The sequence below is a fragment of the Apteryx mantelli genome, chromosome 1 (assembly GCF_036417845.1).
Source record: "Apteryx mantelli isolate bAptMan1 chromosome 1, bAptMan1.hap1, whole genome shotgun sequence".
Taxonomy (NCBI): Eukaryota; Metazoa; Chordata; class Aves; order Apterygiformes; family Apterygidae; genus Apteryx; species Apteryx mantelli.
In genome coordinates this window covers 142,601,381-142,730,793 of record NC_089978.1, presented here as the reverse complement: position 1 = coordinate 142,730,793, position 129,413 = coordinate 142,601,381, and the positions used below count along the sequence as shown (strand labels likewise).

At 41.2% G+C, this 129,413-nt stretch overlaps 1 protein-coding gene and 2 long non-coding RNA genes across 4 annotated transcripts; 2 read left to right on the top strand and 1 right to left on the bottom strand.

Annotated features, from left to right (window-relative positions):
• Window positions 1-14,912: 14,912 nt before the first annotated feature.
• WNT7B (Wnt family member 7B) lies at window positions 14,913-112,043 on the bottom strand. The gene is made up of 4 exons (XM_013947827.2): window positions 111,917-112,043; window positions 55,892-56,118; window positions 26,549-26,820; window positions 14,913-15,392 (listed from the first exon to the last, which is right to left on the bottom strand). The coding sequence occupies exons 1-4, from the start codon at window positions 111,985-111,987 to the stop codon at window positions 14,913-14,915; spliced, it is 1,050 nt and encodes a 349-aa protein (XP_013803281.2). The 5' UTR covers window positions 111,988-112,043.
• Window positions 20,134-39,622, top strand: LOC106488791 (uncharacterized). 2 transcript variants are annotated; one of them, XR_001293286.2, is made up of 3 exons: window positions 20,134-20,245; window positions 28,258-28,377; window positions 39,572-39,622. It is a non-coding gene; the product is annotated as an uncharacterized lncRNA (long non-coding RNA). The 2 variants fall into 2 exon arrangements; XR_001293287.2 differs by lacking the exon at window positions 39,572-39,622 and adding an exon at window positions 29,158-29,171.
• Window positions 54,071-101,683, top strand: LOC106488790 (uncharacterized). The gene is made up of 6 exons (XR_001293285.2): window positions 54,071-54,230; window positions 54,968-55,148; window positions 64,158-64,350; window positions 65,901-66,021; window positions 68,217-68,286; window positions 99,953-101,683. It is a non-coding gene; the product is annotated as an uncharacterized lncRNA (long non-coding RNA).
• Window positions 112,044-129,413: the final 17,370 nt, after the last annotated feature.

Genomic DNA, 129,413 nt, shown 5'->3' with positions numbered 1-129,413 from the left:
CTTCAAGACAATAGCAGCAGAAGGGAATTTTCCACCCCAGATTGCTAACAGGCAGACAGAGGGCAATGTAACATTGTTCGTTTTGAAGCTGAGAGTAATATTTGGGCATTTTTCAGAAAAGAATCTTACACAATGCACAAAGGAAAAATATGCTCTTGTTGTGCAGCAGAGCGCATGTATTGCATGCCTTAAATTAAAAAGAAAACAAGTTCCCTTAGTGATCTACCTATCAACATGAGGTTAAGAGAGTTCAACTGAATCTCTTGTCAAGCTGTTCCCTAGGGTGTTTTATTCATCACAGTTAAAGGGTTGATAAGATTCCATAATAATAATAAAGTTTGAAAAGCCTCAAGTGACGTTAAAATACCGGGTTGCTTAAAAATTACTAGTATAACAGTGACCTCAAATACATTTCTGTGTATTTGCTCTGCTGGGTTTTTTTTCAGTTGAAATTTACCCATCCTTTGCATTTTACACTCTAACTCAATACCATTTTGCTCCTGGCACCAGCCAAATATGTCCTCATTAAGTAAAATTTATGCTAATAGCATTCTGATTAGCCAGCAGTCATTGATATTCACTCTCATTAGCTAAATTGATTCACTGGAAGACATCCCATTGAGGTTTTTTTTTCTGTTTTAAGTGGAATATAAAATGTATGGATTCGTGGAGATGACAGATGATGATAATTATACCCTGTGTTTACTCAAGCAGTTTTTATCCTAAAGGCTCCCAAAGTACTTTGCAGCATTTACATCTGCAAGGAGAGAGAAGACTCTTTTTTCCCCTTCTGAAAAAGAGCCTCTGTCAGAAATATAGAAGCCATTCTGCTTTCAGTGTTATTAGCACTGATTGCACAAAGGAATCCACCGTTCTGAATTCAGGAGCACTTTTTAATGAGACAGAATGCAGGTCAACTCATATGAAATCTAGCTGGGAGATAAACTAAATTCATGTAATAATGATTGTTTGTACATATAATCTTTTTGGAGTAAGCTTGCAATTCTGATGCAGGCAAAACATCTTTGGGAGTTTTGGCTGCAGTAGCATTGCTAAATTAGCCTCAGTGTGAACTTTTTATTAAAATTTCAAAAATACTATCAGCCCATTCTTACACATCTTGACTGAGAAGACTGTTAGTTTTGGTTGAGAATTTTGTTATATTTTCTTGTAATAAAACATATATGATTAATTCCAGCCATGGTTATTACAGTCTGGTGTGATGCTGTGATCAATTATCATCCATTTTCTGTTAACTTTTTTAGGGAGCTCCTATTAGGCAGGGATAACCGAGTAGGAAGCTATTATTGCCAAGGTGTGATAATCTTCTCATTAACACTGTTGTGGTTAGGAATGTGTTATTTGGATCATAGCCTCCTTTCCAAGTGTCAGGTGGAAAGTAATGGTCTTAATGCCTTACATTCTTAGTTACATTAAAAACAAAATCCCAGGAGATGCCTATCTATAACTATGGGCATATATATCCTTTAGAAACTCTACCCCTATATTCATTTGATTAAGCTCTCTTTACCCTTAAATATTTGTACTGCATATACTCATCTTCTCTTAAGAGGGAAATATTTCTCTGAGCCATTCAATCCTTGGCCTTACTAGAAGGATAAAGCAAGGTGTCTCTTCATGCTAATTTTTTGCGTTTAGAATCTGCAATCAATACTACTTCATTTATGCTACAAACCACCAAGCAGATGGTTAACAACCACTGACTACAGGCAATGGCAAGGTTGGAAACAGTGGCCTATATGTGGCCTTCTTTTGGGTTAGTAATTCCTGGTTTTCTGTGCCTTGAATCACCATCGTTGTTCACAGCACTTCTGCACAGTAAAACAGTATCGTCAGGTGTGGTTTTCTGTTCCAGAAGATTAGATCAATGTAAGACTCAGTCAATTTTCTTCAGCAATCAAAAGTAATTTCAGATCCAAAAGGTGCTTGGGAGGGGAGATCTATGACAACAAACAGTAATGTGAAACCACCCAGATGAAGATAAATTGCCATTCACCCTTACTGTGCAAAGAGATTTCGTCCTAATAGTATGAGGATTACTTTGTTTCCATGGTGATGTGTGTGTGAGATATAAATAACGTTTGATGTTTATAAGCAATTCAGTGTGGTTATTTGTATGCAAATGTCTGGGGTGCATTTCTAGTTATTTCATAGCAATAGGAAAGCAAGTGGAAAACTGCAAGTTTTGGGAGCACTGCAGCGAGCTATGTGACAGTTTGGGTTTTTTTCACATTGCAGCCAAAGGAAAAACTGCATGAGCTGAGTTTACTTCCTTACCATATGATATAGGCTAAACAACTGAAAAGATTCTTGAAAGAAAAGTTCACAGAATGCATAGGGTTGGTGGGGGGGGAGATGTTCGTTTGTTTGGTTGGTTTTTTGCTACCCATCATCATTACTATGCTGGGGTTTGGTCACAGAAGGTACAGAACATTACCATTGCAATTCAGCAAACAGTCTCTGTACATGCTTAGTTTTAAGCCTGTAGTCTGATAAAATAGCTTCGTTCAGTGTTTTAAAATTACTTTTTTTCCCTGTTGTCTTATAATAGCAAGATATTTTCTGTTTGTTTTTGGCCCTGAAGTTTCTTGAATACAGCAAAAACAACAGAGAGCTGTCAGCATTTGCTCAAATAAGGTAATAAATTCACCTCAATAGAACTCAATTGCTAGACAAAAATAATTGTTTGAAAAAATGGGGCTATTACTACTATTTAATATGGTTCCAAGAATATTTGTGGTGAAAGCAAATACTAAGAATACTCCTGTGAATATCCCCGGCAAGTAGAAATGCGTGGACAAGGGTATAGCTCTAAAATGAGGGAGCGCTGTAGATAGAAACACGTCTCTCTCTGCTAGAGGCACGAAAGCAATTCCTCCTCCTTCCTCCCCCTGATGCAGGGAAGCACAGTTCACTTCTACAACTCCTTGGCCAGCAGCCAGCGTGATTAAAGCTCTGCACCCTACTCCGGTGTGCTTTAATTGCTGCACACACACTTTGCAAGAAGTGTTTGTACTCGTTTAGTTTTGTAAGTTTGATTGGCTTAGCAGCCACGCTAGAAGAGGGAGGCAAACACAAGCGAATAAATTTATGTTAACAAATGTAAGTGTTCATACTGCATAACACCTGTGGGCAGACACGTAGACAGCAGTGGGTATGCCATTTAAACAGAAAGAGAGTGCCATTTATCCATTGTTAGGAGTAAATGAAATACATTGCATTAAATTTGTTCCTTGGCAGTCATCCCAGTCAAACTGCCATGCTGGTTAGCCATAGACGCCCCTGTATTTACATTAAAATAGTTTGGAAAAATTCTCCTTTCTTCATGCCCTGAGTATGCAAACATGATCTCTTCAGCGTGAGCTGTAAGCTACAGAGCGAGATGTGCTGAAAGTTAGGGCTTACGCCTCTCCAGTGCCTCAGTCTGAACTGTGGCTGTTTGTTTCCGTCGAGGCAGCCTTCCAAGAGGCGAAATCCCTTTCAGTTTACATGAGTGGATGGATTCCCCTTGTGCCTTTGATTTCCTGACACATGCCATTGCCAAAAGGACACGAATAAAATATTTACTTTATTAGCTATGGGCTTTTGTTTGTTTGTTTATCTTATCCACACTTGGAGTAATTCTGCAGTCTATGTGGAAGATGTGCAGCAATGTACTCTCTTCACAGCCTGCTTATTTGGCATTGATTTGTCCCTGGTCTTGAAAAGAAATAAACTTTTTGCCAACTGTTGGGTGCACACAAAGAAAACAAATAGGAAGCAACACTTTCCAAATTAATAGAAGCTAATACTATGGGATTCAGTAGGGCAGCTGTTAACATAGTGGCATGAGTGCAATGTCACTTGAGAAGGGCTCTGTGCTGGTGGGGCACCTACTGCATTTCATTTTGCGCTGTTATACAATCGTGCCATTACAGGCTACCAGGTGTCCTAGTGAACCAGTTCCGCAACAAGCAAAAATAACCACATTGCTACTGGAGCTGTATTTTTTCAGAAGTTTGCCTGTAGCTCCCCAAATAAGAATAGAAGACTTGTGTTCTGCCCTCTTTTCTCACAGAGGATGTAGAAATAATCAACACCTGAAGGTGTGGAGAAGAAAAGCATTTTTAGTTAGTCCCTAGTCGTGGCTGAAAATAACTATAGCAGTGAATTTCGATTGATATAGCTATTTTTGTACCTCACAGACAGCTGGAAGATGCTGAAAAGCCACGACAGTCTATAGATTGTTACATGTGCCATGCTCCCCGGCTTCCCAGGATTAAATTAGTCTCCCTGAACTGTCATCTGTTGCATCTGACCTCAGGATAGAGCTTTACCAGGATTTTCCAAAGGCAGGAAAAGGGGAAGCTATATGGTTATTGGACAATATTTCAAAATGAAATCTCAGGTTTGGCCCATAAGCTAATACTTAATCACTTGTATTTATTTCAAAAGTGTGAGAGAATATGACAGCCTGGATTTGTTTTAATATTAGGCTTCTGTCTTTTCTTGTTTTGCTTTAAATTCCTGCTACCTTTAAAGAAAATGTTTTTGATGCATTTTGTCTTTATACACACACACATATATATATATGTATCTCCAAGATGAAGGTGACTATACGTTCCAGATTTATTTGTTTGGGGTACTTGAAATTGGAAGAATGATATTTTATAATATATGTTTATATATCTGAGAGGAGTTGTCTTTAGGATCTGAAATATGAAACTATACAACTATCATGTAACCAGATTTGTACCAAAGTAAGTGAGGAAGAATGAATAAGGAATCTATTTGATGTTCAGGAAGATGGAGTATTTCTTAAACTGTGAGTAAAATGATTTTCTCATCTCTCTCTCTCTCACATGCACACATACACACACACCCCTTAAAGAAACAATCCTGAAAACCATATTCTTTCCAAGTGGGCATGAAAATTCACAATTCTGGGATTTCTGAATCTAGGATAGGGTCTGTTTTGGACCAGTCAACGCATTTCATTGTGGTAATTGTGGAATATTTTTGTATCTTGTTTCTCTTCCTTTTTTGATTTTTTAGCTTAAATCTTTTAAAATAAATAAAATAAAAATTAAACAGAAAAGAAAAATAAAGAGGAAGCCTAACCTAAAATATTTTGTCACTTACAAGTCTTCCATTTTTATGATTTCAGAAATTGCTAGATTTTTTGATTTGCAAGATTTATCCCAGCTCAAACTTATTTTGGTCTTGATTAATCTTTTTTATCAAAAAAAAATATTTTTTTTTGTGAAACTCTTTTACAGGGTTGTTCCCCCCATCCCCACCCCCCAGTTTTCTTTGACATCTGCCTCTGCTCATCCCAGTCAATAGGTTTGACTGCTAGACACAGGTACCGGAGAGGAGCTATGAAACTGACTGTCATGTTCTGGAATTGAAGAACTACATTGTATGGAAAGGACATTTCAAGAAGGAATTGTCTTTTTAATGCTGGGTCTCTCCTCTTATGCATTCACCTGAACAGCCTTTTCTTCCAGTTTGTGCAACCCTGTTGGCCCCATAACTGTCATGACTATATTCTGAGCAGCTTCAGTGTCAGCATTACTGTTCTGCACAGATTTCATCTTTTCAATTGTTTTAATTTTTTAAGCTTCGTGTGACTACTTTTATAAATAGGATGGGGGGGGGGGGAATTCCCCCTTTCTGGTGCTTCTGTCAGGTGTGTGGGCTATGGTTCATTTTCTTTTGAGGCTAATCCTGAAAATCTCATGGTTAGAGGTCATTTTCTATAGCTGAGTTAGAAAAGAGAATGTGGGAATTATGCTAAACATAAAATGTTTTTAAAAAAACTGTTTTGAAATGTTAAGAATTGAAAGGCGATACTTAGGTTATTTAGGATATAAGGTTTTCAAAAGTGAATGTCAGAGAAATCTAAGCAATTTTGAAGTAGGACTTAGAAACTTCTCATTTCAATCATTGCACCCTCTACTCCATCCCTCCTGGATGTAGAATTTGAGCAGAGTTTGGTGATAACTGTCACCACCTTTGGCAAGTTTCCGATCAAGAATTTGAGCAGGGCCTGATTTGATTTATTAATCATTAAATTGGTTGGGCTTACCTTGCAGGTACCCATGGTTGAAAGGTAAGTTCAGTTCCCTCCTCTCTCAATTGGAGATGATGGGAGGCAGGCAAACACTTCACTGCTCTGAAGTGCCAGCAAAAAGGCTTTCAGGACTGTGGCCAACACCCATTACAAGTACTTTGGGGATCTGTCTCAGCTTGAGCAGAGACATTTTAACAGGCATCAGATTGTGAGGGAGTGGAACTAAAAAGCTGAAGAGGAGAAAGAAGCTCAAGTGTACCCATCTAGGGAAAAGAGGCATCTCTTGAATGCAAAAGGTTTCAGACAGAAAGCTGAGGGTGCTATTATTAAAGCAAAACAAATGGAGGTCCTTGGAAAAGCACCCATTTGGCTGGTTTTTCAAAAATTTGATTTTTCTTTGTTCTCATTACGGCGGGAGGGAAGAATTAGGGGTGGGGAGAAAAAGAAAAGAGGAATACCTGAGGACAAAAATCATTAGTGCTGATACTTTTGCTAAATTCTTTTTACATGCACATATTGAGATGCCCCTACAAAGGCAAAGACTATAAAAGGTGTCCAAACACTAACAGAGGGCATCTGACTTGCCAAATCTTCATTTATGGTTCAGGTGACCTTCCCCAAAGAGGCATATGACCTCCTATTCTCTGCTTGCAAAAATATTTTGAATGAATACTGTCCTTCATTTTAAAAAGTTGGTATTTAGAGATACCTCTAAAATGGTGATAACTCTAGATATAAATTCATGAGGGATCATTACATGAAGTCAGAATTTGCTTCATTATGAACCTTAAGAACAGGGAAGTTGAGTATGAGCAAAGGCGTTGCGAACGAGGAACTTCCGTGTTCTAACTGCTGCCTGTGTCCTTTTGCTTTTTTTTTCCAGCTATAAAATGGAGGTGATAATTTTACTGGATATCAGAGGGATCATTTCTATTTATGGAAATGTTTCAGCACAGAATATATGCAATGTTGCAAAGGGTTTGGAGGTGAAGAGTGCTAGGGGTATAATTAGTCAAAATTATTGTGGATGGATAAAATCTAGAATACTTGACTTCTGTAAAGAGATCTTCAGCCAGAATAAAAGAATCTTGTTCAGAGGCTTATAGTAAGAATAAAATGTATTATTAATGCTTAGGAGTGGCTCTGTTTGACTAAGAAAAGGCCATTAGAACCAAGTATTTATGACTAAACACACTTGAATAGAAAACATGCGGAGAGAACTCTTGGTAGTTCATTTGTCAAAAGTTGGCTGGACTGTAGCCTTGTAATAATTATGTACTGGATATCACAGGCAGAGAAGCTGGTGACCGCAAACTTACTTCCTCATTCTTGCTCCTTCCTTCAGGAGTGGTTTGGATTAGGTAGTCAGCTGAAACTTCCAAAGCATATTTTCTTACTGTGCTGCTGGGAGCCATCCCCAGGTATTTCTTGCTTAGGTTCCCATTAAGGAGGTTCTTAATTTTTTTTCTTTCATGAAATGAAAAGTTTATTCACACATTGACTTACTGAAATGTTTCCCAAATTCATTTGCACACACACATGCAAACACACGGAGAAGAAAACAACCTGTTCAATGAAAAAAGGCAATTGAGCATTGCTGAGCAAAATCCAACAACTCCCTGGTTCCTTGTCCTGAACAAAAGATACTCTGTATCACCTAATGTTAACAAACAAGAAACTTCTTCCCACGCCATTATATATTTACATTAACCTACTGTTTGAGCTTTGCATCTTGGCTTCCTAAGACTATTTGATACCAGATGCAGCTTTGTACTGGGATTGCTGGAACAAAATGCAGTGGGTGGACAAACCTGTCCTGCTGCATTGCTTCTAGTCTTTCAAAAAGAGAAAGCATTTATCTGACTCATTACTGTGAATGTACATAGTGGTGATGATTTTCTGACTGGAAGCACCTGCATCTGCTCAAAAGGTTAACATGGGTGCAAAGTAAGTGTATATCATGACACAACATTTGTTGATACCAGCCAAGGGAAATATTAAGTAGCTTATCTTTTAAAGAGAAAGATAACGGAGACAGGTTGTGATGTGCTTGCCAATATCTATACCTCACGACTGATGGTCTCCTGCATTCCAGTAACCACAGCAGGTAGGGCTGGTAATCAGAGCCCAGGACTGAAAACCAGGACCTCTGAGTTGCAGCCCTAACTGTTGATTTTTGCTGGGGCCTTAGACAAGTGATTTGGAACTAAATCACACTTTCTTCTCTTCCTGAGTAGCTGAGCAGGGGAGAAGTTTCACACAAACTTCTCTCGTCTTCATTTTCTCCAACTGCAAAATGAGTGTTATTTGCTTTTTTTTGACACCTACAAACAAAAAAAAGTAGTGTTATCAGGTGTTATAACGGTGCTGATGACGTATCTACAAGGGATTGTCTGCAATTTGTATCCTTGTAATTGAATCGGAGACCACAAAGTGCAGTCCCTTTAAAAAGTGAAAAACTGAAGAAGGATCTTACAGAAACTGCTCTGAATATCTCCCATGTATATTTTCCAAATACGCACATGCACACATGCATGCACACAGACACACAAACATATATGTATATTTATGTATGTGTGTATGTTAGATTTCTTATTTGGGATATACACTGCAATTTGAGAAGTGCCTTTTTTCTTATCCCTGGGTAGGCTAATCCTTTGTAAGTACTGGTATGTATATATTTCTTTGTCTTTAAAAGGTATAATACTAAACACTTATAATATACTCAAAAAGGCATTGAGACACGTGACTGTATTCTGCATGGTGGCTAGCACTGCTAACAATATGTGACTATGAAGTTCCACTGTCATTTTAACAGGTCTAAGCTGTAGGCTGAGCTTGGCTCTAATGGCAGGCTGCAATCAATGCAGGTAATTGGGATGTAGCTGCTGCGGGAGCCTTTCAGCATAGCCTGATGTGCTTAAGAATAGAGAAAGCAACATAGATACGCTCTGATAAAATAAGCAGGAAGGCATTACAATGCATACCTGTTAGGATCCTTCAGAACAAGTACCATAATACCAATAAATGTTCACCCCTTGGATTAAAGTTATCCACACAGCACAATTCTTAACAGGAAGTCAAAATATTAAGCAAACTGCATTATAAGAATTGGCCTCATCAAATCATTGGACATTGGTCTGGCTTTTACAGTCTTTGAAATTGTTTCTGCGGGGCAATAGTTCATGCATATCTGAAGTGAGAGATTAGGTAGAAGATACAAGAACAGTATAATAGTAAAAAAGGAAGGCAAAGCCAATATTACTGACATAACACAATATCTGTTCCATAACTTGTACGACAATAAAGCTCGCACAAAAAAAGTAAGGAAAATATAATTAGTGCCCAAGAGCAGTTGAGGCAAACAATAGAGGGGAAATGGGAGTTCATTCACACAACACAATTTTTGGTGCTTAATTTAAAGCGATAAATTAGCTGGCTTGTCTCCCTAGGGTTTTTCTCGGGTTAAGAAGGTGAAGGATAGGGTCCATCAGAACAGAAGGCTGAACTAACTCCTCCCCTGGAGCAACTTTGCTCTCGCTATTATGGAGGGAGTCCAGGGAGACTGTCAGCTCACTTAGCCAGCCTTTTAAGTTGAGTGATGTGAATAGTCTTCAAAATGCCTTTGGGTTTCCTCTTACCCAAAGATTTAGGGAATGCTTCTTTTCATTCTCAGCCACTGGAATTAAACAATAAGGTCAAAATCTTGTAATCTCCTTGGGAATTCCTTTTAGCTGTGTGGATGCAATTATAGAATGTGGATCTAAAATTCTGGTTTTCCCTAAATTGCTGGGCAAATGAAGGCAGAGGCTAATCACATAGCTGGCTTTAGATGCGAACATTTGCAGTATCTGGTGTGGTGGCGTTTGGTTGGGATGACCTATAAAACAAATACATTAATTGGCTTTAATACCTATGCACAAGTTTAAATGCTATAAAGCTGGATTTCTTCTTTATCTGATGGTCCATTTACAGTGAGAATAAGAACCAAAAGCAAATTTTACTATTCCTATTTTTAGGACCTTTTGTAGTACCAAGTTATGAAATGGACCATTCTATAAAATAGAATCACACTAGGGTCTCCAAACAATGAATATTTGGTGTATTGCCATTACTAAAAAAAACACAACTAAAGCTCTTAAATTTACAGCAGTATTATTTCTTCTGCCTCAGTGTTCTTTGGAACACATTACAACCAACAGCCATATATTAGCTTTACTCTCCATCAAACAATTTTTTTACAGCATATATCTCTGTACTGGAGGAATTTGCAGGGAAAACTAAATCCTCATTTAAAAAGTGAAATGCAAATTTTAAATTTGCAACTATATCTTATTTGTCAGAAAGTGACCCCTACAATTTCCTGACAGCAGTTAAAACATTGAAAGGAAAATACTTGCCAACTTTTGTGTGTACTTGATTTCCCACAAATCATTTTGAATTTGCAGAGATGCAGATGGAGACTTCAAATTTAAAGGAAAGGAAGTTTGTGAAGTTCAGCATACAGTGTGGTCTGTTCTAGCTGCAGGAGGTTTCTTACAAAATCAGTATCTCAAAATGAAATTGCTTACAACTTTCTCTGCTTTTCCCCTTTGATGTTTTCCCTTAGATATTTATTTGTATATAGCCTGCTTCTCGTCGGTGCTGTCACTCTGAGAAAAAACTGTTGTGTCTTTACTGCACTCTCTACTGTACTGCCTTCGCTGTGGGAACTGTCACTGCAACAATACCTCTTGTACCTCGGGAAGGAAATGAGCAATCATTCCATCCAGTTATGACAACTGCCACAAATGCAAATTATCCCTAGCTTTACAGAAAGTGTTGTCTGGTGAACCCCAAGGTTTTGTACGCAAGAATTGAGAGTGAGATACCCTTTCCTTCAATAGTGAAAGGCATATCAAGTTATTCATGTGGGAAAGCTGGTACAAGGAAAGGTCTTGATTTGTTACGTTTAATATTGGTTTTGGTTTTTAAGCTTAAATAAACGAAGAAAGAAATCCGTGGAAATATGTGTTTGAAACGTTAGCGACCTGCTCACAGCATGCTTTAGATTTGTTAAAAGATTTGCAAACCTTTTGATGAGTTTCATCGGCTTTCCAGATGTCATCATAGAAATGACTGTAATATTACCATTTGCTATAAAAACTTCCTCCAGCTCTATTAACAAGTTTCCCATGATGTAATTAGAAAGAAGGTGCAGTGTTTTCTTTGGCATCTGTGGGTAAAATTCTGTGCATACTTATACTGGTATAAACCCCGGGCAAATCAGTTCATTTTAATGAAGTTATTCTGGATTTAGTTCATGTGGAATTTGGCTATACCTTTATCTATAGCTGGATATCTGCCCTGAGGAGCAAATATAACAAAGGCTGTGCATTTTCTTTAGATTTCATATGGGAAGATACTGTTCTCAGTATCAAGGAGATGGCTACTATTCTGACCAAAGTAAATGGTGTAAGATCTTTTAGGTCCTGAATCAGCTAGGTTTTTAGATGTGTCTGTAACTTGCTTGAATAAACTGAAGCACATGTAAGTGCTGAAATACCCTGCTCAGTCAGGGCCTTCAGGCCTCTCCTGTATGCGTCTTTCTCTTCTGTTCACCAGTCTACCGTGTGAGGTGCATGATAGAAAACCATTTGGAGCCTGATGCCAAATTTCTATCAAAAAGGATAGAAATTTCTTATTTCTGTTCTCATTTGAGCCAACAGAAGTCTCTGGTAGTATCAAGCTTGTTGCTAGTACAAGTTTCACTGTGCCACTGGTGTAAATAGATGACTTTGGACTTTGATATCTAATACAGGAGCTTCCATTACTGTTTCTCACAAGCAAAATTGCTGTTGTAGACGTGGAGACTGTGTATCATTTCTCATCCAAAGAAGCCTGTACACGAATGGCCTTTGCATAAGGCATTGTTGCCTTTTTTCTTTTTTCTAGATAAATAACAAACAAAAAGAAAGGGGGCTGTAAGGGGAAAAAATTAAGTTTTAATAGAAACACATTTCATCGTTTGTTTTCCACTTGCCATAAAACATAAACGTAGTAAACAAATTGATCTTTGCTCTTATATTCTTTAATAACATACAGTATTTTGAGCTTTGTCATGGCTAAGTATGGTTAAACCGTGCTGTGTTGCTGGTAGCATTCAAACCTCTATTGTCACAGTTCTTTGACACCAAACTACTTTTTTTTTTTTAATAAGGTTGTTTGTAAGCAATTTCTATTCATAAACACCTTTGTTAAAAGGATATCTTGTTTTTTGTTTTTTATGTTTCCGTACAATAGTGGTAGTGGAGTTTTCTGACCCAAACCACTTTTTCTTGGGACGTAGTTCAAAGTCCATGCATTTCTGTGGTCAGCCCCTGCTTTGTGCCATATAGTACCTCTCTGAATGCCACACCCCCACATGGGCAAAATTTTTATATGATGCTCTGAAACATTATATTCTAGAGAATTAGTCCAATAGTAGGACCGTTACAAGGAAGAACAGCTGAAACAGCTATTTGAAATAGGGATGTGTGGTTTGTTTGTTTGTTTGTTTGCTTTTTTAAGTGTCACTTTGGTCCACTTTTCAGAGTGGTTGGTGTTATAATATATAACTTTTTTTTCTTTTTTTAATGCAGCGTAGTTCACAATAATTTAAAATATTCTATAGACATTTAAACGATATACAATAATATAACTTAATTGGATTCCTCAATTGTACTTAACAAATACTATTCTAATATATTTACAGTATCTAGTATCTAGTACCATAAGACTGTGCATTACTGTGCTTGGGAGCTTTATTTGCTTCCTGTCAAGAATGAAGTGAAAGTACAGTATATCACTATTATTCAACAACAATACCCATGAATCCAAGGAACTTGAAATTATATGAAGTGACTCTAGCATTTTGGGGGGGCACTGTAGATTTCTGTGGAGTTGCACTTATTCACACCAAGGCTGAGTTTAAACCTCTAGCTGGTATTTAGAAACCAACAGCAAAAACAAAAAAACGAGTGCTTCAATTTGGGGTTGCTCCATGGGAGACTCATTACGGGAGTCTGATTTTCAGAGGGTGAGTGCTTGCTGTCAGACAGGCAGGTCCTCATGAGCACGCCAACCAAGGTCCCCACATCGTTAGTTACTTTTGATAATATAGGCCCAGAAATTAGGGAGATTATCCTAGTTTATTCACATGCTCAGCATGGGAACTGATGGAGCTGTGTAGCTCTACCATCTCCTTGCCCCAAGAGCACTCTGGTGTGGCAAGTGTCATGCAGGGAGGCCTCATGGCTATGCAACCTCTTCTTAAAAGTAATAAAATGAAACAAATTTAGATATGCAGATAAGCAAACATTAGGAAATTTTTAATTGAAGTTTTCTGAAAGTCAAGTAGGGATCCTTGCTACAAACAAACACGTGATTAAATGTGTTGTATTGTAAGTGGGTATATCTGGCTCTTGGGGTTAAAAGCACTAGATTTTGCGGTAGTAAAATGCTGGAGTATTTTTTTAAATCCTTCTTAGGGAAAAGGTGTGTGAATTAGAATTGAATACTGGTGTAAAAAATTGGCTTCTTTCTTAATATTCATGTATTTACCGGGACCATATTATTGCCAACCTTAGAAAAACGCTGACATAAACTAACCCAAATTTTAGCTTTCTTATGGTCATAAAGCCATCACAGCTCATAGGTTGCAGCAACCTAGAATCCAGCTACTGTATTTTTATCACCTTCCCAGTCCAGTCTGAGCATAAGTTATTAAAACTATTGGCAATAATTAATAAGCTTTAACTGTCAAAAGGGAGTGTAATGCTCGGAAGACCCAGCCAGTGCATTTGACTGCAAAGCAAAACCTTTGATATTTGTTGAAGCATGTCTTTGTGTCCTAAAACTCCCCACAGTGAGCTGAGGGTTCCACACCTTGAGCCTGAATCTAAAAGAGTCTTTCCTATTCAGGAGGCAAGTGGGAAAAGTCTTTATCAAGCATTTGTAACCACAGTTTTGCATGATCTTTTTTGCTCAGTTCTGATAATTGCTTAAGGCCTACAGTAATTGAACCTTCTAATAGTGTAGTGACAACAGATCAGTAGCATTGAAGAACTTAGGGAGAACCAAATACAAAAATCATAAAGTCAGAGTTCCATTAAGTTTACATTTAGTACAGAATTAAGACGTAGCTACCCGTTAGTGCTTAGAATTTTTTGATACTATTAAAAACATAAATAATTATTTTTAATGTTCATTCAAAGAGTTCCAGTGTCACTGGCAGCTGATGTAATTTTGTGAACTTTATTTTTTCAAACTGATAGTGGAGTATTTCCACCACAGATTTTGTCTCCCTATCAGTTGTAGTTTTCTCTCCACCTGCTTTCTTAGAAATTTAGGTTTTTGCAGCAAGACTGCTGTGCTGTAGTCAATGAAGATTTCATTTCCTTAAAATAGTCTTTATTTGCACAGGGCTTGGGGCTTTTTGTTGTTGTAAAACATGAGAATATCTTTTTCTTTCAAATGTCATGGGAGCTGCAGTGCAGTCAGCTTCTCTGATATGTATAACTTAAATGCTTACTAGGAGAACTCTACAACACCCAGGTTGCAGTAAAAAAACAAACGAGAGAAAAAGGGTTGTGTGGTTGTCAACATCACCTTAATCCTGTTGCCCTTATTTCCAAAGCAGTTACAACAGCTAGCCAGCCAAAATGCACCATCCTTAGAAGTGTAAGTAATGGGGAGGGATTGGTTTATTTTTTTTTCCCAAAGAAGATTAGATGTGCAAAATGATGCTGTAGTTGTTTGTTGTACTCCACTTTCTTCACTTGTGGTGATTTGTTCTGTTCATTTAAACATGATGCCATTATTTGCAGGTGAACACCTCTGTCCGCTCGCTACATGTGTTGCACTTCACAAAGCAGCACCAGTGGAATTTGCAATTGCATTGCCACACTTTGGTGTACTGGTGTGTGTTATAACCTCTTCCACAGCACATCATGTCGCACCCGTCTGCATTGGGAGATGTACGGTTACAGAGCCGTCCCTGGGTACCAACACTGCCTGTGGAAGCGTCTTCCTCACAGTAGTTAGGTGACTTTTCAATATACACTAAATCTGTTTCCATTGGTTTCTGATAACTCTTAATCTGCTTGATCTTCAGGAAAGTTGGCTGTCTTAGTCTACTGGCTCGTACCACCTCCACTTGCACTGCAGCATTGTATTTCTCTTTCAAAATATATCCAATCTCTCTGAATTTAGGAAGTGTGGTCCAGCAGGTCTTCGTTGTGCAGGAACCTGAAACTCCGTGACACTTGCATTCCAATTTCATTCTCTCCTCGAGAACCTACATGTACAGACATTTGCATATTGTTACTGGACGGAAATGATATTGCAAGACTGCCTAAATCTCAATCAGTTCGTTCATATCAACATTCATCAACTCTGGTTGAAATTTTTCAAATGCATGCTTATAAATATTCTTGCTTCCCAGCAAAATGGTCATAACACATTTTGTTTTACATGATGCTTTATCAGAAATACAATGTTTTGTTATTGTATAAGAAAATATTTCCATTCTGTTTTCAAATAATGGAAAAGATTTACTTAAATTTCAGAAGATGTGTTTTTAGAAACAAAGTAATTCCTGGGACTCTAGTGATGTAAAAAGATTTTCAAAGCACCTTTATTTGAAAATGGAAAAAATAAGGTTAAAAAAAAAAAGATTCAGAATATATAACCTTAATTCCTTTAAATAGTGTTCATTTAATGTTTAAAAGATTTTGACCAGCATTAATTTTCATCTATGTTGTGTGGCTTCACGGTCACTGTAAAGTGAAAACTTTCAGCTCTACCAGCAGTGGCAATACCAACACACCTATTAGCTGTTCAACCCACAAGGCAAACCACCACCTTTAAAAGCAGGACTTTTTGCAGCAAATCAAACAAATGTGCAGCCATAAGTATATTTTTTGCACCAGGGCCCTGATGATGCAACATTAGAGGAAATAAAATCTGCTGCTGCAGTAATGCCTAAAGACTCTCTCCCACAGTGGACGTAGTTGAGGGCTCAGCAGCAGTTTTGCCACCAGAACAGGTTACTCTAGTGTCACATGAGCCCTAGGAGGGATCCCAGCACTGGCGGGAGCTCAGGTCCCAGCTGTGTCCTAACTTCGGCCTCTTCTGTGCCTCAGCTGCACCGCGGCTGGCACACAGCTCCCTTTCTTGCGCTGGCGTGCACCCGGGGGGAGCACCGGCAGATGCCTCCTACTTCTCATGTGAGGTGGAAGGGGAAATTGCCCCATGGAAGCTACTCTGTGTTTTTCTGCCCTCACGCTACTGCTTAAGCCTGACCACCGTTACACCCACAGTCGTCATTAGCTTGTGAAAAGCAAGGCTGAAGAACAAAGCAGACTGATCTTTCTCCTTTGCAACAGGATGCTAACAAAGAAATACTAGCCACCGAGCTTGTCTTGAAGCATTACTGATGCTGCAGACCATCTCCTGTAGTGGTTTCATTGCAAATCCCAGAACATGACTGAAATGGGCAAGAGATAAAAGGGCAGAAATCTGAGTACAATGGCATAATGAAGCAGAAGGGAAGTAAAAAATGCTTACTGCTTAAGAAACTGGCCTTAAAATAAAAGCTGTACAGCTTTGGTTATTCCTGCAAATAGAGGGCACCCTCCTGAGTTGTTTGAGTTTCACTTAAATTGTATGTTTTGTTTTTTCCCAAATTTCTGGGGTTTCAATATTAAAGAGAATATTTAGTTTTGGTTCTCCCTTGCCAACATACAGTAGCAAGTATAAGACAGCTGAGCATCCAGTTCAAAAATACCTTAGACTTTCTGGAACTGTGGGCTGTCACTGAGTCAAGATGAAGTTAGTGTTTCAGTGTTCAGAGGCAGAAAAAAGCAATTCTCAAGAAGGTTTACTGGCTATGTGAAGAAGCTCTTATAGCTGCAGCTACTCTGAAAAGAAAATCAAGGGGGCTACAAGCTGTTTTCTGTGGACCCTTGGAAGGCCACTGCTCTCTAAAGAACCATGTCACCTTTCTGACTTCCTTATGGAAAAAAATGAAAGCAGAATACTTGCCGCAATGAGCCGCAGAGGCGGCAACATTTCACCAGCCATGAGTAGTGGGAGGCTGTATGAAATATTCTGGGGTCTTTTAAGGTTCCTCTAACTCTACTTTGTGTCTGTGCAGGAGGATGTGATTTTTCAAAGACCCCCAAACAAGATTCCAAACCTGTTCCGCAAATTTGTGTGAAAATAATCTATTGGTATTTAGGTGTGCATGTACACATTGAAACAAAATGCTTATAAGCATTGTTTGATAATTCTAAAGTGTGTTTTCTTAAACCAGCCTGTTTCTACAGCTCTCTTTCAACCACTAGCCAACATGTAGTTGCAGCAAAAGTTACAGCAAAAAGTAAATAGAGGCAACCTTCTCCACACCTTCACCAGAGAGCGCCACAGGATCTAAGGACTTCCTGGAAAGCATTAGCAATGAGACCAATCCTGTCACACCTGATCTGAGACCATCTTCTCCCCAAGTAAGAAATTATGGTGAAGAGCAGGTTTGTGGGTTTAGTATGTGTTTTGTCAGGTTCTGGGTGTGTTTGTAACGTCTGGTTTTTAGATGGAAAAGGCCAAGTCAGTAACTTGCTCCAAGAGTGGGAAGATGTAAAGCTTGCAAGACTCTAATTCCTGTGCAGGCTCAACACCCTGGACATTGTTCCAAGGAGCCTCAGTATCTCTCGTTGATGTGCTTCCTTTCTACTAGAGAAAGTTGTGTTGTTCCTGGAAACAAAGATATTACCATTGTGTCCTAGCTGGTATCTTTATATACGTATGTTTAGATATGCATGTGCAGATGTATGTTTGTCTGTGCGTGTGTGTGTATTTGGCTGATATGCTATCATTATGCACAGGCTGATACACACTCTAGTACAATCTCCAGCAACTTTATCCTGTCTTGATTTCTTTTTTCTTTTCTTTTCTGAAAGTCCAGTTTTGTGTTTGATTTTATTATATAGATACAGAAATCTGATTTCTTTGCTGTATTCTTTGAAATGTTCCTTATGTTTATGATTGTGGAAAAACTTTAAAATGCAAGCCCTACAGGCTCAAAAAAACCAGAAGAATTCAAAATGTATTAATTTATGATACTGAAGCCAATGCCACAGGTTTTTTATTTTTTTGAAGCCTTGTCTCATGATTTTGGAATGCTTGGGGTTACAACACTGAGTGCAGGCCCAATCATCAGGTAGTTAAATTCCTAAATGCTGTAATTTGTGTGCCCACAGTCAGCTGTGGGTATAAAATTGTGCCCAGAAACTTGGAGGTCAGGGAATAGAAGGCCCAAACTAAGCAGATTCAAAGTAAGATGTTTTCTGTTTCCCCACAGATGCTGCTGAACGTTCCTTTTTGCTGACAAGCTGGTGCCCTCCAGGTTTCTAGGAGGTATGTCTATGAAGCCCAGTGAGATGTCATACAGAGATCCCTGATTATACACTATTCAGGCTACACTACTGTTTTGTAGCTTACCATTTATATGGTAAGCTTGCAAGTGAGAGGCCACTGAGCCTGGCCAAGGTGGTAGAATTTGACCCTGTTCACTTAATGCTGTGAATGAAGAGTAACTAACGTTTCCTTCCTAACTGTCCTCAGCAAAATTCCCGTCAAAGCTTTGACCCTGAGCCTTAAAGGCACTTATTTACTCAAATCTAATACGTTATGCCAAGTTAGGTGCCTGATTAAAGATTGAAAATCAGTAGCTCATATGACCCACTCTTTCAGCAGTTTCATTTGTCATATGTCAGTGCCTCATATCTAATCTTGAATAGTTTACAGCAGGATCTACTTCCCAAAGCAAATTCCCATCACTGGACTGTGCTGCCTCAGACTAATGGCAGGAACATTCTTTAGGTCCATTTTCCACATACAGGCCCACTCCCACTCCAGTATGATCTTGCCAAGTAAAATTTTCTAACTACTACTGCTACTTTGTTAAATGAATTGTGAAATGCAATGTTCAAGCTTTTTTATTCCACATATTTTTATACCTATATAAATCATACACTGAAAATGCAATTTGAGGGTTGTCCGCTGCCAGTTAAGTAGAAAAACCTTGCAAAGACTGATTAAAACAAAATGATATGCATGAAAAGAAATTCATTTTTCAAGTTTCATATCTAGACCCAACTGCATAACATCAGATACGGTTTCTGTACTTATTAAAAATCCTATCTGGATAAAATATGTAAAAACAATAGTAACATTTTGTGTGTATTTGTTTTGGCTTGACTTTTCTGGTTTGTGTTTTCCTTAGTGGAAATGCACATTTTTGGACCAGATGTTGAATGTAACAAAATCCATATTACTTTTTGACTGCAGTATCAAAAAGAAATAGAAAACTTCAGTTTTCCCTCATCAAATATGCTAGTGATCAACTTCTGCCTTGAGTAATAGCAATATCAAGAGAGATGGATTCTGGTGTTAGGATGTCATCATTGCCTTTGATACTCAAGCAGCTGCAGCCATGAGAGCCTCTGGCTTATAGATTTTACATGGGCACTGTCTAACTTTAGTCTCAGTGTAGCCTGGGGTCCAGCACTACTGTCAAAATGCTGATCTCAAGGATCCATCTGGGAAACAAAATTGGGTTTTGTTTTGTTATTTTTTTGGACTCGAATAGCTAGAGGTTCTAATATTAGTAGGATGTAATGCTACTCCTCTAATACAAATATCCTTAAAATGTTCTTCTTTAATAGGATATCAGAGGATCCAAAATAGAGGAGTTCATGTCACATCTCATCGGCTTGTACCCAGCCCTGTGAAGGAAAGGCTGACACTCACTGTGAACCCTAGCTCAGAGCCAGCAAGAGAGGAATATGGGCGCTTCAGCTACATATTTTTCTCTTGCACATTCCAGTCAGAAGCCATTCCATCTAGCATTGAAACAGTATTTATACTTTGCAGGATGGGAGATGAGGCACTGACTTACTGTGTTTACTTCTCTCATGTCACACCCCTATTTTTCTTACTGTTTAGTTCGATGGGAGTGTGGAGCCACCGCTTTGCAGCAGGTCTGGATACAGCCACAAAGCAAGACCACTTTCCTCCACGACAGGCCAAACTCCAGCAGGACTGAGGAGCCTGAATTCAACTCCTCCTGCCCTTCACCTACCTCTTCAGGTAAGGCACCCACTCCCACAGTATCCCCATTGAATGCATGTAAAATACTGAAGAAAGCCCATTCCTCTCTTCACCCAAACTCTCCTCTTGGCTAGCAGGAAAATAAGCCTTGGATTTTGGGACCTGCTGCCCATCAGATGAAGGCCATTACTGTTAGGAGGATGGGCTATAGAGCCTTACCCAGCAATGCCTCTTCCCTACCTTCTAGAAGAGAGAAAATAGTTTCTAAAGAGTTGCATTAACTTAGAGCAATAAATTGCTGCAGCGGGTCAAAACTTTCTGAACTTTATTTTTTCAGTGAAACGTCAAAAGCAAAAATCTTGAGAAACACCCTTTAAATCATCCCAAACCCAAGTGTGATTGCAATATTTCACTATCTTTTCTATGGAACTTGCTGTAAAGCTTGCAGATAAAATTTTAAATATCATCTTAAAGGGATGAAAATATTTCATGTTGTTTTTATAAGGTCAAGCAATATAGAGATGTCAAGTTTTGGGGGGAGGGGTTTGTGTAGTAATATTTTGCTATATGAATGTTATATGTGTCCTGCAGACATTGCATCGTGTGCATGGGCATGCCCATTTCTTGAATAAAACTGTTTAGCAGGTTCTCAAATATTTGGCTACTTTCCCCCTCTAATTTTCAAGCAACATGTCCAAAATGTTGGGATAATACCAGATGTAGCTTCTGACAGTCAATGTTAAGGGTGTGTTTCTGGAAGAAAAAAATAGGCTGGTAAATCCAGCCCAACTGGAAGCAGGAGAACTATCCTCATGAGATTTTGAGCCAAAGCTTGCATACTCAGGACATATGGATAAGCATTAGCTATCCATCTAACCCACCCAAGCTGTAACACTGAACTTTTTGAAGCTGCTTTTATATCTGTCTGCAGATCAATTTAAGTGGGAAAGTGGAAAGTATGCCATCAAGCACAGTTATCGAAAGTTTTTCTTTCATGAGTATTTTTACGATGGATGGGCAGTGAAATTGTTCATTTCTTTCAGAGAAAGAAAGTTTCAGCAAATGATGGGCTGAGGGCTCTAAAACCTGGAAAGTCACATTCTTTAAATTGCTGAAATGTCTTAGGAACCAAAGTCACATTTTGAAGAACATTTTAGATATATAGGAGCATAAAATCAGTTAGCTTTCACTTTGAAACTGCGATTCAGCCACCACTGCAACTTTGGTGCATTTCATCCAGAGTTTCTTTTTGGGGGTTATGTCTAACCTTTATCTCTGGCTAGGTGACAGTGAGGGCAGTTTGCAACCTTTTAAGGCAAGCTGAACATCTTGCAGACGTGAACATATTAATTTAAATATTTCACATGGGGTGAACTGAGCTAACACCGTTACATATTTTATGCACACATAGACAACGTATATAAATATATATAAATATATATAATTATGTACACACACATACTGTATATATACACACATACATACATATATAATGAACGGTGACCATCAAATCACCTCATTAGCTGTTCTACCGCCAAAGCATGTCAGCAAAAACCCTTCCCAGTACCACAGTTCTGTGGCGCCAGGAACTGTGAGAACTAGTCATGGCTTAGATGGAAATGTTGTCCCAAGTAATTGAATAATCTCATTTAAAGAGAGTCTGAAAATTTTTTTGTCCCCACACTCTTATTGTTTCAAATGTAAAATAAGATGTTGTCATCTTCCAGGCATTCCAAAAAACAACAAGAAAAACCCATTGACATTACAAAGGGATAAATATTGGGATGGTACCAGGCTGAGTTTCTGGCACTCAGTGTTGTGGGTGTGCTTCTGGAAGGGAAAAAAATAGGCCAGCTTTTTCTCCACATAACCACAGTCATTGTCTATAGTAAGAGCCTAATTGATTGATAAACTTTTGGAAACATTCTCTTCTTCTTGGTAAAAGCTGTGATCTGCTACCAGTTTGTCAGCTTGTTCTTTTAGCTCTCACCTTAAAAACAAACAAACAACCCCCCCATTTTTCTAATTGAGATTTCCCATGAGAGCAGGTTATTGTTTTGAAGCTTTCAACAAAAAGTTAAGATTAATGGCATACGTTCCCAGATGTTACTCTTTCTAAGTTCATTTATCCCAGAATAAAGATACTTGTTGCCAAAAATACATGGTGGAAAGTTGTCTCAAAACAGCATCAAAGCTTACTTGGGTCTGTTGGTATTTAATTTTTCATTACTCTATCAAGGTTTTGCCCGCAGATCTCTTTGTAATCATTCAGATTTGCAACAAACCATTCTTTCCCCTTTTCACAGCAACATTTGCATTAGACTTATGCTAGTCTTCCATGGCAAGGGGGCGGGTAGATGCTTAGTTTACCACATTTGTACATTCCATTCTGAATCACAGTAGACATTTAAAAAATAATAGTGAAGTTAGGTACTTTGCTCTTTTACACAGCGTGGTGCGATTTTGTCGCAAAGCATAAGTCTTCCATCAGTAGCATCTCATGTCACCACGAGTTCCTAAGCCTTTATTTCTTCCAAATGGCACTGATGGCAAGTTTGTTGTTTTGTCACTGGTGCTATTTATTACAAACACATTAGAAACTTCACAAACTTGTCATTAGCTGAAACAATTCTTAGAAATGCAACGCAGAGCAATTAGGGGATTCAGTCTTTCCACAGTCACCAGAAATTCCCTGAAAAGCCTAAATATCTGTTTTTTTCCAAGGAGGTGCTTTATTGGAATGTTGTGCTGAGCATCCCTGCTCCAGAATCAAGTTAAACAGCCTCCAAAACTCTTTTCCCCCTCATCTGTTTTCCAAAGTTTGTGTAATTATTTATCCAGCATGCTGTTTTTTCCTCAAAAAGAAATTCCTCAGTACTCTATTTTTAACAACAGTGAAATACCAGCAGGCCAGCTTTTGAGAACATCCTTATGATAGCAAAACATTACAGTCACTGCTATAGTTACAAATGTTTCTGACTCCTAGCCATATCTGAGAGGAGAAGAGGCAATTCTGGGACAGGTGGTGGGAGAAACTGAGAGCAGGCAAAATTCCTGCCACAGTCCATGAAACTTTCCTTGCAGTGGTTTAATACTGTATCCAAATTATTGCCTTGGGGCTGAAAATGCTGACTAGGCTCCAGAATAATGCTTCTAGTAATGGTTTTCTTGACACCTGATAATAGTCATTGAGGGCCTTCCCCTGACTTCAGAGCAAATTGGAAATAATTTTAGGTGGTGCTGGGGGCTCTTTGCGTCCTTTCATTCCTGATGTTTCTGTATTAGGCAGCTCTGGGATTTAGAGGGAAGACTAAAATTAAAATAATAAATTTATGGGCTATATATTGTTGATCTTACCCAACTCAAAAAGCCAGTTCAATGTGAGCAAGGACTGAATACGGTAAGCTTTAGTATTATAGATGTAAATGTTGGGGTTTTTTTAAATAGCAGAGGTCCTGTGGAATGTAAGACTTTGGGGAACTGAACTGACTAAAGTTGATATTCAAGTTGTTGTGGGTTTTTTTTTTCCCTTAATACTAGTTTTGATAAGATTGAACTGTAACTAAGGAATATATTAATGATTGACAGAACCATTCTCACTGTAGGTTCTCTGTAGGAACCTACAAAAGCATGTATTTTGTTTACTGTCTCATCAGTCCTACCCTAAGATTGTTGTGAGATTTTGGAAGAGGAAAGAAGAAAGATGTAAATTCAGTGTTATACTTGAGCAATTGTGAAGCCATAAATGCAGTATTTCTGGCATGAGTGTGAACAAGGACCATGTAGAATATGTCCGAATGACATCTGCATGTAAGCAAAGCTCCTCGTTTCAGATTTTGTTTCGGGTTCGCAATCTAATCCAAGCTTACACAGGCTCCCCAAAGCTGCTGAATATCGGATGAAAGTAGGAGGTTTAAAGTTCATCCGGATTCTCAAAAGAGACTTGTGATTTCAGGTTGAAATTGCATTAAACTCTGTAGCTTCATAAAGTTCCAACCCAGAAAACAAACACAATGTACCCATGTTTCCAGAGTTTTGTTCTGACTTTACATTTCAGTCAGTCCTCAAAATCAGAATATCTAATTTATACAAATACCAGATGATCTCAGATGAACCAAAATCACCAAGTATAATATACTCTACAACTTTGCATATTCATTTCATGGGAATGTATGTCATAACACCAACATTATTTCTAGACATGGCCCTCAAACCATCTTTTATATGATCACATTCCTCAGGATTTGATGGGTTGTACTTAAAAAACAAAAATAAAAACAAAGAACTTCATCAAACCATTTTGGTCAACCTTAGCTCTTCAAAATGATATGATGCATTAATGATTATAATGAAAATATATGGATATAAATGACTACTGAAAAATACCACCAACAACAAAGTGGGCGAATTCCAAAACACTATTTGTAAAGAACTGTATCTGGGGGAAAAGCCTGTTTTGTCAGTATTTACAAGCCTTTTTCTTCATATCTCAAAAATATTAATGTGAATGATATCATTTGCTTTTGCAAGAACATTCGCAGAAAATGAAGTTCTTAAAAATGTTAAAATAAATGCATTTGCATGAATACTGCTACCAGAAATATTTGTACAAACACACACTTCTTTGGTTTACTTATATCCCCCTGTTTATGAAATTCTGATGAACAGTAAAAATATAATTTGCTTAATAAGAATCAGCAATGTGGTCTAGTGGTTACCAGACTGTAATTAGAACTCGGGGACCTGGGATCAGTGCCTAGCTCAGATACTAATCTGCTTTCTGTCCTTGGGCAAGGTACTTCACTGTTCTCTATCTGTGCATCCACTTTTGCTCCTCTGGCCCTCTTTTACGTGTAGACTGTAGCATGTTCAAAACAGGACTTGTGTCATCTCTGTGGGGGTCTACAGTACCACAAGAAGTTGCCAGTTTCGGTAGGGATCATAATCCATCTAAGCAGTACTAAGTGCTCCATTGCAAGTTTAACATGTGGCTTTCTTCTGCTTTTGTCTCCAAATGCAATGCATGATGCCAAGGTGAAACACCTCGACTAAGGGAGGTGATCAAGCCTGGGACCAGCCTTCCATGCAGTGGTACTCCTGTATTAGATGCTCTTACCCACCTGACAGAGCAGTTTTAGGGAAAAAGAGTGCACCACTCTTAAGGATGCTTTCTGTTGTGCTCTTCAGAATCAGTTGCCTCCCTCACATCTGAATCCTGTCTCTTCACTTGAGATTATGCACCACATTTGGTCTCTTTCATCATTTCAAATTTATGTAACGCTTTCCCCCAGTGGATAACTGCCCATATAAACCCCTCAGTTTCAGTGAGCAACTGACTGCAATCCTCTGGAAGTTTTGCTACGTTCTCCAAAATACAGACCGTAAGATGATTGTACTGCATCTGCCACCACCAATTCAGACATCTCTGAGGTTGACCTCAACAACTAGTGCTTGGTGTAGAATAAAAACACATGCTGTTTTAGAGAAGAAAATACCAGTCTGACTTTGGGGGCTGCAGGGGAAGAAGTAGTGTATTGGAGTCTCCCACAACACAATATATATGCACTGGATGGCAGAAGCCACACTTTTTTTTAACCTGGGTGAAAACACTTTGAAGGAGATTAGTAAAATCTCTTCTGAGGCTGGTGTATATTGTGTAGAAGGATTTATTTTACTTTTTAAAGGACAAATTTGAGAGCTGTGAGGATAATTATTCAATGGACATAAACATAATGGAGCTATGCCAATTTATTTTTTCAATTGCAAGCAATTCAGTCATGGTTGTAGACATGAAATTGTTTCTTCTTCCAAAGTGACACTTATCATGCAGCTGTTTGTACCCCACCAGGGAGAAGTGGACAATTGTGCATTTGCTCTGATGTATTTGATTAGAGCTGTGGTCAAATAAGTGTTTTGGTTTTGGATGGAATAAATAGCTACCAGTGCTGTGGGAGTTCAGCAATGCAGCAGTCCAGTCCTGTCCCATCACAAGCCCATCATCTCTTGCTAGATTTTTGCAAAGGAGATGAAAAGCAAAGATTTGTCGTTATCCCAGACAGCTCCGGCAAAGTTCTGGCTGTTAGTGGAGGGACTGGAAAGAAGGCTTAAGAAGCAGAAATATTTAGAGGAACTGCAACGGGAGCTGTAATACATAATCAGCTCGGAATAAAAAGAAACAACAACAAAATGTAAACATTAAACACTATCAGGTAATTTGATATGGATAGGGGATACCGGCAGAGAAAGAGGTGAATTGTCGGGGAATTCCTCTTTAGATCAAACCAACCTCCCCCCCTTCCTCCAGCTCACATGTTTCCCCATCCCTCCTCCTTTCCAGAATACCTTTCTTCCAGCCTCATTGTTGTGCAAGTTCATCAGCCGCCGGGCGTTCTTTTTGATTTCTCGGGCATCCACAAATCTCCGGGAGAACTCAATGCCGTATCTGATATCCGCAGAGCAGCCTCCCCATTTCCAGCCCTCCTCCTGGTTGTAGTAGCCCTGTTTCTCTCGGTCACAGCCGCAATTGCTGAGGTTGCCCTGGCTGCAGGCAGCCGTGACGGCGTGCGCAACCCCAGCAGCAGTAATGGCATAGGTGAATGCAGCTTCCCTGCTTCCTGTGGAGAGAAGCCAAAAGCTGGTGGGTTTGCAGAAAGGCAGCGCTTACTGGAGAAAGTACGCACGTTATGTACAGAAGTGTCATCAGGTGGGAATGTAAGGAGAGCATCACTACTAATGTCTATTTCTCATTCTTAAAAAATTGCATGCATATTTTAAATGCATGGCTAGACCAGGGCTTAGTGCCCCAGTTGAGCACCAGCAGTATGACAGTCCCATCTAACCCTCTTAACCGGAGGGGAGTTGGGCAATGCGTTTGGACATTGGTGTGGTGAGGCAACACAATTTGGTTGCACAGTGTCTATCTAGTAAGGTTTGCTAGCTGAAGGGAACTGTATGTATTTCAGATGAATAATAGGTGAGTCACTGATGGCAATGCTCACCAGAAGATAATAGCTGGCTTTAAGAGTTGGCACTGCGTGGGAGAAATGAGTGTTCAGACACCTTAAGAAATACCAGACCCTTTCAGATATGCAAGAGGGCTAGGACGCAAATAGGGAAGGTTGTTAATCCATCTTTATAAATGCTCCGGTAGTGCCCTTTGCTAGTGCTGTCTGCCAAGTATAGCAAAAGAGGCCTGTAAAGACAAGATTTAGGTGGGCACTTTTTTTCTTTCAAGGTAATGTAGAGACCAGCTCTTTCCTTTTCTGTTTTCTCTTGCGTATTAGCTTTGCTGTAACTCCTCTTTCCCACTCACCCTCTGAATCAAACTTCTGCCTTATCTTAGCTCTTGCATGTACATGGCATAGTGAACTGCTTGTGGCAGCTTTATTTCCTCTCTGAAGCAACTGAGATAGTCATATAAGCATAGGCTTGTTTTTGTTTAAAGTTCAGTTTTTCTTTTTTTATGATGCCACTACTTGCCAAAGTTCCTTGTTCCCAATTCCGTATTACAGCTGTTGATACCGACTATATGAAGAGAGGCAGATAACCCCATTTCTTTATTAGACACTGGTTGGCTGAGTCACCTTTGGGATACATAAGCAAAGAGATACAGTGGCAGAATGATTGAAAGGGACACTACAGCTGCTTCCCACTCTGCGTTCTGTCATTAACTTAATTTAGGTTTGGATGACGGCCCTTCATGTTTTGCTGTTCTCCTTTATAATGTTTCCCTACAAAACTATTTCTCAGTGCTATCATCATCTTCTCCTGTGTATTTATCTGGTGATAAACAGACAATCTTATTGTACCACAGCCAAAGAATAACTGTAAAGAATTTGCAAAAAGTTGCTGAAATGCTTTAATGACCACACACAGAGTTTTAACATGGTTAATGGATTTGGGAAGGGAAAAAAAAAATCTTCTGGGGAAAAAAAAAAGAAATAACCTTAGAAGCTATTTTTAAATTTTTATTTTAGGTTTCACAGATATCGTAACTTTTCTGGAATGACCTGTGCACAATGTGGGGTTTTTTATATTTCTTATTTTCATAGATAGCTTCCTGAAAGGTTACACCACTGCTGGATTTGAGAGAGATCCTACAAGAAGCAATCGTAAACTGTTTTTTGGCTTCATTAACTTGTTTCTCCAAAGCAACAAAAAAGAAAATTAAGGTAAGAGAAAAATAAGAGTGATGTTTTCTTTGGGTACTGAGAAGGTTAAACTCACTCGTGTATTATTTGAGTACACTGTGCAATAGAAGGACTGACTTTGCTTTCAGACACAGAAATGTTTTGTTGGGGTGTACTACGTGTGTAGTCTGGTTCAGTGGTTCCCAAACCATGGTCCACAGAACACTGGTGGTCCAGAAGGCCACGGTAAAAGGTTTGCAGCTAATCCACAGAGCCATATTAAACAGTGTTTTTAATAGTGTTTTCAATTAAAAGTTTGATGATAATGATGCCTGGTGGGCCACAAGAAATTCTGAGGGTTGATAGCACTCCAAAAAAGTTTGAGAAGCTTGGGAACCTCTGTTCTAGTTCCTAGTATGTTCTGTAAAAACTCATAGCAATATTCACTCCTCTCTTCTTCACTTTCCAGCTGAAGTCAAGCTGAGACCCATGTTTTAAAGTATATCTTGTTGACTTGCAGGATTTCTTTCTTCATTTCCTTCTAAAAAATATCTATTCCTAAACTATAAATTGAAAAACTAGAAATATGAGATATAGTAAACACTAGATATTAGAAAAGTTCAAGATTTCCTTCCTCTTCAGGATGAGAATAAATGAGAATGCAGTCTGCCTCATGAAGATTTTTGAGTTCAGACATTTTTGAAACATGTGCAGAAAAGCCTATAAAAAATAGCAACATACTCTTATCATGGAATAAAGCTATAGTTCAATAAATTTACCAGGAGATTGACTAGAGACATATTGCTTCATTTTTATTTGTAGGCTCAACATATTCCACGTGTCCAGAGTAGAAGGTAAGCCATTTTATAATGACCACTCTGTCAGTGACCTGTCCGGGAGTTTTCACAAGACATTTCCCTTGATCAGTTGTTTAAATCTAAAGAATATTCTATATCTTTATCCTCTTTTCTCTCCCCCTCTCCCCCATCATACCCCTGGTTACCTTCAGCACCAGAGGAAAGCATCTTTCTTTCACCCACTTGAGAGCTATAGGAGTAGTGAAATTATCTCAAGTCATGGGATAATACCAGGTGGAAACCATATTGACTCTCTGAAAAGATCATTGTTGTGTCTTGATACAGTTATAAAATAAGAAAGGCTCAGAAATAAAATCTGTCTTGAAAGCTGGATTCATTTTGCAAGTTAGGGCATCATGAACCTGCTAAGAAGTAAGTGTTTTTGTTTTTTGTTTTTTGTTTTTTGTTTTTTGTTTTTGTTTTTTTTTAATTAGACAATGTTCTGAAACTTCTCTTGAACTCAGTATAAACATTACCTCAGCAGTTCTCTAAACACCTAGGATCAATACAGTCTATCAGAAAATGCTGATGGAGAAGGAAGGGAAACCTCTGTGCTCAAATAATGTATCTGCTCTATACAGGGCCTTCCATTAGCATGTCACCATGTGGAATCATTTCTAAGGAAGTCTTTTTTCAGGTGACTAAAACAATTTAAATAATGATTGCTGTGATACCTGAATGGGGAACAATAATCTTATCTTATGAAATTTTCAGAGATTCAGAAAAAATATTCAAAAATATTCCTGTTCTGCAATGAAGCAAAGCCAAGACTTTGCAAAAACATTCATGAAAAGAAGAGACACTGTTACAAATAGCAGCAGATTTGAGATTTGACCCAACTAACTTGAAGCTAGAATTTTCTTTTCCTGGTAAATATCATGATCACCCCAGTAATTTGGCGTTATATTTGCTCACTGTCTGTGTCTCAGAAGAAAAATTCCTTGTTTGACTTAAAAAAAGAAAAATCTGTCATGTAGACTGGAATAATTCCAGTGAGATCTGATTTTGATGGAGAAGACACTGTTTGGCTCTTAGTGTGACCCTTGTATTCATCCATTTCAGTGTTAGAAATGCCTTCCTTGGTGTCAAATAAGACATTTCTGATTTAATTTCCGAAACACAGAATAGCAAACAGCAATTCTGTGATCTGAAAACTGTAGTAGAAGATGACCATCTATACCAACTGCAATGAAGCTATTTTTTTTTTTTTTAAGTTAGTGAGGGTTAATTCTTGCAATCTGGCGGGATATGAGAGAATTCTTGCACATGGTCTGCCAGTCAGAGCTGCTACCATTTGCCTGACTTCATCTGCATTCTGACTGCAGGTTGCATTTAAAACATGCTCTAACACTCACTAGTGTAGGCAGTTTCTGCTCACACAAACAGATGTTGGATCATTGCTTCCTACAATGAGCAATTTCTGGCAGATAGGTTGAAAGGAGTCTATTTATCCATTGTTGCAATCTTGGAGCAGCCTATACTTTAGCCCTAATTTGGATGTCATCTCTGACTAACTTTTAGACTGCTGAGTGCTAAACTTAGTATGGTCTGATGTGGAAATTATTACAAGTTCCATAATTGCTATAGTTTACTATGTTCTAATACACATATATTCAGCAGCATATCACCACAATCAGCTGAGAATCATGTATGCTAAATATATATTTTGATCATTCAACTGTGGGTGCAGCTTTACATATTTAACTGTTTCATTGTTATTAGCAAGGCATCTATTTTTCTGAGTAACTAGATAAGGATATTACTATTCCACACATCATTCAGAAATGTTTTCTGTCAGTAGCCAGATGAGTAAGAGTGCTACTGAATGTCAGCTATTAGAACTGTAATTTAACTTGAAATATTAGACTGTGGAATATATACTGTTTAGACAGTAATTTGCTAAATCCTGGGTCAATAATGATAGATAAAAAGTTACATGCTGCTATTAAACAAAACAAACTTACACAGTCTGTAGACACCAGCGGATCTTTGATTATATGACAAAATACAATATAGGTCAGTGGTAAGAGGAAATGAATCACAGCAGAAGTTAGATTTTTTTGCCAAACCAATCTTTTTGGACAAGTCTTCTTTTGCAAGTGAAAGCTGAGGACACATTGAGTAATTTCTTATGGGCAGAAAACAATAGATACATCTAAATGAGCAAGCTAAAATTAAACAGTAGCACCTCAGGTAGGGATGGACGAAATTTTTTGCTGGCAGGCTTAGTAATTTTGTATTTTATTCAACATATTCTTTAACAGTTCTCAAAGAAAATACTACAGACTCTTCTCTTTGAGTTTGATCCAAAGGTAATAGAAGTCAGTGAGAGTTTTCTCACTGTCTGGAGCAGATCTTTTCTCTATTTGCATTTTCAGTGTAACTGATTCTGGGCTTCTTGGTTTATAATCTAAAAGCTGAATGCAGGGATAGGAATAATTTTTCCAATCCTCTAATTTACTACACCCAGTGCTACATGTAAGAACTACAGAACACTGTAGTTTGTATAAGCATAAAATGCCATAAAAAAGTAGGACTGGAAAGAACCTCAAGAGATCACCTAGTCCACCCCTCAACCATCCCTCAACATAGGCTATAATACAGATGTCATTTATAACAGTTTTTTTTTTATCCTGCTCTTAAAGACCATCAGTGGTGGAGATGCTGCAGGTCCCCTGGACAGCCTCTTCCAGTGCTCAGAACTCCTGTTGTTATACACGTTACAAATATTAACCTGAAACTGTCTCAGGGAATGTAAACCTATTGCTTCTTACTCTACAAAGAACTGATTTTTGCATTCTTCTAACAGCAGCCTTTAAACATTTAAAGACTTTTGTCCCCTTTCTAGAATTGTTCCATCAGTCTTTGCAGGACATAGTTTCAAGGCCTCTGATCATTCTTGTTGCTCTTGCCTGGACTCTGTAGACTGGTTGGCCCGTTTCTTGCAGTGCAGCGACGGAGGTGCACCCGAGTGCTCCAGCTGAGGCCTTACCCGTTCTGGGTAGAACAGAAGGAGCACTTCACATGTCTTGCATGCTACACTCCTGTTTACTCATGCCAATATGGTGTTTTCACAGCAGCAAGACGTTTTTGACTCTTACTCAGTTTGTGGTCGTCTTCTGTGCAGCTGCTATCATGCCAGATGTTTTCCATCTTGCATTTGTGCAACTGATTATTCCCACATATAGATCTTTGTTTGTCTTTCTTGTTTACCTCCTCTTTCTTTTCTTTTTTTTTTTTTTCCAGACCATTTCTGCAATTTTTCATGATTGTTTTCAATTTTGACCCAAGCTTTCTCCAGCTTCCTTGCAGTTCTTCCCAGCCTGGCATCATTTTTAAATTTAATAAGCACTCCTTATTCCCTCATTCAAGTCAAGAATATAAATACTGACCAATGTCAGATGCAGCACAGATCACAAGGAAACCCATTCAGTACCTCCTTCCATTTTGATAGCTACCCTCCAAGTACAATTTCCAGACAGTATGCCCCCATATGGTTATGGTTTCCATAGTTTTCTTATGAGAATGTCATATGAGACAGTGTCAAAAGCCTCATTTAAGACCAAGATATATGGTATAAACCGCTGCTTCTCTGCCTCTGAGGACCTGGGTGCCATAAGAAGGAAATTAGATTGGTTTGACATGATTTATTCTTGACAGATACTTGTTGACTGTTACTCATCTCCTTGTTTTCAGTTATGAGCTTACAAATGGGTTTCCGTTCACATATTTTTTCACTTACTGAAGTTAGTCTGATTGGTCCTGTAATTCCTCTCTTTTTTTCATTCAGACAAAGGTAATGCATTTGTTTTTTCAACTCTTCTTAATTAGAGTTCTCTGCAAGTTTTCAGCTCTAATGACTGTCAGGACTAATGGCTCTAAAATGGCTTCATTAAGTATCCTGAGACGAGGGACAGCTGACTAGAAAACATTCAGCTTAGATAAATACTTCCCTCTATCTAACACTGAGATTGTGTTCCTCTGCTGATGATATTAATTCTGTAAGCATCTGCTCACCATTGACCCTTTCAGTGAAGGCTGATGCAAAAATTTGTTGGTCTTCTTGACATTATCCTTCCTTTATGCTCTCCATTGAGGTCCACTACACTGAGTAGTGGACCGTTGCAGGGGGGGTTTCCACTCACTGAAAAAATATTGACTGTGACTATTGAATGATTACTGTGTAGCTTGTTGTCAAAATAACAGATATAGTCAGTCATGGTTATACGGTGTTTCTCGTAGCCTCTGCATTCAGAAGTGTTCACGAATGATGAACTTTATGCAGACTGAACAGCTGTTACTCCAGCCAGGCTTCCTGATGAAATCTAATGGAGTCTTTCAGTTACCATGTTGGGTAACATTCTCTTTACAATATTTATTCTTTTCCTGTTTCCTGCCTAAAACCTTTCTTTCCTATCACTGTTTAATTAAAATAGTTTTGTTTGATTTTATTTGTTTCATCCAAATAGGTCTGCTTAATCACAATAGATCTTTGTCAAATTTAAACAAATGAGAATCAGGAGTTTAACATAATTTCAGCGGCTTCTTTGTAGACTGTTCCTTATGTCTGTTATAGGTTAGGCTTGGGAAGGACAGAGAATGATGCAGCTCTCAAAACTGAGAATGTGTAGTGTTATGACATAATAGTTTTATACACAGAGTCCTCTGTTATTCAGCGTTTTTCATCTCTAGACTCCCACTAAGTTTTCAGGGTTGGAGCTGCCAGAATTTTGGCCATCGCTCTGGAATCACTCTCTCAAATGGATTGTTTTCTGTTGCTCATGTGGGTTTGTCAAATTTTCTTTCAGAATGGGCTGTATATGAGCCAGATTTATTTCACACTTGCCTCTTTGCAGCTCCTTGCTGTCACTATTTATAGTACTTTTGGAAGCAGGTCTATTTAAAAAGCTATTTACTGTGCCTCAGGTTTTCACATTTTTTCAAGCACTTTTCCAATTTCATGGTCATTTTCTGAAGGCTTGGTGGTGCTTTCCACAGTGGTTTCTGTAATGAGGCTTCCAACAATTTACAGGATTGTTTTTCTTAATTTACCCCATGTACATATTCAGTTAATTCCTGGCAACTGTAAATAATTGTCAGAATTACTGTTCTAAAGCAAGCATAATTCTGTTACTGACTGTCTTTTGGCAGCATGTACTTTGGAGTTTTTTAGGACAGCTCATGTGAGTTTAGCAAGCTAGCTATGAGCTTTGGGAGGATCTTTTACAGTGCCCAGAGAAATAGGTAATTTTTAGTCTCTCACGTGTAAACTTCTACTTGTTGTAGCAAACTTATTAACTCATAGCTAACAAACTGTCTATATCTCATTCTTACAAAAATGGGGAAATTAAGTTTTGATTCAAAAGCACCACTGCTTGTTTTTGTCAAGGTTTAGTCAAAACATGGTGCTGAGCACTCATTTAAAGAATGCACAGGACTATGACTTGAGAAATACGCAGGCACAAAGCATGAGGGGAAGTTTCCAGATGCATTGTACCATTGAGAAAAGCCTGTGTACTGTCACAGTCGGCTGTATTTTCACAATGCTACTGCTAATACTGTCAAAGTAGTATGTGGGAAGCAATAGTTGGAGCAGAGAGATAGTCTCCTCTCTGTGTTCTGTTCCTGGATCTACTGAGGTTTCACTGTGGGACTTAATGATTCCCTGCTGAATGTATTGGCCTTTTTTTTTTTTTTTTTTAATGACTAGTGTTTTGATATATCGTAATATGTGAATGCTCAGCTGGAGACATCTTGCAGAGTATTGGGGGGGGCTGGTTTTTTTTTAAGTTCTTTACACCCCTTGTTGTAGAGCATAGACTCTTGAAGACACCTCAGAAAAAATGGGTCCTAAAATATGTTCATGTCCTTAAATGAAATGGGGCTATGAGGAATCAGGTGTTCTTATAATAACTCAGTCGTATCAGTTCATTCATGATAACAGTTGTTATGTACAGAATTTGTCTCTGCATTATGCTCCCTATTTTTATGGGCATTTCACAAGGAGATATGAAACAGTATTTAAGAAAAAAGAGAAAGGAATCTACAGATATGTGGACATATCTTTTCCTTTTTTCCTTTTTCTTTAAGGTTGTTATTGGTAGTGCTTTTGCATTACAATATGGCCTGCTAAAGTTTTCTGAGAGATCTGTTTTCTGAGAGATCAGCTCCAATTTAAGAAACAGAAAATATACTTTTTACATCACCAAAAAAAACCCCAGCAAAAACAAAAACTCCACTGGGGAGAGGGAGACAGTATTATTACATTTTTTAAGCAAACTAGTTTTCTAGTCAAGTTTATGCTCCAGTTTAGCAGGATGCAACTGCTGAGAAAGGTGCTACCAAACCTTTCATGTCACTGAGATTTTCATGTGTGGGGGTTTTGTAGGCCTTTAGTGAATCAAGCAGTTCAGAATGGGTATTCTCTTTGGCTGTCAAGAGAGGATCCTTCCAATCTAAATTACTCTGTGATTCTGTGATTATATTTGACTTTACTATGGACCCAATTTCACAAACACTCTGTCATTCCCACTGCCACACATGTTAATATTAAGAAGTCATTGCCTTGCAAAATCAGACCTTCTCAGTGGATTTACTGCATGGACTCTGCTGGATCAGGATTTTAATTTGCTCTTTTCAGTCATTTAAATGGCTTGATTTATAAATACACTGTGTAGAAGAACATTTCTTTAAAAATAAATCTGCACTGCCATTTGCATGAAGTCATCTGTTCCTGTATTATCTTATGTCACTTCTAACCTAGATAACAAATCCCTGAGGGCAGTGGTCATGTCTGTGTTCTTTTGTAAATCACTGTGCACACCTGTGCTTTGCTGTAGAAACATGTTAAATAATAACACCTTTTAAAGGGTTCGCTGAATTATGGGTAGTTGTAAGCACTATGTTCTTATATCTGGGCATGCCAGAGTGTCTGTGGGTGTGTGTCTGTGTGTGCAAGTGTCTATGGATGCTACAGATGAAATTTCAGCTCTCACTTCAGAATTTCTTGAGGCTATTTAGTTAAATCATGAATGTTACCTCAATATATTGTGCAGGTTCTCTTAGTGCACCAGTACCGTTTTGCTTTAATTATTTGAATTACATACATACAGCTAAGTGATACCCAGCTGAAATTGGTGTTAGACACAAATCTGTTTATGCAAGAGAGAGTCCCTGCCTTAAAGAGCTGAGTCTTTCAACTAGAGAGGGGAATAGAAGGGAAATACTCTTAGCTCTGTTTCACAGTTGATGAGCTGGAACACAAGAAGATTAAGGCATTTATCCCTCTGGCAAAAGGAAATATATTTACACAATATATACACACAATATATATTTACGCAATATATACACACAATATATACACAATATATTATAACAAGTAGTCCTTCATGTGAAGGCCACAGAGGAAGTCAGCTATAGAGCTTTCATTTCACATCTGAAACGCAAATTCAATGGGATTTTCAGGGACAATGCCCATGCAGCTAAATGGTGCAGCAGGACAGCTCCATGAATGCCGCATTGTTTCCTGGGACTGGGGAGTCTCTTCTCTACTCTTCACATCCTATTGTAGCATGTCAGCTGCTGTCAGAGCTGTAAAGGGATTTGGATGCAGCAATGCTCAGCATCACCATGCCTGCCATCAATACAGGAGAAGTGCATGGTATTTAAAGTCTGCTCTTGGCACCCTGTACTCACACCTCCTCAGATACCATACCTGTGCAGAGTTAGATCCATGCCCTTGCTTTACTTTTAATTTGAAAAAAATAACTAATTTAAGTGTCTTGCCAGAGCTTTTGCTGAGGTTGCATTTGCTTCTGTTTCAGAGAGAAGCTAAATGTTTTGGTGTCCCCATTTGGAAATAGTTAACAATGTTCCTCGACTACCAGTAAGACACCTGCAACCAAAGGAGGATCTTAGCAGCTGGCCTCTTCTATGTGTCAGCATGAACATTTTGTTCATGCTCCTGTCTTATAGTCCCACGTAAGCCAACACAATTGTTTGATATATAGAAATATTAATCTAGAAACCCCCTTTCAGAAACACATGCAAAGCAAGAGCAATAGCAAGCCAGTGTAGCCCTAGACATTTTGCAAGGATGAGATGCTGCTTTCAGATTAGATGCCAATATTTACAGTATACAAAAGTAATCACATTTGTAGGGCACGGTCTAGATACCTGGAGCTAAATCTACAGCGGGCTGTTGGCTCTGCAGCCTGGCTTTTAGACGTTCTGCTGCCTGGGGTTTTCCACGTGGCCAGGGCAGGGATCCAGCCTAACTGACCAAGCATTGAAAGCGTTTAGGCACCAAAAAGCAAGAGTTCCAGAAGCTCTCAAGCTATATGGAAAGGCCTCAAAATGGGCAGTGGAAAATTCAGAAAAAAAGAGAAGGATTCTAAATCTACCCCATCAGAGAGCTAAGCCAGATTCCCCTGCACAGTCTGCCTTTCTAACTATTCTGGCAGCAGGCATCTAGGTGTGATTGCTGAAGGGCATATGGTGGTTTTAGTAAAGGAGTTCCCATTCTTGAAGTATTCTACTGTCATCCCATCATCCTATTCTATATTCTGCTTGTGGAAAAAGGATTTCAGTACATTGAAAGCCAGAAGATAACTTTGTTGGTCTCACTGATTAAAATAAAGAGATTCTACTGAACACAACATAACTTCTTCTAGTTTTCTTCTAGCTTTTCCGAGTGTCATTTTACTTGATTCTACCAAGTATAGAATTAGAATGATCTTTTGTGAAGTAAAGTACTAATTCTACCTAGTCATGACATTTGCAAAATAAAGTTTATGAATAGAGGTAGTATCTTCTATTAGACCAAACAGCATACAACAGGTATCTACTTGACCTACATATGATCTAATAAATAATGGGTTTTTTTAAGTATTTATCAGATTTCAGGTCTAAGTCCAGAGCAATATCACAAAATGGCATAACCATTTGTAGCATTGTAGCTTTCACTACAATAGCAATATAAGGAGAATAGTTTGTCATTTAGCTATGAAATAATGACATCAAAAAATGCTTTGACCTGTACACCCTTTTGTGGTGATGGCAATGAACATGGAGTATGTACTGTCCATACTCAGAAAAGCTGACAGCCAGGGTGGGTGCCCTGAGAAGTATATTAGACCGCTGGCCATAGGTACACAGAGCCCGTGTACCCAGCATAGCATTTTCCAGGCACACAAATTATTATGTATTCATCTTGTCTGGACAGACAGTGGCTCTGGCCTTCAAAGTGGCCTCAGGATATTCTTCAAAGAACTCTATAGACATAGATAAAAACCCATTTCCTACACTTGGCAAAAACAGAAAAATAATTTTTAGCAAATAGTGTACTAGAATGTTGCCTTTTTCTGTAAAAGGGTGCATAGGAATGTAATGGAGAAGTTCTGGTTGCATTTGCTGGGAATTCTTTTACATATTTCTCTGGTGCAATCTTGCCAAGGCAGGGTTTGACAGGTGAGATGCAGTGAGTCTTGATGTGTCTGTATAGGATGTTACCATGCCTCAGTTACTTCCCATGGTAGCAGAAGGACCATGTCTCATCTCCTTTAGTTCACAGTCCAGCCCAAACTAGCCCTTCCTTGGTGGTTTCAGCTGGGAGACTGGGTTTGCCATGTGTCGGTATGAGCACACCTTCCCTCTGCTAATTCTGCTACAGAAATTGCATCTTGCAGGTACAGGGTAAATAGCTGGGCAGGCACATCATAAATCACTGGTGTCACCTGTGAGAGCTTAAATTTTGTGGAAAGCCAAGGAGAAAATTCTGGTGAAAGGACTGAATGGAAGCTGCTTTCAAATTTGCTTAAATATTTTCCAAGTGCTCTTACACTGCTTGTGTGGCTGCATTCATATTTCTGATGCATTTGCTTTGCCTTACAAGTCTTTCTGAGAGGAGAGCTAGGTTCAAGTAATGATGTTCATCTTTCTTTGTGTTTGAAGGGTCTCTGCCTGGTAGTCTAGTTTGTAGCCCTGGTAAGCAAAATGTGGCACAAATCATACATATGAAAGAAATTTAAAAGAGTAAAAAGCTCAGAGGGTTTTGGATAAATATACAAAGTCTGGATGCTTATCCAAACCTCTCTGGTTTGCAAAATGAATCTGGAAACATCACAAGAGCAAAATCTTTTTACAGTATTTCTGCTCTTGAGCTTCTGGTCCTGACAGAAGTTAGGAAATGACAAGATTCAGAAAAACAAGGAGCAATTATTTTAATCTTCTCAGGCATCATGAAACATACTGGATCACTGTCTAATCTGAAACTGTTTGACTATCCCTACCAATCAGGTTGTTTTATCTGTTAGGTTAGTGGTTGTTATTTATTATTTGTATGGTGCTGACATCTATTAACTGAGCCTGTATTTTGCCAGGTATTGTACAAGCCCATCCTAAGATGATGATCCACACCTGCAATGGTTTGCACATGAGGATGGGACAAATGAGTGGATGCCAGCACTGTGAGTTTCAGCTGAAAAGTCAAAATGTTATGAGGATAAAAAGATCAAATTTCTAGTCCACAAAGAACTACCATTGTTTTCAAGTGTGATGTCCTCGAAGTGAAGAATGAATTTGAAACCAAGCTCAGAAGCAAATACTGTAGGACTTAAAGGTACTCCAACTTCAGACCTGGATCTAGGGTTTGTGACTAGGAACAGGAGAGAGAATTCCCTTTTGAGTGTTTAAATAGAAGAGTCTTTAAATAGATAGCTTGGTATTCCAAACCAACACTGCTTACATAAAGGTACTTTAAAAAAATGCTAGCAAGTGTCTGTACTGCAAATCCACAATTAAAATGAGATATGGGTCTCATTAAATAATCTTTACAGCCCCATGCTTTGTAGAAGTTTGTTTCCAGATCTGAACTTTGAAGCTGACCCTCTCTCTATGATGGGCCAAACCAAAAGCCAGATCTGAACACCACTGAATGCTGGGAAAGTTCAAATCCATCGTTTGTGATTCAGGTTGAACTCTAATTAAAACAGACCAGTTTGAAAGGCAAATGTCTTAAAACCAAAACAAAAGTTTCACGTGAAAAGTCTTGGATTAGGCTATATTGTACCAAGTAGTGTTTTTGTCTATCACATGAACTAATGTTTCTCTGGCTAACACAAAGTGACAGCATGCACATGCTGCTATATAAGATATTCAAAGCAGACACTTTGAATTTAACTTTGAGCAGAGCACAATATTCATGGAAATACCTCATGCTGTGTAAAAACCCACCAGCAATCTTACTAGCTCTCAAATTTGAGGGTAGTCTATTGCCTTTCAAAATTTCCATGTCCACATCTAGCAACACAGTAGTCCAGGATCTTTTAAAAATCAATGATGTCTTGTGTTCTTTGAATGAAGCTTCTGCCTCATTATGTCAGTAGTATGTGGAATATTGCCACTAATCCCTGAAAACAAACAAAAAAGTGGTGCTGCAGAAACATGATTGTGTAAGAGGGCAGGGAAATCCCAGCTAACTCTCCCGCTAAGAGCTTCTGTTTATGCTGTAGTTATTATTACAGTGTCTGAAATAAAGCAACATGGTTGATCAGTGGCAAGGGAAAAGCAAACAAAAGAGAAGAGAACTTGGTTTCAGCATTACTGAAATGCTGAAGCAAAAGTAAATGGGGGACAGCAAGGAGAAAAAGAAAGGGAAAGAGAGAGAAAGTATTCAAGCCTCATTGCTGATGTCAAGATGTCACTGTGCACCAGTAGCTACAAAAAGAGCATCTTGGACAGAAAGATTTACTTCAAGAATCACAGTACACATACAGAGCAGAGAGCATACAATAAGTAACTAGCAGTTACTGTTCCTGTGGGTTGTATTCTGTTTCTCTTTAATGTTACATGTAAGTAGGAAATATTTTCTCATTGTGAAATTTGATTTTATACTCTCTGTGGATAACTGCCTAAAGTTTTCAAACTTCCCTCTTATGCAAACTGGGTTAGCAATCTTAAAAGAACAGGCCTTCTTGGATTTTTCAGTTTGGTCTTCTTTTCAGGCCTGGACCTGCTTTCTATAAGAACAAATCCCTTCATGATATTTCTGTCCTTTGCTTCTTGGTCAGATAAGAAGACCTTAACAGAAACCATTTTCATTTGAAGATACCAGAGTACTTTACCAATGTTCATTAACCTCACATCTCCCCACTGAGATTAGTCCACATTAATCAAGCTTCTCAATTCCCCACTGAAATTAGTCATCTGTAGTCTCCAGACAGGGAAATTATGGCCTAGTGAGGTATGAAGTAACTTGCCCAAGGTTACAAGAGACATATATGACACAACTGGGAACACAATCCAAGTCCCTTATCTCCTGGTCCATGCTTTAACCATAAAATAATAGTTCTCACATTGAACGAGGAACCACAGGGTATGTGAAAAATGAAAGGATGGGAATTTTAGTGAGTTTCTTTAAATGTCGTCTTCATTTCAGCTTGGACAAAGAGAGTGAAAAATTATTTTATCCATTCAGAATGAGTACTTCTCAGGTTACAGGATATTCAAATGTTTTCACTCTTTGCTCAGAGGAAACTTTCAGTTCAGACTTTTCCTTACTGGTCACATTGTAATTAAAAGAACAATCCTTCTAATTAATCATTCACTGGCAATATATTAAAGTCTGTTTATGACATCCTTTAAAACATACCAAAACAAAACAAAGCAGTAAAAGACACATCTGTGCAAAGAAATGAGAGACTATCCACTCACCACAATATTTTCTTCTATATCAACTTTGTAATGTTCATGAAAGAGGATTGCCAGTAACCTGCGTGCTTCTTTAAAATTTTCTTAAAAGCAAGAAGGAAAGTAGGATGGGAAGAGATACATAGTCAAATCCTACACATGATAATGTACTGATTTAGATCAAATCAAGGTGAAAGATACACATGGTCTTGTGACATTGTAAGACATGCAGCAAAAAATATATACTTATCAACTTGTACTAATCTTTATCTGGGTATGGAGTACCACAAATGTTTAGAGATGAGAAGTAGTTAGAGAAGAAAAAAACTGCACTGTTTAGGTAAGTTCACCATCTTTGTTATGCAGCTAATAAAATATTCCATGCTTTTTTCTGCCTGGGTTACTGGCTTTGGCAATCCTCCAAAATACTGTTTTTGCCTCAAGAATATCCTTCAGAAATGTCCTGACATTAACCTTCCCCCAGCCACTTATCCATTAATAACCAGAACTAGCCCCACTTACAAAACAGCAATGCACGACGCTCGTACTGACCACTTCTGGTTTTGGAGCTTTCTCATTGCCATTCCCCATTACTGATTTTTCCTGCTTCTGGCCCATCTCTTTTTCTTCCCTTTTCTCAACACACATTCATAGATCTGCTATAGTCTTTCCAACTTCCTCATACCACTAGCCAAGCAGTTTAAAGGCTTCCATTGCAAAGATTGAAAACATACTCCATATTAAATTTAACAGAATAATATGAGTGGCAGGTCCATGTTTCAAACATTCAATTTATATCATAACTGAGAATAAGCAGCAGGGGAAGCAACTTGATTGATTGCTGGAGGCAGTGGCTGCCCTTTTTCTTGGAACATGTCTCTGTCACTTGCTAAATAGGTGCACCATCTGGTGGTAATTTTGGACTCCCACTTGTTCTTAAATTTCCAAATAGCAGTGGCAGCATGTATGCCTGTGGTTGCAGCATTTCCTTGCCAGTAGCTGCCTGAAAGTCATTGGTTAAGACAACTTTTGTAGGTACTAATGGTGAATGAGTACCAAGGATAGCTAGAACATTCAATGAAGGGCGTGTTTTCATGTCTGCTGTATGGAGTAAGTAGATATGACCTTATTAGAGGTCCAAATGCTCCCCTGAGGAACTTATGTGGGGAGGAGGAAAAATTTCACAGACAGAAAGCAAAATTAGACATTAGCAGGTTTGATGCCTAATTAGGGAGTCTAAGCTGGCAGAATAGTCAACAGGGACCTCCAGTCAGTCATGCAGTCAAATTAAGATCCAAATCACCCTCTGGAAGTGCTTCTCTCTCTCTTCTTTGACCGTATAAGGAATACAGGCTGACTAGGTTCCTATCTTAGACATCTCATAGCATCGTAGCTATGTGGTATGAATTTGGGCCAAAGGAAAGAAGCAAGGAAGGGACTACCTGTTTTTCTGCCTCTGTAGTCTGAAGCCCTTTAGTTCAGCAAAAGAGGCAGAAACCACTGCTACCTCTTGTGTCATTGCCCTCTGAACCTGCAAGCTTGCATTGACCCTGCCAGATGGGACATTGCATGGAGATCTTTCCGGAACAGGATAGGGGGAAGCTGAGTTAGATAGAAAACAAGTTTTCACATTGTCATACAGAAATGAGTGAACAGGTTATCATCCTATAAGTTATCATCCATGAGTAATCTTAGTTTGTTTTATCAACTTGAACAAAGCTTTACAGTCTACAGTAATTTGTCTTTAACTATTGTCATCAAAGTCTACCCATGTTTGTTGAGCTACTATCTGGAGATGTATCTACCCTCCCCTCAGTGTGCCTGTTGGCTTTCTGGAGTGAGAACAATCTATTTAAAGACATCCAAGTCCACTTTTTACACCAACGTTGGTTAAGTCTTAGGAAACCTTTCTTTCACAGTCCTAGTAATCTGAGGTTGACCCTGTGTAGCTTGGAGAGATCATCATAGATAGGAACTGATTACCCCTGTGGTTAAAAGTTGCCTGCTGGATCCACTTAAAATTCTAAGACTAAATCTGATGAGAATTGGATAGGTTTGACACTTTTTACTAGTTGAAGGATCAACCCTCAGCTTGATTATGCATGCTGGCATTCGCTATGACTTCTGTGTTCTGCACACCACTTGGGCGTGCACTTAAAGTGAAGTATTTTCAAACTCTCTTTTACTTTAATAGGAATTAAAACATGAGGTTTAAAGTTAAGCAGATGTTGAGTAAACAGAGCACAACTTAAGTGCTTAGCTAATTTGAAGCCTGAGAGAATGGCTACCTTTAGCACTACCAGACTAGGTTCATTTTTTCAAGCCTCCAAACAATAGATGATATAGTCCTCTTTTTTTCTCTCTTTCTTTCTTTTTAATTTGACTCTTGTATCTCTAATAATAATGTTAGACTTCAGAGTTACGAGCATACAGTATGTCGGTAAGAAATAAACTACAGTCACAGGCAATTGAATTCAATGCTAAAAAGCCATGCACAATGCTCATGAAAGAAATTTTCTCAATTAGAAAATAATACATTTGTCAGACATAGTATTTGGAATGTGCCACTACTTCATTAGAAAAAGAAATTGCTTGTGACTAGAGGCAGGATAGCAAACTGCATGGATCAGCGATCTAAGCATGAATGCTAATACATTTGTTAGCAAACCAAAATGTACTGATTAACAATTGCTGTGTTTTTTGTAATGTTTGTAAATGCCTCTCTGTGTGCTTCAAGCTCTTCAATTTAGGAACACATGGTTTACCAAACAAACAGTATCCCCAGAAACAGAGGAGGAAAGGGAGGGATGCTGCTACACATGTAACCGGGAGGTCTAATGTTATGTTTAGTCTATCCTGCTTGATGTAAAGGTTGGACTAGCTGACCAAACCTATCATCTGTAAGTCTAGGGAAGATGCTTTGATAGCATAGTGACCACACTAGTAAAGCTTGAGAAATCTTCAGAGTCATTAGAACCCCAAGTTATTTGCAGGATGTTATACTAACATGTTAATTGTTATTCTGCACTAACTTTTATTTTACATAAAGAACTTTTCTTGTAGTGACAAGATTTGCCATAGCCTGCCTGTTTGCATAGTTGTTTTGTAAGTAAAAAATGAAATGATGTATAGTTGATTTCCATTTCATCAATTAGTTTCTAGATAAGTCCCTGCTATGAAATTCAGCTCTAAGCTCGTACTCAACAGCCAGGAACATTTATAGTGGCTGTAAAATCCTGGCTCTGGTGAAAGCAGTGGCAAAAACTGTTGACTGAAATAGGACCAGAATTTGGCTCCTGTGATTTTGGATTAGGCCCTGCACTAGATTTTATTTAATTTTAAATGTTACTTGCCTTCCTAAGTGTGTATTACATTCTAAGTCATTGACCAATAGGACTGGGACACTAGAAATAACTAATTCAATCAGTATGCTATGGATCATTTGTAGCCAGCAATTTTATTGATATGAAAAAATGACATTAAGGAACATTAACGTTCCAAGTCAGGCACTTGAAAGCAAGGAAATGCCAAACTTAATGTTGCTGTGCAAAGTTAGCCCTGTTGTGTCCGAATTATGGTACAGTATTTAATTAAATGATAGTCTAGAATTTGCATACTATCTTCTCCACAGGACCTCTGACTGACTCATCCGGAGGCAGACCAGTAACATGGAAAATTTTATCCTGAACAGCTAAAGACAAGGTTAAATGCAACTGAAATGAGTGTATTATGTGGGCCAGTGTTGAGCATGTCAGGATCAAAGAGATCAGGTCATTACAGACTCTGCCTGTAAGACCACGTTACACATAACAGCAAGCATTTTCTGCTACGGCTCGTTAGAGTTTTATCAGGATGATCACAGATCACCAAAACCATAGCTATCCGCCCCCCTCCAAAAAAATACTACTTTTCCATATCGACAATTAAAAGGAACTATTCCATTTAATAAAATACAAGTCCATTTTGTTTTGAACCATTGAAACCCAGTATTAACCTGCATCCCCAGGCGAGTGCATTGTGTTTTGAGAGCATAATGCCCCCTTCTTTAGCCTCAATTCCAAGGTCACAGGAAGGCAGTATGTTGTACTATACAATCTCGCTTGTCAAGCGGTGTGATGTGGTATGGAATCATTTAACTTAGAATAGATGTGGAAGGATGAGAGAGCAAAACTCATGAGATACAGAGACCTGAGTCTCCCAAATTACAGTTCCCTCATCGGTTTAAATCAATGCAAATTAATCCAGAACTAATTTAAAATGAAGTGCACTAATAAACCAAAATGAAGTTGTTCAGAGTCAGGTATATCAGCGTGTTTTAATTTGAAAACATTTACAGGAAAATATCTGTTCCAAGAAAAACTTCACTTTTATATGTGAAATGGAATAAAATCAAAGTTTTAAAAGTTAGCACTCCCCTCAGGATGGAAATTTCAGATTTCATTCAGGTTAACGTCTACCACTTCTCATCCAGCTGCAAGCCACGCAGAGTTCATGAAGTAACATGTATTAACATATTAGTGCTGTATTTAGAATAAGGATATCTGCCTTTTAAAGCAAGCATTCTGCCAAAGAAGTAAATATTTAAATAACAACAATAATATTTTAATTTAAGATAACTTATTCTTTTCTCAAAGTCATGGCCCTTGAGGAAAAAAACAAACAAGTGAGTTGTAGTTGAGCTAGACAGTAGCACCTTACAAAAAGATAGTAGAGACTATAAATTGCAGAATATAAAATTTTGTATATTAATGGTTGAAAATGGTTATATATGCTACAGATTATATATGCTAGACAAATTTTGTTTATAGGGAGACAAAAAGAGAGATGATGAAATTAATGTAGCAAAAGGACATTGTTTCTAGTAAAGTCAAATAAAATGTATTGCTGGCAATTCATAATTTACAAATGGTACTGTCCATTTCCATGTTATCTTTTCATCTGTGGTTTGCAGGGTGTTTTGAAAACATTAATTAAGTCTTACTGGGCCATTATGGGGTGTTGGCATCTAAGGAGATTGTTAAAGCACAGAGAAATTATCACCCACAAATGTTTAAATTGTTTCACTAAGCTGGGGAACCTCCATTTTGGAGTGTCTCTTTTCAGATTCTTGATGATTTTCAGGATTTCAGAACTGGTTCACCCACTGGACGCACACACTTCAGTAGAAAGCAAAACTATTCAGCACCTTGGAATGATTAGGAAAAACAGTTTCAGGATGAACAATCAAAATACAATTGGTCCATGATATGTGGACAGTCTTCAAAAAAAAAGGTCATTCAAGCCCCACAAAAAGTGGCAAAACCATACTCAGAATCTATAAATTTTAATATTTAGAATTAAGATGCTTCCTAAAAGGCGGCTATGTCTACACATTTGATTTAACAATTTAGTATCACACATTTTCTGTTTTCTCAAAGCAATCATGAAACATTGCCTTTAATTTATTATGAAATTATGCATGACTAAGCTCAGAATTAGGAGGATCTTGAACCTACCCCTCTCATAATTCTTTAATAAGACAGTACTTTCTTAGAATATAAGCATTTTTCTTATCTTTTTCTAAAGCCTCCAGATGACAGAAGCCTGCTGAAATTAAGAGATGTCTGAACCTACTACTCTCATAACAGATTGTCTCCTCAATAGCAAAAATAATAGCAATTCTTTGCACAGTAGTTGTTTCATAACTTTTTTTTAACCAACCCATCCCAATATCTGCTACTGCCAGCTGAGAAGCTTCTTTTCTTCTTCAGGGTTGGGTTACCTGCTCGTTTTGCTGCTTCTGACAGTAAAATGTTTATCCATCCTTTTACAGTCAGAAAGTACGAACTGTTTGAATCTGCTCTTTAATTTCCTGCAAAGATGGCAATGCAAAATATAATAGCCCTCTCATTTACCTTACCTTGTAACAACTAGACTATCACAGCTTTACTCGCCTTTTTAGCTTTCCATCAAACTGAATTACACTGTAAAAAATGCGCAAATGTGTTATGGTAGGTTTCTGGTAAGTACAAAGCATGCAGTTTGCACGCCTTAAACTAACTTAGTACCTAGACAGTAATTAATATAAGTATGCAGCTCTTTAGGTGGAATAGCCCAGCTCTGGTTCAGCATGGTCTTTCTATCTTTGTAATGCACCTTAAGGGATCATCACTGACATAACTGAAATCATTCTGCAATAATAATATATATAAAATGCATCTAATAAGTTGGTACATATATACTTGATATCCTTAAGATTAAAGATATTTTTGTTCCTCCTTCTAGCAACATCATGTCAGTTGTGAAAAGGAATGCACTGAGACATTTAATGGACAGCTTTGCAATGAGTATTTGAGACAGTCTGATATATTCTTCCTGCAAAATGAACAGATTGAGGAGCTCCTCAGGTTTTGTATTATTTTCTTCTCTTTGACGGCTGCCTCTGCCTGCCTGCCTGTCAGTTACCCAGCTGATATGGGTTGTGTCTAGCACTATTTTTTTTAATTCAGCTTAATAATGAGAAATCGCGCTCTCTCTAAATAACCAGGGATTATTCATCTTGTAGTACACCATTGTGCTTCTAGTAATAACTATACTTGCATAAGCTACAGCTCATTAAATTTGCCATGGTATTTATACCATCCACTAGTTTAACTAAACACACTATTGCAAATGCAGTGGCTCAACATGACAGTATGTAAAATAGATGTCAGCAGTCATTCCAAGGTAGCCATGTTCGTAAAAGAGGACCAGTTTGTACTGGTCTTATGTGGTCTTCTGTAGGTTGTGCATAGTCTTAGCACAGACTGCAGCTGATTGAATACATCCTGTGTACCTCTCTCCTGGCCTCCCAAATAGCCTGCTTCAGTAGGAGAGGAAAGCTGATGCCATCCCCTGAGGAGCCACCTCTCACAATGAAATCCTTTTTATCAGATCCTAGCACCAACTCAGCTATCCAGGTCAAATCAGTGAAAACAAATTTCTTTGAACATTTGCTTGAATGCTAATAGGACATTGTAATGTGGGGCCATGCTCTCTGACAGTAGCAAAAGACCAAAAATCTTTCCACATTAGGTCTGGAGGCCACTGTGCAATTGAGGTTCACAGCAACTGACAAATGCCTAAACCAATCATAGCACCTACTGCTATCACAAAGATAATTACTGCCTTTCCGTTGGTAAAGGGTCTACCCTGCTCTGTATCACATTTAAAATAATCTAATTCCAACTCATTTTTCCCCTCCAAATTGTTTCCAGCTGTATGATTCCTTTCTTTCCCCCATATTGTTTTTATTGGATCTAACACAAGTCTGTAAAGATAGATTTTCTCATAATAAATACACAGATATTAGAATAATATAGTTAGGGTCAACCTGATATATTAATATTATTAAGCATTAATAAATATATAATTCACAATGTAAATTGATTAAAAATTGGAAAATGAGAATATAAAGTAACTGAAAGTAAGAAATGGCAAGAGGAAAGAAAGGCAAAGAGCGAGATAGAAGTGTACTTACTTTAGGCAAACTATCTGGATTCATTTATGGTTCTCTTTATTGATTTGCTAATAGCATTATAACACAAGTATGGTTGTAAAGCATTCCTAAGAATGCCGCCTGTCTTTACAGGAAGACAGGAAGTTTTCTGCTTAAACTGAAAGTCAAGCTTTCCAAGTCAGCCAACTCACACCGTAGTAGACACTACTGTACTAGATTAATGTATCTGCCTGGATGTGAATTTCTATTTTTGGAGAATAATGATTCTCTCTACTCCTCCCATTTTTGGTAGGAAGTTTTTATGAACATTTGGCATCTCAGTTAAACTACCATCATAGCCCAGAATAAAAATGACTGGATTCATATGTGAATTTGAATCCCAATTTAATTAAGCCTATGTATGGCCTGAACCAAGAATAATTTACTGACTGACACTCCCACAGCATGTATGATAAAATGCCAACCATTTTTCTATGATGCCATCGCTTACATATCTTTCAAAAAATATTCTCTTTAGGCCCACAGCTAAAGCACTGGGATTCAATATGGGTTTAGCCCTCTGTTTCCAGTGTAAATATACAAATTATCACTTTGCTTATGAGTATCTTTCCTTCAGATGATGTTCCACTCCCTTCCTTAATCTTCCATTGTCTTCTTAGCTGTCTTGTGCTTTTATGTGCATGAGTGAATGGGTGTATATAAACATGATGTTCTACTTTATTTTCTGACAGTGTTTCTCAAAATAGCTTGTAAGGTGTTCTTCACCTGTGAGTTCATAAAATCCATGCACCAATTATGGTAACCCTTAAAACAGTAGTTTTCTCTCCTATCCCTCCCCTTTTCTCTCCGGAGTGTGGAGCGAAAGTTGAGTGAATGCATGGTGATAAGAAGATCCTTAAATGTTGCTCTTCTCTTAAACCCCTCACTGCAAGTAAGGGTTAACCTCCCAGCAGAAACATCCTTTCAAGATGTCAGATATCTACAAATCCATACAGAAGGTCAGAGATTTACAAAACCTTCAGCACTCTCTTGGTTTTTGACCAGTAATTTGTTGATTCTTCCCTGTCAGGTTTCTGTCTCAATGAGTTATTTTTCCCTACACTGTGTCTGAAAAGTTGTCTTTGAGACATCCTGAAGTATGTGAAGTACAGTCATGTGAACACCACTAAAGCTGATTGTTTTCCACGTCATGAGTCTGACAAAGGAGGCATCTACAGATTACTTTGGATATCTTTTCAAAGACACTTTTATCTTCTGTGCTTCATTTTTGCCCTGGATTTAACACTGCCAAGACCAGTCTGTTTGTGAGTGCTTAAATCTGGAGAACTGCAGAGGTCAATGCACAAATGATTAGCCAGGATAGTGCACTTCCAAACAATAATAGGTTTCACTTCTGTTATTGATTCTGAATCTATGCTTTGGAGGCTACACTGGCTACTTATTTGCTACCAAGGAGTTATTTGCTTCCAACTGTTATTAATGATCCATATGTTTTAGAGGTATCTTTACAAGAGATTGCTCCAACCATCATTGGGGGCAACTGAGACCAGTCCTCAGCTCTGAAGCTCTTTTGCATCAATAACCTGAGAGGACCAGAGTCTATACATTTTCAAATCAGGAGCCTTGCCTTGAACAGGTAAATAGGGCATTAATCTTTCAGTGATGGGTATCAAATATATAATGCTGATTGATACATGATTAACCAATCAGTTTGTGAATTCATTGATCAAAGAAGGCATCCTGTGGCAAGAGGAGTGAGTGGAAAGTGCAAAAGTGCTTTTATGTGAGAAGCTGGTGTGAATACTAGAGCTGGGAGCAGCAAGGTGTCAAATACAAGTGCGTACAGGGACAGGGTGAGTAAAGTCAGTGTAGCAGTGACACTTTTATTTGGGGGTAGCATGACTATGGAAATGTTCCCAGCTATAAATATACAAAAAAAAAAAAACTACACACAGTGCTCAGCTAATTCATCCCATGCCACATCCTTTGTTCATGCTACTAATTTGGATCTCTCTGTCACTTCTTATCTCTGGCTGCTGTAAATCTGTTACACAAATATGAATGCCCCGTGTATAACATAATTGCTACAGTTATATTGTCCTCCGAACAACTTATTTGCATTGTTTTTAATATAGACCCCATGTATTAAATGGGTGGTACACCACCCATTCATTGAAGTACCTCTTAGAAAAAAGAGCTCAGCTCTAATTCAGCATAGCTAACTTTGGGGGAATTTCCCTGGCATAGTGGGATCCTGGAAGACATGAGGCTAGACAACTGCTTTTGTGTCACATCTTCTGGTTGCTTCTTGACTGTGGCTAGAAGATGTACAAACTTGGGCCACACTGGCACCCAAGAGGTGGCTGGCTGCATCTGATGCACAGCTGTTGGAAAAACCTCAAGTTGGGTGGGTTTGGGGGTTTTGGAGGGGGGAGAGGAGGTGGGAGGAGGGTATTACACTGGAGTGCAGATTAGAGTACCCCTAAACCTTCACTAGTCAGTGGCGGTGGTAGAGCCTTGGCCCAATAGCTAAAGAAGGGTCTTCTCTACAACCTGAATAACTTGCCTTGATTATTCATCTCCCTAAGAGGTTCTGGGAAGAAGCTAGATGAGCTTTCCCTTGGGGGAAGTGAATAACAATGGCAATCAAAATACTGCTTTTCCTCTTCTTTGGTCTTAATCCTTTCTTCAGTCTGCTCAGTCAGAACCAAATGTCTGGTTTAACGTTTTTGTATCTGTCAGATGCAGATGTGTTTTGTTACACGTGTGAATACTTATGCTTACAAGTTTTTGAACCTTTTAAGTTCAAATATATATTTTTTAACTTTGTCCCCTTTTTCACTTATTTTTTTTCTCCACCAGTCTAACACCACCATTTCCTAAACCCTGTCCTTTTCCCAGGTACTGGCCACATCGTCTCTGGGTGCTACTCCACTAATAAAACAAATAAAGACATGTGGATTATGGAAGCCTTTATAGACCTGCATGGAACTCATCTGGCTCAGCTGGCAGGGGTCATGTAAACTTTTTCCACAGGTTATAGTATGTGTGGTTTCACACCCAACAAATGTCAAAGCAAAACTCAGCTGCAACTGCCAAGTTTTGTCTGTGTTTGGGTTAAGTCATAAAAGAACTCACCAAATTCCACATCAGTCATTTCAGAATTGCAAGAAACCACCCAGGTTCGGTGAAGAGGTCAGGAATTTGGTGAACATTTTGGCAAACGTGACCTGAACTATGGCTCAAGAAAAGCCTGGTTTTGAGCCTTGTATAGTCTGACCATCCTGATAGCTGGTCTGTCCTTATGCCAAGTCATTATTGGTTCCTGTGGCTCTTCTTTTGTATAGAAATGTTCAGAATAAAAACACAGGCACGACTAGTGTTTTTTAAACATTTGACTGTGCTCGCTTCCAAGCTTTCTGCGGACAAAAGGACTGCCTCAGCAGTGAAGAGGGTTGTTGCTCATGAGTATGAATATGGAACTGATGAGGCTTCACAAGATTCTCAGCTTAAAGAGGAAAGCAGACGTGGTGAAAATATTTTCACCAAAAAGCTTAGCAATGACACAACAGTATGGCAGTGCAGAGTGTGTTGCTTTTCAAGGACATAAATGATTTCCTGGAAGTTAGGAGAACTTGTTTAATGGTCAGGGCATGTGTACAGGCTTTGGTAGATCAATACAATGAAGCGTAAGAAAGTACAACCGTAGCATGCTTGGCACTGATACATTTTCTGGCAGCAACATTAGTTTCACAGAATCACAGAATCACAGAATTACTGAGGTTGGAAGGGACCTCTGGAGATCATCTAGTCCAACCCCCCTGCTCAAGCAGGGTCACCTAGAGCACATTGCACAGGATTGCATCCAGGCGCGTTTTGAATATCTCCAGAGAAGGAGACTCCACCACCTCTCGGGGCAACCTGTTCCAGTGCTCTGTCACCCTCACAGTGAAAAAGTTTTTCCTCATGTTCAGATGGAAGCGTCTGTGTTTCAGTTTGTGCCCATTGCCTCGCGTCCTGTCACTCGGCACCACTGAAAAGAGTCTGGTCCCATCCTCTCAACACCCTCCCTTCAGATACTTGTACACGTTGATAAGATCTCCTCTCAGCCTTCTCTTCTCCAAGCTAAACAGGCCCAGCTCTCTCAGTCTTTCCTCATAAGAGAGATGCTCCAGTCCCCTAATCATCTTAGGAGCCCTTCGCTGGACTTGCTCCAGTAGTGCCACATCCCTCTTGTACTGGGGAGCCCAGAACTGGACGCAGTACTCCAGATGTGGCCTCACCAGGGCTGAGTAGAGGGGGAGAATCACCTCCCTCCACCTGCTGGCAACACTCTTCCTGATGCACCCCAGCATACCATTGGCCTTCTTGGCCACAAGGGCACATTGCTGCCTCATGCTTAACTTGGTGTCCACCAGCACTCCCAGCTCCTTCTCCGCAGAGCTGCTTTCCAGCAGGTCAACCCCCAACCTGTACTGGTGACTGGGGTTATTCCTCCCCAGGTGCAGGACCCTGCACTTCCCTTTGTTGAACTTCAGGAGGTTCCTCTCTGCCCACCTCTCCAGCCTGTCCAGGTCTCTCTGAATGGCAGCACAGCCCTCTGGCGTATCAGCCACTCCTCCCAGTTTTGTCTCATCAGCAAACTTGCCGAGGGTGCACTCTGTGCCTTCATCCAGGTCATTGATGAAGAAGTTGAACAAGACTGGACCCAGGACTGACCCCTGGGGGACACCGCTAGCTACAGGCCTCCAACTAGACTCTGTGCCACTGATCACAACTCTCTGAGCTCTGCCAAGTTTGGCTTTCAACTGAAGACAGACAAGCATAAAATCAGCCAAGGAGGACCAGACCTGTGTTTCTAATAGCCAGGACAGGTGACTAAATGTGGTTTGGGGAGGTTTTTTTGATTCATTTAATTTGAAGGTAAAAGTCAAATGTTAGGTTATTTCCTGTATATAGTATCTTGAGGATGTTTAATGCCTTCTAGTTACAGTCTTTTAAAGAAAAAAAAATTGGGCAAGAAGCATTCTCTAAACAGAGTTAGAAATTTCACAAGAGAAATGTGGAAAGAAACACTGACAAGCAAAATTGAATGCCTAGTAAATTCCTGCCTCACCACCAGCTTTTCAGTATCAAAACAAAATTCTACCAAAAAGCTCAGCATTTTCTTTTGCCATTAATTTGGAGCAGGAGGGGAAGGGATTATTATTAGTTTTAGCCGTCTCCACTTCTGTGATTCAGTATGGAGTAATGGTTGCAGACTATAAAACAGATTCTCTGCTGGGGTAACTCAGTTCCTCTGGTGTCAATAGACTTAATCAACTACACCAGTTTACAACTAAGTCCCTGTGTCCTTAAAATGCCCCAGCTTCAGTCAGACTCTCAGACTGGTGAAAAAAATACTCAGTTCAGTCATTATCTTAAGCATACCTCACCTTTTAATGTTCATTTCATGGCTGTGCTAGAAAAAAATCACAGCCTTGATCTCCAGTAACAGCCAAAGCACCATGTAAGCAGTTTTCTCTTTGCACAAATGGGATGAAATGTTATGCCATTTTTTCATGCATTTTTAAAGAGATCTTACATCTGACCACATTCAACTGTGTTGCAGGCAGAAGACTCACCTGAACCACTGAATTCAAGAAAGAATTACCCAAAGAAGAATCTGATGCAATATGAGCATATTGCAGCTCCACGAAGGAAATTGAATTGTATCACTCTGAGTACCCTTGCGAGAGCCACACAGCACAAAGTGATATTCTAATGCTGAGCAACAGAGAGCGTGGATGAGGGTAAGTGGGCAGCCTTTGGGGGAGAGAGGGAAGGCAGGGAATGGGGTCAGAATCCTGAACCAGGTGATGAGGAAAATAGTATTCTCTGTGCTGGAAAAATTTTGCATAATCTTCCCTATGAAATAATATAGGACATAAGGTAAGTAGAAAGTGATCATTCAATTTCTGCCAGCTAAAAGTTTGTCAGGCCAAGATCCTGTATTGTTTTCTTTGAATGTGTTTCCCACCTCAAATTGTTTGTAATATTTTCTTTACAATATGATAGTAACACTACAATGGAAATGTATCGCTGCTTTTTATTGCAAGGCCAATGTCATGTGCACTATACTTCTATCAGTTAGTTGGGACTCTCCTACTGCTTAAGCTTTTGGGGGTCTGTGGAGCTGATCTTATTTCTATTTTGACAGGCCACAACATGCACCACACTTGTCATGACAACAGAATAGAGTGTGATGGCTGTGTCCTTATGTGCCTGTGCAGGCATCTGGGTCGTTACTGGGTGTTAAATCACACAGAAATGGAAGACTTAACCTGGAAAGCAGTAAAGACTTCTTGTCTCTTGCAAAATATTATTCAGTGAGTGAAAAAATAAAATAAAGACCACCATTGTTCTGGGAGCATCACTGTTTAACTCCAGTAAGCAAACACCTGACAAATATAAACCTTTGCAGGACCAGAGTGAGAAAGCTAAAAGATGAACAGTCCCCATGCAACATTTTAGCACTGTTTAGAGACTCCCTTACCTACTCGAAGCTCTTGTCCAAAGACCGTTTTCTCTCCCAGTGCAGAGCAGTTCCACCTCCCGTACCGGAACTGGTACTGGCATTCATTGATTCCCATTTGTGCCCCTTCTCCGATCACGATGATGGCATCGGGGCGGCTCTGGCAGATCGCTCGTTGTCGAGGGGCCAAGCCTGGGATTTTGTTGCAGATTATATTAGCTCCTAAAGCCACCACAGATGACAAAGCTCTGAAGAAAAGCAGAAAGATACATTAGAACTGAATTGAGACCGTTAACTGCATTTGCTGCACACTGCTGTGTGGCAGGCAAGGCACTGGACAAACAGGGAAGGGCTGGAAGTTTGGTTCCTATAATTATGCAGACTTATTCCAACCTCTCTGGTCTGGCAAATGGGTTTGGAAATCTTGCAGTAATTCCTAGTTTGGTTTGTGCCAGAAACACCACACGGACAGGCTCCCTCATGGAATTTTGGCCCTTCGGCTTCCAGTCCTACACACAGCCATGAACTAACGAGATGCAGAAAGCAAGCAATATTTAAAAACAGAAAATAATGGATATGGATAATTGAAGTCTGCAGATCTCTGAAGCTCAGGTCTGCTTTGAATGGCTTACTTAGATTCATGCTCAGCATTTTAATTACTGCAGCCAGTTCATCCATCCTTCATTTGAAACCACTGAACGCAATTTAGAGAATGACTTGACTCTACCAACCCTCTTGCCTGTTATTACGCTCAGAGTACTGAGCAATTAATGGAAGTTCACTAGCATAACAGTACTTTCAGACCTGGCAAATATCACAGAGCACATATAAGTGATCTTTAATATGTGCCATCCAGACCAGAAACATTTGTAGTTCTCATTCTTCAAGTATATTTTCAGAAATTATAAAGTTTGCATATAACTTGCACCTGCCATATGTTTTCAGTTTAGTGCATTTATTTTTTTCATTTTTCAGCTCACTTTCAACAGCTTTACAGGCTCATTTTTCAATATCTTTACAGGCAATGTTTTAAGTAATAGTATTTTGGAAAAATAAGACAACGTGGCTACACGTTCAGTAATGCCTCAGGTCACATCTATCCAATACCATGCAGGGATGCTTGAACTGCCTCTGAACAAGCTAGCAAGAGTGGAGAGAGTAGTACAGCTGCATTAGCAAAACAGGCCTTGCCCAGTACACTGCTGCGGGCTTGAGGTGTCCTGCTCCATCATGATGCCTGGGGATGCTATTTATGATCCTCGCCTGATCCTTGTTGGCTGCAGTGCAGTAGCTCTGCAGACCTGCTCCCCCCTTTAGCTTGTCCCAAACAGAATATTGAAATGTATGGGTAGTTAGATTTTCCTAGCCAATGTTGTTGTTGACTCTCTCAATAATGTAAGTGTAAAGATGCTTTCCCAGCTTGTGTGGGCTGCAGCACTTTGGGTTTAAGTCAAGCTTCCCAGTAAACATAAGTTGCCATATGTATAGATTAATAAAAGGATAAAAAGCAAGTTCCCCACTACCTTTCACTCCATCTTGAACATACACTTAAGCCACTAATGTTAGTGTTTAAAATATCCCACTAGAAATGCTCTTTTTGGAAAATGCTGACTGAACAAATTTGAAGCATTTTATAAGAATTTATTGACTTCATCTTAAAGGTAACTGAAAAATTACATAAATGCATTTCAACAAAATCAGAGTGTTTCATTTTGCCATTTCGATAAACTTCAATAAAGCCAGAGCAAAAAGAGTGAAACGAAGAACTCTTCCCTGGTCAAAATGAAATACCAGTTTTACTGTGGAATGGAAATTCCATGATGATTCACTCTGCCTTTAATAGGTATTTGCGCATCTTTTCCAAAGTTAACAATCTATGAAAAATTTGCCGATTGTATTTTTTTATTTATGGTTTGGGGTTTTATAGATATAGAGACAAGGTATTGCTAACACAGAGCATGCATGCCATGTGGTACTTCCTATTAAACAAAAAAAAGAACAAAATGTAGTTGCAGCTTTGACCACTCACAGTGGTTGGGATATGAGTGCTCGGACCTCTAGCTTTGATTCATGTTCCTCTGGGTATTGAGGAACAAAGCTGGAGCATAAATTGGAACCAGTGAGTCACCAAGATTCATGCAGGTTTTGAGCTAAGATTTTGTTTCTGGCCCACCTCTACTTAAATAACAGTATAAAATATTTAAATGATGATGTCTTTAGATCAGAACTTTCCAAGAGATATGATAATGTTCAAAAAAACATTATAAATTTGATGTAGAGATAATGAGATTCTGTGACCTGTACAATGATGCATTAGGTAGTAACTTCCAGCTTCAAAGTATATTGAAAATCATAGGGAAAAATATCAACATTTGATTTTTAAAAAATCAGGCTCTTCTCAATACTGGAAAGTATGAGTGTTGTTTTTCTTTCATAGTTCATGGCAGTTTTCTCTCTCTGAGTCAGGGACTCTCCACCGAATGTGGGATGCATGTTCTCAAAATGTTGCAGTAAAGAGTGAAGAGGAGAAAAATGTTTCCTTTATAGTTGACGCATTGTATTCAGAAACATACACTCTTTGATCACTTTAAAATGCCAGGATCCTTTTCTGAATCATGTTAGTACCCAGGTCTGCTCCTTTTATGTTTTTCAAGTGATGATAAGAGAAAGATATTTTGTACAGAGTATGAGTATATCCAGCCACATAATATCCTACAGCATTACACCTTTTAATATAAAGAGCAGTAATTGGATGCCTCTCTCAGTGACTAAGAAAACATTATATTTTGAATTCTCAGTAAACTAAATTAGTAATGCAGTTACACACTGTACATGATGGATCACAAACAGACTGTAGAAGAGTTCACAGAGGGGATTCAGTTTACAGGGAGGCAGTAGAGAGGTCAACTCACAAATGCAGTTGTGCTTCGAAAGTGAAATGCTCTGCTGTAAATGACATTGTTAGGTCCCACGCTTATTTGTCCTAATGATTTCTGAGCAAATTCACTGGGCTTTCAAGGAAAAGTAAGTTTTTAACTACTAGCTCTGCAAATTCATCCCAGGACTTGAATGTCAAGCTGTGTTCTCTGGGGTTGCATATCACCACCACCAGGAATAAAACTTCTCTTCCTAATGCTGTGCCCTCCTCCTCCTTGCCATCAGTTTTACCCTTGCAATCTGATGGGTTTCAAATGATGCAGGAGCAGCCCTCCCACGTTTAATTAACAGCACGGTCAATAAATGCAATAAATGCAGTCAATAAATGCAAGTGTAACCTGAAGAAGCTAGGATGACATGGGACTCTGTAATTACAATTTAGTCAACAGTTCTTCTGATTGAGGAAGTCCGAAAGGAATACAGATCAGTTATATTGTGTCTGTCAGAATGTGTCTACATAAACACAGAAAATGGATCAGCTGAGAAAAAGGATGAATTTTTATTCATTTTCCAGAGCAGCCAGGGCTTCCTAGCAGCAAAACTCCAGACTATGTCATTGACTCAGCATATGGAGCAGCTCTCCAGGCTGTGTCCCTTCTATAACCAGTGCCCTTTCCGTGGCTTTGACTGCATCTCTGGGATGGAGCAAGCTCCCAGGCCTGCTGCAGCTGTATGAGTCAGCCTGTGGAACCGCCCCAGCTCCAGCCTTGCAGCAGAGGACCCCTTGCGGTACACTGCTTCAGTCACCAACCTGTCTAGAAAACCTAAGCCTGAAGGAACCTGAGTTGGGTCCTCAGGAATGGACATGTGCAAATGTTCATAACTTGAGTCAATGTTTTGTGGGTGTACACAAGAAGTGGTACCCAAGTCTGGTCTGCTGGGTGCCAGATCATCAGTGACTTGCTGAGGCCACCTTTGGTGGCTGGCTGTCATTAGCCAGTAACAGGACTGTGGCTCTGAGTGTTTTTCATCTTTAGAAACCAGTTTGAGATAGCTTTTAGACATCTTTTTTTCTAAAAACTGCTGAGCACCAGCAATTCCCACAAACTATATCTCAAGTTGGACAGCAAACACCTGTGACTTACAAAACAAAGGAAAACAGGAAAGAGTTGGCTACAGAAGCTACCCCGTGTATAATTTTCAGTTTGGTTGCTTCTTCCATGCACATTGCTACTGTCTAATAATTGAGTTAAAGAGTGTATTCTTTGGTCTCCCATTGTTTTTCCGGCAGGCCTTGGTCAAAGTATTTTAATACAGTGGGTCAGTTTATTCATCCATAAAATAAGTGTGATCATATCTGCCTCAGAAGGTATTGTGAGGATATCGTAATTGCTGCTTGTTTGCAAAGTGCTTTAAGATATTTCCTATTAAAAGCATTAAACTATAATTACTGGAGGAAGGGGGGGGTCTCAGTTTTTTTATTACTACTATTTATTACTACTACTGTTCCAGGGAGTTCCTCCTCTTTGGTCTGAACTTACCAGCATATTCCCTCAGACTTGTTTAGCCTGTTTTTAAATTGTTACTATAATTTTGATGCCAATAGAAATGCTGAATCATGAAACTGAGGTTTGGGGAAAACATTATTTATATTAAAGAAATGCACCCAGCAGCATTTCAAGCTTCCTCTCTGCTATTTCTTGCGGCATCCCTCAGTTTGTGTGTCTGTCACACATTCTGAAGGGTTGTGCTGCGCTCCTGGCCCTTGGCAGGTTGAAGGCTACATTTGTTACTAGATGGAGAATGCTTTGCTTTATAACTGTCAAAAGACAGATCCGCAAGCCACATTTTGGCATCTTTTCCCATCTAATCTTTCTTTGTGGTGCAAATTCCCTTGATTCTTATCACAAGGAAATCCTGAGTGCAGTGTTTTGTTAAGATTTCTGGTGCAGTTTACTGTAATTGTGACCAGACCACACTGCAATAGCCTGAGCACATTTTGGAGTTGTACACTGGGTCATCCACGTGGGTTATCCAGTTAAACAATATTAGTGAGACCATGTTGTACTTCCAAAGTAATTAATGGTAGTGGCTGCCTTATGAAGAGTCTTTACCTCTCTTAATCATCAGTCATTAATCCAAGGGAAATGCCAGCACTGAAACTGAGCTATAGTTATAAACAGTAAAGTCAAAATAAAAAAAAACCCAAAGATCTGAATCAGGGTTTGGATAGGACCTTGCAGTTCAAACTTACAACAAACCAAATGCAAGCAGTGATATTTTGGAAGGCCTGGCTTCTGCATCTCAATTCTGAACTGTCAAGTTTATCATTCTTTGAAAAAATAGCTACATTTGCAGTCATAGTCTGGATATAAGCAAAAATCTGCGGCAGTGTGAGACAAGGTTCCAGCTAATTATCTGAAATAGTGCTTGTTTTTTAAGTGTGCAAAGGCAGATAACTATTGTTGCAAAAAGTGAAAATTCTTCTTCAAAATATATTCCCCATTATGCTTGTGTGTTCTCTCCAGGAGCTACACAGCTCTAGCTTTCCTTTTTACAAAATTATCTGGAAAAATTGAAAGATCACAATAATGTGAATAATTATATATTCTAAGCAATTCATAAAAGTGAAATATCTTTGAAAATTCTTCAAAAATTAAACACTGAGACCTAAAAATATGTGAATTTTAATAACATAAAATTTAATGCAGTATTGCTTGTCAGAAGAGAAATGTATTTCTTATTCATAAATAGCTTTCTTGAGTCCTTATTTTGCATTTACAAATGTATGTGTTTGCTTAACTGACTTCAAATCAGTCATTTCATTGATTTCAAATATTATTATGCCCTTGCAACTTCAGATGAATATCACATATATAAAGGTAGTCACTTAAACAGTATGTTTTGGAAGCACTTAGAATCTTTGGACAAGCGGAAAATATATAGATATAAAATAAATCCCTGTGACAGATAGTTGTACCACCACACGCACTATATGAGGAGAATTCTTATGTTTTCTTTTAGAAGAACCTGAATTTTGAGAAAATGATCAAATAGAAGTAAGTATTTATAGATAAATGGTAGTAACTAACCAGTCTTCACAATTCTCCCCAAGCTCCAATACAGACACAGGTGTGCACTGAGATTTCTCCAAAGACCTTAAAATTTGGTTCTGACAATTATTTAACAAAAGGAGAAGTAGAAAAGAGATGTTTAACTATCTAGTCATTTTGTACAGATGAAGCACTTAATCCAGTTGATTTTAAAAAACATCTGCCCTAAAAATTTGTCTCAATTTGTGTTTGCTGCTTGCACAAATAACATTTTATTACGGCCCATGAGCGGCATCAGGAGCTACACCTTCTTCTCCGACACCCTTGCTAATTTGTATTCCTGGCCGCAAAGCAGTGCAGTGCACATTTCCCCTCAAGCCGCTGAGACAGCCTTACTGTAAGTCCTTTGAAAAAGCGCGCTTAGGGTTACCGTGGTGTCACCCCTAGCTGTGCTACTCGATATTCACCTTAAGTTGCTGTTGGGTAGGGGTTCGTTTTCAGCATGAGATGAAGGGATTTAGCCACACGAATCCCATTAGCAGAAGAGGAGCTGCACAGCTTAAATCTCTGTGCACTGTTCTGAAAACTTACCCCAGAGTGTCTGATAAAAAGCTCTATAATGGAATCTTTGTTAAAAGGAACCACTGACATATTTTGTGGTGACATTGTGACACATCTGAAACGGTATACCACTACTGAATGGTTTATTTAATTAAGAATTCCTAAGTAAATATTTTGAGCATGCATAAGTTGCAGAAATTGGCAGAAGCTTCCCCAGCTCTGAATTCCATCTGCATATGTTTATGCTTTCAATTTTGTTTTCCACAGTGGGCTTTAAGAAATCATTGTTCAGTGCATGTGTTATTGAAATGGAAATCAAATAAGCCTGCTCGGCACTGCCCCGTGGTGCACTGATCTCTGCTGGAGTCCCAAGCCGAGTCTTTGGACTTGTGGGCCACTGATAGCAACGCGATCACTCACATTAAATGACAGGCAGAGATTTCTTGGAGGACGTCAGAAAGAGCCATCTAGATTATACAGTGTGATTGATGGCACAATCAAGAAAGAAATGAAAGTGGTAGGATAGGTGAGCTTGAGGGTTGACTCATCGAAGGTCTCGCTGTGCCCTGGACTAAGTAAATGCTCTAGGGAGGATTGAGAACAAGGATCCACATTACATCCTGGTCTGGGACTGTGATGGGGGAGACTGTAAAAAAGCCTTGGATTCATGCCCTTCCCTACCTGCCAGCTGAGAGGCACAAAATTGCTTCTATGAAGCCAGCAGAAAATGATTAGGCTTCTGGAGACAGGAGGGCAGAAACTGCATAGCAGAGAGGTGTCCCCAGGTCGCAGAGTGGGCAGCACTGTGGCTTACGCACTGAGCCAAGGGCCCAGGCTCGCAGCCTGCACCGCAGCAGCAAGCACGGGCGCTGGCAACAGGTAGGCTCAGGGCCCGGCGCTTTCAGCTCCTTGGACATGACACGTTTAGGCAGTGCCTTCCAACACTGTGTTTACCCCATTTGTTTGCTGGTGAATCTGTTACCAAAAAGAAAGCTTACACGGAGTGTCAGAAGCAGTCCAGGTGTGAATGCTATTGGCCAAAATGGACATGGTAAAAGCCCCGTTACTGTAGCCTAGCCTGGGTTCAATAGAGCACCTTCTTCAACAAGAAGGGGAGTTTGTAGCTTGCACTGTATGTCTTTAGTTAGTGTGCAAAATCATAGGAATATCAATCGTCCTGAGCCTGAAATGAAGGGTAACTGGGAGGCAGGACTCACTTCTGCTTCCTAAAGCAAGGTAGCTGAAGCTCAATTAGCTCCTGAGCTAATCCTGATCTAGGTATTACTATGCCAAGATAGGAGGGATGGGAGTGGTTAGAGACAAAAATTGACTCTCCTACTCACCTAGCTGTCATAGATACCATTAGTGCTTGGCACTGGCCTTTAGTTAAGTCTTACTCATCATGCCAGAGCGAGAGAAAGCAAGAGCATCTATGACTGAGAAGTATTTCTGGCAGGATGTCCCCTGAGAATTATTCCCAAGATGACATTCCAGTCTGATTGTAAATTAATCCATAGCTAATTTGATCCATGGCTAGTCCACTAAAATAATTTTTAATTATCCTTCCGTGAGGCAGCACTTGCTATGTGACTGGATATTTTGGAAACACATTACATCTCCAGTTTACTTATATTCAGTTCCTTTCAGGCTACTATCTCGTTATATATGAGGCCAATTTATTGATTTTTTTCAGGATGTGTTAGCCACTGGTTTCATTTGTGTTAATGTTTTCTCCAAAAGAATTACTTAAAATTATTAAAAATAAAAAAGTAATGAGTTTATTTCTCATTTTTCAGTTATGTTTAGAACAGACCAACATGAAGGCTTGATCCAAAGCAGGCCTTTCTGGTATGAAGTCCTGATAATCTTAAGGAGATAGTAATCTTTGGTGATCATGCAGTAATTTAGGAGCCATTCTTCCACATTGATGTCTGTAAGAAAATGCTTACAGCAAGAGAAGACTCATAGAAGACAGAAATTCCATCACAGGTATGTATATCTCCTATCATATAGATCACTGCAGAATTGGACATTTAGATATTCTCTTACAGCGGGCATTCTGAATTTGCACAACAAACTCCTATATAACTAGCTCTTTCCTTTTTGTCTATACTCACATTATTTTAGGGGCATTTTTGTTAGATGTCAGAAAATATTCACATCTTGTATATATAAAAATCATAAAATTAAAATAGGATGTTAAAAAATCTGAAGTGTGGGAAACACTGATTTCAAAGCAATTTGGGTTTCAAAAAGCATTTGATTTGCTAAACTAGAGTAAACTGATAGGTCTTAGCAATCTGTGGCCTCTGTCAGAAGCTGCAGAGAAGGCAACAGCTGTCCTGGAATGCACAAGGCAAATTGTGAAAGGCTGGATTATTCCTACCTGGGTCTTTGCAGTGATGGAGATGGTGAAACACATGAGGTAGTTGAACTTATCTTACTAAATGTAATGAAAAATGGTGTTGATATAGAATTAGTTGATTCCTTTTGAAAACCCCAGACCTTATCAGATTTTGAAATCAAACTGAAATACTTCTGCTTCATACAGTTTTCTTCTTATGACTATATACACACACTGTTAACAGGACCTACCATTTTAGTTCTGAAAGCATCCAGACACCTCTGTTACGTGCTATCACTCCTGCAAAGTACTGAGCAGCTTCCATCATCAGTAACAAAAATGTCCGTTCCTGAATGCCAAGGTGCGCTCTGAGCACTTGCAGTTGGTAATTTTGTTTAGGGTTATTACTTCCTTGCACCCATTTCTCTTTTCCTTTATCACTACAAAGAATCATGCTGATATCTAACAGGAAATTAAGGAGTTGTTTGCTGAATCTGGATTCACCACAGAAGAAAGCAAATTACCTTGCAGAATAACACTGGTGAGATACTGTGTTTCCACTGTGGGGGAATCCAACTTTGGAATACTGAAATGGCTGGAAGAGATAAGCCACACAGGTGTCTACATAAAAACAATTCAGTATTAGGGGAAAATAAAAATTTCACACTTCAAGATGTAAAATTCCATGCTTTTGTTATATTTTTCATATAACACACATGAAAGAATGAATTATTTCCACTACATATGCATGAATATGGACATTTTCCAAACTTTATCAGCTCCAAGTCTTAATTAAACATAACTGGAGTGTATGTTTGGCTTTGTCCAGAGTTTGTCAGACTGCTCTCCCTTGTGAAAAAGTTAAAAAAAGGGGAAGATAAAGGGGAAGTCCTTCAGGCACAGTCCAAGAACTGGCTAGACTATGCGCTCCTTAATTTGTGAGATCTGATGAAACCGCACCCAGTCATGGTGTGGCTCTGAAGCCTGGTATGGTTTTGCTGGGCAGAAACACATATTCCATTTGGCTAGTTCACTCTAAAATATCATTTAATCAGTAGCGGGTGTGCATCTGTGCTTTTTAAATATTAAAGATGGACTGTTGGTGGAACCTATTAAAAATATATGCTTTTGTTACATTTTCCATTTAACAGTTATGTATAGGACATAGCTTAATTTTTTGACTTTGCATGCATAGGGCTTCCATGGACATGATACATGAAGTGAAAGAGGAATGTATCTAATAATGGATCTACAGGAAAGGAAGATGTCTGCTTTCCAAAAGGAAATAATCTGGCTTTACTGCTGTGGTGGTTCGGGTAGGAATTCATTTCTGTTAGCCAAGATCTGGGCAGTCAGTAAGATTGAATTCAGTGAACTTCTACTGATTTACACCAAATGAGCCATTCTGTTGGAAATCTTACTATTTTATGTTAATTTTAAAACTATGTTGCAGTGTCTATAAAGTGTGAAGATACATGTATGTGGCTTTAAGCTATAACTGGGAAGGCACAAAAAGTAGTCTAAGAGGTGTTTTCAAGTAAGCAAAGTGAAGAGGCCATATTGACCTCACATACAACATGTAATTTGGACTAAATGACCACTGGAGGTTGCTATTTCTGCACTGATATGTGACCACAAATCAAGCTATCTGCCTGACACCAATATGACTCTTTAAGACAGAAGTCTTGAACTAGCAGCAGAAGAGAAAAAATTACATTCCCTTTGTCAGTGACATTAATTTTTTTGTACACCAAATACACCAATAAACTCTGAGTCACGATTTATTTCTTCTTTTCATTTGGTGGTAAATCTTTGCTACTGCCATGAAACATCAGAGTATCAAATTGTATGACATTAGCAAACAAAATTGAAAACAAGACCCCCATATGCTTTATGCTGTCAGGTTTACTCACTGGCATATTTCTATTACTAAAACGAGTGTATTGCTCAAAATAGTGGCACTGCTCTGCTCTACTGTCCTAATCATCCCATTTAAGGAACACAGGAGATGAAGATCATAAGGTCTTCTCTTGATTTTTCTGAACAGTTATTAACCTTTGAGATCACAGCACAATCAGGAGAAGAGCAGCCTCTCCTCTGTAAGTACAGAGGGTGTAAGGAAGGAGGTGCAAGGACAGGACAGTTCCCTACCAGCGCCCAAATGTACCCGGTAGATCATTGGCTTCTTGGCGTATTCCCAGTTTGGTTGCAGAGCTTTGATCCCTGCAGTTTTTTCTGATCATTGGCCCCCTTTTCTCTCTTCATCTCCCCTCCTTCCCTCAAATTATACTAGCCAGTGAACACTCATTTACAGTGAAGACACTGACATTGTTTCCAAGATTTGGAAAAAACTAGGAAACAAACATGAAGTCCCAGAAGCGTAAACCATTTACCTAGCTGGGTATGAAGGCCAGTATTCTTTGCCCTTTTTCAGAACAATTAGTTGCATCGCAGTCTCTCCTGGGCACTCCAGTTTTAGAATCAAGCTGGTTTGTCCCTTTCTGATATTCTTCTATTGATTGAGAAGACCCTCCACATTCTCTGGTTAGTACCATCAGGTTGCTACCAGTATGTAAAATGCTGTATCACATGTTACTCAGTGACAGGTTAGCACAGCCGAAAAGAGAGTTCATAATTATGCAGGCACAAGCTTGCTTAAACAGCAGAATAGCCTCTCTTTAATTTTAAATGAAGTGGCAGATGCAGCTTCTCTCCTGTTCCTGGTGTCGCAGATGTACAGTGTACTTACACAGCTAACCTGTCTCTCAGACCAGGGTACTTCTGCGTCATCATCCTGCTGTAACCTCAGTGTCAGGTAGACCTACCCAAACCAGCTTTAAATGACCTTTCAGAAGTTGCAGTGTAGCCACTACAGAATGGAGCTCAACATGGGCTGATTGCCTGGGTGCTTGACAGGTTTTGCAACCGTGAGTTTTTTGCTATGCTTTAAGTGAGCTCACTAGGTGGCTGCAACATAAGCATGTTGCTGAAACAGAGGTGCCATGAAAGTCCCTTTCAACCAGCACAGTTCAGATAATATCTTGCAAAGCCTAGATTTCAAGAAGAGAAATGCTGTTAGGACAAGCATATTGAATACAAATGATCTATCACTGGTTTCAATATGCCACATGCATATTTGCCACCCTTCATGCTTTCCTTCTCATGAAGTCCTATTTATTTCATAGGAAATTTGCTGTTAAACCGCAAGTCAGCCAAAGCAAATGTATCAGAATACATCCCTACATAAAGAATAATAAACATGAAATCCTCAAATATAGCTAAAATATAGAATCTTTGCACTAAAGCAGGTACCTAAGAACTACAGAACATAGAAACACTGCATTAGGTAGTTTTCATATAGTTTCAACAAATATTTCTCCAAAAACAAAAAGTAAAAAAATGGTTTGGAACATATTTTTGAGCAAATATCAAACTAAATTGCCCTTGTAAAAGATAAATGTTCTCTTAATAGCCTATTCGTGCATTAATTGATCTTGTCTTTTGTTTTCAGAGTCTGTTTGGTGATCTTTATTTCCGAGTGACAAAATCATTTGCAGCCTTCTGCAACATCATAACTAACCGTAAGTGAAACTGCTTACCGCTTTTATGGAGTAGGCCTGCATTCTCTGCATCTAGCAAAGCTCCCGCTGTCTTTTGATTATCACACAAAGTGAAGTTCTGATCCATCAAAAAGATAGTTTATGCTTACCTTGATTACATGAATTATTCCACTGAAGCTGTGAGATCGTTTATGTACATATGGCTATTCATGTTAGTCAGAGAACTAAATAGGACTTAGTTGTTATTACACTATGAGATTTGTCAGACATTTAGATCTGTTTCCAGAAGCTGGACATTACTATAAAATGCTTACAGAGAAAAAACATAAAAATGTGAGAAAAAAAAACCCAAATCATGTAGAATATAAAAAATATATATCCTATGTAGAATTCAAAACATTTGAAATGTTATTATATTCAGCATGTGGACTCTCTGTGAACAGAAGCACTGTGTTTTCTGTGTAATCTGAGCTGTCAACACTGGCACAAAACAATGTAACACCCAACAGGCTGTCCATGAATTTCTAAGGTTTCTTTTAGCTGCTTGCTTCAAAATTTTAATTTTGAGTGATGTAAGAGCCATGGTAAACCATACAGTATTTTTTCTAGTTCCCTAGCTTGTTGAGCTTATTCCAGGTGTTCAGAAGAATTAGCAAAAGTCATTTTGAGTTGCTTTTCCAGGGGGAGTTTCTAAATATAGTGTGCTTTCTCTGATCCAGGCATAAAAATTCTGCATCTGTGTTACTATCCCAATGGCCCAAGTCGGATGGGTCCTTGGGGACCAGCGTTTTTGCAAATCACTATAAGCTTGTGAAAGCAGCCGGATAGAGTAGTCCTTCTTCTGAGCTCTTCCCTCCCTGCATGCATGCACACACATACACACACCCCTTACATTTATATGCATTTTTCTTATGGTATATATTCATTCCACTTCAGCTTCTTCCTGTTTTTATACTGAAGATGCTGTTTGGCTATGGGCTCCTATATGTAGTTTGCCTCTTCTAATGCTGTATATTGCATGCCTTTTTCTTTGATTCTCTTCGTAACTGATAATTTAAAGAGGTCCTTTTCTAACCATGTAATCCAAAGGATGAATGTATTTGAAGAGGTAAGTGATAATAATCATTCGGGATTCACAGCAGAGCCAGCAGAGATGGTACTAAAACAGCTACATAAAAATGTGGCAAATGTAATCTACTGGGTATATACCCAGATGGTGTGGCACATGCAGTGTCAGTCCGCAAGCACCCAGGGCAGGGTCAGTAATGCCCAAAAATCCTGGTGAGGAACCAGAGTGACTGGCAAAACTGTAATCTCTGAGCCACACGCTAGTCTTCATCTCCTGACAGCCTCATGCTCTTAGAAAATCCTTCTTGGTTAACAGAAATATTCCGTATGTTTTTTCCCAGTACTGTCATTCTTTTACCCTGATTTGTTTTTTTTTAACCAGTTTACCCTTAAATGCAGTGGAATTCAATAGAAAAATGTAACTTTTGTGTTTGAATTATGTTTAACCATCCTACAGAAGGAAAACTTAAACAATAACATCTTAGATTATATTGAAGTCTGTGAAACTTTATTAACTTTATATAAAAGCCTATGATTTAAGTATTATTAAACTCCATGTCACTTTTCAATTATCTCCTGAATTTCACAGTGATGTGACATGGGTACTGGAAGGTAGTTTTTATCTGGATGATGTGGCTTTGGATGCAGTGTCAGGACACCTGGATTCTGGGCCCAGCTCTGGCACTGTGGCACTGTCACTCGCTGTACCATGAGGCATAGGACTTTGTAACCATGTAATGCAGAAAGCGAGGTTAGTTAACAATGGGCATGATTATAGCCAAGGACAGTCACGGGCAGGCACTGAGATTTGAAATCTGTAACCTGCAATCTTAGTTTCCCCCAATGGGTATCTAGAGGATGTGACATCCCATTGCATAAGGTGTTGAGCCAACCCTGTTAAACCAGAGCATATGCTTATCTTTAAGCATATCAGCAGAATGCATATATCAAAGGATCTATAAGCTAAGTACATGCCAATGCACTGTGTTGGCATGCAATAAGTATGCCAGCAGTGTGCGGAACTGGCTCCTGTATGCTTACAGTGAAAGACTTCCGCTAGGATGTTACAAGACCACAAATGCTGGAGACTGAATGTGGTAATCACTCCTTTCTGAATGGCGAGGGGACAGCATATGATTAACAACAGAAACAAGCTAATAGGACAGAAAGTGACCTTAAGAAGTTAGTAGTCCATCCACCTTCCCTGAGGCAGGATCAACTACACCTTTCTCACTCCTGACAGATGTTTGTTTAGCACTACTTTTAAAAACTACCTGTAATGGGGATCCCACCACAACTTTCCTAAACAATTCACTCCAGGACTTTACTGTCCATTAAAACACCTATTTTCCCTTACACTCTAACCTACATTTCTACAATTAAAGCTCAATACTTCTATTCTGACACCCCATGAAGACAGAGAATACTTTGTCTGCTGACACCTCGCACCATCTTTTGCATTTTTGATAAATCTTCTCCAGAACAAAACATTCAGCTTTTCCTCAAACATGCAAAACTCATTCAACTTTTCCTCTCAGACCTCTGATCCTTTTTATAGCTCTTCTCAGTGTTCCCTGGTCCATGTTTTTCTTGCATAAGAAGCTAAACTGAATATCATGATTGGCACTGAAAGAAATACACTCCCCACCTCCTAATGGGCTACAAAAATAAGATAACTGATTCTGCTACTCCATACATTTCGTGCCATTCTGGATGCTAGTGGCTACCTACTCACCCTGAGCTGCCTGCTAGCTCTAATTTAGGCAATGACCTTATACCCAACTACAACTGGGACCAGTGGATTTCTTATCTATCACACGCTTACCCTTCCTCACTCACCTATGCCACATCCCAAACCAAATCCCAAAATATTCATCCTTCCTTCATATCACAGTCCAAAATGGCATGTAGCAGAAAAGGCAACAACACTGCTCCCATTGGATTTGTTCTAGTTCTACCTCATCCATAAGCAGTCTAAGAGGAAAACAAAGCAAAACAGTGCCAAATCTGAAAACAGGTATCTGTGCAGGGAGGAGAGAGATAGAGTTGAGACTTGAAGAAAAATGACTATTTATTCTGTACTTTACTGTGAGTTTCTCTTGCTTCTGACTTTGCCAGTTCTTGCACAGAACCAGTGTTAAGGCTGTCTTGTAGCTGTGTAAAACTGACCCTGCAAAAATATTTTGACTCTTTGAACTTGTGTCTCACCCCCTCATTAATGGAACAGTAGCAGTTGTGCAATTATCATCCAGTTATCAGCACTCCTTTGATTTGCAAATAAGGGGAGTTGCAGCCTCTGATTTTGAAAATGTGGGGCAGATGGAGGGGAAGTATGGTAAAAAAGTGTAGAAACACAATTTGCATAGATTATGCCTGATATTTACATTAAAACCTTTACTGTCTGAGACAGGATAACCTCTGGCAAGTAAAAATATCCTTGCTAAATACTTAAAATCCAAAAGGTCATGTTTTAAAAACATCTATTTTAAGAGTCTAAGAAATACTACATATGCTGGCTCCCACCAATACTGGATAAATCCAAAGTAAGTTTTAGTGCAGTATTGAATATCTAGAATTACAGTGGAGGAAAAGAGTTTCCCAGTAAGCCATAGCAAAATTAGGCTTGATGTGCTTTGCTTTCATGGCACATCAGAGAATTAGAATAACTACAGATGGGAATCGCTCTAATTGGAGATTTGTCAAATGGTTAAGAGAAATGAGGTAGCATCATTTCCAGCCTTACTGGGACTTTCTCTTGTGTCTCAAAACAAAGTCAAAGAAAAGTCTGTTTTTGTTGTAAGGACTGACATGTATTGGTGGAAAAGCGTCTTTCAATTTCAGGCTGAAAAGCAGTCTCTCTTTGTTTAATTTCTAGGCTAGTCTGTATGCTCAGGGTGCCCATGGAGTTATATTTAAGCATCCAAATCATTAGATTCTTCTGAAAGTGCTCTAATTCATGGATTTTCTACAGAATATGGTACAAAACTTTTTCTCTGATACAACTTTAAGCAACAGCTCTAGAATTAAAAAAGTGTTTACATTTTTTAATTCAACTTCCAAGCATTTCGTCCCTAGAAAAAAATCAAACTGCCTGATTTGATTGGATTACCATTACATTATTGCATCAAAGTGAATCCTTAAACTCCAGTTTCAGCAGCTCAGAGACAAAGGACTCGTGCTGTGTCCTTGAGCTTTCCAAGCTTAGCCTACAGAATTCAGAATGAAAGTTTACCATCAGGGCAAAGCAAGCATGTAGCACAGGAAAGCACATCATTGAAATACAGAATTACGCGGAAGCTGAAAGACAAAAATAAGTTTGAGAGCTGCATTTGGGGTTCTTTGGATCTTTAATCCCCAGATTGGCTCAATTTTTCCTCCAAATTGTTCACCCAGGTCTAATGACCATTGAGCAATCTAGCAGGCACTACCTATGAGATAGGATTAGAAGGTCATGGGTTCAGTCCATAAGTAGGACCACTCACCCCGTCACAAATCTACTCAGTCAACAGACAATTCTTTGTGATGAGTTGGCCACCCATTTGGAGGGTCAACAGAAATCTTACTTATTTTGAAAATTTGACCATGAGACACAAGCTGTCTCTCTGTGTGGGGAAGCCCACCCCACAGACCCCCAGAAACTGCAAAATCACAGTTCATGCTATTCAAACTAGATTGTCGTAAGGCTCCTTCTGTGGTGGTTAGTGTTTTCCAAGTTGATTGCTTTTATTGTGACTTCTCATGTGTTTTAAGAAATACTTACAGAATGCTGTACTACCTTTATTTTAAAGAAAAAACTAGATGCAGTGGATGAATGTCACACATATTTGTTCAGTAAGTAACTTTAACAAATAGAAGAAAATGTTTTGAAAGCTTTCACAAAAAAGGTATTATAAAACAGTACCTTAATGCCATGTCTTAAAGTATACTTTAGATCCCTCTTAAGCATCTTGTTTGTTATGCTTCAAAACTTCCCCTCACCCAGGGAAAAAAAAATCCACAGCATTCTTTCTGCCTTACATAAGTACAAGAGTAAGAAAATCACCCCTTTTGTTTTTTTGTTAAAACAGCTTCATGAAGGATTTGATAACTAACCCATATGGTATATTATCCTGATAATACAATCCAAACATCACAAACCAACTCCCAAAAGCTCACAAGAATCAGTGTCTTTGTTGTAGAACAAAACAATGCAATCATCTCTTGCTAACCCAAAATCCAGTTCCTCTGGAGATACCAAATGCCTTTATGATATAATTCATAGTCAAAATAGATGGTGGTGCATGATTATGCATGTACTACATTTTGATGTTGCATTTTCAGAGACGCAGCAGAGGGCCTCATCTCTTGTGGTGTTAAAAGTTCTCTGGCATTTTTTTGGAAACAGAGGGCTGATGAAAAATTAGATAATTATATTTGTCTGTGTAAAATTCCTGCAAGGATTAACTGTATATTATATTCTTCCCTTCCTGTCTAAACTGTTTTTCTGCATTCGCACATATAATGGCCACACCCCGGTAGGAAGCAATAGATTACTAGTAGTTGAGAACAGATGTGCCTAATGACCAACATAGCTTTTTCCTGGCAAGGTTGGGGGCAGAAAACCTGGCAATTACTCAAATAGATGCAATAAAATTTGCATTTTGATATTTTCCCATTCAGAATTGGATGATTCTACCTAGAAATTTAGGTATGGTTTGGTATTTAACTTTAAGGCCTGGTGGGACAACCCTGTGAGTATAAAATTAAGCACATGTGTAAACCTTGGCAGGAACAAGGCCTGCAACTGTGAAGTGTTTCAGGACTCCTTCAGAATGGACAGATATATCTTATATTCAAATCTCATGACCAGTTCTATAGCCAGTTAGGTTATTTATCTCAGAACCACTCTTGTACCTTATCAGTGAAAGACATAAATGCAGACAGTAAGTTTCTTAGCGAAGGAGTTAGTCTCAGTTCTGTCCAGTGTTCAGCACAGTGAATCCTCTATCTCTACACACTACCATTACCACAGAGGAAAAATCATCAGCAATAAGAAATGTTTCCCTTGACATAAAATCAGTCATTTAGAAGGAAAACATAAATCCAAAAGAGAGAAATAAAATAAAGTGTGTGGTACAAGATCCTAACATATTGCAGCCCACTACAGTCACTTCTACTGACTGAAGTCTGCAGCAAACCCGGACTGAAATGTTAATATTCAGTCCCTGAATTGTGTGTGGAAATTGTCAACAAGGCAATGGCAGATACTGGCAGCTGTGGTGTTCTGGGATCCTAGAAATTATCCCAGTGCTGATCAAGCTCATTCACATTGACCATTTAACTACTAGCTTCATCAGGAATTAAATCAACGGCATGAAATAAAAAGCTGTATTGTATTTGCTTTAGCAACTTGTCTTCTTGGTCATTGATTCTTTGTGATGCCCTTACATCTTTACGGATTTAAATTTCTGCAGTAAATGTTGACTTAAACAATATCATCTGTACTTCAAAGCTACTATATTTCTCTTGAACTCACACAGAATTAACCTAATATTTTCAAACTGTTTTTATTGCAAGCTAGTAGAACCTGAATTAAATTCCCCTTACTCTGAAGCATGGTAGACTGTTGGGAGGCTTTTTTTTTTTTCCCTTGTTGACAGACTGCCTTCCTACTGGCTCGGATCCTTGGGTTTGATTGTAAATTGCTGACTTGCAACCTTAAGCTGTCCTGGCCTGTGTTAAGTCATAAGGAAAGTTAAGTAAAAAGCAGCCAAATCATAACCTGATGCTGGTAAGGATGACTGAAAAAACATGGAGAAGTAGGTCCTTGTGAAGATCTTGTGAGTTTCTGTAGTCAGGAACTGAAACTTCTGTGATTTCTGTATGGCAACTTTATCAAGTAATTTAGTGTTGCTGCAGCAACACTAAACTTATTCTTGCTGCAATGAGTTATTTTCTATGAGCTATTCTTAAATGGCATGGGCTATATCGGTGGGATCCACCAACACATTCTGAATCTTCCTCTGAGCCTGGTGAAACACTATACAAGCAAACCAAGTCATTTTTAGAACCTGTCTTACAGGAAATGAAGAAAAGTCTAGGCTCTTAAACAGCAGGGCCTGGACATTCCTAGCAGTAACAATAGACGAGAATGTGGGACTGCTAGAAATGCAAATACTAAGGCACAGAACTATGCAAAAACCTGTTTGTTTTGAATTTGAATGTGGCAATTCATCCCAAACAGCTTTCACTTCACAAAGCTTTGAATGAACCTTAAATGAAAAAGGGTTTTTTTCTGTCACTGGAGAAGAAGAAGAAATATCTTAAATGGATCTCTACTCTCTTAACTTAGTGAAATTTGTTGAAATTCAGTTTCTTTGTCAAGTTAACTCTTACTCAGCTCCTCAGTGCTTATTGAAATTTGCAGAATTTTCCTCTCCCTTTCTGGGTTAAATGAATCTGACTATTATAGTACAGTGTAAAAGGAAGGGGTCACAGACCCGCACAGCAGTTTGTAGAAAATTGTTAGCTGTAGTTTCCAATAGAGGTACACCTTTAGACATGATCAAAACCAAACAGGTGCAGCACACTGGACTAAGTTCTTAGTTGTCTACCTGAATGTCCTCCATGCTTTAGAGGTTTACAACTTCTAAATGGCATAGGTCAGTCTCCCTGGCATACTCAGTGTGGTGTTTTATCTCATTTACCTTCCTATTGTCTTTCTGAATGAGGTATCTTAGTACTATAATGTCATATCTGGGAGATGATAGGGCAGATCATCCCATATTTTTAGCATTTGTAATAGGAATCTGAGAGATTTTCCCCAGGAGTCATAGACTCATAGAAAGTCAGGCAATTATTAGCCCCATTATGAAGTGCACTTTAAACAGGGTAGGTCACAGTAGGAGACCTCTTTAAAGCAGTGAACAAGTGAAGTGAGCTGATGCCCAAGACGTGAACAGAGCAGCATGAGCGTCAAGTCAGGCTCATTGAGCGAGGCATCAGATGGATGCAGGGTATCTAGAGTCTCATGGTTGTGAATAGGAGCCTGGGCTTGCTTTCCTTAGTTACCTGCTCTCCCAGGAGGTCCACAGAGGAGAGGTGGAGAGCCACTTCTCTAGTGGCTTGGATACTGGACCAAAATAACAAGACCTGCTTCTACTTTTGGCTCTGACCTGACCTGCTGTGGATCTTTGTAGAAGCTGCTTCACTGCTTTGTGCTTCTTTCTTGCTTCCTAACCTTCATCTGTTTTGTCTTCCTAGACTGTATGTGGGCCAGGACAGTGACTTGCCTGTTCTTGTAATCTCTATCATGGTAAGGTCTCAGTGCTAGGCATTAATCTAGTAGTGAAATATTAATTGGAAGGCACATACCAACTGACTCCCACATATGTACTGTCAGTAATGAACAAGCTGACAGCAAAGGGAATTAGAGAGTACCGTCATTTTTAGTGCTTCCCTCTGCCGTCCAAATTATCTTTTTCACACACTTTTTAATAATCCTGATCTTTGTTGTTGTTGTTGTTGTTGTTGTTGTTACTGTTGTTCATTTTGGAGGGAAAGAGAGGCTGGGTATGGGCTTTGTTTTGTATTGCTAGTTGCCTTTATGTTTTTTCCTAGCTGAACTGACATTGTTACCAAGGTAGTAATTCTAAAACAAGCCATCCTCTTTGCTTTTTCCAAAGGTATGTCAGTGTTTCCCAGCTCCAGAGAAGGTCCACCTGTGTAGGTGTTAAAACCTTTAAATATCTCCTTCAAGTGGCTCAGCAATACCATCTTAAGGACCATTTTCATATTAAAATATGTTAAACAGACTAACACTAACATTAAAATAACTATTATCCTGTGAATTGATTATCTCCTAAAGACAAGGAAGACATATTGGATATCCCATATCTCAGAGTCTTGTCATAGGTACAGCTCAAGTATAAAAGCAGCAGAAGTTTGATGAATTTATTAGCGTCGACTCCCTACTTGGCAGTAACCCACCTCTCTTCTGCTTTGCTCTCCTTTCCTTCATTGCTTGCTGCAAGTCCTCCCACCAATCTGGAGGAGCTGAGCTCTTGCCAACAAATTGAAGCTACTCAGCGATGCCGTGGTCAGCACAACCACCTGCAGCCAGTGCTTGTGGCTGCTTTACACTCCTCCGTCTTGGGAGGACTCAGTGGCTGCATGCTGCCCTGCAGAACTTTGCAATACCATCTGAATCCTTTTTTTGACCTCTCTCAAAGAGCTCATGAACTACTCATTTGAGAAACCTAGGACTAAAGCATATGCCAGAAAGGCATCCAGGTTTTATGTGAATGCTTGCCAAGATGAATGGCCCATCACTTTCCTTAGTGGTTTGCTCTCCTGATTGATTGATCACTCCTACTACAAAAAAATGTTAGCTGTCATAAAAATTGAAATTGTTTTGTTTTCAGCTTTCAGTCGTTGTTTCAGACCTTAATGTTTGTCACAGGAGGGCAAATGACTGTCAAAAAGAAAACTGAAACCTCTGCAGCATGAAATTTTTTCTGCCCTATGACCCTAGCAGTAGCATCCTAAGATACAGTTGCCTTCTCTTTCTTCACTAACCCTGCTGCTTTCCCTCTGGCTAGCTAAACAGTAAGATAGTGAATTTAATCCATTGCTTCCCATGGCATAGGTTCTTCCCAGCTGCCCACTCTCTATTTTGCAAAGCATGATGAGTACTGCAGTACCCTCTCTACAAGTTTAGCCACAACCTTGAGGCCCCTCTGAGGGGGAACTGTTAACTTTTCCTCGCCTCGGCGCTGCCACTGGCAACAGGGGTGTTAATTACTGCTGTCAAGTCACCACATTCATTTTCACCTCAGCCACCAGGCAGTCGTGATGTGATAACATCTTCCAACTAATGTTGCTCTAGACAGAATTTGGACTGATCACTAGGAAGCTGAGGGAATCTCTGTCCCATGAGCTTTGGTCAACCTCAGCCCATCACTCTTCCATTAAACATATTCCACAATATCCTGCTTCTGCTGTCACCCGTTTTTATTTCCCCTGGCCTAACGGAGCCAAACTGGTTTGCAGGCTGCACCTTTTACAAGCCTTTTCTTTAAAAAAATTGAAAAATAAAAAAAAAGAGAAGCAAAACATTCTGCCTTTGTTACAAACACCTGCACATACCTGTACTCACACATACCCAGCCACACACCTTGCTTTCCCTCTCCTGCAAAGGGCAGGGTTTGGCCCACAGTTTCTCAGCAGCGTAGCCAGCTATAGAAATTACAACATGGTCTAATGTCTTTATCTAAAAATACACCTTACTTTAATAATACTTTACTTACACTTTACTTACTTATAGTTTAAGGGCTATGCTGGATTTAACCAAGAATTTGTAAGCGTGATGCAGTCTTTAACAAACTGTCATGTGAAATCATCACTTAGCAGTTTTCCATCAGCTCTATGGCAAAGCTTTAATTTGCCCTGTGAAAGCTGCTGTTTCTTCTGCAATGCACAAAGTAGTTCTTTTTCACCCTGCAAAGGCATCCAAATATGTCTCTTTGCTTACTGAATTGTAGATACAAAGAAGTCCAGTGTAATAAGCCAAGTCTATGTATCTCTTTATTGTGAGTAAGGCTAGCAGAATTAACCTTCCAAAATGAAAGGGGTGCAATAAGACAAATACCAAAGTCATTAGAGTAATATGAGGGATGAATTTGGGCAATGCTTCTAAAATCCAAAACTGTTAAGTTTTAGGATTTAGCAGGCTTCAATTAGCTTGCTAATTTAAGAGTGATTGAGCTAATATATTGTGATAAGTCATATAGGAAGCCTCAGAAAATCAAATATGAACAGCACTTTTGTGCTGAAATGCAAATGAAGGACAATTTACATCAGTTTGTTGTCCTGGATCATTCTATCAATCTTTCCATTTTAACCACTCTAAGCATTATATGATAGCAGCTGATGGAAAGCTACTCCAAAATAACATTTTAAGGTTGTGAGGTCAAGCATTTGAAAGTTAGGAAATGCCAGAATGGAGACTGCCAGTAAAACTTTAATTCGGCTGTCTTCTATGTGTGTACAATGACACAGCCTTCAATCCAATAGTAACATAACATTTTTTTCCACAGGACCCCTTCTGCACTTAGCGCACAGGAACGGATGGGACTCCTTTGATGAGCAATTGCTCTGTTTCACTTTCTCATCGTTGTTCCCTGGGTACACCCCAGGCCTTATTAGCGCTTCAAACTCCATTTTACTGATGAATCCTAAGCTTCACCTTGGCTTTCATATGGTGCTGATCAATGCAACTTCTGAGAGAATCACAAAAAATTCAGTTCACTACTATTCATCCTTCTGAGGTGAGGAGGTATGATTATTCCCACCTTACAGTTTTAGCAGAATTTAGCTACAAAGCATTCCCTGATTCAAGGAGCTCAACTGGGCGTGTCTTAGGATGCCAGTTTCAGGAATACTTCTTTGTCTGAAATACTGATCCCACTGGCTCTGGCTGCAGCTGTGATTGCTCCCCACTTCAGCACATCACATCCTAGGAATCCAAATCAAGCACTCAAATACGGGGACCAGCTATTACTTCTAACTAAAAAGAGATGTTTAAATGACTTGACTAGTGATACATGGATATTCTGGATAGGGGAAGGAACACAATGTAGCTCCCAGCAGCAGCCTTCAAACCCTGCACTCCCAAGACCTTCCCTCTCCTCTCCCACAATCCTGTGCTCATCCAACACACCTTTCCTTTCCAGCAACCTGTGAAGGAGATCCTTCACACCCAAAGGCACTTTCAGTAAATTCCCCAGAGCATACACTGCTGAGGAAGGGATCCTGTAGAAGAATGAGACCATGAAATTAAAGACCATATGCTAATGCATACTCAGACAGAAACAACACTGAGGATTCATAGGCAGTTCTCCAGAAAATTTAGCTCCTAAACTGAAATTTTAATGCAAACTTGGAGCTTTTAAATGCCAGTTTGGGCACAATCCTGTTACCAATTACGAATACCTGTTCAAGAGCACTCTAGGGTTTATGAATGAAATAGTGGTGAAGACAGGTGAACACAACAGTGAAGGCAGTATCTTTTTCTGTAGCCTTTTCTAAGATTAATCTGAACTATCTTGTCTGAAGTTAGGGAGGCAATCACATAACAGGAAAAGTTCCAACACAACTGGTTGAAGTTCAGCCAAGTTAAATGGATAACAACCCCTCCTATAACTTCAAGTAAACATTCTCCCTCTCTCCATTAGCTACTATGTATTGTACTAACTTACTTAGTACTTATTGTGCTAACTTACAACAGCTATGGCCCAGATTCTCACCCCTATATCCATTCTGAATAGTACTCTAAACCTGTAGATTTTGGTGAAACTACTTGAGAAGGTTTGAAGTCCAGCTCCCCCAAAGCAACTTTTAGAGTTAAAAATACTTCTGCATGGATTGCAAGCCTCATATTCGGTGCTGCGTAAAAACTAAAATAAGGAAGCAACATAATACTAGCATGAAATAGCACTTAAAAAAAAAAGTATCCTGCAATGCAATGCTTTATGTGCAAAACCTATGGAGTTATGGAAAGAAAAGCCACTAGAGTAAGAAGGGTTTTTCTTGTATTGTTCATGCATTCTAGCACCCTTTTAATAAGGGATTACCAGAAAAAACGACACGGCATCTTTCTGGAAAAGCTAATCATTTGATCTTATTGTCCATGCCACATAATTGCTGCTAATCTATATTCCATTATGTCATCTTCCACAATACCCTTTCCCTTGTGTTCACAGTCCTGTTATCTCTTTTTCCTTCGCTCACATCTTCCTCTCTTATTCTTCTAACCACAAGAAACAGTTGTGATTTACTACTTACTGCGTTGGTGGTTTCTAAAACCTCTTTGGTATTTATGATAAATATTAATATCTATAGAATTCAGTTGACTCATACAGCAGCGCTCTGCTTGTCCATGGTATTTGCCTTCCACCCACACTCTCTACCTTCCCAGATCTGAGCTTGCTTCTCTTTCTCTCTCCCTGTCCCACCCTGTGACTCATTCTTGCTGCATGGAAGTCCCAAGCATACTTAGGCGGCTCTAGGGATTGTGTTCCCTCTCCCCATATTGCTGCCAAATCCTTTACCTTAATTAGAAAACAGGTTTGTTCTGCCTGCATCCTCAACTGTACATTGACCATGGTGTTGGTAACCTATAACAAATGCTGAGAATTTGCTTTGCTTCAGGAACGGTAGTGGACTGGTATAAGTGGGTCTTCACTATCCCACCTTCCAAGAAATGTTGCTTTTTAACACCACCAACACTCTCCTCTGTCCAACAGCCTAAAGACGGGTGCCACTAGAGCAACACAGCAGGACTATTTTAATTTATGCTGTGGCTCCTGTTTATCAATCCAAAAATCCGGGCAGCACAAGACTGTCAGTGGTGCATTTTCCCTACATTGCCTGGCATCCACATGCTGTCCTGAATCTCTGCAGGGGCACAGAGCAGAGTTTGGGCCTCTGCCTCTGTAGCTTCCCATTTGCTGCCTTCTGGCTCTCTTGCATCTCACCATGCCAGGTACCCAGGGTAGGTCTGATTCATTTCAACAGGAATTTAACAGAGATATTTGGTGGCCTTGTATTGGGCCCCATTTTCTGTGCTGTTCACAGTGCTGCCAGCAGTGCCTGAGTTAGGCAACCCAGGTGCCTTATGTTCCCTCCGCCACCAAGGAAAGAGTTAGCCACTTCCTGAGATAACTCAGAGCAGAGGTGGACTGAATTACCCCCCAGACCTGCCTGTTTCTCTATTAACTATACAAGGCATCCAGGAAGACCAGGCTCCTAACTTGAATGCCTCTCTTAGTTGCCTAAATTTTGTTGTATGAATACACCTCTGCATGTTGCTGCAGATAAACCTTCAAATGGATTGCAACACACAGCTGCCTTTGATAGTTCCTTTTGTTCTTCTCTTTGTTAACCTCTTATCATGGAGCAATTGTGGTTTCCATATATTGAATTTTTCAAAAGAAAAATTCTACACGCACAAATATGTATTCCAGTTCACTTTTGAAAACTCTGGATATTAACACAGAGGCCAATTTTCTGCCACTCCACAGCAAGTCATCTCTGAGGAGCCCCTCTGGTATGCCTGGGCAGCCTGCTTAAATAGGAGCTACCAAACATGAGCAGAAGCTGTGATATCTGCCATCCTTCTGGGGCATGTTAATGCTCTCTGTGCATTATCAGCCACCCTGGGCTTGGTCCAAAGCCTATTGAAATCAGCGGGAGTCTTTTCACTAGGTTAGTTGGACTGGGAGGTCAGTTCTCACATCAAAAAATTACTTTCCATGTTCATTGGTACATGATAGACAGGTGGATTTCAGACTTTTCATGAGAAAGGAGCCTGAACCAAGACTGGATTGAGGTGTCAGCTCTCCAAAGATCAGAGGCCATTTGGGCCCACTGTTACAGTTTCTGTATCTCTGCTTTTTAACGCTGCTTTTGGTGCGCTAATCTTCATTTGTTAGGCTGGGGATGACTTGTCATAACACGAGTAGTTTAACAAGTGAAGATAAGAGCCTTTTCTAACACTAAGCTCTTCTATATCTGCCTCATACAGCATTCTGCATTTGAATAATAGGGCTGTCGAGTAATCTCAGACTTGCACTATCATTTATGGCTTAGCTTTTGACTTTTATGCAATTAGCAGAAGTGGTAGCATTTATTTGCTTTCAAAGGAGACTGACTATTCCCTCTCTCTCCATCCCTCTGCAACCTCCTCACCCTCCACATCAATCAGCTGTGTCTCAAACTGGGAGGGAACTGGAGTAATTTGATGCACCCCATTAAAGCAAATGATTGTATCAAACAAATGTGGCCTTATCCAAAGTCTGTTTAAGTTTATGGGAGTCTCTGAGGACTCCAAAGAAATAACTGTCCTCATTGCAGTAGTTGCCTGGCAATATGTATATAGGAAACTGAGGTCAGTAGCAACTCTCACCGGGGTTGTCTTAGCATCCCTGTTCTGCACAGCACTGTGCCTGCGTGCACGTTTTTCCCTTTCCTTCTGTGCTAGATTAGCAGTTGGGTTGTAGATGAAGAACTTCATCAGTGCTAGTGATTAGCCCTGCTAGAAGTTACTTTCCATAGGCAGTCACATAGCAGAGGTCCAGCTTAAAAATAAAGACATACCAAGTGTTAGAATGACCATGAACGGTTCCTGCTTTTGGGAACTGACAGTATGGAGGGAAAGGAGTGACTCTCCCTAGAGCAGATCTGGAGAAGACAGAAAATAAGGGTTGTGCCACATCTAATGGTGTGATGAGACAGCTGCAGATGCATCTCTGTCAGATGAGGCATTGGGAACAGAGACAGCACTGTAAGTGTAGTCAGGAAATGCAGACATCTTCAACTAGATGTACAGACAGTAGCACACATATGTGAGTGAATGAATATTCTCCAGGCTTTCAGTGAAAACGATTACCTTCATTAAGCTTTTAACAGTGCCAAGGATGATAGCAGAGAAGGATTATTAAAAGGAAGTCTGTCTATCACCCAGATTTTCCAAAGAGTTGAAAGCCAGATTTCCAGCACAAGAGCAGTCTGATTTCCTAAAGAGTTCATATCTCCTTTTGGCATCTGAATAATGTTACGTATTCCAAATATTGCACATTCAGGTCTGTCCCGTTCCATTTTGATAATTGCAGGCAGATTTGCCAAAGAGGTCTGAACCCGTGCAGCTCTTAAAAATATGACCCAAACTGTCCAAGCAAAGGTCTGAGAGCAAAGGAATGAACTGAATGGCCCTGGTCAGAAGAAAAAAATGTAACTGAAAACAGTCTGGTGAAGCAACAGCCCACCCTGGGGAGTGCGCTGTGACTGAAGCACACGTCACCAATGGTTGCTGGCGACACTCAGATTTTTCATTCTTGCCCCACGGAGCACACTAGGTATGGACTTTAGACACGCTCTTAAGAGCGTGTGGAAATTTTTAAACATGTTTGTGTTCCTACTGAGTTCAAATCAGGGTCAAGGGGATACTCCCAGGTTTAAGTACTTTGCTGAATTTAGTCCACAAAACGTCAGCCTCATGCAGAACTGAGCTAGGTGGGAACCTGATATAAAGATTACTTTGTTCAGCTCATACATTGATATCATTTACACTGCGGCAATATCAACTGCTAAGCTACAGAACATTATTTATCCAGATACATTATTTATCCTGCACCTCTCATACTTTCAGTCCATTAACCCAGGCTTGCTAGAGCAACTTCTAAAATTCCTAACCTAAGCAGCAGTTATAAAACCACTGGTACATAAATAAACATATTTCCCCCAGATATGGCATTTCCCACGTCAGAGATGCAACAGTCAGGCTTGGACCATTGACAGGCTTGATGTGTAATATCTTATAAGTCATTACCACTAGAAATTGGTGTGTTGTACCACCGAGGAGCTAGGAATTGTCTTCTGGCCATTTCTAGGCCTCATACAACCTTACTTCTGGGCTTTGGGGGAATCTGCACTTTTGTATAGCTAGCTGCCTTAGATTGCCTCAAGAGGAGTTCTCCTGTTAATGACATGTTTTCATTCTTGCTCTGCCCTGTGCAGTAGGAGCTTGTTTACTCATACAAAAAGGTAATAGCATTTTAGCATAGTTGCCAACAATTACACTAGATAACAAAATATCGCATCCCACATTGTGTGGCATCTTGCCACCAGGTGAGATGATGTGATGCTGAACTTCGCTTTCCTGATCTGCACTAATTGCCATGTCGTCCGGGTAGTGTCAAGTGTGGATTCAAATACAATGCCAGTGCTGGAGTACAGAAAAGTACCTGAATTCATAGTATTTTTTTAAAAAATGGCTCATGGCCAATAGTAAAAACAATATATTTTATAAATCTCTCAGATAGATAGTTCTGGGATAAATCTTTCTCCGTGCAAGGCATCACACAGAGAGCAGACCCGGCCATGGTATTGCTCTGGGCATTGTCAGGCTACAATGCCGTTGCAAGATACAGGAGTATCTGTTCATGCCCATGCAAGGGGCTCCAGGAAAGCCATGCCTGCAATACATGCTGATAATGGCAACAAGGCTTTGCTGGCAAAAGCTTACACACATCCAGTAACACTGTGCACATGCATTGGCAGGCTCTCACATAGGCAGTGACTGGGGCCACCAACATTAACATGCCCCTGCTCATTATTTGGAAACTGCAGCACCATTCTGATCCTGAATATATTTATTCCATTAGCCTTTCAAAATAATACAAACAAAAAAGAAAGGTAAAACCTTGCTTTTACCTCAAGCCTGCAAAAAGGCTGAAACAATCACACTCAGAGAAATGAGAGCCGCACAGTTTATCCTACAGATCTGCTTGTTCTGAAAAATGGCAGTTGGTGTGCTTAAGCATTTCACTCCTAATACTATAATCAGAAGCTTTAGACAATGTGCTTCCAGATCATTTTTGGATGAAGCAGCAGCTAAAATGGGTGCAGAACAGGAAGGTTCCTTAGCACTGTGGCTGGTTGGGGGACTGAAAGAAGGAATTCAATTTCTCCGCCTTTGTACAACAACCTGGCTCCACTTCCTCTCTAGGAGGTGTCTGAAAGGTTCAACCCACCAAAAACATTTCCTGGGAAAGCTTCCCAGATTCCAGAAGCTCCAACTTCTATATCCCTGTGTCCAAATCTCTGCTTGTCCTCTGACAACTTCTTGTGTTAGGGAGACAAGGGGAAAGGGTTAATATTGCATAATGAAAATCCAGAGCAATGCAAAATACCATGTATTTTATATATATAAAATAAAGAATATATAAATTCATAAAATAAGCCTTTTAACCACACAAGAAGCCAGGTACAACCAGGTCTCTTAACATAGTTTAACTGCAACGTACCACTGATACTGTGATGTATTCACAGGCAACCTGCCTGTGCTGCTGCAAATACAGGCCAGATGAGCCTATCCACTCCATTATTTTCTCTCTCATAAAATTCAAACCTGTTTCCAAAGTTACAGCCCTAGCAAGACTGGAGATTTTGACAAAGGGCTGTGTTAAAGTTAGTCCTTGGAGTTAGTCCAACTCCAGAGGTGGTGCAATACAGAGGGAGAGTGAAAGCGGACGTACAAATACTGATGAGAATGTGTGTAGACAGCGTCTTAAAGAAAGAGCTGCAGACGAGTATCATTCTGACATTAGTTTTGCCTTTGTGCTCTGCAGGGTGGTTAGCAGCAAAGCCCAGCATTTTTCTATCTGGTCTGAAATGTGCCTGCCTACTGCCAGGCAATTTTTGAAAATTCCTTGCCTCTCAGTAGTTAAATTTTGTCCTTTGCAATTTTCAGATTTCTGACAGAACTGATGGTGACAGTTGTAATAATATTCTGCAAAATGTTGTGGTGGTGATTTTTTGAATGCCTCTGTGGTTTGGTGTCCAGAGTTATAATAACCTATGTTTGCCCAGATATGTGTTCTCAGCTTGGAAGCTCCAGAGCTAGCATTTACTCTTCTGCCTGGGTGACTGCACATGCGTGCAACTGTGTGTTGCTAGATACATGCATGAGCCTCTCTCTAGGTATTTAGACTGTGCTTCCTAATCTCTGGGTAACATAGCTCTGCATTCACATCTCAGTGAGAGTGGATGACTTCAGGTTTATTCAAAAGAGCAGAATCCATCGATATAGATCATAAGTGGTTTCTGAGCCTCATTTCAGCTTTGGGTGGTTCTCTATCAGTTATCTCCTTCCTTAATCATTTTATTTTAGAGAAAATGATGGAGGGGATGGAGGGGAGGGAAAAAGAGAAAAATGCAGTTTTGTGATTGTATGACAGGGGACAAGATTCAAACTGGCATAACTACACTGGGATTAATTTTGGTGAAATAGTTTGCTTCAGATGACAATCTGGCTCAGTTCGTCTCAAGGACTTTAATTTAAGCTCCTCAAAAGGATGAGATAAAATAGCCAGCTTACAATAACATCTGCCTGGTCTTAGGTCTGTGCATATAAGTCCTTAGTGAAAACTGCTGAGTGAAATCTTGAGAATCAGGCTTGTAAGACATATATTGAAATAATATATGTGTGTATGAGGCATCCATTTCACCTAATACTGGGTGAAACTTTGGAAGGAAAATTCTAAACAGGGCAAAAAAGAATATCCAAAAATCACTCCAAGTCATAAAGTGCCTCTCCTGAGTCTTTCTGTAGCTTCTCAACCCCTTATATATATATATATATATATATATATATATATATATATATATATATAGGGGTGTGTGTGTGTGTGTGTGTGTGTGTGTGTGTGTGTGTGTGTCCATGAGGAAAGCAACAAAAAAGAAGAAGAAAATGTATGGTACTGAACTTAGTTTTATATAAATAAAGGTATATCCCAAAATACTTTACAAAGTAAGAAACTAAAACAATAGTAAATGGATGCTATAAAAGCCAAGGTCTCTGTTGTGTGACAAGCAATAGCTCCAATATATATTTTAAAAACAGGAACCTAGTCAGCTTAAATATTCAAGAGAGTTCTAGAGATGGCAAGAAAGGAGCTGACTTTAATTTGAGAAGAAATCATGGTTTGGCTGCACGCAAACAATGCTATACCCTCTGAAAGCTTGGTTTTTGAAATGAATTCATGCTCTAGAGGAAGAAAACGCAGAGCATCCCTCAGACTGTCTGAGTTCACACTTGCACATCAGTATTACACAGTGTCTGCTGTGACTGAAGAACTGTGATAGTATGTATTCACATTACGCACTACTGTTCTGGGATCTCAGGTTAAAAACTGCATTTTCTCCCTAGTACCCCTATACTCACAAATGAAATCTTGTAAACAGAGTCTTTAATCCATGCCCCCATTATTATTGTATCATTATTGCATTTCTAAACTTCAAAGTGCACCTTCATAAGACATTAGGACTTTAGGTTTAGTGGGTGATAGGGTATTGGGATGCTAAATGGTAAAATTGTCCATGAGAGTTTATATTCAAGAGCCTTTTACCAGACTCCCAAATCCTGCAACCATAGAGCTAAGCACAATTTATGTGGAGCAGCCACGCAGAAAATCTTCTTCCAAAGCCAAATTCTCTTATTGATGTAAACTGTGCTTTGTCTCTCACCTCTTTTACATTCTCCCTCCTGCTCCTCTGCCCCCTCCCTCCCTCCTCAAAAGGGGATCATCCTTTGCTTACTGAAATTAGCCCTCTAAGTAGTCTGCTCTGGCCTTTGTTGTCTCTCTTGCTCCTCAGCGATGGTCAGTCACATCCCTCCTCAGGGACAATTCAGCAGCAGCGGTGGAGTTAAGTATCTCTTGGGTGAGATATTGGTTTCTTGAGCCGCTCTGCTCATGTTTTCTGCTCATATTTCCTAGCTCTGTGCTTGTCTCCCAGTTCCAGACTATGCTCCTTTCCAGGCTACGCTCCTGATGCTGAGTCGCAAAAATGTGCTCTCAGGTAATTAAACTTCAGATCAACTGACAGGGCCATGGCTTTGGCCAATACACAGGTTAAATGATGATTAGGCTAGAAGCTGAACTTCCTGAGAACTGCCTCTCTGTCTCTGGCAGCCATCCTAAAGCCCATTTCATTCTCCAGCTCTGTCTTTTCTGGTTTTCATAATTCCCCAACCTCCAATTGTCTTCCTTTCTGCTACTGCACTTCGTCGCCTTTCCTCTTCCTAATTTGCTCACTCACTCTGCTTTCCACCCCACACTTCTCTGTGTTTCCTCTTCCATACGGGGAATGTGCAGGTCCCCAGCCCTTGCTATCCCCACGCTTGCTTTCCCTCAGTCCCCTCACACACCATCCCTAAGCTCTTGGGACACTAAGTTTGGTTCTTTGTACACAACGAAAAGGCTGAAAGGAAAAAACTGCCATATATAAACTCATAGTTCCAAGCTGAAATTTCACCAATACTGTATGCTTTCAGCTCTTTTAGCTCGCTTTTCACGTGTTTGCTAGTAAAAAAGTAAAACTGAGAGCTACCACCTAAATTTAAGACCTGGTTTAGGAAGGAGTTAATCATGTGTCGAAATCCCTTTGTATTCAGCGAAGAACATACAAGGGTGCTGGCACTGCATACATCCTATGTTTTCTAGATTTGGGTAGTGGTCTGCCTAAATACATGCATGCAACTACAAGTTCTCTTAAGCCAGCATGCTTAGATTTCTCCATGTGCTTTCTTGTATTTGATCCTCAGCTGCTATTGAAAGGGAAGTTTCTGTTCTGAAAATAGAAACTGAACATAAAAGGACTCCAAATAAGCAGAGAAACTTAAAAGGAGGGGGCTTTTTAGTGATACATTTATTTTTTTAAGAATTAAAGAATTATGTAGTCTATACATATCTATATCTCTGTATATAATCTTTCAAAGCTAATCTTTTCCCTACTCTTTCCAGCTTCTTTTATTTCTCCTAATAGAAACAACTTTTCACAGTGGAAGGATACATTGAATAAAATAATTTTTTGCTTATTATTTTAAACAAAATAAAAGGAAGTCTAAAATATACGTTTCACAGTCTAATAGCAATAAACCGCTGTGAAATATCTACGCATATGCTCCTGGCACTTTTCTTGTGTGATAGAAATCAGATTCTACCAGGGCCTCGCAGTTAACTCCATGCCTAGTATAGCTTATCAATTTTTTCCCTCTGTGTACTGCATCTGATCATGCATAACTCTAATGGATCTGCCCAGGATTTTCTATCTTAACAGTCACTCCTTTGATATTACAGTATGCTTAACTTCCACATATTATAGGGAAGATGGTAGGTGACTCATTGTTCTGAATTAACTAATGCAAGCAAAGTAGTGCCCTAGTGCTATCATAAATGTAAATTACCCCATAGGAAAAAAAACAAAACAAACAAACAAAAAGAAAAACACACAAAAAAAACAGTCACCTCTTCAGGTTTACTTCACCTCAGGTGGTGACAGTACTGTACAGCTTCATACTAGCCAAGAAAGATCAGAATGACATTTCTTCAGCATGCTGACCATGTGGTTCTTATCACAGAATCACAGAATCACAGAATCACTGAGGTTGGAAGGGACCTCTGGAGATCATCTAGTCCAACCCCCCTGCTCAAGCAGGGTCACCTAGAGCACATTGCACAGGATTGCATCCAGGCGCGTTTTGAATATCTCCAGAGAAGGAGACTCCACCACCTCTCGGGGCAACCTGTTCCAGTGCTCTGTCACCCTCACAGTGAAAAAGTTTTTCCTCATGTTCAGATGGAAGCGTCTGTGTTTCAGTTTGTGCCCATTGCCTCGCGTCCTGTCACTCGGCACCACTGAAAAGAGTCTGGTCCCATCCTCTCAACACCCTCCCTTCAGATACTTGTACACGTTGATAAGATCTCCTCTCAGCCTTCTCTTCTCCAAGCTAAACAGGCCCAGCTCTCTCAGTCTTTCCTCATAAGAGAGATGCTCCAGTCCCCTAATCATCTTAGGAGCCCTTCGCTGGACTTGCTCCAGTAGTGCCACATCCCTCTTGTACTGGGGAGCCCAGAACTGGACGCAGTACTCCAGATGTGGCCTCACCAGGGCTGAGTAGAGGGGGAGAATCACCTCCCTCCACCTGCTGGCAACACTCTTCCTGATGCACCCCAGGATACCATTGGCCTTCTTGGCCACAAGGGCACATTGCTGCCTCATGCTTAACTTGGTGTCCACCAGCACTCCCAGCTCCTTCTCCGCAGAGCTGCTTTCCAGCAGGTCAACCCCCAACCTGTACTGGTGACTGGGGTTATTCCTCCCCAGGTGCAGGACCCTGCACTTCCCTTTGTTGAACTTCAGGAGGTTCCTCTCTGCCCACCTCTCCAGCCTGTCCAAGTCTCTTTGAATGGCAGCACAGCCCTCTGGCGTATCAGCCACTCCTCCCAGTTTTGTATCGTCAGCAAACTTGATGAGGGTGCACTCTGTCCCTTCATCCAGGTCATTGATGAAGAAGTTGAACAAGACTGGACCCAGTACTGACCCCTGGGGGACACCGCTAGCTACAGGCCTCCAACTAGACTCTGTGCCACTGATCACAACTCTCTGAGCTCTGCCATTCAGCCAGTTCTCAATCCACCTCACTGTCCACTCATCTAACCCACACTTCCTGAGCTTGTCTATGAGGATGCTATGGGAGACAGTGTCAAAAGCCTTGCTGAAGTCTAGGTAGACAACATCCACTGCTCTCCCCTCATCTACCCAGCCAGTCATTCCATCATAGAAGGCTATCAGATTGGTTAGGCATGATTTCCCCTTGGTGAAGCCATGCTGACTACTCCTGATCACCTTCTTTTCCTCCACATGCGTGGAGATGGCTTCCAGGATGAGCTGCTCCATCACCTTTCCAGATGAATTTCTCAGATGAATTCTCTTTTGAGCATCCACATGCAGCCAAAGGAGGCAATAATATTCATTGGCAATTAAATTAAGAATTTCAGCTGGCCCCAGCTCTGCTTTCAGGTATGCTGAGGAGAAGGACTGCATAATGGCTTGGGGGCTAGGCTGCGATCAGGAAAACTCCACTCTGGTTCCCTTGCCTGCATGATTTGAGCCAAATGCTCAATGAGTCTCTGCTCAGTGAGTTCAGTATCTGTGAAATAAGACATTTCACTACAACCTGGGGTGCTAAATCTTGTAATGGTCTCAGAGACTGTAGTCAGAGGGACCACAGACAATATAAGCAGCAGCTGGAAGATCTACCAGCAAAGTTAGCTGATGCCATAGATCTGATATAGATATCTAGGTATCTTGGAAGGAACAAGAGCAAAGAAGAAAGCAATGTGATCTTCAGTTTAATGATGGTTTCCCTGCTGAGGAGCTGTTCAGTAAGTGTGGAGGTGTAAGATCAGATTTAGATCCAAATACAAAACCAATTGAGGTGCCAGAGTATGTCTCCTATCTTTGAGAGTTCCTTTTGGATCACAATGCATGGATCTGCCACCTGCCATCTTCCAAAATCTCTCCCTGTGCCTGAATCCCTTAGAATGAAGTCATGAAGATTATACACCTTAAAGGGCTAATCTGCACACTGAGAAACAGCAGATCAAAGGGGAATTTAGGACAACATAAAATGTTGTCCTTCTTTGAAAAAAAATTATTCCAGGAAACTGTATGGCTCAGGGGATTGGTATTGGGATATGGAGCCTTTCATCGCTGATCCAAACATGACCCAAGTCAGTAGTGACCAAAAAAATGGTTACTGTTTGGCAGATGCTTTGTGGCCTAGAGTATTTGAAATGAGTTGATGGTCTTAATCCAGTTCCCAGTGGACAACTATCCACATCACAGAAACCACCACCACAATTGGCACCCTTATTGGCAGCCTTAGCAGGTTGGCTAAGGATTAAATAAGTACAGAGACTAAGCCACCCGCTTATGCCTAGCTAGAGGTTGCCCCTCTAGGTCATGGATGAGACACAAGGATGGGGTGGAGTGGGGAGGCTCACACACCCTCTGCTTGTGCTGTACTGGTTTTGTGGCTAAGGAAAGGAATTCATTTTCCAGGGCTGTGATTCAGGCACCCTTCCTGAGCACTATATTCATGTACATGTGTTTAAACATGAATTTGAAAAGGAGTCAGAAATTGAGAGATTTTCAGGATTAGCTCTCAGAAAAACAAGGGGCTACATTCATTCCTGGGGAATTCATTGAAGTCAGGGTAGTTATACTGGGGTTGCATTTAACAAAATATGTACAAGCAACCTGTAGAAGTGGCTCCACTTTGAGAAACATTCCTTTTGCTGTGTCGTGTTGTCAGTCATCACTTTAATTATCTCACAAGATGTCTTAGAGTGAACATAATCTGTGCCAGCTATTGTCAGAAAGCTAGAGCTGATTTCTAATTAGGCATACAATAGCAACTAGCATGTAGGCAAAGATCTGATACACCTCAGAAAACATATTTGTGCCATATGAAGAGAAGCAAACTGAGGACTTTTGTTACCACTGAAAGTGGTTTTATTTTTAAAGAGGTAAAATACTCTCTGTTTATCCTTACCCAACAGGGGCGATCTTCCCCAGTGAGCTGATGGACTTATATTATTTCTTTCCAGTAAACAGCAGTGTCTTAACAAGGTGCTGCAAGCCAAATCCTGTAGTCATTTAGGCAAAGTTTGGATGGAGACAAAATTTACAAATATGTGTATTGGGCAGCACCTAACCAGGCAGAGTAGAGGGCAAATTGCACAAATTTTGCACATGTTTTGCTGTACAAAGGTGTAGAGAGAGATCATCCCCTTCTTGCAGCCTAAGCGGGCAAGGTTGGAGTAGGAACGGCAGCGCACAGGCAGAAAGATTTCCCCAAAGATGTAGTGAGGGACCTGGGCAGCACTGGAATTAGAAGCAAGGTCTGTGCTGTTTCTCTTTATACATCTTATGATACTAGAGCAGACATGGCAAGCAACGGCAGCTCTGCCCAAGTAAAGACATGGGGAAACAATTCTGCAAGCAGCTGCCCACCACTTCCTATTCACTTCAGTGGTAGCCAGGGAACCTCATCACCTTTGGAACTTTATAACACCAAGTCTTTAAAAAGAAGATAGGAACCTGCATGAATATCTGTCTGATGTTCTTCTCTACCTGACTGATTGCAACACATAGCTTCCATACCTGCCTCTAGTGAGACTGAAATGCAAGCCAGCCTACAAAAGCAATGCATTTCCTATCTACAGCCATTTGGTCTTCGTTGCAGTGCAGTGTTCGTGCGTTTTGTTTCTTTAAAGCATTCCCTGTAAAATGGAAATTCCGGGAAGCAAAAGTGGCAAACTCTTGAAAGGTTACTTGTCTGTGACACACCTTAAATGGAGTGTCTGGTCCCAGGGACCATTCCCATTTGTTTATTTGTGCTGGAATTAATGCTCAAGTTGGTGAGTCTTCATGAGAGGAAATAGAAAGGGAAGGTCCAGGCTTGGGAATAATCACAGAAAAAAGTGATGAGAATTATGATCTCTTCTCTGTTATTTGCAGGTATACAACCTAGCACCATGCATTGCCTGACCAGGGACATCCACACGCTCCTGCTGTGTCAACACATGTCAGATGTAAAGAGCACCCTAATATGAGTACTTGACCTAAACTGAACAAATTTCCTAATTGCAGTAAGACAACACTTGAGGGTGTGGTTACCACAGAAAATCACACCCATGGACAGATTAGGAGCACCTGGCTGCACCTCATGCCTCCTCATGCCCCAGGGCCATGATTATCTCATCAGGGGCCACCTGCCAAGTCTTGTTGCTGAGGAGCTGGCTCTGGCACACCACGGGCTTGAGGTGGGGAAGGGAGTACTCTGGGACAGGCACACACACACACTTGTCCCAAGTGCATTCCTCAACATCAAGTATTTACACGGAGACCATGCCTTGGTTCAGCTCAGAAGCCCAGCTGCACTTGGGAGTTACAGAGGAGCAAAACGTTTCTTCTAGATCCTGTCCTGCATCCCTCACATCCTCAGTGCAGGTTACATTGGGTGTTACTGGGTGTTACTGGGGGTTGCATTACATCAGCTACGGTGTCTCTGAAGTTGTCACTCTCCAGCCATAGCTTTTCCAACCACTCAGTGCAGCCTACAAGAGGCTCCAAGGAGGTGGATGAGCTCCCTGCTGGCAATTTTCAAAATGTTTTGCCCTTCCCTCCCAAAAGAGGGCAAAGGCAAAGTGAGACACAAGCTTTATGACTACCAAAGTGGTCTGACCATGAAAACAGCATGCAGACTTCAAGGTAGGCAGCATGTGTCCAGGTTACTCTGTGCATATTGCCTCTGCATGCAAGTCCTTCCCACTGCTCCCCTCCTCTTTCATCCCCAGTTCAAGGCATGAGGCCTAACCTCTACAGCAATTAGCAGGTTGTGGCCCAGCAACAGCAGAGAGACCAAACCTCTGCCTCTGCCAAGCCCATTGAGCTTCTCTGGAGCAATGTGTATCGTAAAACACAGGACAAAGCTCTGAGCCCAGAGGTAAATTACTCTCAGTCGAAAGGATCTGTCTGGGGAACAAACTTTCAGAGATTAGACTAATCCAGACTCTGATGACCTTAGGTCACAGTGCAAGAACTTCCTCTTTGATATATCTTTTGCAACATAACCAGAATGACACTAACAACAATAACTTGACCCCAGCCCTCCCCTCAAAAGCACCTACCCTCAGCAGAGCTTCCCCGAGACAGAGGAGGAAAGAACAAAAGACTCCAGGAAGTCTACTAGGGATGTGCCAATCTCATTATTATGGGCGGTGCTCGGATACTGTGATGAGAGGTGCCAATAAAAGAAAACAACCCCAAACTGTAAAGCTAGATGATGTACCCTTTAGACCATGGGAGTGGAGAAAAAGGGTTTTACTATGAATCAGAAGAAGCCCTGTTTTTTTGCACCCCTACCTTTGGCCCTTATGATAGCATCAAAGTCCACTGTATTTGAAGTTACCCTGACAGATTTAGCCCATAGCAGCAGGGAATAGGTTTAACCCTATTCTTTGCTGTCTGTTCACTGTGCTGTAAAGCAGTGCTGTTCTCCATCCAGCAAATCTTCCTCTCCTTTAAGGCTCAGCACAACAAGTCTGATTCAGAAATGTTCCCCTTACTCTTCATTCCCCTTGAATTTCCCACTGTGAGTCGTCAGTCTGCAATATAACTTTAACATGGAAAGTTTTGTGGGTACATTTTGTTTTCTTTTAAGTTCAGAAAAGAAAAGGTACATCCAGAGGGGGAAAAAGGTATCTCATGGTTGAGAGGACTCTTTTAACCAACCAGTCACATGGCTCCTTGGCAGGCAGCCAAAAGAGTCATGAGAGATGCTGCCATTCCCTTCCACACTCCCTTAACCATGTCCTGCCTCCTGCCCTGGCTGCCACCAGCCACCTCACACCCCAACGCCAGCAGCTGTCCTCTGCCAAGCCCCACCTGACTGTTCCCATGGGTGGACGGATGGACGGTCCTGTGGAAGGAGAAGGCCCTATCACAAATGACGCTCACGACTTCGGTACATGGCGCCTTCCCCTTGCCCGCTCCCCGAGGCTGGACTGCCACACCAGCCAGGCTGGCACAGTGGCTGGTAGTGATGCCATGTTTCAGACGAGATGCAGTCATGTCGTCTCTGCTGCTTGTGGTCAGAAAAGAGTCGCTGAAAGTCATGACATGGCACTTAGGCTGCGTTTTCTGCTTGCAAAGTGCTGCGGCAGCCTTCATTCCCCAGCCCCTCCCCTGCTCCCTAGCTATGCCAGCCTTGTTATTGCCCCATTAAAACTGTGGGAAACTGAGGCGGGCAGAAGTCAAGCTACTGCTATTCAACATCAGAGGCATCCATTCAATCTCAGAGCTTGTCTGTCTTCACTGCAGAACAAAACCTGCCCAGAAAAGTTTGACCTGCAGAGGGGCTATCCCGCTGCCCTGGCCAGGCTCCAGCTCAATTAGAGATGGACGTGGGCTTCTCCAGGTGCTTTCTTGGGTGGCTGCTGGGGCTGCCAGGAGCAGCTCTGGTCCTGCATGCACATACAGCTCTGCTGCGCGCCATTAGGCAGCTGCTGCAATCCACCCCAGCAGTGAGTGAAATGATCCTTGCCCAGTCCACTTGAATATCGGGAGGATTAATTCACTTACCATCCCTGAATGAAAGACACTATTATTAAATAGTAGTCACATTTTATAGTTATGTCCCACTTCGGCCAGATTAGGAGGGTGGGTATGATATTCAGTTCCAGAACTGCCGTGCTTAAACAATTTTAAATTAAATACACCTCAAATTGTTTTCCAGGCCCTACTTGCAGGCAGGCAGTGGTTTATAGCTTTATGGCTTATGCTTACTTCCAGATTTGAAAGCTGGGCTGCCCCACAATGCCTTGCGAATAACAAGCAAATGCCACAGTACTTTTGAAGTGCTTCTCCCCTCAAAAAATAAATAATGTTTTGTTTTTATGTCAGCTCTTACTGGCACCAGAGGCCATAATGATTCTTTCAATAGCCCATAGAACTGATTTGGGGTTTTGTTTGACATGGAGGAATAGCCTCCTATTAATATTGCTTTCACTGTATATTCTTGGGAAATATGGCCACATTCCCTTTAAATTGCGTAATATGGTAGCCTGTGCCAAGGCTGTGCTAGAATGGATACTGGAAGAACAAGACTTGTGCTAGCTTCATGTTTGACTCTCCTCTCACTTGCACCAGAGTCACTCTGTTGACTTCAGCAGAATTGCTCCCACTTTAGTAACTTAGTGGACTGTGGATGTAGCCCTCAGCAAGAGGCGCCTTTGGGCCTGAAAAGGTGAGATACAAGAACATGCCAAAATGCTGCACGGATTTAAAGTGATGACCTTCCAGAAGAAAATATTTTTGAATGACTTGGTGATGCACTCCAGGTATGTCCAGATGGAAGAAGCAAGTCATCAGTGTCATCTTTGCCTTTGCATCTTTCCATAATGAAACTGCAAATCTGCCAGTAAAGTGCCTGGAGTTCATGCAGTTTTGAAAATGATGCCACTGATTAGTAGCAGGGTGGCTATAGCGCAAATAAACAGTTTGGGAGACACAGTACAGTCACGAATGGACTTTGTGGCACTTCACAGAGGAAAGTTCCTATGCCACATTTTAAACATACGAGGCTAGCTTTTGCCCTCAGTTGCACACTTGCAATACCACTGGATGTCCTTTTTCCTAATTACTTAGGAACTCAGGGTGAAATTTGACCTTGGACAAAGAGCTGGAACAAAGACTATGATGATTAAGTGGTATTTTTGCATAAACGTGAATTTTATCCTTTGTGGGTTTCTGCCACCAGGGAAATCTGATCCACAGGCATAGGCTGAAAAGAAAATAAATATTCAAAACTGTAGCTACTACATGGGTACAAACTGTATGTACTATTAAGATTATTTCCAGAAAAAGATACAACAACTCTCTAATTTAGCCTGTCTTCAGATTGCCTAAAGAAGGCATGATTTTGTTGTAAAATAATTAATAGGTGATAATTATCTTGCTGTCAAATCCTAGTGGAATAAATTTTTTTTATGATGAGAGCAACTGCTTTGGCCTTAGCTAGCTTAATTCTAGAAAAACTGTCTATATTTCATTAGAACTGAATGAGGTAGCTAACTTTCAGCTTCATTGCACTGTCAAGAAAGCTGCTTTTTAGGGGGGGAAATAAAGCCTAAGGGAAGTGTGTGGAAAAGATAATTTAGTGCTTTGTATAAAGGTTTGTCCTAACAACTTTTAGACAGTAACAGAAGACAGAAGTCACGGAAGTATATCACATATGGGCAGAGAACTGTCCTAAGAAAATACTTGGACCCTCTGTATCTAGAATTTCTTCACATTTACGTTAGTCAAAGTATTTGTCATACTCCCTCTGCATGATTTTATCAAAAGCAAATGCATAGGAGCTGTCTTGACAAGAAGTAACCACCAAGTCCTATGCAATTCTCCACAGTGGGGAGAAAATGTATCCTTTTACCTTTGGGGGAGGATTGAACTGAGAGTAAAAGAGAGGGAGAAAGAGCTACCAGCCCTTAGAGGACTGAAGAAACCTCTCCAGGAGGCTGCTATCCCCGGCTTTCCTTCCAAAGCACTCCTGCCCCCGAGCTCTTGATCTTTCTGAGTCTCTTGAGTGATTCTGACCTTGTAAATCTGCAGCAGCCAGTGACACGTTTGTTCAGCTCCTTGCCAGTGTATTCACATGTGCACAGCAAAACCCCAGTGCCCAGAAGTCATGGATATTTTGCTTTCACGTGGATATTCTGGGATCCACTGTTCTCATGACCAAAGGCCTGGTTAGTGCCCAGACCCATTCTAAGACTGCAGAGAAGGAGTCTGGGTGGGGGTATTTTATTGTTATTTTGGGGGGATTTTCCATAGCTCTTCCGTGTAAATTGCTAAAATAATACTATGAAAGGCATATGCTTGAACTCAGGCAGGTTGGGGTAGTGCTGCAGGGATGACTCGTGAAGAAGCAGCAAGGAGAAGGAAGAACAAAAAAATGAAAAGAATCAAGCAGACAGATGGACCTTGAGTTGCAAAAAGCCATCAGTCAGCTGCAGGTAGAGGTGTTTTGCGAGCACGTGTGAAAGACACACTGGTGAGAGTCCACTGAGGGTAAAATGACATGCAAAAGGTTACAGGCTGAAGAAATCAGACTTGCAACATTAACCTGTTCTGTAATGCTGGGTGTCAGCACATCTGCAAACACTTTTGATCTATAGCTCTTCCCAGTTTTCTGTTGCTTGCAGTGATTTGGGAGGACTGAGGGGTTAAATTGTATTTTGGGGGTTAGGAATCTTTCCGACAGTGTTTCAGTCTAAATTATGCAGCCCCATGCACTGAGAAAATACTTAGGATCATCCTCCCTTTAAAAAGCCATATTGCCAGGTACACGTGGCATATTTTTCCAGTTGCGTGAAATGTATTTTTCAGTTTAACTACATAATTGCAGCTTGCTTTGTTTAGCTCTTTAACACCTCCTTTGAAAGATTTTCTTCTGAGGGATTAGCCTTGTCCTTTGTTTAATATGCTAGGATATCTGCAATTCATCTTACTCGTTCATCTGAATATTTAATGTTACTTTACACCCATTTGTAATGTTATGTTAATAAAGCAATGTATGTCATAATTCCAAGCTGTCATCCTACCAATTCTGGATTCTGCATACCGCCTTTCTTAGTAATGACTTAAATCATGACTTTTTACTTTTTTTTAGGGTGTGCTGGAAATCTAACCACCCAAATCTGCTTGCCACAAAGGAAGGAGAAAGGCAGCTACATCCAGTTGCATTTGAATTCAGGAATATTCAGAACATGAGTATCTGGCCTAGACCATGCCAGGTTGAAGGCCTGCCCATCAGATGTTTACAATCTGGATACAAACCATGAGGTTTGAGCTGAACAAAAGTTCTAAGGTTTTGGACAGGGAGTTTTGTTTTGGGCTACCTCTCAGAGAAATGGTGGACATATCCTTTAGAGCTACCTAGAAACCATATCTTGATCACCAACACTCTACTGTGTGGTAGCTTTGATACGTACAAAGAGCCTGTGTCAGACAGGTAAGCCAAGTTCACAATGATTTTGACAGCCCAATGTACAGGTCTTCTTCATCCTTTTTGTTCCTCCTGAGAAAAAGCCTTAATTTTAGGTGATCCTGGAAATATTCCATATCCTTATGAGGTTCACCTGTTCTGTTTCTAAGCCAGCACATCTCTGGGGGACACTAGAGTTGAAGTCCTGTTCCAAATCCTCTTATAAATGACTATTATTATAGTATCATGTAGAAACAGTAGAGATCCCAACGGAGTTCTCCTTGTGCACTGGACACTGCAGAAATAGGGATGAAGAGCGAGACAGCTTGCCCTAAAGAGCACACAGCTTCAGCTGATGAGCTGAACAAGGCGCAAGAGCAGGGAAATGAGGTGAAGCAGCTCAGCTGGAGTTACACCACAGTCCAGTGACTGAGCCAGGGCCAAGGCCAGTTCCAGAAACAGCCAATTTTATCACAGAGGTGGAGATAGCTCTGATCTAACTGGGATGGGAAGAGTGGGCCGGATGGTGTAGCCATGACTACGGCTGCATCCATCGCATGGATCGGCATTAATGGAGATGCTGTGTCCACCATCCTCTTGAGGGGGCTGGACTTAAGAGCATGCTGTCCCTTCTCTGTTTGTGCAGCTCCCTCCTGCCCTGCACAGATCGAAAGACAAGCTTTAGGGACTGCCTCCAGCAGTCCTAATCTTTAGGGATTAGGCAAGAGTATTTTCCCGAAAGCACATGAAAAACATGTATTTCTTCTAACCCACTTCCCACGAGTGTGGAGAAGCCGCTCTTGTAAAGTGGAATTAGTGTAGAGATGGGAGCATCAACAGAAGAGATGCAAAACACAGACACATTTTTCTCCCTCTGCATTTTGTAACCAGCCAGTACAAATAATCTGCTCACTAATATACATTATTTGCTGTATTGTTATGCTAGAATATGTAGTAGCTTTGAAAATTTATGCAGCTATTGCTATGTATGTGCAGTCTCTCTCTTACTGGTTATTCCCAATCACTTTTTAGCAAATAACTGAATTAACTCTGTCTATATACCAGTAGCTAATCCCCAAAATAAGCTTCTTAAGAACTGAATCTCATGTTGCTAATGAATGCATCCAACCCTACAGAAGATGAACAGTGAAAGGCATACACAAACGGAAAGTTAGAGTAGCATCATCTTCTTTAGAAGAAGCTAAATATATATCTATATATGTGTATAGACACATGCGCACTCAAACATGCACTGCAAGAAACGGTGCCAAACTGTATTATATATAATCCTGGTTTTTAGACGTTTATACTAATTACATTGATATTATTAAATGTCAGTTTTATACTTTAAATATGTAATTGGATTACCAAAATATGTCCAGAGCATTAAAATGCATCAATCATCCTACAACCAGCTATTTTATCTGTAGTCAGTCTTCTTTTTCAAAAAGTCACAGACAAATTGCTTCCGGTTGTAAAAATGTTTACAGTGGCTCAGAGGGCCAAAGGTTAGCAGGCAAGCACGCCGAAAAAGATGACTTTTCCAGATAGCATATTTCCAATATAGAAATCGATTTTGTAAGCGAGTTTGTTTCTTGAAATTAATTACGGCTGTTTTCTCTTATAATTTCACTTTCTACTCAACTATCGCATGCAAAACACTGAGGCCCCGGTGTCTTTTTCAATCCTCTGGTGGGATTTTTGCTTTCCAGCTTTTTCAGCAGAATAAACGAGCTGTTCCGCCCCACTCACACGCAGAGGCGCAGGCGGCGCACGGAACACCTGCGCTCCGTTTGCGCGTCCACTGCAAATTCTCCGGCTTGGTTTAGTTTTTATCGCTACAGTACCAGCAGCTCCGAAGATGAGGAGTCGTTCGCAGAGCCAAAAGACGATCGAGATCTCAGGCAAAATTAACATAACCATTGACAGTCCCTGAGAGTGGACTAAATAGCAGCTTGGGAAGCATCCTCCCCTCCAGAGAGCGAGGGCTAGCAGAAACAGACACCAGAAGATAATACTCGAACAGGCTCTACTATGCTTTAATCTTCAAGAGCTACCATTAGTAAGCCAGAGAAGTATATTTACCCACAAGATAAATACCACAAGTTCGCTAGGCTACTATCCATTAAGCACTGAAATAACTCCTCTCTTTTAACTCTGAAACGCGAGGAAGGCGAAGCAGCGCGGCGTGCCTAGCTCTCGCTGCCTGAGGGCTCCGCATTTGGCGGAGGGCGAGGGCTGAGCCGCAGCGAGCCCCGGCCCCGGGGCCCGCGGAGGGGCGCGGAGGGCGGCGGCGGCTGCGTCCCCGGGGAGACGCCCGGCTCCGGGCCGCCGCGGTGCCGGCTCCGGGCCGGGCGCGCCGCTTTCGGGCTCCGCTTTGTCCCGCTTCGCCCCCCTGATTCCTTTGCTTTCTGCTCTGCTGGGCTGCAGTAGCCCTGCCGGCTGCGGCCCCGCCAGCCCGGCTCGCAGCGACCTGCCCCGGCGGGATACACTGGCCATGGCACAGGGAAAGGCGCTATTTACCCGCGACAAATTCCCATTGTCGCAGACCGGCGCTCCAAAGCTCTCCGAGCAGTTGGCTCTAAATAAAGCAGGCATTGCTTCCCTTGTATTTCCCCCTCAGCAGTCGCCTTAGTATTATTATTATACTTCTATAGCTTTTGCTTTCGGACCTTATAATTATGTCACACAGCAAGGGAAACCGCCAGCATCCCAGCATCTGGTGTGCGGTTTAAAACTTTTGTTTCAAGATTCGAACTATTTATAGAAGGAAAACTTTATAGGATACTAATTTCCTACGGTTTTGAGAAAAATATGGCTGCGCTTATATTAAAAGGGTGTATTTATTTATTTATTACAACTCTCTCCCCCTACTTAAAAAAGAAGATAGCATTGCAGGGTTTTTTTACAAGCAAGTGGTCACCTACCAGCAGACATATCCCGCCTGTGAATAGAAACCGACAGCTCTGGCTATTTGGTATAATCAATAGCATCCCACTAAATTAAACCTAACGTGGTTCCATAAATCAAGCGCCTTTAAAAAAAGATCAGTAGCCAAGGCATGTGCATTTCATTAAGAATTAAAAATGTAGAAATAGGCGTTTAGTTTCTTTTTATGGGTGTGTTTATTCCTACTTTTATTGCATGGCGGTAGGTTATATTTTTCCGTAGTCCGCAAAAAAAATACACACACACACACACACACACACACACACGAGCACACGTGCTTGTTTATGTGCGTGTGCATGTGCTCGCGTGCATGCATACCGAGAGGAAAAGGTAAATATATAAATCCACATCCAATTCAAGGGTAGGAGCTTAAATTTTGCGCTCGCCCGGGGGGGGGGGGGGGGGGGAGAAGGTCTGTGCTCGCCATGGGGGTGGGAGAGAAGGGAAATCCGTGTGCACCCCAAAGACGAGGTGACTGCGAGGCCAGTGGTAGTGAAGCAGGTTTTCCCCACTACAGCCCTTTGCTGCAGCGGAGGTGAACCTCGCCGGCCCGGGCCCCGAGCAGCCGGGCCGGGCAGACCCCGAAGCGCTCATCAGACCCTCCCGCTGCCCTTCTCGGCCCAGCTCCCGGGCCCGATCCCCGCTCCCGGACCCTGCGTGGAGGGACACGCCACTTCCCACGGCCATGGCGCGGGGGAAGGGATGCTCGAGGGCGGGGAAGGGTCCAGGTTTTAACCGAGCTCCGCAAGCCGGGCGGCTCCTTGCCGCAGCGCCCTCCTCTCCCCACGGCTGCCCCAAAACGTGCTCACGCCTTGCCTGCACTGCGAGAAGCGCTTGACAGCTCCCCCACAGCCCCCGCGCGCCCCGGCCGGGCCCCGCGCCGCGCCGCGCCGCGCCGCGCCGCGCCGCGCCGCGGGGCAGCCGGGCTCAGCGGCGCCCGGCGGTGCGGTGCGGTGCGGGGTCCCCCAGTCCCGCTGCCCCAGCGCCCGGCGGGGACAGGGAGCTGCCGGGGAGACCGCGGCAGCACCGCGGCAGACACCCTCTCCAAAGCCCACGCGGAATCGCAGACGCTACTTATGCACCGCAACGTTAGATACAGATATAGATATTAAAAAAAAGAGCCCGAAAATCCTTGCAGTCCCACCCACCGACTCTCATTTCCCCCACCCCTACCTCCACCCCCTTCCTCACAAGGAAAAGCTCCTGGAGCCAGCTCTAACTGCCGGAGTGTCGAGCCCTTCCTGAGCAAAAGCACCCGGCTCGCAGGCGTCTCCGCGGCCGCCTCCGCCCGGCCCGCGGCGCCCGGGCTGCGAGCCGGCGCTGCTGCTGCCCGGCGGCTCCGCGCGGAAACACGCTTTGCCCAGTGAGCGGCGAAGCCGTAGCGGTGTCCGGCAGCGCAGGAGGAGGAGCCGGGGCCGCGGTCCCCCGGGGAGCCGCCGGCCACCCCGCGCCCCGCGCCCCGCCGCCGCCGCCCCGCTGCGCCGCCCCGCTGCGGGCGCGCCGGGCCCCGCGGGCGGGCGGGCGGGCGGCTCCGCGCCCCCGGCCCCGCCACCGCCCGCGGCGCAGCCCCGCAGTTACCTGGCGGTGCCCCGTCCCCTGGCAGGGTCCGACCAGCGCCTCCGCCGCCACCACCATCCTCACCACCGCGCGCCGCACGGAGCTGCCGCCCGTGCTGGCTGGTTCCGGCTCCCTCTGCTCGCTTTGCCGGTTTGCCCCCTAGGTAGCTAGCGGGGTCATTTCAAACAGTATTTGAGAACAACAACAAAAAAAATCTGGATCACTTACAGGTAACTCCCACTGGTAAGGATGAGGAAAATCTGAGGGTAATACACTGAGAGTAACACACTGCGAGATGAAAAAAGGATCATGGCTGAATCCCGTTTACACTCGTGGAGTTCGCTTCCTTGGTTATTCCTTTCTGGCCCCCCCCGGTCGTAATTCCCCACCCTTTTTGGTGTCAGCTGTGGCTTGAATCTGAGTTGGAATCCAGTCCCTTGGGCCTGGGGGGGCTTTGTCTGTTTGTTTGTTTGTTTGTTTGTATTGTTGGGTCTAGGATTCCCCTGGTGCTAATGCTGCTCCCTGTGCAGAGTATGTGCTGCTGCTGCTGCTCTCGCTGCTGCTGCTGCCTCTGGGCTCCTGCCTGTCATGTCTCAGTGGTTGGAAGTTGTTACAGTGGGTTCTCGTGTTGGAATGAGGATGGTTTAAGGGATTTGGATGGCAGAAAGTGCCTCGCTCTCTCTCTCTCTCCCTCTCTCTGTAACTCTCCTGAGACTCGGAGCTGCCATTGGGCAGTCAGTCACTGCAATCCGCCTACTTTTTTTCTCTCTCGCTCTCTCTCTTTCGCTTTTTTATTTATTTTTTTTTTTTTTAAGGGGAGGATGACAATGGAAAGACACTGATCTAGCCCGGGCTGCAATGAATCCGTGCTTCCTGGCCGAGCCCTCTCTGTACGTCCCGCGCTGCAAGCAGCCCTCGCCCGCTTCACGGTGCATTTTTAAAGCGCTGCCTCTGCGCTCGGCGGGCTACTCGCCCCGGGCGTGTGGGGTGGCACCCCTCGGCTCACCCTGGGACACATCCTAAAGGGAGCTGGCAGCTCCCAGCCCCAGTCTCGCTTAATTGCTTTATTATGGGAGGCTGCCCCAATTCCCCCGAAGGGCTCCGCGCTCCCTCCAGCCTCGGCAGGGGCTTGGCTGCAGTTGCGCCTGGTGTTGCAAAATGAAGCTCTGGTTTCAGGGGGTCCTTTCCAAAAAAAAAGACGTATATGTTGTCGTAGCCCGCCGCAGTGAGAAGTAAAGACCTACACACACACGCGTAGCTTCCTGGTGGGTTTGGATTTCGCGTGAGAGAAGGGGAGGAAAAGGGCTGGTGTGAAGGAGCCGTGGCATGGGGGCAGCGGGGGACGCAGCGCCGCGCCGGCGGGAGCATCCCCCGGGTCCCCGCAACTCGCTGCCCCCGGGGGGAGAGCTGCTTTCTCTTCTCTTTTCTCTCTTTATCTTCCTCTTTTGTCCCCCCCCCCCAGAAGATGCAAGGCTGAAGAGACGTTTTCCCGCAGGTTAGTTCTCTCTCCCGTGCGTTTCCTCCGCGCCGGGCTGCTGCCGCCCCGGGGCCGCGGTGAGGGGCCGGGGCCGGGAGGGAGAAGCTGCCCCGGGAGCGTTTCGCCCGGTGGAGCCGCAAACGGTGCGGCAGCGAAACCTGGTAGGAGCGATTCGCTCTTCCTCTTCGCCTCGTTGCGTGTTTGTCGTTTGGTTTGTTGTTGTTGTTGTTGTTGTGACGGGAGAGCTGTCGGAAAGCCGTGCACTTCGGCTGCCAGGGGTTAGGGTTTGACAACAACCCCCGAAAGAGCAATGTGCGCGGTAGACAATCTAACGCAAGTGCCAGCCAGAACCAGACTCCGAAGTCTTCTCGTTCCGTAGGGTTAGTAACTGTTCGTCTCAGGTTATTTGCCTAATGACTGAAGGAGTTTTCTCACCAAACTCCTCCAAGCATCTTGGGAACACCTCCTCTGTTTAACCAGTCCCATCGCACGGGCGCAGCTGTCTCTGCGATGCAACGAAATAGTCCGTCAGAGGGAACTGAAATTACAGAATTCGTGTAAAAATGTTGTCTTCCCCTGAGTGTACGCTAAGAGTCTTTATTGGGTTTTGTTTCACTGAATGCCTTTCGTCTGCAAGTCGAGGAGCATACGCTTGTTCAGTTAACGTCATTTTGGAAAACGTTAATCTTGATTAATTAGGGATGGAGATTTAAGCCTTGTTACGATTATTTAGATTCTAGAATTGTCTGATTTCTTTATTCTTCTTTAAGATCCTAGAATGGTCGTATTTCTTTATAATTCTTTAAGTATGTGCGTGTGTGTATGTATAGAGATAGACAGATAGATAAATATACTATATATGTGTGTGTGTGTGTGTATCTCCTCTAATGCCCGTTTTCCCTCTCAGATACATAGAATGCGGTCGGTGCAGCTGTGCTGAACGTCAACCATTCTGTGAACTAGAAGAACTGATAACAATTTTTGATGTTTTATTTCTGGCATTTGTTTGGCTTCAGATATATTTTAAAATGTGCACCCGCTTTTAAAGATGTGCCTGGGGAAAAAAAATGAATTCTAAAAATGAAAAGCAAATGCTGGAGCTGGAAAACTTCGAAATGAGGCTGGTAGAGTTTGACTTGGTCTAGCTGAAACGAACATGGTTTGCCATTCTCCGTAACTTCGGAACGAAGCTGATTTTACCCAGAGTTTAACTATGTAGAGGGAGTAAAATTGTAGAAAATAAACCAATCGTGCCATTTACTTTCGGGAAGTTAAATTTTACTGTAAAGACACGGGCCAGTTATTACGTTGGAAAATAATAATAAGAATATTAATAACGTATTAAATTCCATACAACTTCTTTCCATATGTATTTCAGTGTGAAATAGCGAGAAATGCACTTGTTGTCGTGTTTTAAACTGAATATACTCCCGTCAGTAAAATGGTGTGGCATTCTAGGCGACTGTAGTAACACCTAATATGGGCATTTCAGCATCTGTCGTTTCTTCTTCCACAAACATATGTATGCTAGATAAAACAGAGCCAGAGCGGCAGTGAAATGGTTGCCGACACCGTGCGATAGACAGCAGATGAAGCCGAGCAGGCACGAATAAAGTATTTCCCTTTTCTTTTATCTGTCCATTGCCAGCTGCGGTTTCTGTCTTGCCCAAACCTGCGGAGTGGCGGGCGGAGGAGCACCTCGGGAGCCGGTAAGGGCCCGGAAAGTGCGTCCAGGGCGCAACGCACCGGACTCCTGTCTGGTCGGAAGTGGGTATTTCTTGCATTCGCGGAGTTTGAAGTCTAGTGCAAGGGAAAAGCAGGAGGGAAAAAGAAGAGCCGCTTAAAACGAGCGGGCGTCTGGCTGGCGAGAAACATGAGGACGCGGGGGCAGCGCCGCGGGTTTCGCGGGGGCGGCTGCGGCGGCGGGGGCACTGGGGAGCGGGTCCCCGGCCTGGGAGGTGCGGGGAGGCTGGAGGCAGCGCGGGGCTGATGGCAGCTCGCCCAGGCCCCCCCGGGCCCCACTCGCGACGTGGGGCCGCCGTCGAGGCGCGCCCGCCCCGCCCGGCGCCGCTGCGGCCCGGTGGCCGCTCTGCCCCGACGGGTCGGGCCGGGCCGGGCCGGGCAGGGCCCCCCGGTGACTTCGGGCAGGGCCGGGGTCCCCCGCCGCGCCTTCCCGCGCCGCCTTCCCGCGCCGGGCGCCCGGGCTTCCCGCGGCGGCGGCCCCGGCGGGGCGCAAGGGCAGCGGGATTTCGTTGGCGTGGACGGCAAACGCCGCATAAGGCAAGGCGAGCCATTCCTCCCCCAAAAAGAGACCCAGGCGCCTTTCTTTGCTTCCTTGGGAAGTGCCAGCTCCCACGTCCTGCATCCCTCGAGCCCCACCTTGACCTCCCCTCAGTAGTCGGGTCCTCTCCGCTTCCCCTAGTGCGGTCTAATTCCCCCCTTCTTTCCCTCCAGAAAAGAAGGAAAACGGTGTGTTTTGCCCCAGAGCCCTGCTCTGGGCACAGCCCGCGGCTGCATCTTTCCAATGGTCTCATCAGTCAACCTCAGAGCATCCGCTGTGATTTGCATCTGTGGTACAGCTGTGATTTCTAACGTCCGAGATATTTATTAATTAAACTGGAGCTGTCTGCTCCGCGATCTTCGCAGGAAATGTTTCTGTTTCAATCCTGCTGTTAGCCGAGGTCAGTATTTGATTTAATCTATTTTCCCGAGGAGATATTTGGTGCTAGCAGGGTCGCAGGCTCTTTATGTTTCAGTGCCTGGACATAAATTGCAAGTCAAAGTTTGCTTCGTGGGGGCTTCTTTTCTGCCGCTGGTTGCCATCAGAAGGCAAGAGCGTCTAAAATACAGCGCGGAGACTACCGCAGCTGTCCCCCGTGTTCCCTCCTTTGGGTTAAACAGCATGGGGACAGACTCATCATCGGGGGAAATATTAAGGGATACCTCAAGCCCCTCCACCTCCTGCCTCTCTCTGTGACAAGACTCCCCCCTCAGGGTACAAAACAGAAATGGGAATAATGGGAATTTGGTGTGAGGGAGGACTCTCTAATCGGGGATTTACTCTCACCTCCTAATTGGAAATAGCAGCTGCTTTATGCTAAACTGACACTGGGACCCTGCCATGTCACACCATGTCCCCGTTCAATACACACTTATGTATTGCTTTATTTTCTCTCCCCTCAGGCTCATGTTTGCCACTGTCCAGCCAGAAAGTGGAGCTTTCATCACATTTTATGAATTTGTCCTCTGTAGCACATAAAATAACCGAGGAATCTGAACTCTTTGCTGTTGCTGACACAATGGCTCTCTCCTTCGCCCTGCAAATTAAAGCTAATGCATTGGAAGACAAACTACATTTTATCTCACTTCATCTCTCCCCTGCTCTTTTCTATGCAAAGAGCTCACTAGAGGTATCATTACACTCAAAGGATATGGTTTCAACAGAATGGTAGTTCCAGTGGCTGATGAAAGAGGAAATAATTGCATCCCACATGTCTAGCCTAGAAGTAGCCCTGGATCTCAGAGCAAATTTCTCTCTTATTGTTCGGAGAAAGTGAAGTATCCTCATCACCTTACAGGCATGGTGATGGATCTGATGGGGTTTCTATAAGGGCTTTTACTGTTTCTGTTGTCCACTCGGTTTTACTTCCAGGCTCAATTCAACAGTATTCTTGCGTTTTTTCGCTCTGAATCCTCTTCTAAAATAGCCACACTCAAACTCGAAAAGAAATCTGCCTTCCAGACTGTAACGTGTGCCCAAACTGCTGTTCTCTTTAAAAATAAAACCGCAGGGAAAGCGAATAGCAATACCTTTATTTTGCAAACCATTTTCTCTGAGCTGCTCTGCCCCTCCGCGAGGGATGTGTTGCATGCAGTCCTCCAGCTACCGAAGAGGATGGGGTGCCCTCGTCACCGTGGCGCTCAATTTATGGATACGCGGCTTCACCGCATTCACTCCGCATTTAAATCCCTGTAAATCTGAGCTCGGAGGGTGACAGAGCCGGTCCCTGCTGATCGCAGCACAGGGCGGCGCGGGTATTAAGCCCCGCGGAGACCCCCGAAACACCCTCCTGCTTGCAGCAGGCACGTTACGGGCGCCCAAGCCACCCCCAGGGCCGTGCCCGGCCCGGGCAGGGGGGAACCCGGGCCCCGCACCGCGGCAGGGCTCCCAGCAGCGCGGAGGGCGCCGCCCGCGCCCGCGCGGCCGCCGCGGGTCGCCGGCGGGGCAGCGCCGCGCGCCGCCAGCCCCCGCGCCGGCACCTGCGGCGCTGGGGGCGGGCTCAAAGCCGCGCCAAGAAAATCAAGCGAAGACAGAAATGCGAGCAAAGCCCGGCTGGTGCCCGCCGAGCAACCTGCTGGGGACCCGGCGGCGAGAGGCTTTTGTAACCCACGGCTCCCGGTGCTCCCCCCGGCAGGTTCCCTCCCGGCGCCCTCCTCGCCGCCGCCGCTGCCCCCGCCGCGCAGCGGGCCCGAGGCTGCGACCTCGGCGGCGGCGGCCGCCGCCGCGCTGCGCGGCCCCGGCAGGTCCCGGCGGCGCCGCGCTCGTCCCCGCCCCGCCGCCGCAGCCGTCCCTGCCCAGGACGGGGGGCTGCGCCGCTGGCCGGCCTGCCTGGCTGTCCCGGGCATCGCTCCTCGTCTCGGCGAGCTGCCCTTTCGTGGCGTCCCCGTCCCCCCACCCCCACCCCCCTATTAATTTCGAGGTGGGAAGCAAGCATTTTGAGATTGCAACTCACCTTATGCATTCTTGATCATTAAAAAAAAAAAATCCCGCAGCTATGCAAAGACAGGATCTTTAAAGAGTTTGTAGCTCGACAGGTAAGGACTCGGCTGGGGCTCAGGAATGTGGAAATTCAACTCAAGTCAGCCTACTGCGACGAGCAATATTAATAAGGGCATACAGGTAAGGGGGGAGAGACAGAGGGAGAAACTTGGCAACCGAAATAACAGAGCGATCTAGATGGCTGCGGGGAAATAACGAGGAGCAAATGCCGGGCCGCCCGGTAGCCCTCGCTGCGCGGTGGCCTGCGGCGCCCGCAGCGGGGCCCTGCGGCGGGGCCCGGCCGGGTGGTCCGGAGCCGGCCCGTTGTCCGGCTGCTTTGCCGCGGAGGTAGCCGGACCAGTTGTCAAGCTACTTTCAACACGTCCGTGTGATGGATAGAAGCGCAAATTGTGTCTAGGCCTGCATAAAACAAATCTCCGAGCGCAGGTTCAGAACAGGGATTCCCCTCCTCCCGCCCCTGCTCCTTTTTTTTTGGTACTTAAGCTCTGCTCTATTGTCTCCTCAGCAGTGGCTGAGTTAACTCTGTCAGGCCTCTTTTTTTTTTTTTTTTTGTACTGTACGCCTGTAATATACTGTAATATTTAAGTTCGCTTAAGCAGTCCCAAATAAAAGGCTCCGTCATCACCCGCGCTTGGCTCCCTCCAGGCTCAGCGTGGCGGCAGCGCCCGCTCGCCGGGCGGCTCTGCCCGCAGCCTCGCCAGCAGCAAAGCCCTCCACGGGGCTGCCCCCCTCGGACACACGGCGGAGAGCGAAATAAGCACTTTTTATGTTTTTTTTCTTTCTTCTTCCCCCCCCTTTTTTTTTTCTTTGCATCAGATTTGTTCGCAGCTCTGTAATAACGTGACCCAAAAGACTTAAAGAAGATTTGTCGTGCACAAGGACTTACCCTAATTTGACATAGATGACTCCAAAGCATAGAAACACGTAGAAAATCCACTTCCGAAAGTTTCTGTACATGATCTAGAGAATGGACTGAGCCATAAAAAAAAAATTGCACAAAAAGTCGAACTGATTCTGTCGGTTAAATCCCAGTCAAGAGCATTTCTGAAGCTACCCAGAAGCAAAGCCGGCCGAACTGTAAAAAATCAACAGCGGGCAGATAAGCAGCTCTTCCCAGAGCCATGGTGACCAAAGCCGGCTCTGATATTAAAGCTAAAGAGGGAAGAAAAGGGAAAGAGCTGCTCAAAACGGTAAAACAAAAACCCAAGACAGACAGTCTGAGGGAGAAAATGAGCAAGCACTGATCTTGATCAACTGCCTCATAGAGCCCTGAAGTTCAATGTGTTTTTACTTGTTCTGACTTCCCCAGGTAACACTACGTATCTTGCAATCTGTGGCTCCAGGTAGGAGGATCTCTCTCTCTCTCTCTCTCTCACTCTCCCTCTCCCTCCTGCTCTTCCCCTCACCCCTTATGTGTCAGGATCTAATACAAATCTTATTTGTCTGTGTGCATGTGCGTGTGCGAGTTATGTGTGTATTTGTGTTTCAGAAGGCATGTCCTTAAGCCCGAGTGTTTCGGAAAACACATGAAACGTATCCAGTAAGGGAAATAAAGGACTCGTCGTCTCAGACTGAAGCATTTTTTCATTTCCTCTAGTACGGGAACGCGGCTGGATTTGTAACGCATTGACTTCGCAAAAGAGATTGTTCAGAGGTGTATTTTTCTTCTTCTATTTAATCGAAAAGAGGCAGGCGTTAACCCCCGTTTGCTAATAGCTCCGTATCCTAAAATATGAGTGTGTGTGTGTGTGTGTGTGTGTGTGTGTGTCTAGACTCTCTCTCTTTGGTCATTCCGACCCTGTTGTATACTTACAAACGCCTGTCACCAAATTTGATTACTTCATTTTCCAGAACAAGAAAATATTCTTCCTCCTTTAAGAAACACGTATACTTGGCTTTTAATGCAAGTTTAGCATATTGAGTTTATTGGTCCTGGGGAAATTAATCGGCGAGACGAAAACTCCTCACTTTGTGTTCAGACACTAACAGTCTGTTTATAAAGATTTTCTTTTTTATTTTTTCCTTTTTCTTTCTTCTTTCTTCTTTTTCTTTTTCTTCTTTCTCACTGATTTCAGAATTGCTCAGTTTATTCCTGCATTCTGAGGAATTATCTATTTCAGTCCACTACACAATGTGTGCCTGTCTGGAGGCATTATATCTGCGTGCATATGCACGCCTAAATAGCACTCACATAACGCTTGTGAGCTGTGAAAAGTTATATAGATATGGATGCATAAACCTGTGCACCTATGCCCACTTATACACTTACCGCCGTGTACATGTAATAACAATAAACACAGATAGCTCTAGGCATCTCTTAAAGAGCAACAGCTAAACACATCAATAAAGGTTGAAAGAAAAGCAGGCAGTGACAAGCAAGCAAAAGAGGCTGAACACAGAACTTCGTCGTAAAGTATCTATCTTGACTAAGAAAACAAAGGATTTTTTTAAAGCCCCATCAGGCTGCCGTGGTTGAAGAGATGCAGCGTGAAATTGCAGGTCGTTCTGAGATGACTCCTGCAATCAGCGCCGCCCGCACCCTGTCATCACCCACCCAGCTCCCGAAAACAGGGTCTCCTCGGAGCCCAGTGAAGAGAGCCTAAGCTGGTCCCTGGGAAAGGGAAGCAGAAGCAAAGAGGAAAAAAGAATAGCCCTGATTTGGGGTAAATCATGCGGAGCTAGGGGAGAAGCTGGAGTCCCTCGTGTGACAGACGGACGGACGGACAGAGAGGTTCGGCCGAGCCTGCCCACTCCGCAGCAGCCCGCAGCGCTCTCGCTGCCTTCCCCCCCCCCCCCCCCGCAATCTTCACGTTTCAGTCTTTAATAACCAACGCTCTGGCTCTCGCAGGCAACCAGCCGTCCTCCAGAGCGCTTCTGCTACGTTTTTCCTGATGCTTAATTATGGACAATTTCTCTTTTTAAAATGCTGTTTTTCCTTCCTGCTCTCTCTTCTTGAATGTTCTTTATACATTTTCTTTTTTTCCCTGACCCAATACCACTGTTTTTTTTTTTTTTTAATCCTCATTATTTTTTACATTTTATTTTACAAGAGAGGCCATCTTTCTCCTTTGGAAAACTCAGAAGGGCAAAACCATTTCTCCAGTCTCCTTGACTTCTGCCAGAGCTCCCATCCTAAGTCTTCACCCCTTACCCGGAAGGCATTCGAGATGCAGCTGACTCCCGCTCCAGTCCTTTCGCCCCTTTTTTTCCTGCCGGCTATTGCAGGCGAGGTCTCAACCCGGCGCCCTCGTCCACCTCCCCGAGCCCGAGGCGGCGGGAGCAGCGGCGGCGGCGGCCGGCGCGTCCCGCGGGGTAACACCGCCACCCAGGGGCGGGCGGCAGCCCCGCCGCGCCGGTTCCCGGCGCCGGGCGGCCGCGGAGCTTCCCCGCGGCGGCCGGAGCGCGCCCCGGGGGGGAGGGGGTTGGACGCCCCCGATGTGCCGAAACCCGAGCCCGCAGCACCCCGAGCCCTCCCGGGCTGCCGGTGCACGGGGCCCCGGTTGGTAAGAGAGGGTCTGCACCGCGAACTGCCTCCCTGACCTCTGCAAGTGAGGGTAAGGGGTTAGAAAAGAGCAGGAAGGTCCTCTCCTACTCTTTTCTTCTTGCTGTTCCATTTTGTATATAGAAATTAGACATTCATTGGGTCAGGGGGTTTAAGAAAGAGCGAGGGGCTCAGTAGCAGAATGATTAATTGTTATATTTCCTCTCTAAAAATTGCTCATACATTTAATGTCATGTTTTGGGTGGGTTTTTTTTTGTTGTTTTTTTGTTTTTTTGTTTTTTCTTCCCCACAAAATACAGAAACAATCTTTGGAAGTAGGACTGGAATTCAGATTACCTCCATCCCCTCAAATGAATGCATCCTCATCCTCAGGCTAAAGCCTCCCCCTTACTTCTTTGAACTGGTGAGTCTTTTTCTCATTTTTGTCCAAATTGAAGAAGTTTCAACAGAAGAAACTAAATTAGATTGTGTCTGAACTAGCTTGGAGATAACATTTTCGGGACAAAATCTTTTTTATTTCTGACTGCTTATTCCACTTTATCTCTAGTTAATTGACTTGAAGATGCTGGACTGCGGAAAAATGATAGCTTTCCTTTCCTTCAAATATCAGTTTAAATATGGCTGAAAGCTTAGGCTAAAGATAACAAGATTTCATGAAGCAGAATAATTCTATGAATAGAAAAACCCTCTAGAATATTAAAATAGCTAATTCTTACATTAGTATTCAGAAATTCACATAGTTACTTTAACTTTATAGGCAAAGTATGGAAAGCTTGTTGAACTATTTTTAGACCAACCTCACCTCATTAGTGACAGAAGACTTCTTGAAAGTAACGTAATACACATAAATAAAAAAGCATTGGTAGAAGTGGGATGAAAACATTTGATGAATTTTCTTCTGGTGCATAATTATTATTTATTACTCACCCCAAATAATGGGCATGGCCTGTTACATCCTTATAGGCAATTGAAAATTCAGCAATTAATTTTTCTGCCCCTTTACCCTCTGCTGACAAAGCTTAATATTCACTCCTGTAAACCCACAGAAGGAAAGGTCAACCATACCACGCAGGTACCTGCTCCCCATGCCTCCCCACAGCCTTTTGATAACATGGTTCCAGTGGTAAAATCTTTCAAAGGCCTATCGGACTTCAGCTTTCACTACCCATCACAAATGTGTGTACCCAGATTCCCTGGAGAGGTTTTTCCTGCACACAAGTGCAGGACCCCAGCTAACCTTCAGAAGACACCACATATTCAGTCAGCCTACGAGTTTATCCAAGAGCTTAGTTAACAGAAGGTAAATACTGGGTGTTCAGTTACACAATCTAAATAAAAGGAGATGCTGGGAGCAAGATTCACTTGCATGGACATGAGTCTTGTTTTATTCCAGACTGCACCTCAAGAATGCTGTGCCGCAAAGGACACAGTACCATTGGTCTGGCCTTGACCACGACAGCTGTCGGGCCTTACAGGGGGAAGATTCTGCCTTGGGATGAGGTGGAGATCCTCAGAGTATGAGGAGGGAAGAACCCACTGGGACCCAAATCAGCTCATGTATAAAATTGTCATAAACCCCAGCTCTATGACTAGACATATGAGCGGTGTGGATGGGGAAAAGGAATGGTAAACTGTCAGTCACAGTTCACATAATTTTCTGCAGAGCTAATTTCCAAGAATAGTGTTCAAAATCAGGACAGACTCTGTGAAATTCCTGGGGAATGCAGGTGAGAGGGGTGAGTCCTCTGCAACAGGCAAATGCTGTTCTCTTTTCTTACTGCTCAAAGCAGTCACAGGTAACTAGTACACTTGTCACAGTCTCCAAAGGGAATCTCCACCTGCGTTCATCCCAGCCAGCCACTGGCTGGCACTGTTGCTCCACACAATGATAGACGAAGACCCATCTAACATTAAGAAAATAAAAACATGTGATAATGCTCCTCAGGAGAAATATACAGAGAATATGGGTCAAAAATGAAAGAGAGGAAAAGAACTAAAAGACGAAAAATGAAAATAAGAAACCTCCAAGAAGGAGAGGTACTTTATACCTTAAACCATGCAATTTGCATGTGTTCTTAACAAATGTCTATGTTGATTGTATGTATTTACAACTACTCCTTAATATTTTCTATGTATGTTACCAGGCCTTTGCACATCAAGTCTTTTCCTTGATGACTTTCTCCCATTTACCTGACTGCTCCCTAGGTCTAAAATGGCCACATTTTCTGTGAGACCACCAATCCCACTATTTGCCTCTAGAGCTTTTCTTAAGACGCAGGCTGTCCTTCAGTGAGCTTCTGATGCTGAGTCCCATCTGGATCAAAGTCCTTGAGCTTTGATTCATCAGAAGGGTATGAAACTCATCTGATGGGAGGGGGGCAAATTAAACCCTTGGGGCTTGGCTACCACTGGCCTTTGTTTTTCTTCCTGCCTCATTTTGCTTCTCTCTATTTCTACTCCTCTTCTTCTTTTCTCCCTTTTATATCTCCTTACTTGCAGTATATTCTACCCCTCAGGGTGTCTGTCTTCCCATAATACCTAAGCCTGCTAACATTTCATCAGTTTAGCAGATACTCAAATTAGATTAATAATGAACACAGGTGTCCATGCTCAGTCACTTCATGTGTTTGCATTCTCAGGTTAATCCTGGCTTGAAAATTTGTGTTTAATTTCTTTTTCATCAAAGCTGAGAGACACTGTTCAAACCACAGGAATGTATAATTAGGTACATCATATGTGTGTGAAGCACCAGCACCACATGGAATTAACAGACTTTCTCACCAACTCCTCCCTTGCGAAATGGATATTTACAGGCTTTGTTGCACTGGCCTTAATTTTAGTTCCTTTCTTCTGTTCTTCTTGACTGTCTCCTTATCTACATTGACTATGTTAGTCTAAAAGTTTTTCTGCAGAAGAAGATTCAGCAGTTAAACTGAAACATGAATCAGCAATGCTATATAGTGTCAAAAAAGTTAAATCCAACTGGTCTGAATAAACTGGCATGTTTTATGTGAGTGTTGTATGTGAACTAATCCTTTTATTCTTTGCCGCAGTAGTAAGCCTAGCCTGGCAAACTGTGTCTCCTTCTGGGCAGCACAATTCAAGAAGGATATAGATCAACTGGAGATGGCCCAGAGGTGAACAACAGGAAGATATGTAGAAGGCATGACCCATGAAGAAAAGCTGAATCAGCTGTGTTTGTTTATTTTACAGAAAAGGAGACTGAGCAGAGAGAGGATAATAAGTCTTCAAATGTGTAAAAACATGCTGCAAAGATGGTAAGATAATAAATTGCTGTGGGGTGGGGGATAGGAGTAAATGGATTTAAGCTGCAGTTAGATAAAATTAGTTTAAAAATTAGGAAAAATCTTCCCAACAATAAAAGATAGTTAAATAAGGGCATGATAGTTTGAGGAAAGAAGCTATAGAATTTTTATTCCTGGTTGTTTTTTAGATCAGGTTAGGTAAACATCTACACAAAATTGTTTCATAGTATAAGATCCTGCCTCAAGCTACAAGCCTCAAGGGCACTTTTAGCCGTAATGCCTATGATTATATGACTGTTTTCAACCACTGTGCTGAGAAAATTCTATTCTCTTTCATAAAGCATGGCAAGATATAAAATGTGCCTGCCTGACTTATCCTGGAAGAGGTCCAGAAAGCATCTAGCTTGGCCAAAAGCCATGTAGTTTGTATCCAAGTGGGTGTCTCTAAAGTGTGTTTCATGAAGTAAACTATTTCATCCAAATACTGCAGTAAGAAGTGCTCTCACTGGTCCATGCACGGAAAATGTCTAATAAAAGGAGTCTTTGCACATTTTTAATTAGGTCAGCAATTCACAGATTTAGGGGTTGAAACTTTAGGTTTTGAAACTCTATGGAGAATTTTCATTCCCTATTTCAAGTAATGTATTAGAGTGAGGCAACTTCATGGACCCAATCTGCTGTTTGCCTGAGGCAGCCCTACCAAGGCAGCTCAACTGAATGCAAAGCAGAATACTGAGTTCAGCAAGGATTATACTGGAATCAAGACAAAATAAATTCAGTCCAGTATTTCTTCTACCATTGTTTTCATGCTTTTTAAAGAGGAACTCTTTCTCTTTCCTTTTTCTAAGAACCATCGCAGGTCTCTAGGTCTCATTACCTATGATGCAGCAAAGGAAAATCAGGACTCAGAGGTAAATTTTGTTGTGACTGACATGCTCCAGATAAGTTTTCTAATCATATTCTCAGAAATGTCCAGGTGGGCAAATATCTTTTTAATTTATCTCTGTTTTCAAAAGATGAGTACAAAAGATGTTATGTTCTTTTTAGATTATACTTATCTCTTAAAATCCTTTTTTCAAAAACTAGGTGACTGGATAAATAGTTTTATGACAACTGAATGATATATTAAGCTATTTTTTCTCGAGTATACTGTGTTGGAAATTTTATAATAATAAAAAGGAAGCTACAAACTATTAAGTAATCTATAGAAGCAAGTCTGTTTTCCTAAATGATCTTCTTCTGGTGTAGCCCTACTCCATCTGATGCAAAATTCTTCCTGGCTCCTATGAGTTACACACAAGTAAGTATTGCCAGTCAGCCTCTGTAGAGTAAAGCCATATGCTGTGTATTTGGTCTAATTTCTTGTCCTAATGAAATTGCGCTACTGTAAGTTTCAAATACAGCTTAGAAATTATGGTTTGCATCACAGGAACAAACTTTGAAAACTCACTAAGGCAAACAGCATCTTTGCCTTGGTGCAGATCCAGGGAGACATGTACAGTGTGTGTACCTGGGGCAGCATCCCGGTGTAGATAAGGCCAGAGAGGCCATGGTGTCAAGGGATGGACTGAGATTGTAGATGGAAACACAGCACATTTCTACCACTGCTAAGGGGAAATTCTGTTTCCTTGCAGAAATATGAGAGAAACGCTCTTCCCCTTAAGTTCCTGAATGGAAAACACCACCAGCTGCAACTATATTCTTTTTGCCACTGCAGCTGCCCTCTCATTCAGTGTTAGCTTCATCCCTATTACATGTAGTTAGGTTGTGAGTCCAGAGTTGCAGGCCTTTTGGATTCCCTCTGCAGGTAGCCCACTAAGGAGGTACTTTTCATCATAAAAGGCTGAGGTATACAGTAGGAATACTTATTTTAAAAGAAACAGGAGAAATGTAGGGTTAAAAAAGAAAGCAATGGCGATAAATAAAATGGTACAACTCCCTGTAAGGCACTCTCCTTCAACTGAATCCGATTTCAACATTTGGAGCTCCAGGGTACTAGGTTTCTAGTAGTAGGTTTCTAGTTTCTCCAGGTACAGGTTTCTACTTACCCTGCCTCTTCTCTTCCTGTTTATGCCCCTTCTCCCACTGCTAGGCAGTGAAAGGACAAGCAGAATATACGCATTTCTAATTTGAGCAATACAAAGATTATTCATTTTTCATTGGCCTGATCACAAACCAGATGAGTTTACCCCTTTTTATCTATTAATATATTGCTGGTGTTACAGCTTAATCATGTGGATTCTCCTGAGAAGTTCATCTCATTGCTTTCAAAGATATTATGCATAATCTCTCAGATAAACTGATAAATGCTTTTCAGCTTTCTGTGGAATTGCAAGCAGATGAGTAAATCATTACTGAATTTAAGCATACAAAAATATTGTAATTTAAGTAATTGCAAATAAGCATATCAGAAGCTGCCTTTTTTCTTTCTGATTTCTAAACTACATTTCCCAGAAACCTCAAGTTTAGAGTCAAAGTGCACAGCTTTCTCATAGGAAAGCTTTAGCTATCAGGTGCAGTTTCGTGTTAGGGAAACAATTTGAAAGGAGAACATTCAGTGTAGGAAACCATATAACAGCATCTTTTTCCCTCACATCAAGCAAATATTCACCCAATTTCAGCCGCTAGTAGGAGACTTCATAACAGCAGCCATATGTCTGCATCATATTATATACCTTGTAACTGAGCTTTTAATCATTCATTTTTTTTCCTGAGAATAACTCATTAAAGGACCCAATAATCATCTCTGCATAAAAACAGAGGCCTTTATCAGCTTTATTCATGCCCACATTTAAACTTTTTTTTTTTTTTATTGTATACTGCTTATCATTTAGAGGTAAATCTGTATCAGTGTGTCTCCTCCCATTTGGAATAAAAGTGTCATCTTTCAGTTTTGTGAATGCTGTTTTTAAAAATGACTCTGATGACCCATATTAATATACACTTCACAGAATATTGTTGGCAGATTTCAAAAACTAACTGCATGCTTTCCAATGCTTGATGTTTTTAAACAAAAGATTAGATGAGAACCTCTGGAATTCTTTTTACTAGATGTGGGTTGCCAAGAAAAACTACCAAATGTGATTTTTTTTTTTCTCTCTCCCAGAAACTATGGCCTTATAAGAAAAGAAAATGCATATAAATTGACTTTTTTTTTAAATTACCCTGATTTTTTTAAGTAAATCTGATAATGGGATTGGGGGGAAGGAGAGTCCAGGGACTATTTTTGAAGGCATAGGATTGATGATACTAATGCTACCAACCTGATTGGCTGGGTAGATGAGGGGAGAGCAGTGGATGCTGTCTACCTTGACTTCAGTAAGGCTTTTGACACTGTCTCCCATAACATCTTCATAGGTAAGCTCAGGAAGTGTGGTCTAGATGAGTGGACAGGGAGGTGGACTGAGAACTGGCCAAATGGCCGAGCTCAGCGTGTTGCCCTCAGTGGCGCAGTCTAGTTGGAGACCTGTAGCTAGCAGTCTCCCCCAGGGGTCAGTACTGGGTCCAGTCTTGCTCAACTTCTTCATCAATGACCTGGATGAAGGGACAGAGTGCACCCTCATCAAGTTTGCGGATGATACAAAACTGGGAGGAGTGGCTGATACGCCAGAGGGCTGTGCTGCCATTCAGAGAGACCTGGACAGGCTGGAGAGGTGGGCGGAGAGGAACCTCCTGAAGTTCAACAAAGGCAAGTGCAGGGTCCTGCATCTAGGGAGGAATAACCCCATGCACCAGGACAGGCTGGGGGCTGACCTGCTGGAAAGCAGCTCTGCGGAGAAGGAGCTGGGAGTGCTGGTGAACACCAAGTTAAGCATGAGGCAGCAATGTGCCCTTGTGGCCAAGAAGGCCAATGGTATCCTAGGCTGCATTAGGAAGAGCATTGCCAGCAGGTCGAGGGAGGTGATCCTTCCCCTCTAGTCAGCCCTGGTGAAGCCGCATCTAGAGTACTGTATCCAGTTCTGGGCTCCCCAATACAAGAGAGACATGGAGCTACTGGAGCGAGTCCAGTGGAGGGCTACTAAGATGATGAAGGGAACTGGAGCATCTCTCTTATGAGGAAAGGCTGAAAGAGCTGGGCCTGTTCAGCCTGGAGAAGAGAAGACTTAGAGGGGATCTTATCAATGTGTATAAGTATCTGAAGGGAGGGTGTCAAGAGGATGGGGCCAGACTCTTCTCAGTGATGCCCAGTGACAGGATGAGAGGCAACAGACACAAACTGAAACACAGGAAGTTCCATCTGAACATGAGGAAAAATTTCTTCACTGTGAGGGTGACTGAACACTGGAACAGGTTGACCAGAGAGGCTGTGGAGTCTCCTTCCTTGGAGATATTCAAAAGCCATCTGGATAGGCATGTGGGCAACATGCTCTAGGTGACCCTGCTTGAGCAGGGGAGGTTGGACTAGATGATCTGCAGAGGTCCCTTCCAACCTCAACCATTCTGTGATTCTGTGAGCCTAAAACCTGAGAATATTGGCCTGTTTTGCTTCCTCTCTCTTCCACCCAGCCATCATCAAGGGCCATTTACTGCTCCTACCTAGAAGGAAGTGCATTTCATTTAAAGGTACAGTGCAGTACAGAGATATACTTCATTAGTCTACCTCTTGAGACATCAGTCTGTTTCTAGTGTCTTAAATGTAAAAAATCTGCCCCATTAAACAGGTTTCCAGATGAAGAAGACATCTTGTGAGTACTGTTTTACAAAGCTGTGTCCAACTAAGATTCTTTTACTGGCCCTTGTGTCTCTTTTCCAAAACTTTTGTTCCCTTTTACATTGACGTTTTCATCTTTGCCTCTATGTATCAGTTCTCAGTTTGACTAACCTAGCTGTGCTCCTCCTCCTCCTAAACTGGCACCCGAATAGAGGACTGCTGGTTCCCAGGTGCAGGTGGTGAGTTTCCTCTCTCCTTCTAGACCCTGCACGGGGCCTGAGAGGCTGGAACCACACTGCAAAATGTTCCTCACCAACTTTAGGTTTGCTCTGCACAGTCTCTGGATGCAGGAGAGTCTTAGGTTGGGTAAATTGTTCTCTCCAAAGTGATACAAAGCTTCATTCACAGTATCATTATGGGCTTGTATTGTCTGCATGCATGACAGAGCTAATATTGTCTTTTGCCTTTTGCTCTTTGCTTGGCATAATAGGGATCTTTCATACCGGAGCTGATTGTTATGCTGTCTATTGACGCTCCATGAGCCATAAATGAAAACGTTTTTATTGCTTTTACCGAACACAGAGTCTTGGCTGAATCCCTCCTTATCAGAATTTTTCACTCCTTTTTCCTTCTTTTAGAAAGTCATAACTTGGTTTGATTATAAAGGCAATATTCCACTTTGTCTACAGACAATGTCTCTCACAATCAATGGGGCATAAAGGCAGAAGGGAAAAAAAAACCTCTTTGGGCTGACAGCTGTAGGTGCCCATTTACTTTTACACAAAAATGACATGCAATTTTCTAGAACTTTCTTTTCAGCTTTCCTATTGTTGTATGGGTACTTCTCCTTTGTAACGTGGAAGCCAAATCCTAATCATCTGTCAATCCTTAGAAGTGAATTGTGTCAGCTCTTGTAGAGATTGCACTATTAATAAATCATACTTTTTGGTGGCATAATACAGAGCAATCTGTCTTCTATATGTAGCATAAGTATATGCTTTGGAAGAATTTGATATAGGACAGTAAGTATTCAAAGGGCTTTAAGGGTGGCTATTATACCTACTTACTGATTGACAAAAAAGATTGTAAGAACAGAAAATGTAAGGTAATAATTTTCAGAGAAATGGGGAAAGAACAGTGATATAAGAGAAAAATGGGGTGGAGAAGAGAGTCGGCAAGCAATGAAAAGAAAATAGATGTGTTACTTGGAATGGGAGTGAAGGAAAGAAAGATTTTGGAATCAAAAGAAAGAGAAGCACTCTGATAAAAAGAACAACTATATTAAAAATATACAGGAAATAAGGCACTTCTTTGGCATTTCTAGGAATTTATTTTTAACTCAACAGCTCAATTTTTTTTTAAGAAATAAAAATAAAAGCTTAGGTTCAAGAGTGTAATCCTATAGCAAATTCAGTAGTTCTAGAAGGCCCTGTTTCTAGTGATAATTTTCCATGGCTAGCTCCCTTTCTGAAATTAGACTCTGTCCCCTCTCCTTCAGACTGGCGTGGCTTTTCTGATAGTCTTCTTGTAGATGCTGATAGACCCACTCAGTTCCAGTTGTTTTAAATGTAGTACTTTCTTTGTCTTTCAGAGCATTCTGCTGAGAATGTCATGAAATAATACTTCCCTTACTCATAGAACACAAAAGACTGGCAAGTGGGTGCCTTCTACCTTACATTGCTTCCACACAGGTTACCTCAACTAATCATTGTTCATTGCCTTTGTCATGACATTAATGAATTTTTCTCTGGAAAAACGGTGTACTGTATTTACCTTGACATGCCTAGTGCTCTCACTGAATCACTGGCCTCCTGAATGATTTTGTATGAGTCTTTCCCATCACCGCCTCCTGCCTCAGCTAGGAGATGAGGATGCTGATGCTAGTTCCTTCTCTACATGCTTTGCTATCTGCTCATAAATAGTGCTATGAAAGACAGTGGTGATATTATTAGCTGTGAGAAACCTAAATGGATGCAGTAGATTTGGCTGATACAGAAGGAGCAATAACAAAGCCAAAGGATATAAATATAGCATCCTCTTTGGATGTTTGAGATGGTTTTGCCAAAACTGTGAGCTAGACCTTTGTCTTCATGACTTGCAAAGAACAGCAAGGATGTATTGATATTATTACTGACAAGATTATTAATGCTTTCATAGATAAAAGGCAAGATATTGGCCAGTCTTAGGCAACTTGCAATGAGGGCACTCCTGAAGAAGCCTTCTCTAGATGCTGGTGACTGTCTCAACTGTAGATCTTTATAGGGAAAGGAGGGAAAAGTATTCTCACATACTGACCTAAGCAGTATCTTTCTTTATCTGTTTAATTACTGATATGGGTCAAACAGGGAAAAATTACTGTTTCCCCCAAGAGATGGAAACAAGGAAGGTGATCAGGCTTACCTTGTTGAAGACACCACATATATTTTGGAGATGTACGGAGATTCCCTGAATCACTGTTGGCTTGTTCAGGGAATTTTGTGGAAGTACAAGGCCTCAGCCTTCGGTGGCTGTTTCTACTCCCTTCAGAAAGACTGGATACTAAAATGATAATTTACCCATCTTTCCCAAGATCACTGGAGTTTCCAAAGACACTATATTATGACTTCTCAGTGTAACAGTCTGTGAAAAAATACTTTTCCAGTCTCTTAGAGAAAATGGAAGAGTAGATTGGATCAGAATAAATCACTTCAGATAATGGCAATACTGATATGTAGATATATCTAAAAGGAAACAATTCCAAATGATAAAGACATACCATTGAGAAGGAAACAATTTGCACACCTCTGCCAAAAAAACCAACAACGTTTTTGTTGCACTGAGCATGAAATATAAAAAATCCTGTACACTAAACAAATTTCCTTGGACCATAAGATATACAGACAATCCCTTGTTTTACTCAGGATTCAACTCCAAATCACTGCTTCAAGAGTAAATCATTACTCAGAGGTAAGAGCAGGAGAATGGATATACAGTGTTAGAATAGATTCTAGTTTACGCACTGTTCTCTTTTTTTTTTTTTTCATTGGCGCATGATGCATTTAATAACAAACAACTTGACATGCACAAACCCACAAAATTCTCATGGCATAAGACACATATCCAGCTATGTAAATCTCACATACTCTTTTAAAGGAGCTCACTTGTATTTCTTCTGATAGGTCTACAACTCTCCATTTCTCTTCAAGTTGTTACTGTTTTTACCATTCTCTCTGTATGTTTTGCATCTGGGTTTACAAGATGCTACTGACCACACAACCCAAATTTATTATCCTCTATTTGGATTCCTACTAAACCACAAGACCAAATATCCTGTTGGTCTCTTGCTAATTTTTGCCTCTCATTTTTTTCTTTTATGTAATTCTCAATCTCATGAGAACCAGGCCATCTCTTTGTGTATCTCTAACTCTGCGGTGCTATACCAGTATGACTGAAACTCAAGTTTACTCCTTAGAATCCTCAAGTTCTTCTGCTGATACAAGCAGTACTTCTTCCACAGACTTCTCATTCTCCCACTATTGTTTTATGTTACAGAGGAATATTATTCTAATCCAATTAATTAATCCAATTAATTAATCTAATCTAGTCTAATCTTTTTTCAACCAATCTAATATAGCCTAAAAGTGGATTAGCCAGCAGCCACTGGTAGACTGCACATCCATCAGCCGACAGCTACAAACCGCCTTGATAATTAAATCCAGGGAAGGATCCAGAAAGGGAAGGGAAGGAACAATTCATTTGTCTCCTGCTTCTCCATCTGTTGCTGTTCACTCCACACAACTGAAAATCAGCTCCTTGGCCTTTCTTCTTCCAGCCACCCAAAGCTGGAAGTGGCTTCCAGCCCTAGGGCAGGAGAAACAATGCCTACAGAGAAACTGAATGCAACATGAGGAAGAAGAAGCAATGTCTGGTCCCCCTCTTTTCTCCCTAGGCAGGAAGTTTCTTTAAAAGTCACACCAATACTACATATCCACACGGGATTTACACCATGGTGGCTATGTTGATTTAACTGCAGCATAACATCCAGCTTTACGGCTTGCAAGTCCTAAGTGTGTGCATTCCATAAATCACCTGTAAACTGTCCTAAAAGCAGGACAGTATATGATACTTTACCCTTATAGTGAAGCAAAGAGAATGAAATGTTGATGTTTTGATAATTTGTGTGTATTATTTAACATTTCATCATGCTTTCACAAACAATGGGTTGAATCACACTTTTTTTAGTGGGCTTAATCGCCCTCTTTCTCTCTCTTCCCTTCCTCTCCTACCTCAAGAAAATGTCACCAGAAGATGCAAGTATACAGGTTCTCTAGTTGTGATTTCTTTTAGTCATGTTTATTTTCTGAGCAGTTTCCCCTAGACTGCAGAAGTTGTCTTTAGAACAAAGAATAAGCTTGGCCTTCTATGTTCTGTTCATAACAGGATGTCTTTGAAGTTTTTCCTAAGGAAAATTTCCATATTAAGCTGGCTAAAAAATACTAAACAGAAACTGGTTAATATTTTAATTGCTTTTTCAATGCTTTTGAGAAGTTATGGCTGCCCAGGCCCCTAATAAACCTTTATTATTAATTGCTTTACAATGTTCATCTAACTGAATTTGATTAAGTGTAGAAAATACTTAGACTTTTTCCCTGCCGTACCAGCACCCCCTGTGCTGTCTTTTCCTTTTAATATTGTCAGAATTGACACACTGTAAATGCTGCTTAATTATCAGTCTTGACAGTGCGTTAAGATAATAAGACCTCAATTAAAGTAGGAGGTCCACTTCTCCTTTTGGATATCTGCCAGCACTGGTTGGTGCAGGAAAGGTGGTTTGGGGGGTTGTTTGTTTGTATTTTCGGCTTTAAGGAGTGGCTGTTGTAGGAGACTTGAGGAAGCTACTTTGGTAGAAAGGAGCTAAAAGATTTTCTTACTTGCTGTATGTGCAATGAGACGCATGTTGATGGAGTTCATTTTTGTTAGACTGAATTAAAATAGCTTTTTTAATGGCATGGACCACTCCCTATTGCCTGGAGGGTGTCTTTAACAATTGGAATGGTACTAAAATTCAGTGGGGGAAGGAAAAACGAAGGATTCACTAAGCCTCCAAAGAACTCAGACATCTCATTTCATAGGTCTCTCTAACTCTTGTCTCAACATTTTAAAATATTCCTTTGGTATTTAAAAGAGTGATTTACTTCTCCTTGGACCACTAATAAAGTAACATTACTCCTTATTCTTCAGATCCAATTCTTCTGACAGTGACATACAACAATTCCCATTTCCTACTACAAAAAGGCATTCTTTTATAGTATGGTTTTATTTCCTTAGCTTATTGAAGGGACTGATGATTAAGCAGTATTCAAAATATGTCAATTCATACATGCTGATTTTATAACTTATCATATCTTAAAGCCAGAAACACTGAAGTGATTGACAGCTTGCAAGTGACACAGGCAATCATCAAACTATGTAATAATAACTTGTCCATCCTTTCACACAAGATGGCGCTGCAGATTACCCAAAGTAAGAATTTTGGAAAGCTGTGCAACACATAATGGAAGTTGTCAGGTTTCCACCACTTACTGTTCTAATTTTTACTATTTTAAGGGACTTAAGCTGAGCTCTGCACTAAAAGATATTAGTCTGAGGGTCAGGAGAAAGCCATTTTTTAATGAAGCATTGTTCTGCTGGAATAAGTCATACTATAGACAGAGTGACTCTTCTGTATCTGGAAACTATATTAGTGTAACTAGTGTAAGTAAGGGATTGCTAATCGAAGGATATGATTATGATTACAACCGCAAAACTTGAAAATGTAAATGGTTCTTACTGTTGGTATTATTATGTGGTCCTTCTCACAGCATCATTTATTGAATGATACAGTGCAGCATTTACATACAGAAGTGAGCTTCTCCATATAAAAATCTCCCACTGCTAGAGTTGTGTGCTTTGGCATCTAAACTGAGATTCCTAATGCCACTTCAGTGTCTTAGTGCCAGTGAAGTAAGAGGTAGCAGGGCAGCAAAATAAAGTGTTACAGTGCTGTGCAATAAATGTAATTCATTTTTGCAGGAGATAGATTCTGGAAGTATTGGATGGCATCCAAAGATAGAGGTCAGCTCAGCTTTAAAAATATTTGGAATTAAGGGTCTTCCTCCTAATTCTCCCTAGTCTAAAACAGGGCTGACCTTCCAGCATTTTTCATGGCATAAGATGTGGTACATCTTTTTGTACACATCATTGCAAAAAGAAGTGTATAATGAGTATTATATCCTGATTGAGGTTGTTACTATTTCTTGTGGAGAAGTGTTTTTCTAACTGACCTTGGTGATACTGCAATTGTGTTCTTTAGTTTATGGAGGGTGCAAATTCACACATACCCCTTTCTACTCTTCTGTCATTCCAAAACAATATTGTACTTTAAAATACTGTTTACTGAGCTTGTGCATAGGGAAGTTTTAGGAATAGTATATACAGTATCAAATAATTTTTGCTTTTTAAGAGTAAACTTGGAATAAAATCCTGATTACCTGCATAACTAATGCTTGTCCACAGGAATTTGCATGCCTGAATAATTTAAGAATTAGGGCCTAAAAATGAAAACCGAGTAAAGCCTGCATTTTTGTATTTGAAAAGCTTCTGCAGAAATCATGGTAGTTCACAGCACATAAATAATTCAAACCGAGTTTCCTCATTTTTTTCCTTGATGAAATCCTCTTACTACTTCCTAATTAAATAAAAATATTTAATAAGCCATCATTTTGTGACATCACAAGAATATTTTAAATTACAGATTAGACAGGCTGAATTTACTTTTTTTTGGTATTTGCAATCTGATATTCACAGCCCTTTCAAAGGAACTATGAACAATCGAGAAAGACTTAACAAACTGGATAGATGTTTTTAAAAAGAATATAAAATTCTATACTGATTTTTCTCATCAGCTCAGTTTGGCTTTAGCCAGAAATTCGGCATTTTTGTCTTA

What these genes read in the sequence shown, in the direction of transcription:
- WNT7B (XM_013947827.2), bottom strand. Translation starts at nt 111,987, where the DNA reads ATGTACAGAAACTTTCGGAAGTGGATTTTCTACGTGTTTCTATGCTTT. An exon ending in GTCATCTATGTCAAATTAGG is followed by an intron (nt 56,119 to 111,916) that starts GTAAGTCCTTGT and finishes GCTTTTCTTCAG; the next exon opens with AGCTTTGTCATCTGTGGTGG. An exon ending in TGGACAAGAGCTTCGAGTAG is followed by an intron (nt 26,821 to 55,891) that starts GTAAGGGAGTCT and finishes TTCTCTCCACAG; the next exon opens with GAAGCAGGGAAGCTGCATTC.